The 140,271-nt window shown below is 48.0% G+C and overlaps 1 protein-coding gene and 2 long non-coding RNA genes across 6 annotated transcripts; 2 read left to right on the top strand and 1 right to left on the bottom strand.

Annotated features, from left to right (window-relative positions):
- The first annotated feature begins 27,120 nt into the window (after positions 1 to 27,120).
- On the top strand, positions 27,121 to 28,926 carry LOC121141788. Its single transcript, XR_005878728.1, has 2 exons — positions 27,121 to 27,196; positions 27,845 to 28,926. It is a non-coding gene; the product is annotated as an uncharacterized LOC121141788 (long non-coding RNA).
- A 1,125-nt stretch (positions 28,927 to 30,051) lies between these two features.
- LOC106021237 lies at positions 30,052 to 55,475 on the bottom strand. 2 transcript variants are annotated; one of them, XR_005878958.1, is made up of 3 exons: positions 54,310 to 55,475; positions 36,073 to 36,195; positions 30,052 to 30,349 (listed from the first exon to the last, which is right to left on the bottom strand). It is a non-coding gene; the product is annotated as an uncharacterized LOC106021237 (long non-coding RNA). The 2 variants fall into 2 exon arrangements; XR_005878959.1 differs by lacking the exon at positions 54,310 to 55,475 and adding an exon at positions 36,855 to 37,067.
- A 125-nt stretch (positions 55,476 to 55,600) lies between these two features.
- On the top strand, positions 55,601 to 88,710 carry Bdh1 (3-hydroxybutyrate dehydrogenase 1). Of its 3 annotated transcripts, none has more exons than XM_040750964.1 (7): positions 55,601 to 55,625; positions 66,226 to 66,351; positions 77,311 to 77,383; positions 78,321 to 78,431; positions 80,355 to 80,496; positions 86,214 to 86,366; positions 87,952 to 88,710. In XM_040750964.1, exons 2-7 carry the CDS (start codon positions 66,266 to 66,268, stop codon positions 88,419 to 88,421), a joined length of 1,035 nt encoding a protein of 344 aa, XP_040606898.1. In that variant the 5' UTR covers positions 55,601 to 55,625; positions 66,226 to 66,265; the 3' UTR covers positions 88,422 to 88,710. The 3 variants fall into 3 exon arrangements, with proteins under 3 accessions (XP_040606898.1, XP_040606895.1, XP_040606897.1); XM_040750961.1 differs by lacking the exon at positions 55,601 to 55,625 and adding an exon at positions 56,015 to 56,170; XM_040750963.1 differs by lacking the exon at positions 55,601 to 55,625 and adding an exon at positions 57,255 to 57,536.
- Positions 88,711 to 140,271: the final 51,561 nt, after the last annotated feature.

The following is a 140,271-nucleotide window of genomic DNA, read 5'->3' as shown; positions in this document are numbered from 1 at the left end:
GGTGATCTCTCATCACACAGGTGACCGCCTTTGTGTTTCCACCATGAGACCCGCAGCATAGGTGAAATTATATTCAATGAACACTTTGTGGTGAGAAACAAAGAACTATCTAACCTCTCAAAAAGAATGGCTCTCAAATGAAAATATCTCCATTTCTTAGTAAGTGGGTTAGTGGTTCTCTCAATCACCAGAGGCTCCCCGTCTGCCCTGTGGAAGTGATTTCTCTTTCATCGGTTAAAAGGTAGGCCTAGCTGCACTGCTCATGTGAAAACCAGTCTGAGAGGTTTCTTTGTCTTCCTGCATCCCAACCCACCCTGTGCAGAACCGCTTGCTGCTCTGAGTTTCCACAGTAGTCTTACTGCATCCCCACGGCATGTGAGGCCTCACCCTCATGCCCTGCTCCTCCCGAAGCCTGTCCTGTCTCTCAAACAGGGGCACTGGGCATATGCGCAGTGTTTGCTAGGTGTTACTGCATAAATGATAAAATTAGTAGTGGAATACTTAATTCTGTTGGGGGATGTTTGATCACGCTGTGAACCCCAAGACTTTGTTATTTACTGGGAAGAAAAAGAAAACCTGTTTCTAGTTGTAGTGTGGCTCAGCCCTAGCTCACACCTTTAGTTCAAGAGCTTTCTGCTTGAATAGTGTAAACAGGATTAAATAAAGTCATCCATAGGTCAGGAGGTGGAGTAAGCAACCAGTTGACAGGAAGTGAATAAGGAAAAAACCATAGAGAGTAAGAGGGAGTCAGAAGGATGGATAGAGAGACAAACAGGAAGTAGAAAGGAGGGACTTTGAAAAGAGGGTTTTTTGTTTGTTTGTTTTTTGAGACAGTATAGGAGAAAGGCCTTTTTCTGGGGTGTGGGCAGAGGAGGACCGTTGGCTGGGAGCTCTCTCTGCCTCTCTGAGCTTGCAGGCTTTCACCCCACCATCTTCTTGGTAAAACTGAATGATTGGGATTTTGTTAAAGTTGGTGTAATTCTCACTACATGCAGGACTAGTTTTTAGGAAAGAAAATGAAGTAACAAGCCAGTTATGATGATTTCTTCTAGCTACTAAGGAAGCTGGGGCAGGAGGATCCTTTGAAACCCAGAGTTTCAAGATTGGCAGGAGGAATGTAGGGAGACCTGGTCTTAAAAAGAAAAGGAAGGAGGAGGAGGAGAGGCAGAAAAGAAGAAACAATGGCTGAGTCTTTCCAAGTGAAGATGACACTCACATCTGCTAATGGTTAAACTAAAGAATGTTCCAGTACACTTTCACAAACAATAAAAGCCAATGAGTGTCCTCTGGCTTCAACATCTCTTGGCTGGGGTGTCATTATTGCCAGGTCCAAAGTCCCCCCCAAATGGCAATGCTGGTGACATTGTCCCTAAACAGAAGGACTCTGGCTAGGTGAACTGAAGGCTTGTTATTGGGTAATCAAGCTTAAAGATTTCTGGTTACTAGAAATTAGATCTCTTAAGGCAGTTTCTGTTTGCCAGAAACCACCCTTAATCCTCCAGGAACCCCTCTTAACCCTCCCCCAAATGTCAACTACCTCTGGCAAGGACACCTAGTTCCAGTTAACCCTGACAGCCTGTGTCAGCTCCTGCCCCCACCCTGCTGACTGTCATATGAAATCTGCTTGCCTTTTTTTGCCTTTTTGCTCTTCTCTCTGCACAACCACCCAAGAAGTTGCCTGGGCAGTTTGATCCCCAACAAATCTTTTTGCCCACACAGAGGTCTGGTTCGGCAGTCTCTCTACACCATCAATTAAACATGACTTCTGGTAACAGAATACATGAAAGGGTGTAGAAGGAAATTTTGGTTTTCCACACTTGTCCTCACTCTTGCTGGCAAGTTCATCCATCCCGTTGCTGAGACCGGTCTTAAATCCAATGTATTCAGGATTGCAACCTGAACCAGAAGCTCTCCAGGAATCCTCTGGGATTCCAGCACCAGATGGGAACTGCAGAGACATCCAGCCTTGGGGACCAACAACTACTGAGTTCTTCACTTTCCTGTCCCAAGACAGCCATTGTTAGACTCGAAGACCACCATGTCCTATGACCCAGTCTAACAGTTCGTTCATTATACCAGCTATGTTCCTTTAGGGAACAGACTGAAACATTCCCATGGCCACTCTGAACACCTCCACTTGGTTGATTGTATCTGCCTGCACACATGTTCCATGAGGCTTGACGCTGAACTAATTAGATTAATGGCCCTTGCCTACAGGACGATGAGTTTCAGGTGCTGAGTCACTGCTGTCTCCAAGCGTGTCACATCCTGAAAGCAGGTGTGACTACCAGCCTCCTGAGAGAGATGAAGGGCTTGCTTGCATGACTTTTCTAAAGCGATGAAGTGAGAATCTAAATCTGACTCCAAATTCACGTATCCACCCATGTCTGTCAGCCCAGGAAGGAAAGAAAGACAATGTCAGCCAGTTGGAAGCCATCGCCTTCAGATGCTGTCTTTGCTACCTTTCTTTCTTTTTCTAAGTAATATTTTAATTAATTCTTTGAGAGTTTCCTACAGCATACTTGCATCATATTTGTTAGGAATATGGCAGGAGGGGGACCTTGGCAGATAGGTGGGTGAAAGACAGAGACCTACAGTCAGAACTTATATGGAAAGCTTGTTGGGGGAAGGTAAGGGAATAAGGGAAGGAAAGAGAAAGAGGGAGAGACAGACAGACAGACAGAGAGAGAGAGAGACCGAGAGAGACAGAGGGAGACAGGCAGCTGCCTCCTTAGAGAAATGGCAGAAAAAGAGAACAGAAGTGGGAGGAGCTTGCCTCTTAAAGGGACCCCGAACTTGCGAACAGATCAAGGGTACAGAGGGGTGATGAACTGTGCCAGGTTCCCAAGGGGTGGGGCCGGATTTGCCTGGATTACGATATTCACCGCCCATTACTCCATTTCTTCCTCCTCCTCCACCCTCACCTCCCTACCCACCCAACTCTGGATCCTGCCCCAACACTAAGTCCAGTTTGCCTTACCTAGCTACTCTTGGCAATGGGGCCCACCCTGGCATGTGACTGACCTACCAGTGATCACATCATTAAAGAAAATTGGCTCACCCTCTCCCAGCTGGTATCAAATACCAATCATTCCTCAGTTTTGAGCCCCCTCCCTGCCTCCATGCTGGAGTTTTGTCAAGCTTTCTGTTCCTTCCTTAGCAGAGTAAGGATGACATCAATTGCTCACTAAGTTTCTCCAACCCCTTCTTTCATGGGAGCCAAGACTTCCAACAAGCTAGGTAAGTGTTCTACCACTGAACTACATACCCAGGCCCCTAACAGTTTCTAAGAAACACTAAGGGCTGAGTTGTCTGTGACAGACTGGGAAACCAGTGTTCCAGACTTTTGAAAAAGGTCACTCACTCTACAGCAGAGTTGAACCTGTTCGTTCAGCCCCTCAACCCTGCCCTCCATCAAGCTCCAAGAGCCCAGACTCCTGTAGCTGGTTATTGGTATGCTGGCCAAACCCTCAATTCAGTTACTATGACTCTGAGCTTTTCCAGATGTCTCATGGGAAATAATGTTCATCTGGTTTTGCAATCCTTCATGCAGCAACATCATCTCCTACATATGCACAAAGGGCCAGCGGGATAACTCCACACCTTCCCATGTGGAAACCAAGGAAGGCTTTTGCAATGCAGTAGCAGTAAGGAATGAGTTTTGTTTTTCTGAACTTCCTAAAATAATAAACCAACTGGTTCCTGATGTGTCCCAGAATAGGGAAATGACTTGTTTTGGTTCTCTTACTTATATGGGAGGACCTGAGAGATGTTTTGAAATTTCTGCAAAGGGTTTGTTATTTTGTATTTATAATCTGGAACACATAATCCCCACAGGAAGTTAAGTAGAGCCATAGTTTTGATCCTGTATCCTCCTCATCATCACTGATGCCAAACAAGTCCATTGTACAGAAAGAGTAGGAATTCTGCCAGAGGATCTTCAGGGTCCTGGTTGATTAGACAATCTATATTTTTTCTCTCCATCATACCCTAGAACCACAAATCCTGAGTGTGGAGGAGTTATGGGAAGATTCTCAATGCTGGAAGGTGATAGAATCATGGGCCGTGGCCCCTGGGAGGGAGAGACCCAGGTTGTCGGGTCTCAAATGTATCACCATCTGAGTATGGCACTGTGGCATGCTCGTGCTCATTTTGTGGATGTGGGACTCCCTCCTGAGGGGCAGGAGTAACCTGCAGCCTGCGATGTCTGGAAGCTGTGCCCTCCCTTAGAGAGAGGGGACAGAGAAGGGGAGAAGGGCAGCAGGAAGTCTGAGAAGGGAGGGGGAAGGCGTGATGAGCATGGGAAACAGGAGAGGGAGGGTGAGGGACTTGAGGGTGGGGATGGAGATGGTGACTTGACTCTCCTTCAGGCTTTCCATGCTTCAGTCCAGTTTCAGACAGTGAAGTTAGAGGAACCCAGAGGAGACGATACATTGAACAGGCATTTAGAACTTGCCGTTATCAAAAAGTGTGGACTGTGCCTTGGATACCCAAGGAACAACAAGGCCTCCCAGGCAGGATGGTCACTCCCTCTGTGGTGGAGAGGCTTCACCCTGGAACAGATCATCTTGTAGAAATCAGATTGTCATAGAGCAGAAACCAAGTGCACTTCCTTACCAGACGGGTCGGGTCTCTGTGTGATAAAGGGATTGACAATGGGACCACCTCACAGCACCGAAGCCGTAATGAAGAGGGGCAGGATCACACCTTTCAGGGTTCCCCAACCAGTATTCCTCTGTTTAAATCTACTGCTCAGAGAGGCATCCTGAAGATGGACGTGGGAAGCCTCTACCTGTTCCTCTTACAAATGCACGCTCACTGGACCTCCCTTTCTTCTCATCATTTCTTCTCTGTTTTTGCCTGTTACAGCCCAGGAGTCAGCACTTTCACCCTGAACTCTGGTTGCAGCATCTCCGACTGACCAGCAGCCGCTGGGCACTGCACACTATTTAGGTCTGCGCTTTGCACGCATTGTCTCTATTAAGCTGGTGGGGATTGTCAGGTGGGAGAGAGAGCAGGCTCACAGATGTCAGCTGCCTTGCCCAGCATGACACAGTGGATTTCACTTGCCCTGGGATGTCCTTCCTGTTCCCTCCCCCGGACTTCCAACACAGCGCCTTGCACAGCGAAGGAACTCGGTAAACATCTGTGGAATAAACAAAGGCATGAAAATATTTACGTACAGGTCAAAGAATCAGAGATGAGACCACACTTAATCGGTTCCTGCTAGCTCTGCCAGGCCTCAGAACAACCCAGAAAAATCTCAGTCTGTGTATCTGAGGAGGGATGAGGTTGCATGTGATCCTGACATTCAGAAATCCATTCATTGGTTGTGTTTTAGGGGGGGAAAAGACCTCTCATGTGATGTCACTGTCAGAACCAGGGGGACTGGAAACTCAGCAGCCATAGCCCCTGCTAAGGCAGCCATCACCCTCCCATAGTGGCTGCTCAGCTGTGATTTTGGGTGTCTGTTTTTGTTTCCCAAAGAGATGTCAGTTTTGTGTCAGAGGAACAAAGAAACATTCTGTCCATGAGATAATGACTTTCAAGACTTTCCCTAGGCAGTACTAGAAAGGCAATGTTTATTTCCAACTATTGTGTGGAGACCAGTGGAGCCTGGCCACACTTCAGTTGTGACAGTCATAGAAAGATGGCTAGGTGGAACTATCCTACCTTTAATGACAATGAGAGGGGACAAGAACAAGGAGAAGTAGCTTCAGTTACGAACCTACCAGGGATCTAGGCTATTTACTTATCACAGTATCCCTGAGATGAAGGTGTGGTCCCTGCATACACCCACTTTCTGTTCATCTTCCTTCAACGTCAATGCATCATCAGAATCCACCTCCAACTCATGAGGCTCCTAATTTCTATTCGTCCACTTTCCCGGTGGTGATGCCTTAGGTCACACTATCGTCTTATCGGATGTGAGTTGGGCAGCTGCCAGTGTCACTACGTTAGCACCATGTTTCACAGCCATGGTTGGGATGACATTTGGACCCGAGTCTTAGATAGTGACTTCAGCACAAGTGAGGCAAGGAGGACCCAGCAGGGCAGAATGAGAAAGGAAGCCAGGGGAGGCTCACACCGCCTTGGGAATCGTTAAACTTCTTGGCTCCCACACAGCAGCTGGCATCTGTCAGTGCCAGGAGACCCCCGGCTGCTCCCTACCTCCCACACTGCCAGGCCCTTGGGACTCCTGGGAAGCAGCAGGACTCACAGGTTGTCACTTCTTCTCCGTGTGTGTCCTCACCCCAGGAAGGAAAGACAGAGAGGCAGTGTGTGCACCAGGAAGGAGGGCGGGAAAGGGGCTTCTGCATGCAGCTGTCACCATGGGTCCTCAGCCTCAGGATGCAGAGGGACCACGCCCTGGTTGCAGAGCTTCTAGAGCTGTCTTCACCTGAGGGTGTTCATCCTGAATCCAGAAGCAGTGAGCACGGGTTCTCTTCTGTGCCCTGATGGGAACAATATGACCAGTGTGGCCCAGCATGTGGTTGTGAAGCCATCTTCTGGTCACAAATAAGGAGCTGCGAGGAAGCCAAGAAGCATGGGCTCCCCAAGGCAGGCTTTGGAGCTTTTTCAGGGTCCAAACAATTTCCTGGTGAACTATAGTAACCCAGGCTTAGGCGGAGGAGATGGAGAGACCTCCAACAGCATCCTGTCCTCACAGCTTGTTTTGATACAAGAATTTCATCTGTGTTGTTTTCAGGGTCTATTCTCAGAGCTTGCCCGGCACTCAGCCCAATTTACCACTAGATAACTGAAAAACACCCAGTGATTTTATTGAATGATACAATTACCTAATGTAAGCATTCTGATTGGTCTGATAAGCCCAACTCTAACCCTAACACTGATTCCTATCCCCAACCCCTAATTCTAACATTAACCCTAACCCTGATACCTAACACTAACCCCCAACCTTACCCTAACTCTAACTATAACCCTAACCCTATCCTAACACTAACCTTAACCCTAACCCTACCCTAATCCTAACTCTAACCCTAACCTTAACCCTAACCCTAACCTTAACCCAGCCTGCTTCTGTATGACTCGGGACCAAAACATGTGAAATCCAATCATATCTTGAAAGAGAACCTTTTCTTTTAGTTCATTTAACTGTGGTTAGATACTGGGGTCTAGTCAAGAAAGAATATACTGAAATTGTTCTTAATTAGACAAATTCAAGTTTTCAGGAGTTTATTGTAAATTAACAAATAATTATATGTATTTATGGGATATAACACAGTATTTTGATATATGTTTACAATGTAAGATGACTAAATTAGGCTAGTTGCCAAATCATTACCACCATATAATTACAATTTTCGGGTAAAACATTTACAATATGAGCTTGTGGCGATTTTGAAATATAAATGACACTATTACTTATTGTAGTCACTTCTCTTCTGGGTCATGTAAGCCTATTCCTCCTAACTGCAACCCTGGACCCTTCAATCAATCTTTAACCTCTCCCCATGCGTCTTCCCCTATAACTGTACCAAACTGAGTTTTTTTAAAAAGATTTATTTATTTATTATGTATATAGTGTTCTGTCTGCATGTATCCCTGCGGGACAGAAGAGGGCACTAGATCTCATTACAGATGGTAGTGAACCACCATGTAGTTGCTGGGAATTGAACTCAGGACCTCTGGAAGACCAGCAAGTGTTCTTAACCAGTAAGCCATCTCTCCAGCCCCCCAAATTGAGTTTTTATATTGAATTTACCAAAATTCACCACTAAATTTAGAGAAATCCAGTAGCTATCCCTAAGACTATGGAGGGGGAGGTAAACATGAGTAGTTTTCATCATGCTCCCACAAGAAACAGGATGAAACATGGGGTAGCTGAGCTAGCTAAGCTTGGAGATTGAGTTCAAGGTCATGGGCCTTCTAGCCACACAGTCTGGCTCCAATGGTCCTCTGGTCCCTTGCCGTGCCCCCTGTGCAGCCTGTATCCGAGAATGTGCAGAGGGTGGGGATTGATGACACAGAGACCAGTAGGTGATGTAAAGAATACTTTAAGCAGGCCCCAAGAAGGCTCAAGAAAACTACCCAAGAAAGGCTACCCTCAAGAAAAAGCTTCTGCTCCCTCCCTTACCCCTGGCTGGTTCTGCTCTGACACCAGAGACTGTGGTGGGTGGGTCAGGAAGAGGCGGTTAGTCTTTGGAAAGGTCAAGGTCAGGGCGTTCAGAGCCCCTTTCAGGAACTTATTGCTCCAGTAAACATTTCTTAGGGACACTGGATTGTTTTCAGTAAACATGTTTTTGGTAAACATTGTCTTACAGCTGCCTGCCCCCAGGCTGATGGGGAAGTGGGTCTCCAGCCAAGGTCTGCTGTCCCCACAGTCCCTGAGTACGTTGTCTGTCCAGATGTTCCAGGAGTCAATGCCCCTCTAAAGATTTACTTCCTTTTGTGATTTCCCACTTGAACCTTGACCTCTCTTTTTTTTTTTTTTTTTTTTTTTTGGTTTTTTTCGAGACAGGGTTTCTCTGTGGCTTTGGAGACTGTCCTGGTACTCGCTCTGTAGACCAGGCTGGCCTCGAACTCACAGAGATCCGCCTGCCTCTGCCTCCCGAGTGCTGGCATTAAAGGCGTGTGCCACCAACGCCCGGTTTTGATCTCTTTTTATTCCCTCATCCAAACACCATTTTCAACAGTCAAGTTTCTCTATAATTGGTTTATTATTCATGGTTTGTGATCCAATGTCACTGCAGCAAGTGCATTTGGTAAGAACTATTATGAGAGAAGGAAATATGGTTTTGTTTTGTTCCATTTTATAGCCAAGAACTGCTCTTGCAGGAGCTCCAAGTTCAGTAGCCAGCCCAGACCGGGCAGCTCGTGACCAACACCGGAACCTCCAGCTTCAGGGGGATCTGACATGTCTGGCCTCCGCAGGCATGCATGCCCACACTTGTGTTCAAACACACACACACACACACACACACACGTGCGCGTACACACACCTTGGAATACTAAAGAACAAACAGACAAGTGGGGCCATGGGAAAATTCAAGTGAGGCAGGGTGGAGGGAATGCTAACTGGTCAGGGAGGCCTTCCTCTCCAAATGCATTCTTAATTATTAGAATATCTAATGGACCCGTTAAAAAGTAATGTTTTTAAAAGAAATGTTCATCTCTTTGGAGAATGCCCTGGGGGATCTCTTAAAAGAAGATTTGAGAAGAAGTGGAAGCTAGCAGTCTGAGAGATCTGTACTCAAGGGGAAAGCGTCAATTAGACATGACTCTGCAAAGTGGGCCAGGGCACCGCCTGTAATCACATACCCTCAGGAGGCCGAGACTGGAGGATTGCTTGAGCCCAGGGAGTTCAGGGCCAGCCGCTCAGTGAGAAAGGGCATGCTTTGTTCTGGCATTGAAAGGGAATGTATGGAAATCACCTGCTTGGCTCCTATGGAAACTAATGAGTTATTTGAGAGGGAACCCAGAGAGAGAACCATTGAAACCTTTCGGTTAAGGCAGGAGTCAGGTGTCAAGTGACCTTGCTCGTGTTACTGGAAGAGTTCTGCTCTGTGTGCATGCGTGTGAGCGTGTGTGCCTGTGTGTGTGTGGAGGCCAGAGGTGAACCTTGGGAGTTGTTCCTTAGGTGGCATTCACCTTATCCTTTTGAGACAGGCTCTCTCACTGATCTAGAACTCACAGAATAGGCTAGATTGGTGTGTAAGCCCGTCCCTGCCTGCCCAGTGCTGGGTTTACAAACAAGCACATGGCGGGACTGAAGAGATGACTCAGTGGTTAAGAACATTAACTGGGGGCTGGAGAGATGGCTCAGAGATTAAGAGCACTGACTGCTCTTCCAGAGGTCCTGAGTTCAATTCCCAGTGACTATGGTGGCTCACATCCATCTGTAATGAGATCTGGTGCCCTCTTCTGGCGTGCAGGCATACATGCAGGCAGAACACTATACATAGTAAATAAACAAGCACACATGCCACTCTGCTCAGCTGTGTAAGCATGTGTGTGAGCGTATGTGTGTGTGCATAAAAGCAGAGGCCAGAGGAGGATGTCAGGTGTCCTCCTCTATAATACTCTGGCTTATTGATACAAGACCCTCAGTGAACATCAGGTTCACCGGTTTGGGCAGTGAACATCAGGTTCACCGGTTTGGGCAGTGAACATCAGGTTCACCGGTTTGGGCTGGGCTGATTGCCCAGTGAGCCGTCCTCCTGTTCCCACCACAGCCTGTCTCTCCCCATAACTCTGGGGTTACATCACGGTCACAGCAGACTTTTTCACACGGAGTGCTAGGAGCAAGTGCTCTTACCCATCAAGCCGTCTCCCAGGCCCACACTCAACTTTTTCCTGTGGCTTCTGGGGATTGAACTCAGCTTGCAAAGCAAGTACTTTCCTTACTGGGTCATCTCCCCAGCCCTGTCACCAGAGTTTTAAGTGCAAAAGCCAGGGCTAGTCTCCATAGGCTAGATTCAGCTACTCCTAGTAATGGGAAAGGCAGAAAGGGGACAATTATTCAATGTGTCCTCCTTCAAAAGAGGAGAAAATAGAAGGGTCCAATGACTTCAAGTCCATCCTTGGGTCTGGCATTAGCCACACTTCAGTTCCCCTCAGGACAGGTACTGGCCCTCTATAGATTGTTAGAGCCTCTCTGTGGTGATTTGGATGAAAATGGCCCCCAGGGTCTCATAGGGAGTGGCACTATTAGGAGGTGTGGCCTTGTTGGAGGAAGTGTGTCACTGGGGTTGGGTTTTGAGGTTTCAGATGCTCAAGGCAGGCCCAGTGTCACTCTCTCTTCCTCCAGATGCTGCCTTCACATCTGGATATAGAAGTCTCAACTACTTCTCCAGCATCATGTCTGCCTGTAATGCTGCCATGCTGCCTGCCATGACAGCAGTGAACTAAACCTCTGAAATACCAGTTAGTCCCAAGTAAATGTTTTCCTTTATAAGAATTGCAGTAGTAATAGCGTCTCTTCACAGCAATAGAAACCCTAAGACACTCTCCCTCACAGATAACTGTACTTGTGGGTGGGTGTGGGACGTGTCCTGATAAGGCTTGCTGTTTCTAGAATTCATGGTGACTCAAGAGGAAAGATTAAGGGCAATAGCTTATTTCTGTGCCTCCAACCACAGCATAGTCACAGAATAAAGGTTGAGGCGCCAGGCTTTCGTGCTGATTTCCGTTGCCTGTAGGCTGGTGGGGAGTCAGTGCCTTGTCTCAGTGCCTGTTTCAACGGGACATGCTGAACAAGTTCGGGAAGAACCCCTTAGTGCATGGGAGGGGTGAGGGTATAGATGTGAACAAAACCCCATTATACTGGGGGCGGGGTGGGGGGAAGCAAGGTGACTGCTCTGTGGATTCCATTATGTCACACTGGAACCCAGAGTGAATCTATTCTTCCAGGAAGCCAGGTCCTGATGAAGTCTTCCTAGTAGCCTTGGAATACACCAGGCTACAAGAACAGTAGACTTGTTCTTTTTACGTCAGCTCAGAGTGCCAGGTCAAGGGCTGTGTACCCAACAAGAGAATCAGTGCTTATGGAATTCGTACACAGAGCTTTCGACTTGAGCCAGTCTCTGATGCATCCAGGGCTGGCTTGAGCACACCTTGGGACAGCCACCAGCCAGGAACGGTGGTTCTTCTGGTATTTCTCATAATGGGTCTGGGTCCATTTACTGGTCTTGGATGCAGTGGAACGATGATCCTCAAGCTTTCTCAGGAGGAGAAAGGGAGCAGCTGGGACAGAGTCAGTGTGAGGAGGAAGGCTAACTTCCAGCTGTGCAGGAGGTGACATCACCTTCCGAACACCTGTCTTAGTTTGGTTTCTATTGCTGGGAAAAGACACCATGACCATGACAACTCTTAAAAAGAAGAACGTTTAGTTGGGGTGACTCACTTACAGTTTCAGAGGTTCGGTCGATTATCTTCATGGTGGGACATGGAGATGTTCAGGTAGACGTGGTGCTGGAGAAGGAGCTGAGGTTCCTACACCTTGATCTGTCTCACTGGAAGTAGCTTGAACATAAGAGACCTCAAACCCACCCCACAGAGACACAACGTCTCCAACAAGGCTTACCCCAACAAAGTCATGCCTCCGACTGGTGCCACGCCCTTTGGGGGTATTTTCTTTCTATACCACAGTAAGCATAGACAACATGTTTCAGAAACTCTAAGCTCTTGCTGTTTTGCCCATTGGGAATTATCAGTTTAAGAGACCTCTATGTCTACCACCTCTGCAGGTTTCTTTAAGCCCAGTTAGCTAGGTACTGTTGAGCTGGCAGGTTATAAAGCAATCACAGGAAGAGAGATACAAGTTTGACATCTGGAAAGGTTGTGACCACCGGGGACCCCTCCCTCCATGGGTCGGCAAGCTCATAGTTTTTACAGCCCAGAGAGACTATGGTCCAAGATTTCATAACTTGTAAATCCGAAGGATTTCACACACATGACCCCAGCAAACGGTGCAGTCTTTAACAGTGGCGTTCCCAAACTCTTCTCTCAGGTTACATTCAGTGAAGACTGAAAGGCTACAGCCTCCAGTATGATCACATTATAGTTTATTCATTTTGGCTATTAGTGGCCTTTAACTGATTAAAAAGAAAAATTGCCTGTTATGGGTTTGAGGACAACAGAAGTCACAAAGGTTCAAACCAAAGAAAAACAGGTGTATGTGTGTCTGGATGCTTAACCGAAGATCACCCAGTAAAGTTCCCAGCCTGAGGCATGGTAGAATCTCCGTTCCCTGGGGCATTCCTGGTGGAAACATTCTGAGTATCATCAGTAAAGTCCGTCTAGGTGAGTATTCCCAGTTGGGAACACCCACTGGAGACCATGCCTCCATCAGTGAGGTAAACACCTGATCCTGTCTCTCTTGTGGATCCAGGTAGTAGCCAGGAGCAGCCCACCTGGCTGTACCAGGCTCCTCTGTATAACAGGAGTTGAGGGCAGCTTAACCCGATGCTCAAGGTTTATTGCAAGATAGACTTTAAACATTCTTCGTTATCTAAATCCTTTGAGACTCTGAGGGGATTACAGGGGAAGGGGGGCTTTCATGTTTCAGCTTACCTCTTAGCCATCGCTCCAGCTCTGTGGAGACCTCAGAGGCTGTGGGAATGGGCCATTTAGATCTCCCACGTGACTTTCCGAAGAAGGAAATGAAAGTGCATGAGAAGAGAGATGGCCTTCCTGGCCTTTAATGGATGCTAGTGCCCTCATGGGAAGGCACTGACCTACAGTTCCAGGAATAAGGCAGACAGCTGTGAGCAGACCTGTCACTCCCTTTCCACCTTGTCAGTCACGGCAGCCACCACGGCCAGCCCCCACCCCCATGGTCACAGACTTGATGTCATGTTTACTACCACATTCTCCCCTTTTCTGTTTCCCTCCCGCCCGTCTGCCACAGGTCATTCTTTACCTGTCATTACCACCCGTCCATCTAATCATCTGCCCTTCAAGTTATCCTTGTACTCATTCATCCGCACGCAACCACCAAACTCTACATTAGAAACTGACATTAAAGATGAACAATCCTGGGGGGAAATGCCAGGGAAGTAGGTTAATTTGTAGTTGTTTGCTGTTCCTGGATTGGAACCCAGGACCTTGTGGATATCAGGCTACCACTAAGTTCTGTCTACAGTTTTAAAATTTCTAACAGGTGATCAAGACAGGTTTTTTTGTTTATCTCATGCTACTGTAACAAAACATCTGAGACTGGGTAGTTGATAAAGAATGCAATTTATTCCTCACAGATCTGTAGGTGAAGAAGTCCAAGAACATGGTGCTGGCAGTGTGTTTGTCTTGCAAGGACTGCTCTCTGCTCCCAAAATGGTGCCTGAGGGACAACCACTGAGCCCTCCTTACTTAGCAGAGGGGACAGAGGACAAGAAAAGGTCTAGCTTTGTATTTTAAGCTCTTCTCTAAGGCAATCTGTCTTTGCAATGGTCTAGTCACTCCTGGCCCCTCCCCGTCCCTCCCCAGCCCATTTTTTTCGAGACAGGGTTTCTCTGGTAGCTTTGGAACCTGTCCCGGAACTCACTCTGTAGACCAGACTGACCTCAAACTTACAGAGATCCGCCTGCCTCTGCCTCCTGAGTGCTGGCATTAAAGATGTGTGCCACCACTCCCTGGCGCAAGTCACTTTCTAAAGGCCCTATGCTGCTCCTTTTGGAAAGGCTTGTTCCAACCCAGGAAGCTGGCCTGCCTGTCTGTCCTCCCTCAAAGGCTCTGTGAGCCTCTCTGTGCACAAACTACACAATTACACAAGCACATGTTGTGGCCCTGGGCTTTCCTCCCTCTGGTAACAAGCAGAGGGGTATACACTAGGGAGGGTCTTCTAATATCAGGACAGCCCCTCTTCTCTGGCACATGTACAGCCGGTGGTGGTGAGGGAGGGGGTGGTCGTTGCGGAATGGATCTCACAGTGCAGCAAAAGCTAACTGCTGCACGGAAGGCCAAAGTGGATGGAAGGAGGAGACTGCACCGTGGTAGGCAGAGCCCAGGAAACACACTTGACCCAAGGCTGGAGAAAGGGATGACTCATGCTTGCAAAATCAGTTCTGGGGACTTGGTGTGGAAAGTACTGGGGGCATGAAGTGAAATGCCAATCATACACCTGGCCTCAGAAAACTCACTCTTGTCTTAGGCAGCTCCATCCTGACGCTGCTCACCTTGCAGGTAACGGTATGCCACGAGAGCTTCAAGCATGGTATAGAAATGTTAAAGTTATGCCATTTCTGCTGGTTTGTTCTTGCGAGTGTTTGCTTGTCTGTTTGTTTGTTTTGGGGGGGTTTTCGAGATAGGGTTTCTCTGTGGCTTTGGAGGCTGCCCTGGAACTAGCTCTTGTAGACCAAGCTGGTCTCGAACTCACAGAGATTCACCTGTCTCTGCCTCCCCAGTGCTGGGATTAAAGGCGCGCGCCACCACTCCCTGACCTCCCGAGAGTGTTTGAATAAGGTTTTGTTTTCCAGATTTCACTTTGAGTCTGGTGATTTCCATAGCTCAGGTCTGTGCAGACTTAAAACACATTCCCAGTCACAGCCTCTGACACTGCAATTCATGAGTTACACCCATGTTATCTCCCCAAGAAAGACAGGGTGATAGCAAATTCAAAAGGCTCCAGTTACCTCAAGGGCAGAATGGTCACCCCTCCCCACCTTCTGAGTACTGGGTCCCAAGGACAGAGCTATCCCAGTTTTCTTAATGATCAAAATTCAAAATAAAACAAACGCTATAGTTCCAGAAGTCTTGCTGAGAGCAGTTTCTATGTAAAACCCAGGGCTCTTCATGCTCACAGCACCATGCAGCCAAGGAAGAAGCCGTTTACCCCTGGTTACCAGTGATTGTAATCAGTGATGACAATGGACAAGACGGAAAGGGCAAATGGTACCTGTGGGAAGCTCTGAGGAGGGCCTGGGAACAGTTTTCAGCCGAGGACACTGTAGATGGAAAAAGCCAGATAAAGGTGAAGAGGCTGGCCTCAGTCGTCAGGCAGTGAGGGCACAGTCAACAGTCATCAAGCAACAAAGAGCTCACCTGGTGCCACAGGCAGGGCCAGGAAGCAGGGTGATGCCAAGCGTGGGCTGTGGGACCAGGACAGCCCCTGCGCCGTGGTGAGATGGATTTCCTCGGAGCAATTCTTGAGAGAATAAGGGTTGAGTGAGATTATGGATACCACATGGTCCAGCAATTTCTGTCCTAGTATGTCTCAAAGCACATTTTACAGAGGTCCCAGGGGGACCATCTACAGGGGATTGACAGCAGCATTCTTGCTGGTATCAAAGGTAATCTGGGTATCTGTCACTGGAGTAAAGAGAGGAAGAATTACAGTACGCGCACACCCTGAAGTGCTATGTAGGGGTCAGAAGTGAAAGATTGGTTGTGACAACAATGGCATGATGGGCCTTTAAACCACAGTGCCGAGTTTACACATTTTTCGTTTTTCTTTCTTTTTTTTAAGATGTGCTTATTTTCATTTTATTTGTATATGTGAGTGCCTACATGCTGGTGGCGTCCTTGGAGTCCAGAGGAGGGTGTCAGATTCTTTGGAGATGGAGTTATAGGCAGCTGTGGAATGCTGGGACCTGAACCTGGGTCCTTTGCAAGAGCAGCAAGTACCCTTAACTACTGAGCCATCCTCTCTCCAGCTCCCACTGCTGAGTAAAAGGAGGAAAATGAAGGAGATATAAACCATAATGCTCTTCATATAATTAAATTAAGTGTCAGATCAAGCAACAAAACACATTTGGAAACAAAACATAGAAAGAGTCACATAAAACACATTGGAATGGTTGTTTACATGGGGAAGAAAGAGGAGACGTCTACAGACCACGGGTAACTATTCGATGATCTGGAAGGACCCAATCCTGCAGACACTTCACCCCCTTAAGACTATTTCAGATTACCGATCACCAGAACTGTAAGATAATAACTTTATGCTGTTTCAAAACAGTTGAAGTTATTCAATTAGAAATGTTTCATATGGAAAACAACATCAGAAATTAAGAATTATTTTGGGCTAGAGAGATGGCTCAGTGGTTAAGAGTCCTAACTGCTCTTCCAGAGGACCTGGGTTCAATTCCCAGCACCCACATGGTGACTCACAACCATCTGCAGCTCAGGTCCCAGGGAACCAGAATAAAATATCACTATCCATCCACTGATGGTTGAAGTCGGGAAAGCCTGTCCATTCGAAGTGTCAGCAAAGTAAAGTCGTTCATCAACGTTGAAGTAGTTTAACAAGTCTTTCCAAAGCTAAACACTCATGAGCTGTATAACGCGGACACTCTCCTCCTTGGGTATTTACTCAAGAGGAGTGAAAATATGTCTATTTAAAGATCTGTTCCACACTACTCTTACTGTGTGGAGAACAAGAAACAACTCAAATATCCATCAGCTGGTGACTAGATAAGCAAGTTGTGAGCAACTCATACAACAGTGAGAAACTCATACAACAGTGAGCAGCTCATACAACAGTGAGCAGCTCATACAACAGTGAGCAGCTCATACAACAGTGAGCAACTCATACAATTGTGAGAAACTCATACAACAGTGAGAAACTCATACAACAGTGAGAAACTCATACAACAGTGAGAAACTCATACAACAGTGAGAAACTCATACAACAGTGAGAAGCTCATACAACAGTGAGCAGCTCATACAACAGTGAGCAGCTCATACAACAGTGAGCAGCTCATACAACAGTGAGCAGCTCATACAACAGTGAGAAGCTCATACAACAGTGAGAAACTCATACAACAGTGAGAAACTCAGACAACAGTGAGAAACTCAGACAACAGTGAGCAACTCATACAGCAGTGAGAAACTCATACAACAGTGAGCAACTCATACAGCAGTGAGCAACCCAGACAATGAATGGCGTACTTACTACCATTAGGAAAATGCTAAGGCAGGGATATAAACATAATAACGGGTGATTGTCAAAAACATGAATCACTCATGCTGAGTGAAAAGAAAAACAGGATGGCGTCCTAAAAACGGGAAAAACATTAGTAATAAAAAGCACACTGTGGATGTGGGGTGCCCAGGGATGGGGAGGGAACTGTATTGATCGTGGTGTTGGCTCCTAAGTGAATACATTTTCTCCTTAAGGCAGGTGGATTTTCTGCTGTATCAATAATGCCTCCGTAAGGCTGATGGTATGTGTCCTGGCCATTGTCTATCTCAACTTGAAAACTGGTAAGTATAAACTGTCCAACTTGTTCTCCTTTTTCAAAACTGTTTTAATTATTGGTGATATCTACATAAAATCTTGTTACTTATCCATTTCAACCAGAACAGCCAATAGCAATAACAATGATGACAATAATAATAATAGTAACCCTAAAAAGTTAAAAGAACCGGAAAGACCCCTAGGATTTTGAAATTATGTCAACCTACAGATGGATATTTGGGGGAGAATAATGTTGACCCTTCTGATAAAAGTTTATACTTCATGAGACCTACTGGATCTCTGACTCAGGTAAGCATCCTGCAGTCTGCAACCCCAAGCCTGGGCCAACACCTTCCTCCCTGCTTCTGGGTGCCTGGGACTTGCTGAGCAGCTGCTCCGTCAGACTGAGGACTTTTGGATCAGCTACTCTCGCTCCCACCTCCTTACCAGGCATCACACTACCCTGCTTTAGATGTCCCAAAGCTGTTCTCACTTTCCCTCCTGAACGCTCTTCCAAGCTATCCATGTCCTGTGGCAACAAACAGCTGGTCCCTCAGCTCTCCCGCGGGCTGCCTGCTCCACCCACGGGCTCCATGCGGTACGTGGCGCCACCACGTGGCAGAATCATGGTCATGGCTTTTCAAGACTCCTGCTTTCCTAAGCTGCTTTCTAAGCTTCTTTCAAAAAAATTTTTTTTGTTTTTGAGTCGGGTTAGGCGTATCTCCAGAGCATGGTTTCTTCTTGTTAAGAAAGAGCTTTCAAACTTGCAGAAACATCAAATATGTATCCCTAAAACTTCCCTCCGTGGTCACAGTCAACCGTGACTCCACATTCGTCCACAGGTTTGAAAGAAAAGGCAACTTTACAGTACAGTTGCGGGTCCTTCTCCTCTACGCTCTCGGCACACTCCACACTCCCGCAAACTCCACACTTGCCCCTCCACCACAACATGAGGAACTGTACTGAAGGTCACAGCATTAGGAAGGTGGAGAACCACTGCTCTAGGGTCAGTAGCAATTCAGGCAATGCCTAAGCGGGTGTTATGCTCTCCGCATGTTTGCTTTTCTTTTCTTTTCTTTTCTGTCTTTCTTTCTTTTTTTTTTTTTCGAGACAAGGTTTCTCTGTGTAGCTTTGGAGCCTGTCCTGGAACTCTCTCTGTAGACCAGGCTGGCCTTGAACTCACAGAGATCCGCCTGCCTCTGCCTCCCACATGTTTGCTTTTCAACTTTCTGGTTCGTTTGAAGCCTGTGGTTGTCTAATGTTATCCTATCGGTCTACAAACAAGGTCTCCCCAGGGGGCTTTGTTTCTAAAACGCCAGTATGTACTTACGGAATGGCTTCTAAATGTCCAGGCACCGTGACCACACGGTGGGTCCTTTACCTTTGAGGAATGAAAAGGTTGAAGGCAAATGACGGGGGAGGTTGAGCCTGTGAACAGTGTCCATGCTGTACCTCCATAGTGACTTACTAGTACCCCACATGGGGTGCTCACCTTGCTACTTGGGAAAGGAAGCAGGAAGTGAGACATGGCAGCTGTAGACTATGGGTCAGATGGCATCTTCAGGGATCACCTCCTTCAGCCCGGGCGTTATTTACACCTGTGCAGTGCTTTATAGTTGACAACATGTTCACATGCACGATACCTGATTTGAGCATGTGTGCCTACCTCTCTCTCTCTCTCTCTCTCTCTCTCTCTCTCTCTCTCTCTCTCCCTCCCTCCCTCCTTCCCTCTTCATTGCTCCTGCTCTCTCTTATAAGTGACATACGCATGCGTGTGTGTGTGCAGTCATGTGCTGGTGTAAGTGCACACGTGTGTGCTTGCCTGTGGAGACCAGATGTTGACATCAGGCGTCTCCCTCAGTCAATTTCTGTCACAGTTCTTTAGACAGGCCCCCTAACTGAACCTGGAGCCCACCTATTGGGATAGTCTGATGGCGGACGAGCTCCAGGGATACACCTGTCTGTCCACTCAGTGCTAGGACGCAGGTCCTGGTGCTTGCTCAACAGGAACTTAATGACTCTTCCCACCGCTGATTGCCTTTTATACACTCTTCCATGGGAGCCAAGAAGGAGCATCCTGGTCATCCTCCCCACTGTTGGAATGAAGGAGCCAAGGCTCAGAGGACTGCAAAGCATTGTATCATGTAAGACCAGACCTGGCAGCGCCCAAGCTACAAATCCACCCAGAGCCTTCCCAACCTATCACTGGCTTCCTCTTGGAGATCTCTGTGGCTCTAGTGATGGAACCCATGGCCATCTACTTACTTCTCAGTGTTGCCAAAAGGGTTGAATGTAATTAAATACCAAGCACACTGTTGTGGAATAGAATATTTATTTAACTATGTAAAAATGTGTTGCTTTTGTTTATGCTGCATTTGTTTAACTGTGTAAAGATGTGTTACCTTTGCTCAATTATGTAAAGATGTGCTGCTTTTGTTTAACTATGTGAAGACATGTTGCTTTTGTTCAACTATATAAAGCCGTGTTGCTGTTTCACCTTGCCTGCCTAAGGCATCTGATTGGTCTAATAAAAAGTTGAATGGTCAATAGTTAGGCAAAGGAAGGATAGGTGGGGTTGGTGGGTAGAGAGAAAAGGGGAGCCAGCCTGCCAGCCTTGGGCCAGCCAGCTGGTGGCCAGACAGATAGACACAGAGGAAGTAGGAAAGCAGTATGGACAGTAAGTAGATGAAGTAAACAAGCCTTGGGAAAGCACATAGATTAATAGAAATTGGTTAATTTAATTTTAAAAAAATCCAACTAGAAACAAGCCTAAGCTAAGATCAAGCATTTATAATTAATAATAAGTCTCCTGTCATTATTTGGGGGCTCTCAGTTCAAGAAAGCCTGCTATAGCACACAGTAGGTACTGAGTGTGTTTCTTTTGTCCTGCCCAGGGTTTGGGAGTGCCAGAGCACCCATCAGTCACTTGGCTCTCCAGGTGCCTCTGAAAACTAGAGTGCATGATGTGGAGAGTTTGCAGATAACAAAGCCAGATTGCCTGGGGGCAGAACTCATCTTGGGCCTAAAAAGAAATAGTAAACAGTCCTTGGACTCTCTCACTTCCTGACATAATGGGGAAATCCTTCACCCGGGCAGCTCCTGAATGGTTACCTGGTAACCATGACTACTGACTCCATCACCAGGGCTTAAAATGTGTTACCTAGGACCAGTCTTTGAGTCAGAATGATGAAGAAAATAAGGTTCATTTGAGGGCCAGTTCCATAGACAAGGTTCACTTGGGAGGCAAATGATATTATAGAATTCCAGGCTAATGGCAAATTTAAGGCCACCTTGTATTACAAAGAGATTTGGGGGAGAGGATTAAAATGATCCCCCCTCCCCGTTGTGTATGTGTGTGTGTGTTCAGGCACATGGGTGCCGTAGTGCATGACCTTAGGAGTCAGCCCTTGCCTCCCAGCTTGTTTGAGGCAGGTCTCTTGCTTGCTGTCGCATGTAGCAGGCTAAGCTCAAGCTTCTGAGGCATCTATCTATGCCTCCCAGCTCACCACAGGAGCTCTGGTTACCGATCTGCACTACCATATCTGGCCTTACGAAGGTTTGCAACTTGATCAAGTGGAGAACAAGAAAGAACAGAAGGTCTCTTACATCCGAAAATGGGGTGACTCAGGCACAGACTGGAACAGCAGATACGTTCTCTCTTACTCTAGGGAAGAGAAACTGTCTCTTGTCTTAGCAGTCTGTGACAGCACATAAGGACCGATAGTGTGTGTGTGTGTGTGTGTGTGTGTGTGTGTGTGTGTGTGTGTGTGTGTGTGGAGGGGTTAGGCTAACATTTACCAGCCCCCATCCCTGTATGCACACCCCAGAGAGGCCACATCCTATTTTGGACCAATGGGTTGAAATAACAGGGGTGAGCTGTGCATCTTTCAGCAACTGTGCCAAATTTAAACTTTCTCTGCAGGCTTCATTGCCACACATCCTTCAACTTGATAGTCTTTAAAATAATTGTGAAGACAGCAAGACAGTTTTTGAAAAGTAGCACTGAGCAGTGTTAAGAGGATCCAGGAGACTGGAAGGGACCCCAAGCAAGGAGCTCAAGGATATAAGGGCTGTGAGCAAAGCAGCTACCATGCAGATCCCCTGTCAGTCCCCTGTGGATCCCATCCCAATCCCACGCGTGTGACCATCAGATGAACTTCCCATACACCAAGGTCCTGGAGGATATGGAAACCCCAGCAGTCCTGAGAAACGTCTAATAGAGGGGGGGGGAAGACAAGCAAAAGGAAGAAAGAAATGGGGAAGGGGAGGAAGGAAGAGAAGAAAGAAGAGAAAGTGTGAATGGCCCCAGAGTCTGTATCCCCCAAATTAACTCACTTTCTGCTGTGCTGGTCAGTGCTGTGTCAGCGTGACGTGACATAAGCCAGGCTCATTTGGGAAGAGGGACCCTCAACAGACTGACCTGTAGACAAGTCTGTGGGGCATTTTCTCATTGATTATTGATGTGGGAGGACCCAGCCCACTATGACAGTGGCACCCCTGGGCAGGAGGTCCTGGGTGGTATAAGAAAGCAAATCACGGGAGCAAGCCAGTGAGCAGCACCCCTCCATGACCCTTGTTTCGGTTCCTTCCTCCAGGTTCCTGCTCTGCTTGGACTCCTGCCCTGACTCTCCCCCCCCCCAGCCACACACACTCACACTTGTTTCAGGTAATGGTGTTTTATTATAGCAATAGAAACCCACCAAAAACACTCAATTCTCCATGTATAATTTTGCTTAAGTTTGTAGCACAGACCCATTTTTAAAAAATCTACTTTGGTTGCTTACTTAATTATTATTGTCTGCTGGGAGGCAGTATACTGAAGACTTTAAAATTCAGTAGTGGGGGGTTGGAGAGATGGCTCAGTGGTAAAGAGCATTAACTGCTCTTCCAGAGGACCTGAGTTCAATTCCCAGCAACCACATGGTGGTTCACAACCATCTGTAATGAGATCTGGTGCCCCCTTCTGGCATAAAGTCATACATGCAGGGCAGAACAATGTATATATAATAGATAGATAGATAGATAGATAGATAGATAGATAGATAGATAGATAGAATTCAGTAATATAAAAGTAGAAACACTTATCATTACAATTAAGTACATTTGCAGTGGTTTCTCTCAAAGACTTTTGCCCTTGTCATCCCCGCCTTTATTCCCAACCCCTGGTCTCAAAACTCCTCCCACCTGTGTCCTTCTTAGGTGGGAAACCTTTTTTGTTATTGTTTTGTTTTTGAGACAGGATCTCAAAACATAGCTCTGTCTGGCTACAATTCACTATGTAGGTCTGACTGATTTTGAAGTAATTAGATTCACCTGTCTCTGCCTCCTGGTGCTGGGATTAGAGGTGTGCATCCCCACAACCTATTTTATTTTTAAATTATGTGCATATTTGAGTGTCTATACGTGGGTACATGCACATAAATGCAGGTCCCTGTCAAGGCCAAATGTGACGACAGAGTTCCAGGCAGCCACCACCCCATGTGGGTGCTGGAACTCAAACTCGGGCCTTCTGCAACAGCAGTCCATTCTCTTAACTGCTGAGCCGTTCTCCAGCCTCTGGGAAGTCATTGCTTACTGAGTGCTTTTGAATAATGTATTTTATCTGGTCACAGCCATCATATGAGGAATGAGCTGTTGATGTAGCATTCAACTAATGCACAAACAATGGGTCCCAAATAGAACTTTCCAAAAGTCAACCCGCCACTGGGTGTGGATCTCTGGTGTCTTCCCTTGCTCTTCATTTCCACATTGTCATCAAATCACACGGCCTTGTTCTCCAGGTGATGTAGTAACTGCTCACCCAAGAGACGGCCTCACTCCTCCCCGCATGGAAGCCAGTTTTGATAGAGGTGTCTGATACAGCCGAGGTGACAATTTATTAAGCAGAAAATGGCTCTGAGCAGCCAGGCCAAGACTAGGTTAGGCAAGTGAGGCATGCAGCCTGCAGAATTTAGAAGAGTTGTTTTTGGGCTGGCCCTGGCCTTGCACAATGCTACCCTTCAGAAGCCAAGGCTGAGCCAGGCGTTGGTGGTGCACGCCTTTAATCCCAGCACTCGGGAGGCAGAGGCAGTTGGATCTCTGTGACATGGAGGCCAGCCTGGTCTACAGAGTGAATTCCAGGACAGCCAGGACTATTACTCAGAGAAACTCTGTCTTGAAAAAAAAAAAGCCAAGTTTGCAGTGGGAGTTTTAAATGTCCTTTTCCTCCAGCGCAGGCTCGTCCTGGGGCTGAGAGCCTTGGTATGGCAGAATGGAGAGAAGGCCACGGGAGCGGACACAGAGTATGTCTAAGATGCTCTGGGCAGTCCCAGAAATAAGCAGAGTGGCAGGATACATAGGGTGGGGACACCAAGATCCTGAATCTGCAGCAGGTGGGAGAGGGGTGACCGAAAATAATGTGTGACATCTGTGTGGTCAGATGGGGGTTGGGGGCATTTTGATTATAAAAGGAATCTTGCAGACACCCTCCAGCAAGGACAATTCATGGATAGTTCAGGAATATCATGTCTTATTCTGGACACTAAAGACAGTCTTCAAGGTCAAGGAAAACCCAATGCCAGCTTATTTGAATTGCTTATCTCCCTCCCCAGCCTCCCAAGGTACGAAACACGACAGAAGGCAGTCACTCTGAGAAGAAAACCGTCGTTCTTGAGAACCAGGAATGACAGTACCATGGGCTCTGGGGACATATAGTCCTGCTGGGGAAGGTCCTACTTTGCAGAGTTGCCTGCAAAGAATCGAACAGATGTCTTTAATAGTGCTTACATTTCAAAATGTCCACTGGTACTATCTAAGGCTCCCTGTGTTCCAGAGAGCATGCCTATGGCTAAATTAGCTCAGTGGGGTTGTGGAGTGTCTTATCGTTTCTATTGCTGTGAAGAGACACCTTGACTACGGCAACTCTTAGAAAGGAAGACATTTAATAGCAGTGGTGGCTTACAGTTTCCGAGGTTTACGTAAGCAGGCCCCAAGAGAAAAGTTTAGCCAAGAATAGCACAAAGAGGCAGACTGACCGACAAGGCAGGTTCTGTCAGCTCCTGGGGCTCTCGTGAGACCCCTGAGAGTCTGTGTCTACAGAAGACTACCGGGCCAGTGGAAGACGGGTACAGGTCCGGCTGTCTGCGCTGAGCCCTCTGGCTGAAGCACACACTAGCATGTGCTCTGCAAGGAGCCCTTCCTCGTTGCTCCCAGTTCATTGCTGTGGAAAGGATCTTGTCTTTCCCATCCTGCCCCAAACCACAGCACTCCAGGTGGCTGCGCTGGAGAAGGGGGCAGGGAGGTTGAGAACGGACACGATGGACCCATCACTGTGTCTCGTCCATCGCAATCTCGTCAGCAATCTTAGAACGCTCTTGGAGCTTGGACAACTCGGCCATCTTATCTGACCCACAGCAGCACCTTCCCATCTCCGAGGGAAGGGAACAGGCTGAATCTATGTTTTCTCAGAATTTCGTCTAATTTTGGAGAAGGGCGACCTCTAGTGTCGGTTCTTGGAAGAAGTGTGGGCTCTTCCTGTTTCTGTGAAGTCCTGTGAGATCTGTCCTACCTGGAAGTGAGAGCGAGGTGGTTCAGCTGATACTAGTTGGGGGAAGTGAGAAAGTCTGTGCGATGTTCTGTAGGTTAGGGGCGGAGCTTAGCGGAGTGTGAGCCAACACTGTACAGCACGCTGGGCATCTACATCACCACCATCTCTCAATCACCGTTTTTGTTTTAATATTTATTTTAGTTTTAATCATGTGTATGCGCTGAGTATGTACACGTGAGTTTAAGTGCCCCAGATGGCCAGAAGAGCACCTCGGATCCTGTGGAGCTGGAGTTAAAGATGGTTATGATCCTCCCCAGTATGGTGCCCGGAACTGAGCCTCCTCCCTCCCCTCCTTTGAGTCAGGACTAGAACTCATGACCTTGTGCTTGTCGTCAAGCATTTTATTGAGTTATCTCCCGATCCCCTCTATGTGACCATTTTTAAAATATATATTGGGCCTCTAAAATGACTGACTTATTTTTCCCTGTGAAAAACGAGGAACGAGTAAACATTATTTCACAGGGGCTAACAGAAATAATATGTGTACTGGTGACAAGGAAAGTATAAAACTCAACACATCAGTCATCATTTTCACTCATCTTACCTTGTTCAGACCTTGTCTTTACTGATGAGGAAGCCAAGACAAAGGGAAGGTGTGGTATAACTAGCTTCTTACAAAGGAGCAACAAGACATTGCTTAGGGCTTACTCAAGAAGCTCAGTGACAGGCATTTGCCTCTGTGTGAGGCCCTTGGTTCTGTCCCAGTGTTGTGGGTGCCGGGCAGAGCACTTCTGTATAATTCTCAATGCTAACGAAACCTCTCATCTCTGCTCACAGAGACCTGCTGTGGGCACTGGCCATGCTGGCAAAGATGGAGGGAGGTGGAGGGAGGTGGGGGGAGGTGGGATGCCAATGCAGAAAAACAATCAGAGACCTGTGCCTTCCACTACAGCAGGCATGGTGACAGATCTGGGAGCTAGGGGAACCACGGAGTTGGCCTGGCCTCACTGTCCTGAGTGGCAAACAGCATAGGTTTTTTGAGTTAGAGTCTGTGGCTCCTGGAACACAATGTGCCCTCCTGTTCCTGGAAGATCAACACACTCCCTCGGGCAGTGAAACACTCAGGTCACTCGGTGTTTCTGTCTGTTCCCTTAGTAGTCAAGGAAACATGGAAGCACGGTAGGACAATTGATCTTAGACATTAGTATTTTGAAAGACATAAAAACAATAATAGATAAAAATGACAGTGCTAAAATTAAAAAAACGAAAGTGGTCAGGAAAAACCAGAACTAATACCGGGAATAGAAGAAAAGTTAGAACCTGAAGATAGATCATCTAGTGTGTCTGTGATGAGGCAGAGGGTTTCCCTCCTCCTTGTGCTGATTTTGTCCCTGCCATTCACCCCAGTTCCAATATCTTCAGCTCTTAAAACCTGTCCATCAAGTGTAGTTCCTGATGCAAGGAAACCGCCTTCAGTGCTTTTACTTCATCTCTTATGAGGTTCTTAAAGACGCTTCTCGTGTTCCCTCCTCCATGCCCCGTCCCCCCAAAACAGAATTAACTCCTTCTAATTCAGGGTACAGGTCTGCCATGCAAGGGGCTGCGCAACGTGTAGTCTTCCTGCCAGCCACCGCCATTTGCTGTGGGATTCCCATCTGAGTCCCCTCGACACTTCAGCCCCCAAATAACACACAAGCCACCATATTAATTATGAAGCTGTTGGTGGTTTGCTTGGCTTCTTATTGGCTAGCTCTGACTTAATTGTTAACCCATAACTGCTAGTCTGAATATTTTCATAGGGTCTTCTCTCACCGGAGAGAGGGTCTGCACCTCTTACTCCTCTGGCGTCCTACATCGTGACTGACAGTGCCTCTGTTTCCCAGAATCCTCCTCGACTCCTAGTCCCACCTATCTTGCTTCCCTATTGGCCAACAGTGCTTTATTAACATACACAGAAGGACTTCCCCCATTGGGGCTGCGCATCGTGCCTAGGAGATGGGAAAGAAGACAAGAGGGGATTTTCTCTTTTCCCAGTGAGTGAAACTCCTGATCCTAATAACCCGGGACAAAGAGTTAGAAATTACAGAGGCGTTTCATTGACAACTTAAGATTCCTAAGCAGGCTTGTGCTCGGTGTGGACCAGCTGCTCCTTTCCTACTGTCTCTCCTTGCTTCTGTCTCTGGAGAAGCTTTTCTTCCCTCTGACTGGAGCATCTTCACAAAGGTTTGTCTAACTGCTGTGAAGACTGATTCTTCAGAGAGCTGTCAGGACCAAGCTATTAGAAATGAACAAAATAATGTACCCATAACTTAGCCCTGGCTTTTAGTGTTTTATGCCCCCATAAAATAGTAAAAAGAAAAAAATGCTCCTACATACATTGCTAAGCCTTTTCAGGAATTGTGCCAACAGTTTGATATAATCCATATCACAGGCATTCCATACAACCTTCAGTCAATCTTCTGTGAGGTAGTGTGATCCTCACAATATTTAATCTTCTTTTATATATACTGTGAATTTTTACAATTTGGGCAAGAATGGCTTCACTGTTGCAGAATGTTTTTGGGGCCCTCTGAAAAAAATTCAAGGTCATGACCCTTTGGAGAGATGCTGTGTCAGGTCAATGGAACGGCCCAGATCCTATAATTCACCTGAGCTGAGGCTCTGTCTGTGTTTTCCCTCAGGGCACTGAGAAGCCATCATGGATACCTGAATGACTGACTCAGCTTGTGGAAGATGGACGAGAGCTTCCAAAGCATCAGCAGAGGCTAGACCTGAAGAAAAGGAAGAGAACAGGGCAGCAGAATTGTCTAACTTTGAAGAACAGAGTCTGCCTACCAACAATGACTCAGATGAAGAAACTAGTGACTTAGGGAAAAGACTGGGAGAAATCTCAGGGGAAGTGTGACTGTTCTTGTTATGCTGTCTCTGTTGAGTGCATCTGTTACTGCTGAGACATCCTGGGCTTATGTACCTGACCAACCTGCCCTTCACTTTGTTAACTGGGAATTGAATACCATTCCTGTTTATGTCAATGACCCTGAGATCTTGGGTGCCCCACTGCTAATCATATTGTTCTCCAGGCAGAGATGGCTACAAGGCAGCTTGAGTATTGATTTTCAGCTCTTGCATAATTAAATATTAACCATTCATCATTAAGAGTTATATAAATTGCCATTTTCTATGACTGCACAAAACCTGACAAAGATTTTTTTGGTCACTATTTTTCTGTCTCTAATTGGACTTCTAAACTATGGCCCATAGGAATGTCATTAGAAAGTTTTTTGATGGTTATACTTGTTATGCAGCCTTGAGATTGGTTTGCTATTCCATGTCTGCTTAAAAAGATTGACTTACATACCCTAAAATTAAGAAATTTAAAGAGGGGGGATTGCAGGGAGACATGGAGTTGGCGTGACCCAGCTGCCTTGGAGGCAGGTCAGAGTCCGTGGCTCCTGGGGGCACTGTGCCTTCCAGTTCCTGGGAGACTGCTGCTCTCCCTCAAGGCAGTGAGGCATTCAGGCCACTTGGTGTTTCTCTGTCTGGTCCTTTAGTAGTCAAGGAAACATGGAAACTTGACAGGACTATTGTTCTTAGACATTAATCTTGTGTACTCTGCATAGCTTGAAAACTTCGTTGTATCCTGGCAGCTACAACTGTATTGATCCTGGCAATTGCCATTGTATTCTGTTTCTGATAAAGGTATAAAAGTCTGATTGCTCTCAATAAAGTTGTCACAGCCTCAGTCTTGCTATGGCCCCTTCAACTCAAGCCTGGTTTCATTCTTCTTGGCCATATTGGGTGACCTTGGCCTGGTAGTTATGCGCAGGCACTTACAGGTGGCGCAGGAACAAGGCATTAAAGTCATCAGCATAGAGTCATTAGCATAATTTTACTTCAGCAAAATACAAAGCCTCTTTTATGTTTGTTTGAGTCACTCCTAATTGGAAAGAACAGGGCTCATGTGCTCTTGTTCCAGTCTGTTTCCAGGGACACAGGCCTTTGGGCTACTTGAGTTCCAATACCAATGTAAGCTTTTTTTTCAACTTCTCTTCCTGCAGTCCCGTGGATCTCAAAGGGTCAGCCTCAACCTGTCCAGAAACTCCTTAGATAGAAAATGTCCTACCTGCCAGAAAGCGTGAGTCTGTCCTTCTGAGGATTTGAGACCCCCGTTTCTGGCAGTCTTAGGGCCCTGCCTGGCTCCACCCATGATAGACTTGCCACTATTGTGCCTGCACATATATCTTGCCTGGCTTGTGTTTTCAATTTTGTAGAAGCTCACAATTAGATTACCTTGGATCTCAGAAGAGACTTGCTTTCTTTTTCTTTCTTTTCTTTTACTGTGCATTGATGCTTTGCCATGGGTGTCATATCCCCTGGAACTGGAGTTACAGACAGTTGTGACATGCTATGTGCTAGAAATCGAACCCGGGTTCCCTGCAAGAGCAATCCATGCTCTTAACCGCAGAGACATCCCTCTAGCCCCCAAGAATTCAGACTCTAACAGTGCTGCTGTTGATAAAACTTTAGAGGTTGGACATGCTACCCAACAGTCATTTGAAGTGTGGCAACCAGGGCAGGCAAGGTGGCTCTGCAGTAAAGACACTTGCCACCCAGCCTGGTAAGTATGAGAGCACTCGAAAGTTTTCTTTTAAGTGTGGTAATTTCTTTGTTAGAAATGAGTTCTGGGTCTCAAGGAAAGAGCCCACAGCTCCAGCTGTAGTGTCTTGACAAGACAAACTCTACTCTTGATATGTCTACCTTTACACATGGTGACCAGACTTTTCTAAAGGTGCAATGTGTTCCCTCAATAAAAGCCCTTTGATCCTGCTGCTCGTAGAGGTGTTTCTAGTGTGTTCATTACTCGCCCCAGTAATAAACATTTCTTCACTCTGTTTCTTGGTTGTGTTTATTGTGAGCCCATTACATTTAGTTACACCATGACAAGGCCCCTCCTTCTTTAGTGGCAAACCATTTTTAGAAGGGTGTGGAACTGAATTTGTGTGCAAAGAAAGCCATTGATTTTGGACTTTTAGGAAGCCTGGATGTGGCAGTCAGTACATTTTGCCTGGGGTTTCTTCTTCTTTCCTTCAATACAGTTCTTCTGAATTCTAAAGCCCTTCAGTGTTCAGAACCGGTTTATCAGCTGCCCTGCCCTCCACTCCTGGCAGAATCTGGGACTCTATGGACTGTGAGAAAAGCAAAAGTGGATCACAGGTTTTGAATCAAATAAGCATGGTGTGTCTCCTTAATTCTCCTCTGCTGCCGGGAGATGCTTCCTAGCCCTGACCCCAAGCTGTTTCCAACGAAAACTTGTGTCGTTCTGGGAGGTGGAGTGTGTTCGGTTTGGAACCCACTAAATGTCTATTTAGCGTTCATGCTATCTTTCATAACCTCTTACTATATATCTTTCCATGGGAGTTGGCTTTCTGTTTTAATCTCTAGCATACACCAGTACAAGAGTCAGGAACACAGCTCTGTCATTGGGATCTCAGCCAGGCCCCGGGCTCCCAGGCAACAGCCTGAGACAAAGCTTGCTTGTTAAATCTGGGGTGATGGGTAAAGTTCCAGGAAAGTAAGAGTGAGGCTAAAAGGGAGACCATGTGGTAATGAAAATACAAGGCCTTGCCTTCCCAAGCAGCCTGGAGCTTCTTCAGCAAACCCAGCTGCTTGCTCAGACCCAGGAGGCTGCGTGGGAGGCCTGGATAGCGAAGACTTGACTCAGAGGGGCTCCCTCAGGATGCTGGCTCTAACACCCTGTCAGAGACCTCAAGAGAGTGAAGCCAGCTCTGTAGCGGGATTTAGAAGCCTGGAGACAGTGTCAAGGGCCAAAATTGTAGCTACTGAGTTTAGAAATAATTTTTGTATAAAAAACTATTTTTAATAAAAAAATGACTGAGCTAAATGTATGTCAACAATTGCTCCAGTAAAAACTATTTTTTTAGATATCTTATGAGTGTTTGCATGGGTACCACATGTGTGTCCGGTGCCCATGGAAGTTAGAAGGCATTGAATCACCTAGAATTGGAGTTATGGATTGCTAGGAGCCACAATGTGAGGTTGAGAACCCAACTGGGGTCCTGGGAAAGGACAACAAGTGCTCTTAACAGCTGAGCCATCTCCACCCTGGCTTTAGAGTTCTTAACTGACTTTTATTTGTCAATCCTAGAATTAGATGGCACCTTTGACCATAAAAGAGAGTAAGCGATGCTGATCAGAAGAAACGATTTGTCTTAATTTAAAAAGATTATGTGTGTGTACGTGCCAGCATTTAAAAAGATTGTGTGACATGTAAGTGTGTGTGCCACAGAACACTTTTGGAAGTTAGAGGACACCTTTTTGGAGTTGGTTCTCTCCTTCCATCTTTATGTGGGTTTCAGGGTTCGAACTCAGATAGCTCAAGTACCTTTACTCACTGAGCCATCTTGCAGGCTCTCATTCCAAGAGGTTGGTTTAAGAGAGAGAAGGGCTGAAAAGAAACAAAACAGAATCAAACCCCCAAAGGCAGGTAGTCACTTCAAAGTCACTTTCATTGTAAGAAACAAGGACAGAGGCAAACAGGAAACTGGTCAGGTTATTTCAAGTTACCTCTTTTGCATAAGGAATTGGACGGAACAATCACTGTCACGTGACTGAAACTGGCTGTTATGTCCGTAATCTTGGTTGCGTGGAAGATCAGATGCATGACTTAGTCTCAGGTTTGCCACTCTGTTTTGATGTACAGATTTGTGTAGAAGCTTAGTCAGAAACAGGGCCTCCTGAAATTTCTAGTTACCAAAAGTGGCATCCAGTGCCTAATCCTGAAATGGGAATGCCCAAACTATCCTGGCAGATGTTAGACAAGACATAAAAAGGTTGAGAAATTGGGCACGCTGGAGTAGATACTCAACTTGGGACTAGAAGAAACCAGGAAGTATGTGTGAGAGGTGGGCCCAGAGGACACGTGATTATCGAAGGCCATCAGGAATGTTTGGGAGAGAGTGGCAGGCATATTTGTAAGTAGGAGAAATGGTCACAGAGTGGGGTTTATTACTATTGGTAAATATGGAAAGCCATTTATTTGAATTGAGCTCATGCCCAGCGGGACAAGAATGAAAACGGGTCACACACCAGAGTTCTACATCCCCAAGATGTTTATCTGGCCTTCTAGGAAAGCAGGGTTAGAGATAACAGCCAAGGGTTCAGAACAGGTCACTTTCAAGGGGAGTCACAATGAAGTTCCCTTAGCCCAGACCCCTTCAGAAACAGCGTGGCCTAAGCTGGGGTACAGAGGGCTGTGGAGCACGTGCCAGGCCCAGAGTTTGACCTCTGTCAACATGCATGCAACTGGTGATGATCAACTGGGCATTTTATTGTTCCATATCTCTGTCCCTCTGAAAAGCAACTTAGATATGCCCAGTCTGATTTTTGCTTTTTGTTTGAGTTTTTTAAAGCCCAACTCTATCTGTGAAGCCTGTTTTAGCCCAGCCTTTCAGAGGTCTTATTCTTTTATGAGAGTCAGTATTGCCCAATTCCAGAATTGAAAATAAACACAATTAAGGTCTTTAACTGTTGTAAATTTTACTGTGACAATATCCATGGTGATGATGGCCTTCTCCCTGCACCAGTAACTGAAGCCAGGGGGTGTCTGGCACTTACTTACCAGTTGATAGGAAGTCACTATTACTGTAATGGCTAGCAAGATCAGAGTTCAGCCAAGAAGGCTTGACCACAGGCATTGTGGAGATGACAAACAGAGCTCTGAGCTCCCAGGCACACGGTAAGTGGGCAAATCCACTGTAATGGTTACTGCTTCAGAGTTACCTTGACTGGCTTAGGAGTCACCTGGGAGACACACCTCTGTGTGTGTGTGTATGTGTGGTAGTGAGAGAGAGAGAGAGAGAGAGAGAGAGAATGTATGTGTGAGCATGTCTGTGTGTGTGTGTGTGGGGGGTATTTTCAAACAGCTTTACCCAAGGAGGGAAGACACACCCTGAGTAGGTGCAGCTCCATCTGGTTTCAGCCCCAGATGGAATAAAAAGCAGGAAAGAATGTCAGTCCTTGTGGATGGAAGTTTCTGTCCTGCCTGGTCCCGCAGCCATTTAGTCCCAAACAAGTACACAAAGGCTTGTATTAATTATAAACTGTTTGACTTATAGCTTGGGCTTCTTATTGGCTAGCTCTCTCAATTATTAACCCATTTCTATTAATCTGTGTGTTTCCACATGATCTTGGCTTACTGGTGATGGCTTCTTGCTTTCTCGGCAGCTACATGGCATCTTCTTGAGGCTCACTCTCTGCACTCCTCTTCCCAGCATTCTCCTAGTCTGGTAGCCCTGCCTATACTTCCTGCCTGACTACATCCTGCCTGTCCATTGGTCAAAACAGCTTTATTCATCAACCAGTAAGAGAAACATATTCACAGCATTCAGAAGGACATCCCCCATCAAGTCCTCTGCTCTCTGCTTCCCGGCTTTCTCAGAAGTGAAGAGTCCCTGCTTCATGTTTCTGCTTCCGGAGCTCTGCTTTGTCCTCAAGAGGGACTGAACCCTCTTAAGCTGAGTCAAAACAAACCCTTCTTCCTTTAAGTTCTTTTTTGTCAAGTATTTTGTCATTACACAGCAACAAGAGAAGTAATGAAGAGAAGACTCTCAACAAAGACACTCACTGTTTACTTCTATGGTCAAACAGGCATGAATGGGACAGCAGGGGGTGGAGCACCCCAAATTAAAGCCACCATCCCTCACTTGATGTTTTAGCCTGGGCCACTCTCCATAATTGGGCCACACTGACTATGAGTTAGCTACAGGAAAAAGAACCTGGTGGTGTTGTGGCAAGAGTGCAATGATCACCCCTGCCCATGCCTTTCCCCACCTTCCTTCCAAGCTTGGGCATGTAGCCATTTACCTGGGGGATCAGATACTGAGAAGAAGGGGACACCAAGGCATCTCAAGGGCTGTTGGACACAGTCTGCAAGTTAAAACTGATAACTATGACTCCACCAATCACTTGCTGCTCCTATTAGATTGGGAATGACCGGGGCCAGGGACTCAGTGAAGTACTGCCTGGCTCACACTGAAGAGAGAAGAGCCTGGGGGCTGTCAAGAGTAAGGAGGAGCTGGGCATGGTGGTACACGCCTTAATCCCAGCAGAGGCTGGTGGATCTCGGAGTTCCAGGCCAGCTAGAACTACACAGACAGACCCTGTCTTGCCCCACTACTTCTCCACACCCCAAAAAGAGTGAGGAAGACTTCCCTCTAAGGGCACAAGACATTACAGGAGAAGTGTTGCTGAGAGTGTTCTTGCAAGGTCCCGCTGCTTCAGCTCCAAATAAACACACAGACGCTATATTAATTATGAAACTGTTGGCCGGTGACTAGGGCTTCATACTGGCTTGCTCTGTCTTAGTTATTAACCCATTTCTATTAATCCATGTATTTCCACGTGGTCTTGTCTTACCGGAGAATGTCAGGACCTTCTGTCTTTGGAGGGCTCTCTCTGCCTACCTTTCCCAATATTCTCCTTGTCCTAGTCCCGCCTCTCTTCCTGCCTCATTGGCCAGACAGTGTTTTATTTACCAACCAATAAGAGAAACATATATACAGAAGGACATCTCCCACCAGAAAGGGATGCCAAGGGGGCATGAGGCTTCCACTAGAGCAGTAAAACAAGGAGAATTAATTTTTAGAACATCTTACAGTGTTAGCTTTGTACCAGTGTGACAGAATACCTAGCAGAGCAACTTAAGGGAAGAAAGGCTAATTGTGGGTCACAGCTGGAGGCTGCTCTGTGCATCCATCATGGCCAGAAGAGAAGAGCGGAGTAGTGCGTGTCATATGGATGGTAGGAAGAGAAGTGAGAAACACAGGACCCAGTATGACCATCAGCAGAACCTTCCCAATCTTCCAGTTCCTGTCTGACATCCCCCAAAATAGTGGGGAACAGGGGTTCAACACATGGGCCTGTGGGAGACATCTAATACCTAAACCACAGCTTTTCACTCATGTCCATCTCATGATATAAAATGTATTCAGTCCAACCTGAGTCTCCATAGCCTTTTGTTTTGTTTTTGTTTTTTGAGACAGGGTTTCTCTGAGTAGCCTTGGCTGCCATGGAATATAAACCAGGCTGGCCTTGAACTCACAGAGATCCACCTGCTTCTGTCTGTTGTGGAATATTATTTTAACTGTGTAAAGGTGTGTTGCGTTTTTTTTTCCTGCTGCCTTTGTTAACAATGCTAGATTTGTTTGATTAAATAATATTAACCTGGGGTCAGGAGGTTGAGTCAGCAACTAGCTGACAGGAAGTGGTGGGAAAGAACTATGTGTAGCAAGGCTCATTAGTGGGGGTTAAGCAGAAGGACACCCCTCTTCCCGGAGGAGTGAGAAAAGGAGGAGAGGAGGATGGCAGGGGCCAGCTGCCCCACCACACAACCAGCCACAGAGTAAGAAGAAAAGTATATAGAGAAACATAAAAGCCCAGAGGCTAAAGGTAGACAGGATAATCTAAGTTAAGAAAAGCTGGCTAGAAATAAGCTAAGCTAAGACTGGGCACTCATAAGTAAAAATAAGTCTCAGTGTATTTACTTGGGAAAAGAAAAAACCTGACAACATCTGTCTTCCAAGTTCTGGGATTAAAGGTGTGCACCACCACATCTGGGGAGTCCCTATAGTCTTAACAGCTAGAGCACTTCTCAGAGCTCAAGTTTAATTCTTTAAGATTCAAGGCAAATCCCAAGGCATGAGGCTCTATAAAAACTAAAATCAAGCTATGTGCTTCCAATATACAATGAGACAAAGTATACATTCCTATTCAAAAGGGAGAATAGCAAGGAAAGATTGGGTCAAAGGAAGACCAAAACCCAGCAGGAAGAGCAAGAATCCTCTTACCTCCACATTCAGCATCCAGGTCAACTCTGCCCCTAAGGCCTTACCATTTGCAATGCACACAGACTCCTTGGGTGAGCATCACTCATTGTCTGTGGCAGTCCATGGTCTTGACATCTCTAGTATCCTTGAGCTGTCCAAGTGGGTGCTGGGAACTGAGCCTGGATCCTCTGGAAAAGCCAACAGTGCTCTTAACTAATGATCCATCTCTCCAGCCCCTATTGTTCACACTGTAATTGTCACCCTGGTTTTTCAAGCTCCCACCAGAATTACCCAGTAAGCTCTGCTTAGGACATTCTAGACTTTCACTAACCCGCATCTCATTTTCTTCTGGCATAGCAGTTCCAAAGCTCTCAGAACCACAAGGTCAGGTTTGGTCGCAGCCACATCCCCACTCCTGATACCAATTTTCTTTTTTTTTAAAGATTTATTTATTTATTTAACATACAGTATTTTGCCTGCATGTATGTCTGCAGGCCCGAAGAGGGCACCAGGTCTCATTATAGTTGATTGTGAGCCACCATGTGGTCGCTGGGATTTCAACTCAGGATCTTTGGAAGAGCAGTCAGTGCTGTTAACCTCTGAGCCATCTCTCCAGCCCCCTGATACCAATTTTCAATGAGTTGCTTTTACATCACTAAGGCAAAACACAGAATTTAAAACTGAATTGAGAAAAGGTTTATTTTTGGTTCACAGTTTCAGAGGCTTCAATCCATCATGGCAAGGAAGGAGTTAAAAGAGCAGCTCAAGACATGATCAACAGGAAGCAGAGAGAAGAGCGGACTGGTGACCTGTTATAACTTTCAAAGGCACATCCCCAGTGACTTACCCCTTCAGCTAGATCCACCTTCCAAAGTTCCCACAACCTCCTAAAATGGAGACCAAGTGTTCAAAACACGAGCCTGTGAGGGACAGCTCATAATCAAACCACAACACTTAGTTTCATCAGCAATCTTCATTTTTCCAAATTTCCTAGAATAGAATCCTGTTAAGAGAAGCTTTTCCTTGTGAGGAGCCTTCCTGCCTGCCTGGTTCTAGATCGGCATCAGTCCCAAATAAACACACAGGAGGCTATATTAATTATGAAGCTCTTGGCCTTGCTTGTTTCTTACTAGCTAGCTCTGACTTAAGTAATTACCCCATAATTGTTAATCTAAGTATGTTTCTTACCGGAGAATAGTTCCAGGCTCCTACCCCAATGGCGTTACATCTCGACTCTCTTGTGTTTCTCCTACCCAGAGTCCTCCTGGACTCCTAGTCCCTCCTATCTAGATTCCCTATTGGCCAGACAGTACTTTATTGACAAATGCACAGGCAAATAACAGGACTTCCCCAACAGAATCCTACTTTAAATGAGGCAACATAGCCAGGCAGAGGTGGCTCACACCTTAATTCCCAGCTCTTTGGAGGCAGAGACAGGAAGATTTCTGAGTCCAAGGCCAGCCTGGTCTACAAAGTGAGCTCCAAGATAGTCAGGGTTACAAAGAAACCCTGTCTCAAAAATAAATAAATAATAAATAAATAAATAAATTAGATAGGTAGGTAGGTAGGTAGGTAGATAGATAGATAGATAGATAGATAGATAGATAGATAGATAGATAGACAGAGAGACAATGAAGAGAATCCTATTTCTGGGCAGTTTTCCAGGATGCAGAGTGCAGATTCTGCAAGAGGCTGAACCTTCAGAAAGTTGAATGTTCGAAATTCAAAAGAGTAAAGCCATCCAGAGATGGGACAGGGGAGCGAGACTCTCATGTCATGTCAACAAACGTTTGTACAGTGTCACCTATGTGCAAAGAGCTGTGTCAAGTACCAGGGATACCAAAATGAATCCAGTCTAGTCCCTGAGGTCTGGGAGCTGCCAGACAAACAGTCAAGAAGCAGCTGTGGTAGACTTTAAACTAGGATACAGGTCATCTCTAGATGCTCTCAGAATTGGGGATGTTGATATTTACTCATGGTTGGGTAACCCTGACCTTTGAGTTGTTTCCCCAGGAAGAGAGAAATCATCTGATCCCACAAGACTACACCCACAAGACTCGGATGACTGCTACCTGCCAAAGACTGCAGGCCTGGGCCAGTGCTGTGGGAGTCCAGCAGTCTGGATGGCTGATGCTCCACTGTCCAGTTGGTAACCTCCTCAAACTCGTCATGATGAAAATGTACTTCAGGGCATACCATATGTTAATCCTGAGTTCCTTTTATTTATTTTTAGATGAAACAAAAAATGTTTGGTCTGTTTTTGTTTTTTGTTTTTGAGACAGGGTCTCTCTGCATAGTCCTGGCTGTCCTGGAACTCACTATATAGGCCAGGCTGTCCGTGAACTCACAGAGATCCTCCTGCCTTTGCCTCCCAAGTTCTGGGATTAAAGGTATGCATTAGTACCATTGTGCGCAGTTTATTTTTTAAGTAAAAAAATTAAATTTATTTTATGTGCATGGCTGTTTCACTTACATGTATACCTATATACCATATGAGTGCCTGGTAGCCCTAAAAAGAACGTTTGGTCCCCTGGAACTGGAGTTACAGACATTTGTGAGCCACCATGTGGGTGCCAGTCCTCTGAGGAGCAGTAAGTACTCCTAACTAAAATTCCAGCTTCTCCAGCCCCCTTCATTTCTTTAATGTGTGTGAGTGTGTGTGTGTGTGTGTGTGTGTGTGTGTGTGTGTGTATGTCAGTGTCTATGTGTGTGTGCATGAGCATGCACTGGTATGTGTGTGCACAGGCATGCACACATGAGTGAAGGCTCTCACAGAAGTCACATGTGTTGGAGCCCCTAGAGCTGGAGTGATACTTGGTTGAGAGCTGCCTTGATGTTGTTTCTGGGAATCGAACTTGGTTCCTGTGGAAGAACAGCCAGTGCTCTTAACCACTGAGCCATCTCTCCAGCCTGAGTCACAGTTGTTATTGGATGTACTTGATGTTATCAGAGTACTTTTTTGTTATTTTAATTATAAAAATGCTAAATGCCTTGATGACAAATCCCAGAAGAAGCATAAGATAAAAAACTGCCCCTCAGTGTCTCCCTTTACCAACCAGAATAAATAACACAAAGTTTCCTTGTGATTACTTCTAGAAATTTCCTAGCAAATGTTTCTGGACATATGTATACAGATGCATGTGGCTACATAGGCATGCAGTTGGACATATCAGATCTTCCATTTTCTTGTCTTATTTAAAAGTGCCCATTACAGATCTTTCCCATCAGCCTGGGTAATGACTGCAAAGATATATTTCACTGCATGAGTGTACTATAATTTAGCTAATTACCCATTCGCCATTTGGTAGCTATTTATATTTTTTTGATAATACTATGTTGTAGCGAACATAATTATATACCCAGCACTGGGCAGTTCTACAAGTAAATCAGATGATGGACTTCTAAAAGTAGAACTATAAGGCTTAATTTTGGAAGATGCAGCCAAATGGCTGTGTGCCTCCCTCCATTTATTTGAAACTACTAGTATATAAACATGCAGGTTCTCTTATATCTAGGACTACCCTTGGGGCTAGGCCCCAGGCTGCAGGAAGTGCATTTGTAACTCCTCTGGCTGGATGAGCCTGTACCCCGCCCCGACTCAACCATGCCCTAGGTGTCCTGTACTCTGGATTTTTTTCCAGAAATGCCACAAGTCAACTTCTACCTGTGCCTCTTCTGAGATTCATCCTCCTGAGTATATGTGGCTGGCACACTCACTCAGGGAGGCCCCAGGCAGCCAAGGGTTAACCAGATGGCATGGCCATGGTGGGCTGTATACCCCCAAAAGAGACAAAGATAGGTATAACCTTCGACTGGACGTTCACTAACCACTGAAGCGACTACTGATACTTGAGGGCATGTCATTTGTCTAAAATGTTCAGCATACTGTTGTAGAATATTATTTTAAGGTGTGTTCCACTTGTTTATGCTGTGGAACATTTGTTTTAATGATGCAAAGATGTGTTGCATTCTTTTATGCTGCACTTGTTTAACTCTGTGAAGCTGTGTTACTTTGCCTGCCTAAAACACCTGATTGGTCTAATAAAGAGCTGAACGGCCAGTTGCAAGGCAGGAGAAAGGATAGGCGGGGCTGGCAGGCGGAGAGAATAAATAGGAAAAGAAATTAGGGAGGAAAGGATTAAGGAGCAAGTAAAGAAAGGGCCAGTCACTCAGCTGCATAGACAGACATGGAGTAAGAGTGAAAGTAAGATATACAGAAGTAAGACAATGAAAAAGCCCAGAGGCAAAAATAGACGGGATAATTTAGGTTAAGAAAAGCTGGCTAGAAACTAGCCAAGCTGAGGCCGGGCTTTTATAAATATAAGAATTAAAATTCCATGTGTGATTTATTTGGGTGGAGGACCCCCCTAAAGAACCAAAAGAAAAAAGAGAGCAAAGAATAAAATACACTACCAACAACAGCATACACTGTTGGCTGTTTTTTAATTAGGCTATTAGCTCAGTATGTAACCTCATTATTTCCCAGTTAATGGAGAGCTCCACCCTCTGGCCAGTTTGGTTCATTGCAGTTTCTCTGAAATAAGGGAACCTGCTGGGAAGGGATGCTGGGCTCATTACAGACCCTCCTGTCCACACCTGGGTATTTGGCTCTTAGGAACCTGAAAAGGCACCAGGAAAGATTTAAAAAAATAAAAAGGAAATAACTGTAAGCAATCTTCAGTATTACTCATGCCTATCTGTCTAAAGGCCCAGGGGAAAGAGTGGGCAAGATCCTCACAGCAACTGGGTGCTGTTTTCCCTTGACCCTGAGAAGGTCAGGTCACCTGCACCCAAGGAGGATGATGGATTCCCCAGGATCTTGTCCCTGTGATGTAGGTGCAGGGGATAAATCCTTCCCACAGAGAACATAAGACCAGTGTGGAACAGAAAGGGAAGACTGGGGTCCTCAGTGCCCCTCCCCCTCCATGTTCATGCCCTCAGGACCAAGGGCAAGAAGGGAACATGTGCTTCTTACCCCCATTTACTTCAAGAAGAAGAAACTCTGAGGAGAACTGAAAAGACTGACCGCCCCTCTTCTGAAATGGTCCCCGAGGCCTGCACAGGAGGGATGTGGTAGAAATGTTCTCTGTGGCTGCACCCCGTAGATGCTTATGCCCTGCACCTTGATCAATTGGGAGCTTCTGTGTTAGCTACCATCCAAGTGGAAGAAACTTCTCTGAGGCGGTCTGAGCGCTGCACTATCTATGTGTATGGGGATATAAATATAGTGGGCAGTTTGATACTATGCCCATTCAGCAAAATAAGAGTAGTAGATTTGCCTTGGGTGGGGGCCGGGGAGGTTATGAGCTCCCTAACCACTGGTTCTTAGCTAGATTTACAGTAGGAGGCATGCCTCCTCCTGTGGAGCAGACCTTAAATGCCCTCAGGAAGCAACTGGTTACCCCCTGGCCATGTGTTAGTTCTACTGCTGTGTTCCCGGGCATGTCTTGTGACAGCCACTGTTGTAGCTCACAGAGGTCACAGCAGCAATACTGCTGATGGCTCCCCACCCCAAGCAGCTTGCAGGGCACCTTCTGGTACTATGAAATGTAGCCAGCAGAGAGGAAGCATCATGGTCAGAACCAACTGTTTTGTGTCTCGGCTGTGTTTATTTCAGCTGTGACCCTGTCAAGATGGGATGCCACTCCATGGCTGCTGTACTTTTCCTGGGAAGAGGTTTCACACTGTTCTGTCAGCTTGTCCGATCACCTTACAAGACAGATTGGAACCAAGATAATGGTCAGTGATTTGTAAAGACCACACCTCCATCAGAACTATTCAGTTATGTTTAACCCTTGTTCTCTATTTAAAGCTATACCTCAAGTCAATACCCAAGAGAGTAGACTAACCCTGGGTCCCCATTTGTCCTTCTTCCCAATGTGGTCACGATGAATAAACATGTTGCTTTTCACTGTTGTTTATCTCTCTAGCTGGCTCATTGGGGGCAGGTAGCTGAGTGTAGCTTGCTGGGTCTGACCCTAGAAAACTCACAGGATCAATAATGTTCCTTAGGTGGCTGCACAGCTGTCACCTTAGGGTTTCCTGTTGGCTCCTCGGTGAAAAATCCCTTCTGTCAGCTCTGGCTTTGGCTAAGATCTGGACAGACACTTTGGCTTTTTTCTCAGAACAACTTTGCCCTGTTGGATTCCTTTCAAATTAGGGGTAAGGTCTACACCTGTCTTAGTTTGGGCTTTTATTGCTGTGAAGAGACACCAGGACTATGGCAACTCTTATAAAGGAAAGCATTAAATTGAGGTGGCAGCTTACAGTTTCAGAGATTCGGTTCACTGTCATCATGGTGGGTAGCATGGTGGCGTGCAGGCAGACTGTGGTGCTGGAGTTGAGAGTCCTACGTCTCAACTCAGAGGCAACAGGAAGTGGACTGGCTGTCACACCCAGAGAAGCTTGAGCAAAACAGACCTCAAAACCCGCCCCATAGTGACACATTTCCTCCAACAAGCCCACACCTCCTAATAGTGCCACTCTGCTTGGGGGCCATTTTCTTTCAAACCTCCACAGTGCCTATGCCAGACACTGTGTAATGGAGCCTGAGGGTGGCAGCGAGGACAGTGCAGTGTCCAAGTAAGTCTTTTTTTTTTTTTAAGGAAAACATGTTCACTTTAATGAGTCACACCCAGCTGTAAACAAGTCACCATGGGAGCCCCACCCCCTGTCCCAGGCCATACAGTCTGAAATGAAACGACTGGGTGCATGAGGATCATCAGGGGAGGTGCCAAGCAAGGCAGCGAGCTCTTGAGTTTCTGTGAGGCCCAGAGTGGGAGGGTCAGACAGAAGGGCTAGGCATCTGGAAGACTCCAGACAACCCAAAGGGCCAGGAGGCTCACAAACGTCCTGCTGGCAGCAGGCCTCCCTGTGCTCTGGGTCTTAGTGGATGGTAGGGCGGCATAGCTGATCAATGGAGTCATGCTTTCATAGATGCATTTCCCAAATATCCACAAAAATGCCTGCTGCATGCCTGGGTTGCAGAGACTATCTCCTCAGATGCTGTCTGGTTGGCTCTCAAGCCCTTCATATAACTCCAGCCTACCTGTTCGGAAATGTGCTGGAGTCTGAAACCAACTATGGCGGCCCTGGCCACATCTCCCATGGCTCTGCTCTCTGCTTCTGGGCTTCCCTCTGTATCCTGCTCAGCCCGCCTCCACTTCTAGGTTCCAGTTCTTAGCTCTTTAGAACTATGGGCTGGAGGGCTTTTGTTTCTCAGTCTGCTATGTATTCAGTGCTGGCTATGGTCTGTGTTTCATAAATATGATTTTTTTTCTATTTTCAGCACCTACAGTCAGTAGTTAGAACCCCCCATCGAGGTAGTCAATACAGATTTGTTGAAAGAATGCATATGTAGATGTTAGGATTTTAATATGTATTGAGCAACAGCTGGCTTTCAAAAGTCCTTCAAGTCTCTTTTTAATTACGCATGCATGCATGTGTGCAAGCAGGCCACAGCTCTAGTATGGAGGTCAGAGGACAGCTGGCAGGTTCTCTCCTTCTATTCCATGGGTTCCAGGGATCAAACTCAGGTCATTAGGCTTGGAGGCAAGCAAGCACCCTTGACCACCAAATCTATTTTTAATTAAAAAGTAATCCACCAAGAAGTCGAACCTAAACACCCCCACCTTCGTAAGTGGCTGGACACTGGCTTGCTTCCAGTGGATAGAATATGGTTGTTTAAAACAGAAACGTCTGGGCCGGTATATTATGAATTAGTAATATAGTTCTTTCCATGTTCAAGGGCTTGACTTTTATCCTCAGCTTTGAAAAAAAAGTGAGAAGTGGAAAGGAGGATGAGGAAGAGCAGAAATGAGGAAGAGATTTCAGTGCCTATGCCGGGCAGATGCACCCTTAAGCAAATGGTCAGTGTCAACACCATCAGCTATAATGATAATGTGTACCATTGCAATAACACATGATATTCTTTACCCTTGCCAACAAAAGAAAAAAGAGAGGACGTTACCGTTTCTTTATGAGGCCATCAGAAGAGCCACTTGAGGGACAGTTACAGAATGCTTGGTGGGTAGTCTTCAAAACTATCCTGATCTTAAGGACCAACTCAAGCCTGAGAAACTGACACAGAGAGAGGGCTCTGAAAGTCATAATGTTTATAGGCAGTGTGCTATCCAAGAGTAGATCCTGGAACAGGAAAGGGATATCAGTGAGAAAACTGATGAAACCTAGATTAAGCCTGGAATTTAGTTACCAGTGGTGGGCCAGAGTTAGTGTCACACCTTTGGCAAGTACATAATGGTTCTTTGTAAAGAATGTTACCACCAGCAGAAACTAAGTAAGGAGTACATGGGGACTCATCTCTGCAATCTTCCTCCTTTTCTCTCCCTCCCCCCTTCCTTTCTTCCTTCCTTTGGTCCTTTGTTTGTTTAATAAGATAGAGTCTCCTGTGTTACAGACTGGTCACAAAGTTGCTATGCAGCCGAGGATAGCCTTGAACCTGTCATACACCACCCTCCTTCACCTGCAGGTGTCAGGTGTGTGCCGCCGCACTGACTACACAGGGCTGGGCACAGAAGACGGCCTTCGTGCCCACCAAGCAAGCACTCTGCCAACTGAGTCACAGCCCCAACACCACCTCTGCAAACTTCCTACAAATATGAAATTATTTCAAACCAAAAGCTTATTGAAAGAGCAAAAGAGGAGCCAGTGTTCGGCTGAGCCGTAGATGACATGCTTGGTATGTCTGAGGTCAAGCCCTAATAATATTCTTTAGAGTATAAATAATATATTCTGTCGCCCTATTCAGAAATAATAGCTGCCGGGAGTTTGGCGCCTAATATTACTCATCCATTTAAAAGTTTATAATTTTGGATATTATACCATTTTCTTCTTAAAACTAAAAATAAAATGTGGAAGCAGAAGTATAAATTAGTGGGAGAACACTTGCCTGACACATATGAGGCCCCGGGTTTGGTCCCGAACACTGTCAAAATAAAATATTTTTTAAAATTAAAGAATACAATTTTAATAACCACAGTGTAGTGCCCCTCCTCATCCATTGTTCTGCCGCGTGATACATCAAGTGTATCTCGGGCGACCTTCCTGTTCTCACACACTTTGACATTGGTCTTCTCAATGGCTGCACAGGGTTCCTTGGTGGATGCTGTATTAGTCTGGACTTGTTTGGTAGTCAGAGACTAAATGCCAACTTGAACAAGTTCAGGCAGGAAGGGACCCGACATCAAGGTGAGTGGGAAGGCAGCTGGCTAGGCCTGAGGACACTGAGGCAGGGCGGGATTCCCGCATAGCATTCCTGTTTGCAGGCCCTCTGCACCTCTTGGCCTCAGCCCTTCCTGTTCTCCTGGCTGCTCAGTCCGCTGCGTTTGTTTGAGTTCACAGGGCAGGAACACGTGGCCTCTGGGCCCACGCCACATCTTTAGATTGGCTCTTGTCGTAGTTAGGGTTTCTATCGCTGTTAAGAGACACCGTGACCACGGCAACTCTTAGAAAGGAAAACATTTAACTGTGGTGGCTGCTTACAGTTCAGAGGCTTAGCCAGCGATTGCCATGGCCGGAAGTGACGCAGCATGCAGGCAGACATGGTGCCAGAGAGGTAGCTGAGAGTTCTACATCTTGATCCACAGGCAACAGGAAGTGGTCTCGGGCTCTGGGCATGGCTTGAGCATATGTGAGACCTCAAAGCAGGCACACCTCCTCAATAAGACCACACCTACTCCGTCACGCCTCTGAGCAGTGCAGCTCCCTTTTGGGGCCATTGTCTTTCAAAGCACCACAGCTCTCTATCTCAATTCTAGCTGTGAACTTTTAGAGAGACTGAGTGGCCTGCTGGGGGACCAGTGGACACACCAAACTAACCCACCGCGGGCCAGGAAGGCAGGCTTCTAACAGGAGCCACGTGAAGACGGTTGGGGACTAGAGAGGGTCTGGCTGCGTGAAAGATGGCCCCAGAAAAGGACGGTGGAGTTGGGGTTTGGATAACTGGCTTAAGCACCCCATTAGTGGGTCACTTTCAGCTCTTCACTGTAATGTTGCCTCACACAGCCACCTGGACGCACCATTGTTAAAGCATTGTGGTCTGTAGGCTGGAGTCCTAGAACCGATTTGCTGAGCCCGCAAGAACTGGGCCTGCTTTACTTTAAGCGGTGATCGCAGTTTCCACTCTTGCCAGCTGTGTGAGGCTGTTGCCTCTTCATTCTCTCTCCAGCACTTTTCAATGTTCAATGATCTGGTTGAGAAAAAAAATCAGTTTGTATTTTTTAAATGATTCCTAGGGTAATTGAGTATGCTTTTCTCTGATGTTTCTTACCCACTCATTTTTTCTTTCTTTTTTTTTTTTGTGTGTGTGATTTCTCTACCCCTGTGTAACTGTTTCCAATAAGATTCTTTTTCTTCTCATTATTCCTATGTAGGAATTCAAATTCTGTGGATTTTTTTTTTTTTTTTTTTTTTTTTTTACAAGACAGGGTTTCTCTGTGTTGTTTTGGAGGCTGTCGGTCCAGCCCGGCCTCGAACTCACAGAGATCCGCCTGCCTCTGCCTCCCGAGTGCTGGGATTAAAGGCATGCGCCACCACAGCCCGGCCAAATTCTGTGGGTTTTTATCACTTATCTTTTATATATGTTGTCAGAGGTTGATATCAGTTACCTTGCTCTATCATTCCCCAGTTTAGTGCGTGCATGCGTGTGTGTGTGTGTGTGTGCGTGTATGTGTGCGTGTGCGTGTGTGTGGTGTATGTGTATGAATGGTATGCATGTGTGTGCACTTGGGTGTATAGGGAGTGTGCGTCAGTGGAGCTGGGGGGGGGTGTTGGGTATCCTCCTCCCTATTACTCTCTACTGCATTCCCTTGAGGCAGAGTCTCTCACTGAACCGGAAATGCATCATTTTCCCACTAGGCTCTTGGACTCTGTTTCTTCTTTTACCCCTGCTTAATTTTGCTTGTTTTCTCTTTCAAGTCAACTGATCAAATTTCTCTTCCTTTTGTCTCCAGGTTGCACTGAGTTCTAGATAAATAGGTTGGGGAGAAATCTTTTATAATGTTGCTTTCCTTTGCAGGGCAGTATATCACCTCATTCTTCAATCCATCTATCATGTCTCTCAATAAAGACAGCTTTCATTATAATAAATGTACATTTTCTTTTCATTTAGTTTTTATTTATAATCATAAACTTAGCTCTGCAATCCAGATAGACTCGAGGGGAATTAGGAAAACACGGGCCCTGAAGAAGTGCCATGAGAGCTCAGAGATTACAAGTATTGTGAGCAGATGGTGATGGGGGGGTGTTCTCCTGAGGGAATGGTCTGCTGCTTGAGACACACACATCAGAAAAATAAGTGCTGTCCACAGTCAGCAATGGTGACCTTCTTGCTGGTCTTGCTGTTTCTGGACCCAAAATGCTTCATGACTTCCACAATGCTCCTTCCCTGGTTCATTTCCCCAAAGACCCAGGCTTGTCATCCAGCCACTCAGGCTTGGCAGTGTAGACAAAAAACTGAGAACCATTTGTGTTTGGTCCAGCATTTTCCATGGACAAGATACCAGGACCTGGATGCTTTAGGATGAAGTTCTATCCATGAATTTCTCCCCATAGATGGATTTGCCACCAGTGCCACCATGGTGTGTGAAGTTGTTGCCCTGGCAGAAGAATCCTGGAATAATTCTATGAAAGGAGGAATCCTTGTAACCAAATTCTTTGTCTCCAGAGCTCGGGGCAGAAAACTCCTGCTCTCTTTGGAACTCAGTCTGTAAACATCATGAAGGAAACACTACAGTGTCAAAGAACACAGTGGGGTAGACCACAGCACATCCATGCAGGGGACAGGGCCATCCTCAAAGCCTATGATTTCTTATCTCCAGATTCTTCATGATTTTTTCACTGTTGTATTATGCTTTCTTTACCATTGTGTGTGTGTGTGGTTTTTTTTTGTTGTTTTTTTTTTTTTTTTTTTGGTTTTTTGAGACAGGGTTTCTCTGTGGCTTTGGAGACTGTCCTGGAACTAGCTCTTATAGGCCAGGCTGGTCTTGAACTCACAGAGATCCTCCTGCCTCTGCCTCCCGAGTGCTGGGATTAAAGGCGTGCGCCACCAACGCCCGGCTACCATTGTGTTTTTTAACTGAGAAAGCTTTTAATTTTGTCTTGTAGCCAACCAACTTACTAAACTCCACTATTATTTTATAATAGTTTTATGCTAATTATCCTAAATATTCTAGATTACTAATAAAAGATCAAAGAAAGCTTCCCAGAGCCTTCAGTCTGCCTCAGGATGTGACCGCCCACCATATTAAATGGGGGTAACCCAGAGATGCTTTGGGTGAGGGACCTCTGCACAGATACATGTGCTTGGTGTAGTTCTGTAATCTTAAGGATGCACTTAGCTGAGCATGATGGCACACACCATAATCCCAACAGCTGAGGGATAAAACCAGGAAGAATAGAAGTCCAAAGTCATCCTAGGCTACACAGTGATTTTTGTATCCATCGTGGGCCACAAGAAATCCTGTCTCAAAACAAACAAAAACAGTCACCCGGTCAAGCTGCCATGGCTTTGAGTGAGACAGACGTCATTACAAGCATATCAAATTCAGGAAAGCATCCCCAGTCTCTCTTGAGACTCTTTTGTTTCTACTGGCCCTTCCTCTTAATTTGCCCACTAGCCTGGGCTACAGCCCGTTTCCAGCTCACAGCTGGCATCCTCTCCAGAGTCAGGGCCTTTTCAAGTCATTGTCTTTGTCTATGTCTCTAGGCCCCCTTCTGAGCTGCCCCAGAGGATGATCCCAACAGCCACCACCTGGTGACCTGGCCCTTGCCTGCCTGCCTTCTCCATGGTCCCCTGCAGTGCTGGACCAAGCAGCATGCACAGAGCTGGGTCACTCACCTAAACTTCTTTTCAAAATAACGAGTTGGAGGAAAGGCGACCTGTCACCTGCATTTGGGTGCTGAGGTGGCCACTGTTTCTGTTGTGCCCTCTCCTTGGCCTCAACCTGAAGAACAGCTCTCTCTTCATGGCCCTGTTACTAAGGACACAAGACTCTGTTGCAGATGAACGTATTTTCAAATGGACTCAGAAGGAAGTTCAAGGCCAATGTTATTGGTGTTTGGCAGTGAAAACAGCCAGTGGCATGGACAGTTGCCAGAGGAAGGCGCTGGATAACAGCAAGAGAAGTTAGGCCTTCTGGGTGAGAGGCAAAGAAAGGGGTGAGGCTTGGCAGTGGGAGTCTGAGCAGCTGCAAGGGACAGAGAGGAAAGAGAGGGACAGGAACAGGGGGGGAAGAGGGAGAGGATGGGGGAGGAGGGAGACAAAGTCCAGGGTTGGGACAAGCAGGTTCGGATTTTAGCAGTGTCTGGAAAGGGGAGATGGAAAAAGTTAGAAGACAGAAAGTGTTCGAGCTTAACAGCAAGGTCTGTGTTTGTCCCCCCACAGGTAGTGAGCACCTGGAGGGCAGTGACCGCTGAGACCTCAGGGCACAGACGGGGTGTAGAGTAAGCACTGCCACGTCCAGGCTTGGCTTGAGACCAACTCTCCTCCCTTTGGCCTATCTAAGGCCCTTCACTGCCATTCTCAAAAAGATGACAATTCCAGAGAAGAGTCTGTTTCAAGTTAGTCTCAGGGTCCAACTGGGGAGTCAGAACACTTTGAGTGGGTATTTTAGTAACGTTATCCACACATATAAAACATCTACTATGTGCAAACACATAACACCATAAAATTCATCAAACTACTGATATTAAGAATGGCTTTCAGGAGGCAGAGGCAGGTGGATCTCTGTGAATTTGAGGCCAGCCTGGTCTACAGAGCGAGTTCTAGGACAGCCTCCAAAGCAATACAGAGAAACCCTGTCTCGAAAAAACCAAAAATAAATAAATAAATAATGGCTTACCTATGTATCCCAGTTTGAACATGGAATGACCCATACAAGGGAGAAATTTAAAACATGTAATGTGTATATGTGTGTGTGTGTGTGTGTGTGTGTGTGTGTGTGTGTATGTGTGTGCACATGTGCTCATGTGCATGTTTGAGGTTAGAAACAGCTTTCTGGAGAGTCAGCACTCTTCTTTCACTATATGGGTTCCAGGAACTGAACTCAGGCTACTGTGTTTGGTGACAAGTGCCCTTACCTGCTGAGCTGTCTCACCGGGCCCAAGAATTTTATTAGTTTATTTATTCATTTGTTTATTTATTTGTTTCCCATGGTTGAAAATTGAAGTCAACCCTCAGATGTTCTGGGTAAGCCCTCTCCAATGGAGAAATTCTTAAGGATTTGGCTAACGTGTCTGAGATATCTCAACAATTCTACTCTGTGAAGGAGGGCAGCTGGTAACAGTCCTTGAATATTAGGAGACCAAAATCAACACAGCATTGTCTAAGATTTTTATTTATTTCTTACTCTTATTTAATTCTTGGTCTTATGAGACATGGTCTCACTATGCAGACCAGGCTGGTCTGGAACTTACAGAAATCCAGCTGCCTCTGCCTTCTGAGTGTTGGGATTAAATGTGTCTACCATTACACCTGGCTCTATTTTTTATTTTGAATTGTTGGGGCTGGGGGAAGCAGGTAGTGGGGTAGCAGGAGTGGCAGTGCCCTCAGAGGCCAGAAGAGGGCATCAGATCCTCCTAAGTCAGTGTTACACATAGTTGTGAGTTACCAGACATACACGCTGGGAACCAAACTCTGGTCCTCTGCAGGAGCACAATGCACTCTTAAGATGTGTTGACTTGGGGGCTGGAGTGTCAGCACATGTTATGTTACATGGCAAAAAGATAAGAAACAGAAGGAGACAAAGGTATCGCTGTACACACACAAACATAGTTATAAGGAAAGAAGGAGAGAATACTCATGACTCATGACAACTACAGACTTAGCAACCGGTCACATTTGTGACCATCACCCATCACCAGTTCCATCTTCCCCTAGGCCTCAGGAAGCATGTCAACTCTCTCAGCTCTCACCCCGGCCTTCTTTTCTGGAGACCAATCCAGTCACTAATTTAATCCATCTTAATTTCCCACTGAGTTTAGCCACTTGAATCTTAGCATGGCGATGCTAAAAGATGCCCCAAGGGATTCTCAGAAGTCCAGGAATCCTGTGCAAAGCTCCCAACGCATTTAAAACTCTTCCTTGGGTTGTGCTTCCTGGTCATGCTCAGGGTACCCATTCTATTCGGGCTAGTTACTGGGCTAACTTGTGTCCACATATGCCTGCCTGGCAGGGTGAGCTACAGACAGAGCCAAGTCCTTCACCATCTTTTTTTTTTTTTAAGTATATCCCACAGCAGCAGCATCAACCCTTGATTCTCTGCTTGCCAGAGGGTTAAATTCACAGGCAGTTTAAGCTTAAAACAAACAGCAACTAAGTCGAACTTTGCCCATTCAATGACGAACACACAGACATCCAGAAGCTTAATGCTGTATTTTATCGGTAGGTGGCTTTCCTGTCACACTCATGTGGAAACTTTCATTCCCAGCTAAGGCATCGGGAGGAAACACATTAAGCCTGGAAGAGATTTTCCTGGGCAGTTATTATATCCTGCTGGGAAGTTAGAGGACTCCCGGGCATCTGGCAGAGCACTGTCTGGGGAGGGCTCGTGGGCTGGCAGAGCTGCAGGAGCCTCGACACTGGCTAAGGTAAGAGAAAGTAGAGCTGTCTGTCGAAGGGAAGCCCTGAGCCTCCAGGGCTGCTTAGGACAGGGACAAAGGTTCAGGACGAGTAGACAGGCTCTCAGAAAGACGTCCTGGCAACTCCAAAAGAAAGACTCAGTAGCTTTGCAATTTGATAGATGGAAAAATCAGGTTCTGACTCTGGTACCAACAGCAGAAATGAAAGGAATATGCACTCATTTAGAAAACAGATTAATTGAAATTAACATAAGTTTGTACCTTGTTCTTAAATTTTACTATGGTATATTCAATATTCACTTTAAAAAATAGACCTAGAAGTACAATGAAATCAGATTTAAGCATTGAGAATCAAGTCCCGTGCACTATACTTCAAGGCATGGTGGTATATACTATAGTTCCTGAAATCAGAAGGCTGAAGTAGGAAGATCCTGAGTTCAAGGGCGGCCAGTATTATACAGTGAGATCTTGTCTCAAAAGAAAAAAGTCAATGTGGTCAATTAGGTTAGTTAGTACCAAAACTGGCCACTCTGTCAGAATCACTGTAACACATTTCCGTGTAACCAAGGAACTGCAGAGACTGATGAACTGAGTCTCTATTCCAAATGCCTCTCACATTGGGACTATGGGGTTGAGGTAGGGGTCAGCAGTATTGCGTGCTCAGCATGAAGAAGGCCCTGAGATCACTGCCCAGCATCCTCCTGCAGCTGTAAAACAGGGAAGGTCTCAGATTGCTAGGACGGTGGCAGATAGAGGGGTGTGATACGCGGTAGGCGCTTGGCACAGTGATACCCCCCCCCCCAGTGTTACTGCTTATTGAAAATGCTAAGTGTTATGGAAAGAAGGCTCTCCTCACTGGTTCACCGAATTTCAAAAACAGCACAGTTCTGAGGACGTAGTAGCTTAGAGTGCCGGCTGAAGGAACTTTACGGTCTGCTGTTTGGAGTGTGGTGGTAGGAGCTCAGAGCCACACAGTTTTTATTATATATTTGTACTGGTTTCTTTTCAGAGAGTCCAGTAAAGCCTGGGATGGGGCACACACCTGTAACCCTAGCACTCACAAGACTTAGACAAGAGGAATGCTGGTTCCAGGCCAGCCTGGGCCCTGGAGTTAGAACTCAAGAAAAAAATTCAGTGACTCCAAAAGAGCTTTGCTTAGATTTAAAAACGATTTGCCCCCAACTCCACAAAATGCTAGTCAGGAGACAGGAAAAGGTGCATGTGTGTGTGTGGGGGGGGGGGCAGTATTTTAGTGGTAGAGCACTTACCTTAAGTGCTCAAGGCCTTGGGCTGGATTTCCAGAACTGAAATTCCTTTAAAAGCCCAGATACCCAAACCCGAGTCGGAAGGGAGCTGTGTGTATGTGCTCCTTGCTTGATTCCCTCCCCCCAACTCCCATCAGCCACACTGCTTGCTTTCACTCGGGATGGGAAGCCCCCTCCAGGTCTTTTTGGCAACAGCCTCTTTGACCAACTGTCAAGGTCTCTCCCCAACATACCCCCTGCCGAACCCCACACCTTGATTCAGAAACAGATTCATCGGCCTTTTTATCTTCACTACAATTATGGAACAGGCTACTTGGTCTTGGTACTTACAAAATTCATAAAATTAATGTGTGTGTGTGTGTGTTCAGGCATTCAAATACCTCTACACTTGTGTAGAGGTCAGAGATTAACTTTTGAGAGTCTCACCTCTACCATGAGGCAGGACCTCTGTTTAATTTCTGTTTCTGAGCAGTATATTCCTACCTAGCTGTTCCAAGAGCTTCTAGAAAATTTCCCGACTCTGCTGGCCATCTTGATAAGAGGAGTACCGGGATTACAGAAGTGTAACCACATTCGACTTTTTATGTGGGTTTGAACTTGGTCATCCTGTGTGCATGGCTTTGGCTTTTGCCCAACGGTGCCATCTCCCCAGGCTTCCAGTTTAAAAGAAAAATCCAGTTGCGTCAAAGCAGAAAGTCTGGGGTCTGGGGTAGCAGATGGCACCAATGCTTTCTAGACCCATCAGATCCCATCGGAGTTGCTCACACCTTTCGGTACTTGGGAGGGGGCTAAGGGCTGAGTTCTCCACTACCAGCAGCGAGCAGAGGCCCACATGACTGGCTGTAACCCGAGTAGGGCAGGGTCCAGAAAGGGGAAGGATGGATATTAACTAAAGGCCCGCATGGGACAAACAGGGAGGTACCAGATGATGAGAACCTGATTCAGCAGGGGGCTTAGATGTTGCAGTTTTTCTGAGTTTTTATCTTTCAGAAAACTGATTCTTCTATGCAACTTCCGAGTTTGTATCTCAGTAGGACCCCTGATGACTCAGCTCAGAATCCCTAAATGGCAAAGATTTTTCCCCCTCCCAAACCTATGTTGGTTATTTGCAACAGCGCCCTCTGGGGGTTCAGGTGAAATGCACAGCTGCTAAAGGGCCTGTCCCAGGCTCTGCGTCTGGGCAGTGAGGTGCAGGAGGGAGATGGAATCTTAGCACAAGTCTTGCTAGAGTGACCTGGTTTCCTTTCTGCTTCAAGTGTTCAGAGTTACAGACTTTTCTCCAGCTCCCAAGCAGGAAGACTTGAGATGGGGCGGAGCTCAGTCTTACTCTGACCTACTCAAAGGCTTTTTCCTGGGAGTCACCATTTCCTGCTTGTCTCAGTCATTAGTGATGCCCTCGAGGGAAGGGAATTTTGGAAAAGAAGGCATTAAATCTCATACCCAACAAACCGGTTCTTCATTAGCAGAGTCGGAAGGTCTGTTGAGAGGCCTGAAACAGGACTAGAACGCCTCTTCGGAGCGGCCATTTTCGTCATCCGCGTCATCCCCTGCCCCCCTCCCCACCCACGTGGGAGGACGGAGAGAGAAAGGGTGTGCTATTGAGTTGGTCACGTTGCTCACTACCACCGATTCCATGGGCACTGCCATTTCAGGAAGTACACACGACTCACTTCAGTACTGCTGAGGGGATAATGAGGGGCAGACTGTGTCTCAGGGGAGTAATATTGATCAGAGAGATGGCCCAGAAGGTGATGACTCTTTCACACTTGCAAGCTTATCCAGCGGGTTGCTGCAGCGATCCCACAGAGCTGTGACAGGGACCTAGTGAAGCCCAGAGGTGCAGGTACAGCTGAGGCAGGGGCTTCTCAGGTTACACACCCGCAAAGCTCGGCTGGAAAAATTCCGAAGCCAGCCACTAGGGGTGTCTAAGGTCATGTCAAAGAGGTCAATTATTGGGTCTTCTGTATATCTTATACATACTTCTCAGTCCCAAGTCCCAAGTCAGAATCTCCGGTTCTCCTAGATGGGAATATTCTCTTCCAGCAGAGCATAACCCTCAAAATGTAACCTGGTGACACACCATGCTATAATGATTGTAAGATTACAGTTTTCTTTTTGTTTTCATTTTTTGAGACAGGTTTCCCGGTGTAGCCCTGGCTGTCCTGGAACTCACTCTGTCTATCCGTCTCTCCCGAGGGCTGGGATTAAAGGCGTGCACCACCACGCCTGAATTATTGTACAGGGATTTATTGTTATGGGTTATGGAACCATCTACTAAGAGCCATTCTGAGTCGCTGAAAACCACTGTCTTGAGTCTGTGAAACGGGCACGGCAAACCAAGGCGTTCTCTTTTCAGGGTTCTCACGGTCTTCAGTGCCAAACGGGGTGTGGTGGGGGCATAGAAAAGGAACATCCAGGGACGGAGACAGCAGGTTTCTTTAAAGCCTCGCCCCCTCCCCATCGCCCCGGTACTTCCCTTGGACGGTCCCCTCCCTAGCCAGTCCCTTTCCGTGCAGTCCCTATGTCATTTGTCTAAATATAGCTCCATCACTAACAGAGCCTGGTATCTTCTCTCAGCCTGTTTCTCATTCTGGAAACAGGTGTCTCGTGGTAGTGGGGTGTGAGGCGAGTCCCCGCCGACTATACGCAGATGTGTCCTACTGTTGAAACCTTGGGAAGCTGCCATACGTTAAAGAAACTCGGGAGACAAATTTTAAATGTCATTTAAAAGTCAACCAACTAACCATTTAGTTCTGGTGAGTTTTAAAGACAACAAACACTCGGAAGACCTGGGAGGAGTTTTGTCCTCCGCGGGGTTTCTTCGCTTCCTGGAGCGGCACTTTTCCCCCTGGTTTGGGGGTGGGGTGGGGGCTGAAAACGACCACCTTGTGCCTTCCTGCTTCACTCAGGGTCCAGGAAGAGCTCGGATGGCAGCAGGGATCTGTATCAGGCTTGAATTGGGGTGAACCGGCAGGAGCAAGCTTATCTCCGGGGTGCCTAGGGCCTAGGGGCACCCTCGGCTGGAGTAAAGGAGGGCTAGGGAGGCTGCGCCCGAGCTCTCCCCGCCTCCGCGCCGTCGGCCGTCGGGCCCCGCCCGGCGCAGCCCTAACGCACGCGCCGGAGTGTGTAAGGCACATCCGGGTGTCAGAGGCTGGAGGCCGCGGTTTTAGGGGTCGGGAGAGTGCCCTGGGGAACAGGGGCGGGACGCCAATTCGAAGCCAGAAGCGGGAGCGCCTGCACAGCACCGGCTGAGACGAGAGCCCAGTCCCCGCCGTGGAGCCCCCTGCCGGGTCGCTTTAGGGTAAGAGGGGCGGGGTCTTCATCGTAACTGGGGTGCTTGTGCTCGGTTTGGGTCGACCCGGCGCGGCTCCTGAGAATGAGGGTGGGGAAGGGACATCGTGTCCTCTAGACAGCCCTGTGGCCGAAAAGGAACCAGAGACGGACCGACTGATTTCCCTGTCTCGGCCCCCGGTGGTCTGCACCTGCTTCCCTCTGCCTGCGTCCCGCTTCCTCCGTACACGCCCCCAGGAACAAGGTCCTTCATTGCCGCAACGGGAGGCCCGGGGTTGATCACGCGGCCTCGTGGCCCCTGGGTGAAACCTTGGCACTCATCGTTCAGTGCCCGCGCAATTTCACAGAAGGGAACAGAGGCCCCAGGAATGGAAGGAACTGGCCCAAGGTCACTTCGTGGTCTAAGGCCGAGCCTAGATCGAAGTCACTCGTCTATCCTGGCCTTGGCTGTAGACACTGCGCGGTCGCGACCCATCTCCTGACCTTGCCCCACGCCCCCCCCCCGTGGCTTTCACTAGGCTCTGTTCTCGGGGTTTTGGCAGCGCCTCCTCCGTGCCTGCTGCTCTCGGAAAGGATGCTGTGAGGCCGCGGGTCCAGCCGCTTGAGTGCGAGCGTTGCCGGGCTTACTGGAGACTGGCTGGGCCTCGGTGCTGGGCGAGGAGGAGGTCCAGGCAAGGTGGCGGCGTTGCGGGTGCCGGCTGGGGTTGGCAGAGCTGCAGGGCCCCTGGCAGGCCCAGGCCCGAAGCCACCCCAGCTCCGCGTCTGGAGGACAGAGGGAATTTGTCTAGGTGGGCCGCCTCAGCTAATGGGAGCGCAGCTTTGGCCGAGCCCCCTTTGGTCTCCGCCCTCTTGCCAACTGGAAGGAACCGCGGCTCTGGGATTGGCTGTGAGGACCACAGCGACGTCGGGCGTGGTGGGGAGGAGGCGGCGCCTGCGCCACTCCTCTGTAACGCTTGCTAGCTGGAGGGCGCCGAGATTGCGTGGGTTCGCGCATCTGGGTGGGGCCCCGACGTCCTTTTCTCTACGCCGGCGGCTGCGCCTTCCAGGAGGAGGCGGCGTAACACCCATCGCATGTTTTTCCAGCCAGTGAGCCAAAGTCAGCCCATAGTCAGCCGTGCAGAGTCACTGTTTTGCCCAGAGGTTCCCACTTGGAAGAGCTGCAGAGGCTTCCTCTTGCCAGGACCCTTTGTGATGCAGCAGATGCCTTTCTTTCGACATCAGATTCATCCTGAAGCACAGGGCATATACACCCTAACTGGCCAGGAAGCTGAACGGAGACATTCATGTATCGTTCATGATTACTAAACAACACATCTATAAAGGAAGCCTAGAAGTCAGTGATTCACCGTACTGTTCGTGGGGTGCTTACCGTGAAGGTGGGACCGATGGTTAGCTAGGGCTTGTGAGTAGTTAGGAACTATCTCCAATATACCCCCATTGGGTGACTACAATCGCAGAAGTCCGGAGGGAGATGGGGGAAAGAGGGAGAGGTTTGTTTTGTTTTCCCTGAGAGGAGGGTTGAAGCTAAGGCTTCATGCATGGTGGGTAAGTTTACCACCAAGCTATATCCTCAACCTGAGTTTTGTTATTTTGAGATGATGTCCCACTAAGTTATTTGAGCAGACCTTGGAAGGCCTTGACGGGCCCCCTTCCCCCCTCCCTGCCTCAACTTCCTGAGTAGCTGGAATTACAGTCCCTATTGGGAGACTGAATTTTATAGGAAAGGTAGCTTGGAGGAGGTGTTATTTGTACCAGTTAGGTGTGAAGTAGATCTGATTTGTCATAGGAAAAGTGAGGCACAGAAATTAAAAGTGATGGTTGAGCAAATGATTTAGTAAGAACTTGTGAGAACACAGATGCTGTGGGTGCCTACACAGGTGAACTGCAAAATTAGCACCTCTAAAGTCAGGCATAGATGGAGGAGGGACTCAGGGGCTCCAGCCCTCAAAATTGAAATATTTACTGCTGATTCAGGGAGTGGAGGAGTCATTGGCTAAAATTGTGTATTCGCTGATGGCCCCATCAGGCTTCCATAGTTTCAATGTCGTGGTCCGTCAGTTGGCCCTGGTTAGGCTATCACGGTCCGAAGAGCAAAGTGACAGAAAAGGACTAGTATATCTCCCAAGTGCTGGGATTAAAGGCATGGGCCACCATGCCTAGTTTAAAACCCTCTTAATTCACTCTTCTATAGGCCTTAGGTGTGCAGGGCACTACTGTAGGAATCCCCGGTACTCCAAGATCTTGCAGCTGAATAAGACTCAAAGATGCAGATAAGGTAGAAATAGTGTGTGGAAGAAGGTCGGAGTGAGCTACCAAGAAGGAAAGCAAAACATGGAAGCAAGGACGGGCACAGAGAAATTGCCAGGCTGGGGCGGGGTGTTGAGTGAAGAGCTCTCTGTCTTATGAAGAGTTTCCAGGCAGAGGGACAAGAGAGCCGTGTGCTGCAGTGTGCCAGGAAATGTCCCAGTGACAGAGACAAGGGTAAAAGGACAATGGGCCAAGATCATGTCGGGTTTCAGGCAGTCTACATAAATTTGGGCTTGGAATTAGATGCAAGAGGGAGATGGTATGATGTATATTTTGCAGAACTGAACGGCCTGCATGGTGGCCTTGGTAGACTCAAAGAGCCTACCTGGGAAGCTGTTGCAATAATCCAGGCAAGGAGGGGCAAAGGCTTAGAGGACAGTGGATCCTAGCAGAGGATCCTAGCTAGCTTGTGAAGGTGATGCCAGTAAGGTTTGCCAACAGCTGTGCTGTAGAATGTGCAGGAAATCAGAACACAAGCACACTTGGGACAAGTTAAACTTGGCATACCCAATAAAACCTTCAAAGGGGCAGTTGTATACCTAAGGCTGGAGTTTGGGGCAAAGGCTGAGCTTAGCGTGTTGACAGCATGTAGATAATCCAGCTATGAAAGCTCACCGTATGGTAAGAACAGACCAGGAGTGGAGCCCTGGGATAGCATCAGTAGTCGGTCTTGCCCTTGTCAGGCAAGCCCTGTTCTCCTGGGCATAGAGCGTTCTTAGTCTGGTTATTGTAGTTATAGTGACTTTGACATCTCTGGTAACATTTTCTCTTGGGGAAGCACAGATGAGTGATGGAGCAAGGGCAGCACATGTCACCTTGTCATTGTAAGGTCAACAGCGAGGCACGTGAAGAGTTAGTGATGTGTTCAGCAGAATTACCTTCAGCTACCCACCTCAGCAGGTCTTGGGTCCCTAGCTCGTAGAGGCTGGTTTTCATCCTTTCCTAGGGGTCATCTTCCATCCAGGGTCAAGGGTCAGGCCATCTCCCTGTGCAGCCACAGCTGTGGAGACTGAATCCTGTGGGCTGGAGCAAGTGTGAGGAGAGGGGTTGACAGGATAGACATACTGCAGTGACTACCATTCGGGAATTTGTCTCCTGGGCATATTGAGGTGCCCGTGTTGGTTGTGTCTCTGCAAAACTGGGCTGTGCAGCTAAATCCTTGGCTTTATTGACTCCGTTGAGATTTGTTGTGAGTTGATGTCTGCATTTGTGCTAGCTGTATGGTGAGAATGTGTGTGTATACCATCTGATTTCCTGTTAATTCTATCAGGCTTCCTGTCCAGATTTTCTCTCAAAGGACTAGTAGGCATCTCTTTGAACAAAGGGTTTTACTCTTTTACTTTTTGGTTTTTCAAGACAGGGTTTCTTTGTGTAGCCCTGGCTGTCCTGGAACTCTCCCTGTAACCTGTCTGGCCTCAAACTCACAGAAATCTGCTTCCATGTGTCTCCCAAGTGCTAGGATTAAAGGTGTGCACCGCCACTGGTTTAAAAAACATATTGCCTGTCCCTTTGGCATAACTTCTGGGAAACTCTTATTACCTGTGGCCAGACCAAATGAAACTACTAAATAATTAGAAGGAAATATCCAGAACATATTTTATGTCTTTCTGGTTCTGGATCTCATAACTCAAACTCCATGTAGTGTGCACCATGTGCAGAGCCCTGGATTCAAGACCTCAGACAAAATGAAAGAAAACACAACAAGCCACTGGACTGAAGTGAATAATAAGAAAATGTAAGGACAGTTAAAACTCTAGGGTGGCCAAGTTTAGCAGTGGGCTGCCAGTGTTAGACTTTGGCTTCTGACAGATATTTGCTCTCTTGGGTATTTCAATGCAGGGTATTTGTAGAGGATGCAGCTAGTCCTCCTCTGTGGCTATCCTCTCCCATGCTACAGGGACAAAGGCCCATCTACACATCCTACCGGGAACATTGAGTCCTTTCCTGCAGAATGCCTGCCTCTAGTATTCCTGTCCCTGCAGATGCCCTTCCTCTTCTGAGAATGACTTACCTGATGGGGTTATGGGAGATCTAGCTACTGACCCACTGGAAAGCCGGTAGCCATGGTGTCTTCAAGATACTCAATTACAGTGCAACAAGGTTAGCCCAGTAGCCTGACAAGGATGTGTGCTATGTTACAGAGACTCTTGCTTAGCTGCCTCTCCTAGTGGCCATGTCACAAGTCATCACCCCTTGAGGCTGATTTGCGCTCTTCCTCCTTCTCCTTTTTTGAGGCAGGGTTTTCTCTATAGCCTCGGCTGCCCTGGAACTCACTCTGTAGACCAGGCTGGCCTCAAACTCAGAGATTCACCTGCCTCTGCCTCCTGAGTTCTGGGATTAAAGGTACTTGATTTTTTATTTGAATTCCTTTGAAAATGGGTTCATCTTGGGGTTCCCACAGATGCATTGACCTCTGGGGGGTGCTCTTGAGAGGAGACCCAGGTTTTCTAGTATCTTCATTTTGTGACAGCATCCTATGGATTTGGTCCCTCTCAGTCAGACCTTTGTGCCCTTTACTGTGGTGCTTGAGTCTCAAGACCAACAGTAGACCCAACCCTTATGAGATCTTCCTTTTTCTGGCACCCCTACTTCCTGTAACCATTTCTGTTCCCCCAAAAGGCAGACCCAAGAGAAAACTTCCTGTTCTTTTATAGAGTGAAATCCAGCCTGAGGCATTAAGACAGCAGCCTCCAAGTGGGAAAAGTCCTTAGGTGTAACACGATACACTGTGCTCCATAGACCTAGTTTAGGCTGGCGGTGTAGCTCATATGCAAAACACTTGCTTAGTAAGAGGCCCTGCCTTCAGATATAAATGTCTACTTCTCTGCGAATGAGAGACCATATTGTAAACAGGCCTAATTCAAAGGCCTGAGTTGCTATGTGCTTTAAGCTACTTTGACCATAACACTTCACATTTTGCTGACTCTAAGGGAAACTAAGTTGAAAGCAACCCTCTATTTGGAGGCTATATTGAGGCATTCTCTTGTGCAGGCATTGAGCCAAGGACTGGGGAAGGTGTTTAATTACAGACTGCGTTTGAAGTCATCCAGGAGCAGTGAGCTGGTCAGTGGTGTGGGGAGGAGGTCAGCCAGCTGTTCAGCACATGGCCTCCTGTAAAGATGAGCCCAGCTCTGGCCTGGGTCTTCCACAGGGTCCCAAGTTGGGCTCTGCTCTGCTGCCGCCTGTGCCTGCAGGGACCTGCCCCTGGGACTTCACAATGGGCCACATGGTGCCTTCCTACCTGCAAGGTGCTCCTTGGTTAATTTGCATTCACACTCAACTGAGCTTGCTTGGTGTCTCCTCTGGTTGGCCTGGGCACTGATGGCTACTGAAAGTGGCCAACAAGACAGGAAAGTCCTCTGGTCTCATGAGATTTTTGTCCATAGAGGGAGAGTAAGTAAATAAGCAGGACAGCATGGGCATCAAAGAAAGGGGACCCAAAGGGTCATGTGGGTGTTGCTTGGGAGCTCCTTAAGAAGGAGGAGTGGTGACTTTGCATGGTTCTGTGGCTGTAACAATACCTGAGAGTCACACTCTTAGAGAAAAGAGGTTTGACTCGTGGTTCTGAGATGGCTAATGCACAGGGCTTGTGCTGAGCATCCGGTCAGGGCCCGATGCTGTTCATAGCACGGGGGTGGGTGGGGGGTGGGTGGGGGGGTGGGTGGGGGGGGTGGGAGGGGGCTGGTTTGAATGTGGCAGAATGTAGTAGAAGGGTTGCTCTATAACAACCTGCTTTTACAGTAACTCATCCAGCCCCGGGAGAGTGACATCTCTCTGGGGACCAGCACTAATGTCCCTAATCACTAAACCACTTTTTTGTTGCGTGAAGACAGGAAGAGCTGCACGTGAAGCCCAGGCTCCTTGATCACTTGTGTGTTCCTCCTGTCTCAGCTCCCAAGAGTTGCTCACGTGTGTGCTCCTCCTGCCTCAGCTCCCGAGAGTTGAGATGTAGCTACCGCCATGCCTGGCTCCTAATCACCTTTTTGTTTGTTCAGTTTTGGTCTCATTTTCTTATTTCCGCTCATGAAGCTGGAGCTGGCTGTGTGTCCTCTCTGTTGTTAAAGGTGGCGCTCCTTCCACTGTGTCCACGTTCTAGTGACCCCATGTGTCACTGTCACACGACGACAGTCAGATACCAGTCTGATTGACTGGGGGATAGCTCAGCAGAACATCTGCTCAATGTGTGAAGATGTAGATTCCATGGCTAGCCTCCTCCCCCTGCATTTCAGCATGAGTTTTCTAGGGGACAACCACCTGCAAATCACCGCAGGTGATGAACAGCAGCCACTCCAAAGACTGAAGGGACACAAGACCCCTCCCAGCCTCAGCCATCCAATAAGAGGGAGAGCAGTGGCCAAGGGCTCTGAGACTGCAGGAAACCGCTTCACCAGAGGACAGCAAATTAGGAAGTGCTGAGAGGGAGGTAGAGGCCAGCAGAGCAGGCGTAGATAGACAAGGAAGGTAGCATGGCTTCCCTCTGGCTGTTAGAAGGGTCTTTCTAGCCAAAGTTCTCAGAATGGGAGTGGCTTGTAGAAAGAGAAGGGATGTTGAGGTGGGAACTTCACCCCAGCCCCTGGCATCCATACACCTAAAGAGTCTGGAATGTTCTGGTGGAAGTTCCACCCAAGCCCCCTCCCCCATCTCCCTCCAAACCCTGCTGCATCTCAGAAAGCCTGCCAAATGATGGCCCCTCCCCCAGAGATACTCAAGACCACTCCCACAGGGTATTTAAACTGTCCCCCAGAGAACAGACTCATGGTTTTTCCAGTTTCCCTTTTCCATCTCCTCTCTGAGGGAGCTAGAAGGCCATCTGGAAGCACTGTATCCATTAAACATGTACTTTTTTAAAATTCGGTTTGATTTGATCTGATTTGGATTGCTGCATTGGCCGAGAGGCTTATCTGGGTGTAGAAATTTTTCAGAGGCCTCCACCAAGTTCAAGAACAGTAGAAACACAAGTCAAAGGAGCCCTGTCAGCTAAACACCTCTGCCTCACCCTTCAGTGAGCACAGTCTAGGTAGGCTTGTTGACTACCCGAAGACTGCCACAATCTGGATACGGTTAGAGCCTTTACTTGAACTGTGAGGTTTGAAGGGTAGAAATTTAACTGGCTGCCCTTACTCACTATGGAAATTAGTAAATTATATATATGGGCACTTTTGTCTGAGTGCATGTCTCTGCACCACATGAATGCCTGGTGCCTGAAGAGGCTGTTAGATCGTTTAGAACTGAGTTAGATACGGTTGTGAGCTGCTATGTGGGTGCTGGGAATTAAAGCTGGGTCCTCTGAAAGAGCAGACAGTGCTCTTAACCACTGAGCCACCTCTCCAGATCTTAAGTGAACTATTTTTTGCCTTCAGAGGAAGGGCCTTTGGGAGCTGACCCAGATTAGCTAATGTCTTCATGGTGCAGGTTCCTGGTTGAATCCTGGGGACTTTGTAAGAAGTCTGTGTGCCAGGTATTGTGGTACACACCTTTAATCCCAGCATTCATAGAGATAGGCAGAGCTTTATGAGTTCGAGGCCAGCCCATCTATACTGTGAGCTCTAGGTCAGCCAAGGCTATATACACAGTGAGACTCTGTCTCAAAAGGAGGAAGGGAGGGAGGGAGGGAGGGAAGGAAAGGAGGGAGGAAGGAAGGAAGGAAGGATGTGTAGTTCCTACTACTGACTGATGATGTCTCATAACCAGGTCTCTGCCAGCTGGAAGCCCACAATTAAATGTGCACCTTTAACTTTGGAGTAAAAACGTGGGCCAAAAAATCAACCTGCTTTCTTTATAAAGTTAGCCAGTATCCGGTACTTAGCCTCATGGCTGACTGCCAGTTGTGTTTGGGATGGGCCAGTTACGTAAAAGGAGAAGCCTGGAAAAGAAACGATCTCCTGGGCTCCAGTCATGGGGATCCTCCCAGCCTCCCCTCCTAGCCCTTTGGTGGGAAGTTGTCACTGACCCCTCCTACCCTTAGGCGGGAAGTTGTCACTGTCCCCCTCCTAGCCCTTTGGTGGGAAGTTGTCACTGTCCCCCTCCTACCCTTAGGCAGGAAGTTGTCACTGTCCCCCTCTACCCTTAGGCGGGAAGTTGTCACTGTTGCCCAGAACAGGAAGGTGCTAACACACATGTTGAGCAACAGTTACTAATGGAAACATAAGGCGAGCTAAAGAGACCTCTGATTCTCTTCATTTTCGGCAGATTAGAGACAAATACCCCCAGCTGCCCTCTGTGACAAGCATTACATTAATTGATTAGTACTGGCCTGGTCTGGGTCTGCTTTGTATAGGCGACATTTAATCATCATGGTGCTGGGTAGGCCTTAGGTGACACAAAATAACATACGACCTAGTTGCAGTGGTTTGATTTAATCTTGGGTAAGGATAAGGGGTGTGTGTGTGGTCTTTTGTTTGCTCTGTGTGCAGGTTTTATTATTGTTGACTTATTTTGGTTTTTTTCTGGCAGAGTCTTATAGCCCAGGCTAGTGGGGAATTTGCTTTATAGTCTAGGCTGACTTCCAACTTGCAATTCTCCTGCCTCAGCCTCCGGAGTGCTAGGATGATAGGCATGGACTATCCTGCCTGGACTGTATGTGTGTGTCTAATGTGAAGAGTCTGGCATGGACTATCCTGCTGGACTGTATGTGTGTCTAATGTGAAGAGTCTGGCATGGACTATCCTGCTGGACTGTATGTGTGTCTTTAATGTGAAGAGGCTGGCATGGACTATCCTGCTGGACTGTATGTGTGTCTTTAATGGGAAGAGTCTGGCATGGACTATCCTGCTGGACTGTATGTGTGTCTCTAATGTGAAGAGTCTGGCATGGACTATCCTGCTGGACTGTATGTGTGTCTCTAATGTGAAGAGTCTTGCTTCTCATTTTGTGGCTCCAGCCTCTATGCTCTAGGTCCTGGAGTCTAGGGGTTACTACTTAATTCAGTCTCAGAGCCTCGAGTTTGCTGGGGTGAGAGGAACGTGGAGTACTGAGCCAAGTGGTGCGTCGCGTGGGGCTGCAAAAGCCACCTGCAGAGGCTGGGGACACTGAGTGAAGGCCAGTGTCCTGATCACCACAGATGGATATTTTGCTAGATATCGGAAACCTGGACAAAGGAACAGGGCTCGCTGAGATGGACCTGCCCCTGCTGGGTGACTCAGTGGTTAATAGTACCTCCAGAGGACTCCCCAACAAGTGTGTCAGACCCGTGGCCTACAGGTCATATACAGCTGAGGACAGCTACAAATATGGGCCAACATAAAATTATAAATTTACTTAAAACATTATATTCTTTAGACTCTTAAGACTTTCTGGGTGATGGTGGCACATGCCTTTAATCCCCAAACTCAGAAGGCTGAGGCAGGCCGATCTCTGTGAGTTCAAGGTCAGCTTGGTCTACAAACTGAGTTCCAGGATAGCCTGCCTCAAAAAACAGCAAGACTGAATTGCACAGCTCTTGATGATGCTGTCTTTTTGCTGTGTCACAGGTTAGATGTCGCTTTTCCTGTTATGTCCCCACGTCAATTTCCCCAGTAGTTACTATACAGCCTGCCTGGAGGATGATTGGTCTAGTTGAGTGTTGTCTGTCACCCATAGGTGAGCACTCATCCATGGCTGTCCTGTGAACCGTTGGTAAACCCTGGCTCCCGATTTTCCATCTCATGAGGCTTTATCTTGAGCAGGCCCTTGTCCGTTAACTTCAGCAACCTGAAGGAAGTGGCCGCTCCTGACTAAACTTCCGGGTGCAAGAGGCTGAGCATGCATTTTGTGTTTCAGAACCACCAGAAGGAAGCGGATCGTCCTGCAACCTGCTGACATGATGCTGGCTGCCCGTCTCTTCAGACCCCTGTCACAGCTCCCAGGAAAAACTCTAAGTGTCTGTGATAGAGAGAATTGGACAAGGTAAGCAACTAAGGGAAGAGGTGGCCTTGAGGACCACGCTTGTCACAGGTGGGTCCTGACTGTCCGCAGTTCCTGCCAGCCCCCAGGGAAGGGGGCTTCCAGTGCTTGGAAGTCATGCCTCCCCAGGGCTAACAGGGTAAAGAGGAACAGCTTCCAGTGTTATAAATCCCTTTGTATTGTTGGTGGTGTAGCTCAGGGGTAGCATGCTCGCCTGGTGTATACATGATCCCCAGTGGCTGCAAAAATAAACAAGTAAGTCCTTTGTTTGAAATACTTTCAGAATTATAGAAAAATTGAAAAAAAAACAAAGGACACCCAGATCCTCCATACTCACCTTCCTCAGCCGTTTACATCATATAAACTAGTGTAGTGCTGACTTCCATCAGGGGATGGCCATGGAAATGGCACAGATGAGCAAGCTTCAGATCTTAGCCAGCCTTCACCAGATGAGCAAGCTTCAGATCTTAGCCAGCCTTCACCAGATGAGCAAGCTACAGATCTTAGCCAGCCTTCACCAGATGAGCAAGCTACAGATCTTAGCCAGCCTTCACCAGATGAGCAAGCTACAGATCTTAGCCAGCCTTCACCAGATGGCCCACTGATGGGTGTGTCTTACACAGCACACACATTAGCCCCTGCCACCGCCATTGCATTTAGCTGACGTGTCTCCTTAGTCTTTCTCATCAGCAGAGATTCTTCTTCACCTTAGTCGTGATCTTGACACTGGAAGGCCACTCGCCAGCTACTCTGAAGAACGTCTCCTGGTGTAGGGTCTCTTCCAGTGTAGGCTTTGTGTGTGTGTGTCGTTGCGGTGTTGTGGTTAAAAGTAGATGTCTGGTACGGAGCTTGCAGAAGTGAGGTGTGCCCTCCTTAGCACCCCACGAGTGTCCGTGTGACTCATTTCTTTGGTCTTTCTGTGTTTGCACCTTAAGGAAATACCCTAGACATCCCTGAACTGCTTGTGCAGTTTAGGAGAATTACTAAATAAGTCCAGACTAAACAAACAGACGTTTGGTATTCTGGAGACACTATCTTTCCATATTACTCAGGCTGGTTTCCAGATCCTTCCTTTGGGGTCCTCCCACTTCAGCCTGTGAGTGCTGGGTCTAGGTGGGAGTCGCTGCACTCAGCAGATCTTGCCTGTTCCAGGGAGTTCTGTGGGCTCTGCTGCTCCAAAAGAAGATAAACTTCTCCTGGTCAGGTTTGAAGGAAGTAAAATGTCTGTCAAGTTAAATGCTCAGTACCTATAGGAAGACACTTGGCCTTTTCTATGCTAGTATGTTTCTTTAGAGTAGACATTGAGGGCTGGAGATATGACTCAGTGGTTAAGAGCATTGATTGTTCTTCCAGAGGTCCTGAGTTCAATTCCCAGCACCCACATGGTGGCTCACAGCTATCTATAATGAGATCTGGTGCCCTCTTCTGACATGCAGGCAGAACACTATACATAATAAATAAATAAACCTTAGAAAAAGATAGAACAGATTTTGAGAATTTTCTCAGCATTTGCTAGAATCCATTTGTATGGGATCCAGAGCAAGAGGCTCGGCTGCAAATAGGACTTAAGCTCTCATTGTCACTGTGAGAAGGACTTAAAATCACCTCTGTGCATAGCAGTGTTCACTGCATCGAAGGGGACAAGGATCCTGGCTGCCGAAGGGTTTTAGAGAGAAGCGTCTTCCTGCCTTTTTTTAAAAATCCGTTCTTATTTACTTCTTATTTGTTCAAGCCCTTGAATGTTACAACACCAGAAATTCTGTGTCCAATGGCTTAAGCAGGAAGTTGCCTGAGAATCTGGCAGGAACCACGCCACTTTGCATGGGCACAAATTACCCTTCTCAGATGGCTCTGCTTCTGTCTAGTTTGCTCTCACAACTCCTCATGGTTTCTGCTTTGTTGCACATAAGTACAACCCTTGCCCAAAGGAGAATTCACCTTTGTCCCTGACATAAGCGCTGCGCATTTAGGAAGAACTGTGCTCCCTCTGCAAACCATACTGCTTCTAGACATTCTTGTTTCTTAGATGTCCTATTCCCAGCAGGCCAGGACACCCCATTCTCGAGGCATCAGGGACCCAGCACCTTGGTCTGTTGCTCCTCCCTCTTCTCCACTTTCCCCATAGAATCTACAGACAGAGTCTCCAAGCTGTACCAGTGCCTTGCTGAGGGATGTAGGGAAACTGCCCCGTTATTTGCCCGCCTTTATCCTTTAAAGCAAGTGATTCATAAAAATAGAAAAACCTGGACCTGGAGGGATGGCTCAGTGATTTAGAGACCTGCCTGCTCTTACAAAGGACCCAGATGCTCCCAGGGAGCATTCACATGGCAGCTCATGTTAGTCCAACTCCAGCTAGAAGGGATCTGGCGCCCTCTTCTGGCCTCTGCAGCCACTGAAACACATGGTACACCTGCCTATTCGTAGGCAAATATTCATGCACATAAAATAAAAAATAGAAAAACCTGTCTCCAAAGTGGCACTTAGAGTTTTATGAAAATTTTTTATATAAAAACAACTCCAAGGCTGGGCGGTGGTGGCGCACGCCTTTAATCCCAGCACTCAGGAGGCAGAGGCAGGTGGATCTCTGTGAGTTGGAGACCAGCCTGGTCTACAAGAGCTAGTTCCAGGACAGCCTCCAAAGCCACAGAGAAACCCTGTCTCTACCCCTCCCCCAACAAAAAAAAAACCCAAAGGAAATTAAAATATTTCTACCAAAGATTTGTCTTTAAAGAGAAGTGAGGCATTAGTTGCACTTCTGATTTATTTGAGGAGGAAAAACACTACCACAGGGATGCTCTTGACTATGTGGGTAATGAAGAGCTACCTGGAATTTCAGATGGCACAGCGTGTATGTGGCGGGGGCAGCAGAGCTGAATCAGAATGAATTACATGTCCCCAAGGTGGGGTATCAGTAGAGGCCCAGAGGGAGGGAAACTGGACAGGGGTGACCCGTGCTGAGATCAGCACAGGTCGTAGGGAGAACCACTGGCCTGAATTTGCTTGAGTCTCAGTTGCCAAGGGCTTCGTCTCCAGTCATCCCCGAGGGTGAGTCCTGCTGATCCCCTGGCGTCACTGATGCATGACCTCCCAGCTTGGATGCATTTAACGTATCCGTTGCTGGGAAGTCAGTACCTCTCACAGCATACCTGTGTCTTTGGACAGCTCCATATACAGTCCTTCTTTCTCCTATAAATGCCGCCCTTTGTTCCTGGGTCCATCTCTGTGTTCACACTGTCACATCTCTCTTGGGACCATGCCATCCAATGCCCATCTGCTTGTCCCCTTTTATTCCCTCTATATGGTTCCCTCCTGAGTGTCTCTCCTTGGCCTGCATTCCTCTTAAGGTGTGATACCCAGACAGCTGCACAGCCACTGCTGGCCACAGGCCTCAGCAGGAGTCTCCCAGGACACATTTGGGTGAAAACTTTCCAAGGACTGGCTGGTTATGACCCCTGCTGTGACACCAGTGGCCTCTGGTTTTAAGAGTGTCTGGCTGTGCCTGAGGACACCGGTGCCTCTGGCAGACAGTTTGCTGATGTGCCCCCTCCCCCCCCTTGCAGGACACTGGTACCTATACTCTGCACTAGTGACCTGCCCAGGCAGAGAGGAAGCATGACAACCCATAGCTCTGATCCAACAGTGTAGACGTGGGCGCTGGTGTTTTCACCTGGTTCTTTTAAATCCACGCTAGGTTTACATACCTACTTTTGGCAGCTGTGTGATCCTGGAGATTCCTGACTGAATTTTTTCCCTTGAGGCCATTGTGATACTGTAGTTGGGTCACCCTGCCTTCTAAACCCAATCTCACGAGATTCAGCTCACTACATTGGCTCGTGGTTCCCTCAGTGGAAAGCTGTTACTGGTCACCAATGCTGGTTCACAATGGGAGGAACAGCAGTTAGGAACGCTGACCGGTGAGAAAGGGAAAGAGCCGGAGTGGATACCTTGGCCATTCCGAAAGGTCTCTTCTATGTGGCCTGGGCTTTCTGGATACAAGTGTTCAAATGAGCAGTGCTGTCTACCACAGGCCCTTGGCACACAGTGGCTGTGCTTCTCTCTGCCACACCCGCGGGTTCTGCTTTAACTGCTCACGAGTGAGGGCTTCTCCAAGGTGAGAAGCAGTCCTCGGTCAGGGATGCCACCTGGGTGTAGGGAGCCTGGCAGGACTGAGAGAATTGAAATCAGAGCAGATGAGGCACAGCTGGCACTGGTGCGGGGTGGTGGCTGAGAGCCAGGCAGAGCGTAGCAGGACACTCCTGCCATCTGGGGCTGCCCCGTGCTGGTCAGAGGCTGAATCACCACTCTGTAGGGCTCCGCCTTTCAGGGTTGGGTGCAGAGGGTCCCGGGCTGTGAGATCTCTGGAAATGTAAAAATGTGCCACCGACATTGGGTATGAGTGGTAGAGCCCAGTGTCACATACTTCTCGGCCATGGCGGCCTCGCATCTGGATATGTTTGAGAATGGGAAAATGGGTTACAGACAAATGTGGTGGCAAATTTCTGACATAAGCCTTTATCTTACTTGTGACTTCTTTTGTTACTTTTTAAGATGTCACATGTGGGCCAGTGAGATGGGACCCATGTAAAGGTAGGAGAGAATTGACTGTACAGAGTGTGCCGTCACACACACACACACACACACACACACACACACACACACACCCTACAAACACGCATACCCCCACATACACTAATAATACTAGTAATTAATGAATAAAATAAAATGTCATGTACTTAGAAATGTCATGCTGTACCAAGGACCCTTAAGATAAACACAATTCAGTTCTACTAGAAACACCTTTCTGGTTCCTTTGTTTTTGTAGAGTCATGCCAGGAATCATGGCACATACTGCTTTTTTTTTTTGGTGACGTCATCTGACCTAGCTTTGGTTAGACTGATCCTGCTGTTCTCACTTGAAACCATCTGTACATGAGAACTTAACTCAATAAAGCTCAGATCATCACCCAAGCAGATTTTCCCAATGGACCTTGTTTCTATCTAGTCAACCTTAAGAATGGTGGCTAACACCCTTTCTAGGTTTAGGGACCTAGGGCCTGAAGCATCTTGGACAAGCAAGCTACCACTGGGTAGTACATTTTAACGCTTCAGTTTAAACCGGTAATATATGTGTATAGTACCGAAATTCAAATGGCAGAAAATAGTCACTCATCTTCCCTGGCCTCCTCCTCTTACCATCGATGGTTCCATAGTCACTTAGAAGGGAACTTCCGCTTCTGAAAAGATGGAGCGCATGCACCTTTTCTTTTCTATCCCTGCCCCCTACAAGCACAGTGACAGTTTCTGGATATTCTGTAAAGCAAGCCTAGACTGTTCAGGTGGTCAGAAGGCAGATGAGGCCTAAAGAATGACAGTCTTGAGGTTTCCGTTTGTTTCATGTACCCCAGACTTGGAGCTGATGAAGCTGGCAGTGAGACAGATACAGCCCACTCCAGCGGAAGTCACTTTCTCCACCTGCAGGAGCAGCTTAGCAAGGCAAAAAGCCCCTGGGCTTTGATTGTTCCCCTCACATCTGTGGCCTCAGCCTATGTATGTCATCGAGGGTCAGCAGACAGCCGAGTCTAGGCTTCATAGGCAGGCTGTGTTGGGGGGAGTGTAGGGGTTGCCTTGGATCCTCGTGAGTCAGAGAAAGCTAAGTAGAGACCAGGACTGTCATTCTAGGGTACCCCTGTCTGCTTTGGAGGAAAGAGAAGAGTCATGGGAGGCTGTTGGGAGACTTTATCCATCCCCATCAGTAATGAGGCCATACATCCCTACATGTGTGCAAAGCAGTAATGAGACCACCAACCTCTCCCAGCCAGGGAAGTAGCAGTGGAGCCCTGGAGCTGGGCTGAGCTTTCCATGACTTTATGAAGTCATGGACGTATTTGTGAAGTTAATATTATTTATACTTATCTCCAAGCTAGACAAAGACAGTACCACAAAAGTGAAGGGAAACTACAAACCGATATCCTTTCTTTCTTTCTTTCTTTCTTTCTTTCTTTCTTTCTTTCTTTCTTTCTTTCTTTCTTTCTCTCTCTCTTTTTCTCTCTCTCTCTCCTTCCTTCCTTTCTTCCTCTCTCTCTTTCTCTCTCCTTCCTTCCTTCCTTCCTTCCTTCCTTCCTTCCTTCCTTCCTTTCATTCTTAAATATTTTGAGACAGTGTTTTTCTGTGTAGCCCTGACTATTCTGGAACTTTCTCTGTAGACCAAGCTGGCCTCAAATTCAGACGAGTGTCTGTCTCTGCCTCCAGAGTTCTGGGATTAAAGGTGTGTGCCACCACCACCCGGCCAGACCAATATCCTTTGTGAATACTCTTAAATTATTAGCATGTAGAATTCAACAATATCTTTTTAAAATATATAACATGAAAAGATATATTTGTTCTAGGGATATAAGGATAACTATTTACTTATTTGCTTTACTTATTTGCATGGATGTGTAGGCAAGTGTATGTGAATGCAGGAGAACCCAATTAAAGGATTCCAAGGTTTATTAAGAAACACTGTCATAGCCGGGCGTTGGTGGCGCACGCCTTTAATCCCAGCACTCGGGAGGCAGAGGCAGGCGGATCTCTGTGAGTTCGAGGCCAGCCTGGTCTACAAAGTGAGTTCCAGGACAGCCTCCAAAGTCACAGAGAAACCCTGTCTCGAAAAACCAAAAAAAAAAAAAAAAAGAAAGAAAGAAACACTGTCAGATAACAACAAGGTAGAGAGTGGGTGCGGTCTCCCCTATTGCCCTGGGGTGAATGGAGGAAGGAGCAATCCGATCTCTGACTCGCACTCAAGAGAGTGAGAGCTGCTCCCTCTTTCTTTTAAAGGAGTACGTCAGCAGACAAGAAACTCCACCTCTATCGGCCGAATGAATACCCACGACACGTGTGTGTGTGTGTGTGTGTGTGTGTGTGTGTGTGTGTGTGTATACATATGTGCATGTAATTTGTGAGTCTATATAGGTGGAAGTGTGGGTGCAATGGAGCCCAGAGTTCTGTCCATTTTGTAGTATAGAAGTTATTCTAAAAGTTGCATGGAAAGGCAAAAGAAATAAAATAATAATTTCTTTTTTCAAAAAGAGAAATGAGGTGAGGGTACATAGGTCAATAAAACAGATAAGAGCATCTAGAACTAGGCCACACAGCGTGCTTGAGTGTTTTATGGCAACAGTGATTTAGAAGATAGTGTTTCAAACAGTGCTGCTGGGACTCACAAGCAAAGCCAAATCCTTTGACCTAAGTGTTGTCTTACGTCAACATAGACTCAGAAAGAATCGTGATCTTAATTGATCTAAGTATTGTCTCACGCCATCATAGACTCAGAAAGAGCCGTGAGCTTAAATGGAAAACTTTCAGGTAAAAAAAAAAAAGGAGGATAAGTTTAGGTAAGGAGTCACATATGTCCCATAAGAAGGAAAAATGGGTTGATTAGACATCATCAAAAATGAAACACATTCCCTTGCGGTAGCCCTGGGTAAGAGGAAAACAGGGGGCAGGCATGGTAGTGCACACTTTTTTCCCCTTGGGTTTTTCGAGACAGGGTTTTTCTGTGGCTTTGGAGGCTGTCCTGGAACTAGCTCTTGTAGACTAGGCTGATCTTGAACTCACAGAGATCCACCTGCCTCTGCCTCCCGAGTGCTGGTATTAAAGGGTTGGGCCACCACCACCTGGCCAGTAGTACACACTTTTAATCCCTATTTGGGAGACAGAAGGAGGCAGATCTCTGTGAGTTTAAGGCTAGCTAGCTGTATTTACATAGCAAGTTCCTTCCCAGCCACTTAAGGCTACATAGTGAGACTCTGTCTCAAAACAGACACTAAAAGAAGGCTGCTATAGAGTAGGAGAAAAGATTTTTATGCTGCAGGACAGCAAAGGCACCTAGAGCATCAAAAGGATGTTCAAAGGTCAGCAGTAAGGAAGAAAGAGTCCACCTAGAATGTGGCCAAACACAGGATGACCATGCCATGCTATGGTCTGTATGCTTGTGTCCTCCCAAATGCTGAAATCTTACTCACTGTACTGCTGGTGTATTGGTCTCTAGAGGAGTGTAGGGGGATGATTTACAAAAGGGGTGAATTAAATTGGCTTACACAGTAGAGCTGGCTAGTCTCAACATTGTGTACACATAGGAGAGCTTGAGATCCCAGTACCTGCTCAGGCCATAAAGCCAGTGCCTCAGCAGTCTCAAGCCAGTGCCAGAGGCCTGGGAGACCCCCAATCATCACTGGTTTTCAGTCTACATTGGACGGCAGAAGAAGCTGGAATCAGATAGCAGCAGTAGAGTGTGCACCTCAGGAAGAAGCGAGTGCAATCTGGCGGCATGGCTTTCCCCTCAGACTTCTGTGCATATGAACCCTCTCGGAGTGAATCCTCTTTGGAAGCCCTCAAAGGCAGAGCTTGAGTCTTCTAGTTTGTTTCCAAATCCTTTCCAGTAGACAGTTAAAAGAGACCATGCCAGCTGGTGGGAATAGGTTGGGCCTAAGGAGGTGTTAGGTCACAGATGCAAAGCCTTCGTCAGTGGGTTAATGTCTTGGTGACAGAGGTCTAAGACACACCCTACCCCCCAACCCCCTCACACTCCCCTTCTTCCAAGTAAAGTCACAGTAAAAAATTTAGGAAGTGGGCTCTCATCTCTACTGAAACCTTGAGTTAGAGCTTCCCAACTTTCAAAACTGTTAAATTTTCACCCTTCATAAACCACTGTCTTGACTGTAAGTCACCCATACTGTGATATTTTATTAGCCATCTGACCTGAGACAGGCAGTAGATAAATATAGAAGAGACAGTCAACATCATTAGCTATTAGAGAAATGCAAATTAAAAACACAGTGAGATAATCATGTATAGTCTTAGACATGGCTAAAATAAAAAGGGGTGGCCTGTAATCCCAGCACTTGGCATGCTGAGGGGGACGCTGTCCAGTTTGAGTCAGTCTGGTCTACATGAGACCCTGTCTCAAAAACCAACAATAACACATAAAATTTTAAAAATAGTGACATCATCAGATTCTGAGAAGTGTGTGGAGAAACCAGTCCTCATACATTTCTTCTGGGAATGTAGTATGCTTCCACTGCTCCTGAGCTGTAAACAGCTCCCCAGTCTCTTAAAACAAAGTACACACCTACCATATGACCCAATGGTTACACTCCTGGGACTTTATCCAAGAGAAACATGTTTATACAAAATCCTGCCTAGGAATATTCATAGAAGCTTTATTCATAATAAATCCAAAGTGGAAGCAACCCAGATGACCTTCAGAAAGTAAATAGTCATTCAGTTGCCCAAGTTAGAGAGGGTGACTTATACACAAAAGGGAAAACTTGCTTCCAGTGATCTGGATGAGTTTCCAGAGAGCAACACTGAGTATAACAAGCCAGACCCAGAGGCTGTGTACTATATGGTCCATTTTATAATGTTCTCTTTGTGGGTACCATTTTGTGTCTTTGAGGCAGAACTGTATTTTGTGGTACAGGCTGGTCTGGAACTCCCAGAAGTCTTCTTGCATCAGTCCCCTGTATGCTGGGATTACAGATTAAGCTACCATGCCCGATTTAACGCTGTTGAAATGGTAGTTGTAGTGATAGAGAACAGATTGAAGAGGGTGGGGTGGGGTGGGTGTGGCTCTGGAAAGGGTAAAGAGAAAGATGCAAGACATGATGGAAACGTTCCACATTGTTGCTGTATCTCTGTCAGTATCCTGGCTGTGATATTGCAGTTGTGCAATGCTACCATTAATGGGCATTGGGCAAAGGGTACCCAACATCTCTCTGATTGTTTGCTTTTTTTTTTCCTTTTCTCTTCTCTCTCCCTCTCCCCTCCTCCTTCCCTCCCCTCCCTCCCCTGTCTTCCTTCTCTCTTCTCCCTCTTCCCATCCCCCTCTTAAATCTAGGGTTTTGCATGTGACAAGAAAGCACTCTACCACTGAACTGTATCTACAGCCCTATTTTTACTTTTTATGATAGGCAGGGTCTCTCCAAGTTGCCCAGGATGGCCTTGAACTTGTGATCCTCCTGCTTCATCTTCCCAAGTAGCTGTCATTACAAGCCTGCCTCCCCCAAGCCCAGCTCTATGCATTGTCTCTAAACAGTGTGTATGTCTGAAATTATCTCACAATAAAAAGTTTAAAAACAAGATCAGGAAAACAGCATTGAGCTTAGGGAGAGTTGAAACACGGAAATTAAAGGTGGCTTTACTTTTAATGTGCACGTGTACGCGGGCATATGTGGGTGCGCGCATGTGCGGGTGTGTCCATGTGCGGGTGCCAGCATGTGCGGGTTTGCGCATGTGCGGGTGAGAAGGAAACCTGCAGCAATCCAATCAGTCCTCTTTCCTAGCATCATGTGGCTCTGTGATGAGTCTCGGGCTGTCAGGGTTGGCAGCAATGACCTTTACCCACTAAGCCGTCTCACCAGCCTGAGAAGGCTTTAAAAGAACTGTTCTCTGGCCGGGCATTGGTGGCGCACGCCTTTAATCCCAGCACTTGGGAGGCAGAGGCAGGTGGATCTCTGTGAGTTTGTTCCAGGACAGCCTCCAAAGCCACAGAGAAACCCTGTCTCAAAAAATAAACAAACAAACAAACAAACAAAAAGAACTGTTCTCTGAAAGCTTATGCATACTTTTGATTACATTTGGAAGCAGAAAATGAATATTATTGGAGTAGGCCAAGGGCCAGCCAAGGTTTGGCATGGCCTCCTAAGAAAAGTAGCCATTGGGCTGGCTTTCTTCTCAGGAAGGCATCTCCTTAGTCTAGTAGCTGAGGTGGCAGCTTGAAGGCTGGCGTACTGCCTGCCTGCCTGGCTCCTGGTGGGGAGGGGTCTCTAACAGTAACAGAGCTGACCCAGCGCTGCAGTGGGAGAGAAGCAGTGCTCCCTTAGCCTACATGGTGGTTGAGGCTGTTCCAAGATGTTTCTGCCCATGAGTGGGGTCTGGAGAGGGACTTGTTCCTTGAATCCATGGCTTGCTGTTTTCTTACAGGCACACACTGTTGTTTTACCCAGCATCCTTCACTGCATCCACCCGACGGACTTATGCCAGTGAGGCAGATGAGGTGAGTGGGCAGCCATTAGGTTGGGGAGGGCCCTTTTGGGACTGTAGGCTGCGAGCTACCTTCTGAATGGACACTGAGCAGTATTTTCACTTAACCCTTCGTTGAGGCCCTTCATCAGCGGGTAGACCCTCTCCCCGTGCAGATGGGAGCAGTCATGACCATTCCATCCCTCCCGTCAGGGAGCTTGTGGTAGGCCTGCCGGGCAGCAAAAAGCTGTGGTTCAGTGAAGCTCTGGGGTCTCTCAGCCCCGTCTGTGTTCCAGGCCTACCATTAACTGCTTTGGGCATTTTGAAAGTGACTCAGTTTCCTCACTGGTGTCATGGAATAATCACACTTACTCTACAGCAGCAGTTGTCAACCTATGGGTCATGACCCCTTGGGGGAGACTGGGTGGGGTTGTACCACCCTTCCACAGGGGTTGCCTAAGATCATTGAAAAAACCCAGATATTTACATTTTTCAGGAACAAAATTGCAGTTATAAAGTGGCAACAAAGATAATTTTATGGTTCAGGGTCACCACAACATGAGGAACTGTATTAAAGGGTGGCAACATTGGAAAGTTAAGAACCACAGTTCTATGGGGTTATGGTTGGGGATGGGGGCGTGAGAGGAACAGAGTATATGCCCAGTACTCTGCGCTCAGGAAGCACTGGAAAAGCCTGGCCTTGAGGAAGTGACAAGGACAGTGAGCACTGGTGACTGTAGATGAAGACACTGAGGAAGCAGGAGTCATTTCCCGGGCAGTACTGTTGCTGGCTGAGTCTAGGCTGGAACTTGGTCTCCTGATTCTAAGTCTCCAGACAGCGAGAGCCAGCTAGGAAGCTGAGAGTTGGCCACCCCGCATGCATTAATATTACTGTGTAGAGGGATGGGGCGGGCTGGTTACCCTACCTCAGGATCCTGGGTTCCTAACATGGGTCTAACCCTCTAAAACAGGCTAGCGGCAAAGCTGTCCTGGTCACAGGCTGTGACTCTGGATTTGGGTTCTCTTTGGCCAAACATCTACACTCAAAAGGTTTCCTTGTATTTGCTGGATGCTTACTGAAGGTAAGACTGGGTCATTTTCTTTACCATTGTGCAAGCTCTGTGTGTGTGTGTGTGTGTGTGTGTGTGTGTGTGTGCACTCACATGCACATGCTTTTCTAATATGTGTTGCTAAAACAGCCTACACCGTTCCCACTTCAGTCTCATTTGTTCTGCATAGCTTTTTGCATGGGTGCATCCATCTATCCATCCGCTAATCCTTATGTCCACCCATCCATTGCTCTGCCATTCATTCACTGGTCAAATGATGGGCCTGACACTCAGCTAGATGCTGTGGAGTAAGACTGGTCCCAGATCCAGTATCTTAGTCAGGGTTACTGTTGCCATGACCAATAGCAAGCTGGGGAGGAAAGGTTTATGTTGCCTACACTTCCATATCACATTTCTATGTAGAAATCAGTGGGGGCAGGAGCTGGTGCAGAGGTCATGGGAGGGTGCTACTTACTGGCTCATTCCTCACGGCTTGCTCAACCTGCTTTCTTATAGAACCCAGGACCACCAGCCCAGGAGTGGTATCACCCACGATGGCCTGGGCCTCCCACATCAGTCACTAAGAAAACAGCCTATAGGCATGCTCGATCTTTCGGAGGCATTTTCTCAGTTGACATTCCCTCCTCTCAGGGGACTCTAGCTTGGGTCAAACTGACGGAAAACCAGCCAAAGAACTCTCCATCCGGTGGTGAGAGGACACCACACACAGACACAGCTGAATAGCTACAATGAAAGCCTTCTCAAGTCTTTCCAGAATGTTCCGGGTGGGGGGAGCGCTGTAGAGAGGGAAGTGATTGGCTCTGACTTGACATGGAGGTGACTTGTTCAGGGCTGTGGGGAAGGAGTAGTGCTGTCATAGATGGAGACTGGGAAAGATGACCTGACAGACAGAGGGGACATCCCAAGCACAGACGTGACAGTGTAGAGCTCACTACTTTAGGACATCAAGTAACATTTAGGGTCTGTGAAGGGAAGTACTAGGACGCGAGACTGCAGATGTAACTAGGGGACTGTCCCCCGGTTCAGAGAGTTATGCAACCTCCCCAGGTCACTTTTAGGACATTTTCCTGGCTCTGTGTTTTTCCTTTGGTTCTTTTCAGTTATACGCTGACATGCCACACACACACACCTCAAGCCCTGGGCAGTCACTGATTTCCATCCCCCTAGACTTGCCTCACACTGGACTCAAAGTTACCGGGTCTTTTTACTATGTGTCTTTCACGTAGCACAATGTGTTGCTGTTTGTTCTTAGACAGAGACTCACTGTGCAGCTCTGGGCTGCCCAAGAACCCACAGAGATCCATTTGCCTCTGCCTTCCAAGTGCTGGGATTAAAGGCGTGCCCCAGCACACCTGACCTTAGCATGATTTTGAGAGCCATCTATATTGTGCCATAGTTCATTTTTTTCTGCAGAATGTTACTTGATTATATGGATATACTACAGTCTTTGTTCATTTGTACCCTAGATAAATTAGATTAAAAACTTTTGAGATTTATTTTTTACGTGTATGGATGTTTTGCCTACATATATGTGTATCACATGTGTATCTGGTGCCCCCAGACGCCAGAAGAGGGTGTCAAATCCCCTGGAGCTGCTGTTAAAGATGGTTGTGAACCACTGTGTGGGTGCTGGGACTAAACCCAAGTCCTCTGCAAGAGCAGTAAGTACTCGTAACTGCTGAGCCATCTTTCCAGCCCCAAACTGCATTTTTAAAAACCTCCATAAAAATAAACACTCGTTCAGGATATTTATAAAAATTGGCTTGACCGTTGGCTATTTTGAATAGTGTTACTGTGAACATTCACATACCTGTGTCAGTGTAAGCCTCAGACTTTGCAGGGGATTAGAGTCAGTCCCTACTTGGGCCGGGTCCTAAGTCCAGAGCCTGCCTAGGGTAGGAAGGACAGAGGTGACCACAGCCCTCTCTCCCCCAGGACAAAGGTGATGCCGGGGTCGAGGAGCTGGACAGCTTAAAGAGCGACCGCCTGAGAACCGTCCAGCTCAATGTCTGCAATGGTGAAGAGATAGAGAAAGCAGTGGAGACCGTCCGCTCCAGTCTGAAGGACCCTGAGAAGGGTGAGGGGCTGTGAGACTGGGGGTGGGTATGTGGCGCCATTGCAGGGACCCTGCCCAATGCTGCCCTCCATTTGCTGGCCTCCTGGAAAAGGTTCCTCTCTTTTTTGTGTAAAGTCTTCCTCCTGCTCGGTTTAAGGGCGTGGACTGATTAAATTAAACATACTGGTGCAATAGGGCAGAAAATGGCTAGAGGCGAGTTTGAAGTCTGTGGAGTACAGACTGACAGACTAGTTCAGACCAGTTCATCCAGTGCTCTTTGAATGCCCACCCTGGGCTGGCACTGGACTGAGTGGTGGGGGCACAAAGAGAGGGGATTGATTTCACCCTCAGGGAGCAGGGCACGGACAGAGGCAGCAGCAAGGAAAGAGGGCCGAGCCCAGTGCCAGGGTAGGGTAGGGTAGGATAGGGATGGGCAGTGTGGGAGAGAGCAGGAGGGTTATGCTGGAAGCAGGGCAGAGCCTGAACAGTGATGGGCTGCAGCCCCTGGTGGGCTGGGATGCGGGCCCCGGCATCGTAAGGTTGAGCCTGGGGTGGCAGCAAATGAGGTGGGGCTGGCAGCTTTGTGGACGGTGCTGGAGAGTGAAGGGACTGTCTTGAGGTCATGGCCTCCTTGGCTTGTGAGGCTCCCTCTGGAGCCTGCATTAGAGTGGGGAGGGGTGGGTGAAAGGGGAGTATGGGTGGCATAGCCCTGAAAATGGTGGTAGGTGGGCTCGCTGGTCAGACTGAAAGAACAAAGCCAGCAGACAATTCGGATATGGGAATGGAGAGCAGGAGGTGTCTGTCCTGCGTGGCTCCATGTCCTCAGCTGCAAGAGCAGGCGGCATGGAGGCGCCCGTGAAACACTCTGGGATGTGTCCAGAGGGAATACAAGCAGTTGGGGATGTCACGGTGGTCTGTTCTCCAGCTCGGGAGGCACCATTCAGGTGGGCCTCAGAAGCGCAGAGCTGGACCATACGTCAGGCCCTGTGGAAAAGCCAGTCTGTGCTGTTGATCTTAGGCCAGGAAAAAAAGGGGGGCTGCCTCAGTTAGCTCCCTGCTGCACAACTGCTGGGCGGGGCCAGTGAAGGGGCCAGGCGGCCTGCACCTGTGCTGTGCAGCTGACTCAAATCGCCAGGCTGAAAAACTGCCCTCTCCGAGAAGAGCTTGTGCCTCGTGGCTAACTAACTACAGGAGCGACTGTTCCTTAGGGAGCCTGTCACTGGGGTCACCTCAGCAGCTCAGTGCTGCCACCCTACCCTCCTAGAGGCCATTGTGGGGCGCTGCGTTCTCCAGGAGACCCACTGAACATCTGTTTAGTAATTAACCGCCATCAACTGGCCCATTAAGAAAAGGCAGGCCGGGTACCGGAGGGATGATCACCAGCCACATAGCCTTTGTCCGCACAGCCTCCCTGGGCAGCAGGGGCGTTGCCTCCACAGACTAGGAAGTAAGAAGGCAACAGCACCAGGCAGCCTGGAATCGCAGCTTGTGGGACTTGTGACTTGGCAGAATAGAGCGCAGCTACTGCTCTGCCATTCACAGAAACCCTACTGCCGTTTTGGAATTTTCCGGTTCAAAACCAGAAAATAAAAATGCCATAGCATTTGCATGCCGGCTTCCCTCACTCCTTCCATCCTCTCCACCTACCTCTTCCTGCCAATCGCGTCCCGTCCGCACCCCCACTCCCCCTTCATTCTAGCCCTGGTTGTCGTTTTCCTGGTAAATCAGGAACCTCTCCCACTGAGCACTGCTGGATTTGACCTCCAGGTGGCGCCCTCCCAGAGCGTCCCACCCAGCAGTCATGTTTAACACCCCACCCAGACTGGATAAGGACAGGCCTACTCCCATCTTGGGCCCTCTTGGGCACATTTGGATGCTGGTTTCACTCTGGCTCTATGGGTCAGTCACTACCAAAGTCTGAGAAGCCACCTCAGGTGCTGAGGTGAAGGGGGCTCTCCGCTTAGAGAGTCCAGTAATCTTCCACTAGTCCCACCGGCCCTGCTTTGTAGGACCCTGAGGAACTGGTCATCTGGAGCCTGTGACCAGCCTCCCAACTCCAGGAAGGCGTGCACACACAGTGTTGACAGGCGTGGGTGTGGCTGACCCTGGAGTCACTACTTATCAATGAGTATGCTTTTACTGAGTCCCTGCCGTATGCTTGGTACTGTGCTTGGTGCCTGGAGGGCTCTGGTCTGCCGGAAGGAGCTAGGAACTAGACACCAACCTAGCGGCTTCAGGACAAACCTCTGAGAAGCAGTTAAACAACCCAGGGGCCTCATGCTGTGGGCAGGGAATCCTTTCCCTCAGGCCGACCCTTGGTCTGGGAAGTGAAGACTGGATTTGCCCAGGTCTTCACCTCTCCAGACAAGGGTGACTTGGGTGTGAACCAGGTCCCGTGTGGGCCTCAGCTTGCTTGTCTGTGAGGTGGTGAGGTATTTCTAGCCATCCCTTGCCCAGTCTAGACCTTATGGCCATGGAGGCAAGGGGTGGGCTTTCCCAGGGAGCAACCAAGCTGTTGGTAGTGAGCGAGGCAGCGTGAATGGGTGGAGAGAGGCCTGCAAAGGCCTTGTGTGCTGCACTGCGGACTGAGGGCCACAGGGGAGAAAGATTAGCGTGGCTGCAGGTGCAGGGTTGAGATGAAGCCATAGATGGAGGCAGGGAGGCCTGGAGGGATCTTCACGGAGCACAACAGAGAGGTTAGCCAGGATCTGAGGCAATACGGAAGGAAACAGAACTGACTCTGACACAGCAAAGGAAACCAACAGCTGTGTGGGGCTAAGCGTGGAGCCTTGTCCTCAGTCCTGAGTCCAAATCACGTCTTCCTTGCCTGGTCCACAGGAACACCGAGCAAAGACTAAGCCTCTGTGAGCCTCAGCTGCCTCATTCAGCTATGGGCTGGGTTAGCAGCTACTGTGTGGCTTAGTTATGAGGGCCAGGTGACATCATCAAGTGCCACTCACTCTAGGACCCGGTGCCTGTCATTCTGATCATGTCATCTTGCCAGCCCTGGGTGGCACATTGGATGGGGAGGAGTGAACATAATAACACTAACAGAACTCATTGTGGTAGTTGTGGCCAGGGGGCGTTAGGACCGTGCAGCTCAGGTAGAAGGGACTGCAAGGCAGAGTTGTGGATCCAGCCCTCCTAAGGGTATGTGGGACTTGTCTGGACACGGAGGTAATACTGAGGCCATTGTGGAGCAGCAGCTGCCCTCTGGACTGGCAGGAGTGCTGTTGAAGTGTCTTTAGAACACTGGTTGGCCAAGGACTCTGAGAGCTACGAGGTCAACCACGACTTGCCCAGTCGGCAAGCAGAGTACTTTCACAGGTCAAGGTTAATCCACCTTTATGGGACAGTCGTACTAGATACAGTTGTTCTGCTTTTAGGTTGAGCATACACACATACATTAGGTCGTGGGATAACTGTCCCATCTGAATCAAGCACAAAGGCACTGGAAGGGTCTCCTCCAAGTGTGTAATAGGAGACTGTGTTAACTGTTCCAGGAGAGTCGGGCAATAGGAGAACATGGTGAGCACTAGATGGAGGTTGGAGTCCAGAGCGGTGTGACAGGATGGAGAAGTGGGGTGTTCTCAGAAGGAAGATTGGGTGGCACGGTTAAGAGTGCATTAGTGTGTGGAAATGGAGTGTTTGTAGGCGTTCGTCACCCAACACGAATGTACCGAGTTCCTAACAGAGTTCAAGGGTGACCTCTGGGTCAAGGGAGAGGTACATAAAAGGGTGAGAAGGGCGACAGCTGTGTGTGGAGAGGGGCGTGGGCCTAAGGGTTAGCTGTGACCACTGGCGAGGCTTTGGGCCCCGGGGGGCGCCTCAGGGAAGTCAGAAGACAGATGTGGGAGCTGTGGGGTTTCTGGGGTGCCTCCGATTGTCGGGTCTGTGCCCGAGAGATGAGGACAGGAAGCCCCGGCAGGCAGCTGGTGCAGAATCCTGGGAGCTCTTTGGACATTTAGTTAACCAGCAATTTCCTCTCCTTGATAAATGTCCTTAATTCCCTGTAATTGAAGGAGAAGGCACCAGAGGTCAGCTGACCAAGCCTCAATATGGGCAAGACGGAAGGAAAGCAACTGGAGACCAATTACTCTGCCATTCACACAAACTCATTCCCATGATGCACTGGGAGAGCGAGTCCCAGGCCTCATTCCCACAGGTGGCGAGCAAGCCTGGTGTCCCCTGCAAGGAGCACAGAGCTTTTCACGGCGGGAGATTAAGCCATAAGGAGACCAGAGCCTGAGAGCCTCCATAACAAAGAGGAGCGACCCCACTCTGCCCAGGCTCTGATCCATTCACCCATCCACTTCCTACACCCCAAAAGCTGAACTCAAAACAAGCCCTGGAAAACAGGCTAAGCTCCCTTGGCTTGGGTCCAACTCTGCCTCCGACTTAATGATGAGACTTAAATCTGTCTTTTCCCTTGACAGCTTTGGTTTCCCCTGCTGCAAAAATAGTTAAGACAAAATAAACTCCAGCAACTTTCCAGAACCAACACTGTCTGTGTCTACAAAAGCCAGCTGTTCCTTAGCTGCTCTGTGAAACAGTCAGCTGCAGCGAGCTGTGAGAATAGGCGTCTTCTCAGACCTGGACTGTCACACAGTCTCAGGAGAGGGCGAGAAGAGACACAATGGCAAAAAGGACCGAGCCACGTCCTTTAATGTGTGACCCCCAGCACGCTCAGGAGAGGAGCACGAGAGAACAGATGATTGTTAAGAGACCCCTGTGGAGTGGGGTGGCGCCTCAGCATGAACAAGGCCTGGCAGCAGAGCCCATAACTTTATGGGTGACCTTGAAGTTTTGGGCCCTTCTCTGAGCTTGGCTTGGAAAATTCCCGAGGTTTCCCTGGCCGCTGGCCAGAGGGGCAGTAGAAACGATAGCTGAGTTGAATGAACAGGGTACAGGGTGTAGACTTGAGGTCATATGGAGGAGAGGGAAATCCTGTCTTCATTACTTTTCTGTTGCTGTGATAAACACCATGACCAAAAGCACACTGGGAAGGGTTTGTTTGGTGTATAAACTTACACATCAGGGCTCATCTCTGTGAAGGAAGTTGGGGCAGGAAGTCAGGCAGGAGCCTGGAGGCGGGAACAGAAGCAGAGGCCATGGAGGATGCTGCTTGCTGGCTGGCACTGTATAGTTGCTCAGTTTGGTTTCTTACATACCACCTGGAAAGGCATTGTGTCACCCACAAGAAAACGCCCTACAGATTTGCCTACAAGCAGGTCTTATGGAGGCATCTTTTCAGTTACTATTACCTCTTCCCAGATACTCATCAGGTTGACAAAACCAACCCGTACAGTGCTGGTGTGGAGCAAGATGCAGGAGAAAATCTTACAAGGCTGAGGACTGATTCAGTCAGCAGTGTCAGGCAGCCTGGACTCTACCAAAGGGACATTCTATTCAGCCACGATGTTGTTGGCGCTCTCTCTCTCTCTCTCTCTCTCTCTCTCTCTCTCTCTCTCTCTCTCTCTCTCTCTCTCGCGCGCGCGTCTCTCTCTCTCTCTCTCTCGCTCTCTCTCGCTCTCTCTCTCTCTCTCTCTCTCTCTCCCTCTCTCTCTCTCTCTCTCTCCCTCTCTCCATCATCCTTGACTGACTCTAAAAGTGTTGTTTCCTGAGAGCCTTAGTCAAGAGGCTGGAGTCATGGGAGAAAGATAGATCAGAGTAAAGAGCGAAGGTGGGCTGGTGACATCTGAGCCCACACGTGACCGACTGTGTCCTCTTTTGTCCAGGAATGTGGGGCCTGGTTAACAATGCGGGCATCTCCACATTTGGAGAGGTGGAGTTCACCAGCATGGAGACGTATAAGGAAGTGGCAGAAGTGAACCTCTGGGGCACAGTGCGCACAACCAAATCCTTCCTCCCGCTTCTCCGGAGAGCCAAAGGTGAGTTGGGAAGAGATTCTTCCTGCCCACCCCCCATACCCGCCCAACCTTTTCATTCCTGTTCAGATTGGAAACACCAGACCTGTCAGAGCTAACATCCACAGTAGCGAGCATGGGTCTCAAAGCCAGGCGGGGCTTGGGAATGGTGATGAGCAGAAGTGTATGGCTGGGTAGGGGAGAGGGGTCTGCAGCTTTTGGAAGTAGAACAGCTGAGTTGGGATGGTGTGGACACCTGTAACCCAGCACTGGGGAGACGGACACAGGAAGATCTTGAGCTGATGTCAGCCTGGGATACATAATGAGACCCTCTCTCAAAAACACACAAAAAAGGTAGTTCAGTGGTCTGTGCCCTCAGGGCTTATGGGTCATAGCGGCTTGCCCTCTAAGAACCAATTCTGGAGAAGCAATCCCATGTGTACCAGCTGTGTCTACATGCTGTTATACCCAGTGTAATGTTAAACAAGCGTTAGCATGTTCCATGGCTGAAAAAATGAGACACTGTTATTCAGTTCAAACAAGACTGGAGACTGGAGAACAGACACAATGCCCAAATCACATAAAAATAGCCGTACATCTACAAAACCATCTATAGTCACGAGGGCTGACTTTTCTCCCTGGAACAGCAAGGCGATGTGACAAAAGGTACCAGATCCCCAGGTCTTGGCAACATAGGAAAGAACAGGAATCAGCCTGTAGTCTCAAGAGGAAGCCCCAGCTTTCAGTGACCTCACACTTAGGGGATGTTTGTTGGGGGGCACTCCTTAGCAAGCTGACCCAGGTCAGCCTGGGCTGAGTGGGATCTACCCCAAACCCACCAGGATGGGAGAAGTTGTGATGAGCCTACACTCCCAGGCGGGGCTGTGACAGAATGCTTTTGAAGTCACCATTCTCTTAATGCCCGAGTCAGGCAATGGCACCTCAGGTCCAGCCTTGAAATCAGCTTTGGAAATCCAGCCCCTGGTTCTGCTCCAGCCCACTTCTTTCTGGCCCTGGTGCTGGGAACAGCCCACCCACCCTGGTCCTCTCTTCTGGGATGGGGGTGTTCTAGGCTCCCTTTTGCCAGCCTCATCCTGGGCACTCTGGCTTCTGCTCTCTATCTCCGTCCCCAGCTGTGCCAGCAGCCGGTACCCATCTGGACTCACCATGCTTCCTCTCTGAGTACATGACTGGGGAAGCTGAGCTTTAAGCTCTCCGAGGGGAAGGAGAAGGTTTTGGTTTGTGTTTCTCCCCAGTCAGCATCAGACCCTGCTTCGAGAGGACGCACAGGCTCACACAGACATAGCCGTTCCATGTCTGTCTCGCGCCCAGTGTGTTTCCACCCGCGGTGTAATCGCCAGGCTAGTGGTCAGTCGGTTGTGTGCTGCCTGCTCCGCTGCACCCTCCTGGGGCACAGGCTTGTTCCCCATTTGTTCCCCCTTCCCTGGTCCTGCCTGGCGCAGCAGAGTCCTCGAGGAAGACTGGGGACACTGATTAGCTAGATGGTCCTCGGAGGCCCCCTGCCTCTGGATGGTTCTAAAGCTGTCCCTGCCAGGCCACCCCGTCACAGGGCAATGCCACCTGAGCACATGTTTGCTGTCTTCTGTAGGCCGTGTTGTTAACATCAGCAGCATGCTGGGCCGGATGGCCAACCCCGCCCGCTCGCCGTACTGCATCACCAAGTTTGGTGTAGAGGCTTTCTCTGACTGCCTCCGCTATGAGATGCACCCTCTGGGTGTGAAGGTCAGTGTGGTGGAGCCCGGCAACTTCATTGCTGCCACCAGTCTCTATAGCCCTGAGCGTATCCAGGCCATTGCCAAGAAGATGTGGGATGAGCTTCCTGAGGTCGTGCGCAAGGACTATGGCAAGGAGTACTTTGACGAGAAGATCGCCAAGATGGAGACCTACTGCAACAGTGGCTCCACAGACACGTCCTCTGTCATCGATGCTGTCACACACGCCCTGACTGCTGCCACCCCCTATACCCGCTACCATCCCATGGACTACTACTGGTGGCTGCGGATGCAGATCATGACCCACTTTCCAGGGGCCATCTCTGACATGATCTACATACACTGAAGAGCTGCAGAGGTCCCTGTGACCAGGGCATCTGATGGGAGGGAGGATGAGGGGAGTTCGTACAGTTACCTTTGATTACACTTGTGGATTATCCACTGTCTTAGGAAGACCTGTTTTAGCATTAACCTTACTTGTGCACGTGGTGAATGGTTCTGGGCCTTCACAGATGTGGGGGAACAGGTGGGGGGCCCTAAGCCTCAGGTTCAACATGGTGCTTCTACCTACCCCAAGCTGATTTTATACAAAGATTTGTTGGATATATCTTTATATTAAAAACAGATTGTTATAATAGAATCCAAAATCATTTTAAAGCCATTCAAAATATTTTTCCTTAAGCAAGTCTCATGAGCATGAAGAACAGATTTTTTTCCTTGTGTGCATGAAGAATTTGCAGATCTTGTGATCTGCATATAAAATACCTCTTTCACTGGGCCCAAATGGTCCTACTCATGTTCTGGCATTGCTGTAAAAAAACCTCATCACATTTGTGTTCTGGGGACACTTTGGACCCCTGAGTCCCTGACTCCTCTGGCCCGAAGTGTGTCTTCTCCTGAGATAGTCCCACCAGGTGCCACTGTGTGATCTCTGCACGTCCATGGCATGACGTGACTGGTGGCCAGCAGCCACTGACTCTCAGCTGGCTGGGGTTGGGGGATCTAGACATTGCCAGCCGAGATTCTCCACCCTCTTTGAAGACTCGAGTTAGATCTGGGTGCTTTGCCTAGGAGTGTGGTTTGGTTTCGCCTTGCACGGGGATTGGTGCTATCTTTGGGGCTGTAGACAAATTAGTAGTGCCAAGACTGGGCACTGAGACACCTTCCCAGCAATGGGTCTAGTTACCTGCTTGTCTCATGTGGTACACACACACACACACACACACACACACACACACACACACACACACACACACACACACGCACGCACGCACGCACACACGTGTTCCACAGGACTTCAGGGTAGTCACCTCTCCTTCCTACTATGAACTATGAACTTCTTTTTTTTTTGTTTTGTTTTGTTTTTACGAGACAGGGTTTCTCTGTATTGTTTTGGAGGCTGTCGGTCCAGCCCGGCCTCGAACTCACAGAGATCCGCCTGTCTCTGCCTCCCGAGTGCTGGGATTAAAGGCGTGTGCCACCACCGCCCGGCAAACTATGAACTTCTTAATTAAGCTGAAACACCACTAGGCAGTCAGTGTTACCAATCAAGGAAGGTTTGAATTTGAAGGCTGCTTGTCCCTCAGTTGTCCAGGGTCTGGGTATTTGGATCCAAACCAAGTACAGCTGTGTTGCAGGTGGCATCAAACCTTGGGCAACTTTACATATTTAAATAATCATTTGTGCCTTTTGTTGCGAAGTCTAGTCCTGCCACTAGAGGGAGCCATGCCTCCTCAGCTAGAGCCTGCTCAGGCGTTCCCTTTCATACAAGCCTGAGGTCTTTCCAAGAGTATTTGACCACCTACTTGGACACTGCCTGGAAACAAAGAAAAAAGAGAAACCCCTTTGGAAACACTGATCTTACACTCCTAAGGAGCTGTCTGGCCTGAACCTGAAGCCCAGTGCATAGAGAGAGCAAAGGAACCTAGGCAGCTAGAACACGCGGCCACGTGTAGCCGTGTTGAGGCAAAAAGGGTCCCAGAGAGCAAATTCAGCCTGCCTTTTGGGGTTTTTGACCCTTCTGGGTTCAAACAGAGGCGCTGTGTTCCAGCTCCTATCTTCAGGCAAGGCAGATAGGGTCTGGGAGGAAAGGGAAGAGGGAGGCTAGGTCTCGGGGCCCAGAGAGGGACCCCTGATGGCTCGCACTCCCTAACAGTGAGATGCTTTTGTACCGCAGGACTGCCTCCAGCTGGAGCCTTCCCCTGGCATTTTTACACCTTGGGAGAATTTGTTTTCATGCCTAATAAAGAGGTTGGTTGTAACACTTGGAGAGTGACTTGGAGTTACACTCGTGTGTCCACCCGTCACTGGGAACTAGAAGGGGATTGGAGGTGACACATAACTTCCCAGGAGTCCCAAGTAGCAATAAACTGAATGCCAGAGAATCTACACCGGGATCTTAAGCTGCAGAAGAGGACTGCCTGGTCAGGCTGTTGTGGCTTATTTTATTTTACTTACAATTATGCTGACTATCTTGCTGGCCCTGATTTTTAATCTTTATTCTATCAACTAAAAAGTCCAAGGTTACCAGGCATGGTGGCACGCTCTTTTAATTCCAGCACTTGGTAGGCAGAAGCAGGCCGATCTCTGTGAGTTCAAGATAACCCTGGTCTACAGAGTGAGTTCCAAGTCAGCCTGGACGACACATTGAGACCCTGTCTCAGAAAACAAAAGCCCAGGGTGCTTCCCTTCCAGACAGTCCCAGTGGTGATTCAGACCTCCCAGCTCACCTTCACTTGTTACCATGACCGGCCTGCTTGGACACAGGAACTGCCTTTGATCTTTACGAGACAGGTGAGGTGGGCGGATCACAGGTTGTTCCCATTTTAAAGGTCATATAACCGAGGCCCCAAAGAGGAACGTGACTCACCCAGTATCAGTGGGTGGGGACAGAACGTCCAGCCTCCAGAGTTATGTGAACATGTATTTTGTTGCTTAGTCCTCTACCGATGGCATGTTTTTATAACTGCCGAGCTGACCAGTCTAGCCAGGAGCCTAGCATTCTTTGTTTTACCTAGGATTTGAGCTGAGGCCCCTGGCCTGCTACGGCTAGCATGAACCTACCTTTGATGGCTGGATATGGGCTTTTCTGTCTGTTAAGTCATCCTGTGCTGAGCTTAACATTCTGCCCCAAGGCCAAGAGGCCTTGCGAGCAGGTGACAAGACAGCCTGGCCCTGCCTGTCACATGCTGATAGGGCTGTTCCCCTGCCACCTACGGCAGGCAGTCCTGAGCCTCCCGTTGTGAGGTCTGTTCACTTCCTGTGTTTCAGCTGTGCTTTGCAAATCTGGGAGCACCCTCCTCAGACAGGTGAGCAAGCACATTCTCCCAGCTTGAGGAACGAGGTTAACAAGCAGACGCCTGTGTACAGTACCAGACAGACTTACCCAGCCAGTTACACCTCCTGATCCTCCCAGCTGCCCAGGCAGGTAGGCAGGGTGGGGTCAAGATCTCAGTTTACAGATAAGGTAACAGGCTTTCCCCAAGTCCCTCATCACGTGAGGGACAGAGCCTGAGCTCACCTCCAGCCCAGAACTAGGCATGCATGAAAAGCGGGGCAGATGGCACCGGAATCTAAAATAAGGAGGGGAAAAAAATACCTCAATTATGTAACAGTGAGAGGAATCTTTAGGCTCATGCACAGTAATGATCACAGAGCATGGCCACACAAACCAGCTTCCCCCACCCCCTCGGCATTCTCAGCATGGCTCCCTGGGAGGGGGAAATCCTCCAGTTACCTTTTTGCAAGCAGCATGCTTTTGCAGAGCCCACCTGTGCCCAGTGGGCATTTCAGAGGGCAGATTCTAGAAACACTTGAGCCCACACCCCCAGGGACTTGAGAGGCATGGGGACAGAGCTCAGGACAGATAGGTTTGGAGCTTAGAGAGCTCAAAAGAGGCACTGGGACTCTGGCGGAGATCACCTAGCCAACCTAGGTGTAAAAAGTCTTTCTGGTATGCACAATCATTAAAGCTTGCCTCAGAGCTTGAACCCTGCTGCTGACAGGGGCTCATTACCCAGGAAAGTCTTTCCTTGGGTCAGAGATTTATCCAAAGATGGGGCCAACCCTGCCTCCTTTGTCTAACCTTTGGCACCTGGCTCTGACCCAGACCTTCACAGAACAATTTAAATCTCAATCCTCTTGATATTTGGAAGTGGCTAAGTCAAATTCAAAGCCCAGGTCCCGCATTTGACAAGGCTTCCAGACACTTTGATATCAGCCATGATTACCCTGTCACTCATGTACTCAGATGACACATTATGGGCTAGAGGGTCATCTGAGTTCCCTTCAGGCAGCCAAGAGCTTTTCATCTCTGGAGAGATGCTAACAACTGCTCACAAAGGCATGCACCCTCACAACTGTTGTCTCTCATCTCCTTCCATGGTAAGCAGTTTATTAATAATGGGGAACATTATGCCCATTTTGCAGATAAGAAACCAAAGCCTTAGGGAGGTGGCATGATTTATGGGAGATCATAGTCAGAAAGAGTGCCAAAGCAATCACAGCATTCCAGTTTCTGTCTCCAGGACTCCTTCCTATTCCCCTAGTCTCCATTGGGACCCTAGGCCTGGGCTAGACTTAACTCAGTGACAGCAGTGGACGAGGTGGTAGCATTAAGGCCTGTTTCTTCCCAGCCCACAGTCTGCAGAAGGCAGAGCAGAAGTCTGCAGAAGTCAACCTTCTCTGTCTTGTGGCACATTCTTCCGCCGTGTCCAAGGTATTGTCGAATGACCATGGCCCTGATGTGAGGGGGCAGGGAACAGGGGCAGGAAAGATTCTAAGGCAGGGCTTGGGGGCCATTCTGCCTTCACATCCTTGGATCTGTGTTAGAAGGGAGAGCAGAGGGGGGGATGGAGGGAGGAAGAGAGAAAGTGAATGAGGATTCCAGAGATGCTGCAGTCCAGGAACTATGCTGCTCTCACTGAGAATTACTCTCTCTCATGTCAGCCAGTCTCGAGTATCAGATTAGAGGTGAACTTAATTACAGCTCACGGAGTAACCGCACTGGGCTCCTCAGAAGTACGGCAGGCTGGCTGTCTTGATGTCAGCTGTAGCCATCATGTCAGGCACAGTTGACTCTGCAGCCGCCTCTTTCCTCCTTTCGTTGTGTTCTACTGAAAAGTTTGGGTTTGGAATATCTGGCCAAAGTTGTGCCAAAGTGTGCAGGACCCATCGTAAGAAACAAAGACAGATCTGCAGTCATACCACCCTGAATGCGCCCGACCTCACCTGACCTCAGAAGCTAAGCCAAGCGAGACCCTGTTAGTACTGGGAGGAGAAACAGAGATGGAAGCCAGGCTCTGTGCTGCGAATCTGCCATCCCAGCAGGAAGGTGATCAGGAGTTCAAGGCCAGCCTGGGCTACAAAGCAAGACCCCAAGGGAAGCAAAGCAAAGTCAAGAGCAAGCAAATGAGAAAATGCAAGATTTATGGAGATGCAAGGGTGTCTTCAGGAAAGAGGGTGAAGAGCAGGCCTCAGCCTGGCTCTTCTTCAATGCTCAGGGGAAGGGGGTAGTATCTAGAGCTACCAGTCATCAGACTGCAGGAGACCTAGGGTGAGATGTTATTCCCAGCCTAAGGGGTTCTTAGCCGTGTGGGCTGGCATGGCGGGGGATGGGGCGGACAGACTGCACCACTTTCAGAACTACTGGACACCCTGGTGCTACAAGACAACCAGGTGTGTGAGAAGTGCTTGGGAGGGGGGAGGCAAATCAGGCCACCGGTGCTCCCTGTGCGAGCTGGGTTTCCAGAGGCCCAGCCTGACAGCCCAAGTGCTGCAACTTGGGGAGACAGCATCTTTAAAAGGAAAGCACAGTAATTTGGGGAGTCTAGAAGAAATGCAACACCAGGAATAGGTTGAAGAAGTGGTGTGAGATGGCCAAAGGCCGTTTGGTTTAAGTAGGATCTCAAAAGCCATCCAGCCCCTGGTTCCAAGACTAACTGCATGAGAACCTCCCAGGAAACTGGTTCAAACAGCAAAGGGGGGAATAACAGAGTCACAGCAGGGGAATGTGGCCTACAGGGAACCCCAGCACCACAAAACACAAAGGAATAAGCAAACACCTAGAGTCAGCAGGGAGGGTGGGCCTGGGACCTTTAATTCTTCAAGGGCACTCCAAAGCGCTGCTAGAAAATGGAAGGGATGCTGTGCCAGGCGAGGCCACCCTTTAATCCCAGCACTCCAGAGGCAGAGGCAGGCGGATCTCAGTGAGTTTGAGGCCAGCCTGGTCTACAGAGGGAGTTCTAGGGCAGCCAGGGCTGTTACATTGTAGGAGGAAGCCTGTATGCCGCCATTAAACATGTGACTTATTAGAGGCGCATACAGATGAGGTAATAAAAGGGCAGTTTACCACACCGCTAACCACACCCACTTTAGGCAGGACTAAAGACGTATACAGCTGGACGTAAAGACATATACGTACGTAGGCGGAACTACGTCACTAGCCAGGCCCACTTTTGGGCATGGCTAGGGGGCGTTACGGGGAAGGTATAAAAGACAGCACACAGGAAGTCTCCATCTCTTTTTTTGGAGTTCGGCTTCCGGTTCGGCAGCGGAAAACTGCTTGGCTCATCTGGGTTGCTTGTTTGGTATCTTGTGAGTAATTTCTACAATAAATACTTAGTTTTACTTTCAGTAATTGTGTGTCGCTTATCGTTACAGCGTCCTTTGGAGCCTACAGTTACACAGAGAAACCCTGTCTGGAAAACCAAAAAGATCTAAGCAGTGTGTTTGGGTAGGATGGAGGTGACATCCAGCCCCAACCCTTGCCCCACCCTTTCTGCCCCGGAAACCCCCCTTATGCTCTAGGGCAGCCCAAAAGCTGTGAAACTCTCAGGGCTGATACTCTGGAACATTGTGGGACTCTGGGGTTTGGCAGGGCAGGGACAGGGTGTGGGCTCTTAGTCACTGTTCTATTGCTGTGAAGAGACACCATGACCACGGCCACTCTTATAAAAAGAAAGCATTTAATTGAAGGCTTTCTTACAATTTTAGAGGTCCTCATGGTCATTATGGTGGGAAGCAGACAGTCACAGTGCTGGAATAGTAGCTGAGAGCCTTATATCCTGACCTGATGGTACTGGGCAGAGAGAGAGAGAGAGAGAGGGAGGGAGGGAGGGAGGGAGGGAGGGAGAGAGAGAGAGAGAGAGAGAGAGAGAGAGAGAGAGAGAGAGAGAGAGGAGAGGAGAGAGAGAGAGAGGAGAGGAGAGAGAGAGAGAGGAGAGGAGAGAGAGAGAGGAGAGGAGAGAGAGAGAGAGAGAGAGAGAGAGAGAGAGAGAGAGAGAGGAGAGGAGAGAGAGAGAGAGAGAGAGAGAGAGGAGAGAGAGAGAGGAGAGAGAGAGAGGAGAGAGAGAGAGAGAGGAGAGGAGAGGAGAGAGACAGACAGACAGACAGACAGACAGACAGACAGACACTGGGCCTGGTGCGGGCTTTTGAAATGTCAGAGCCCACCACTAGTGACACACCTCCTCCAACAAGGTCACACCTCCTAATCCTTCCCAAACAGTTCCACTAACTAGGGACCAAGCATTCATATCTATGAGTCTATGGGAGGCATTCTCACTCAAACCTTCACATCTCTGAACAGAAGGACAGTGGTACCTTGTCTTCTGCCACCTTGGTTTGAAATTAAGGGCTCTATGAGAGCCACAACTGACTGTTTTCTAGGTTAAAAAAAAATCTTCCTACGTCAAAACAACAGCACAAACAAGGGGATTGGGAGCATAGAGTATTTCGCTCCTTAGAGTCAGGGTGGTACAGCCCCTTGCCCTCTGTCCTGGCCGGAAGCTCACCCACCCAGTGGTTCCACAGCAGCTGGGCCCCTGGGGACTAACTGCGAGCAGGGGCCAGGAGAGCCCACAGAGGCCTGCCGTGGGGGACAGTCCCTGCTCCTCTATGCCTCCCAACATTTAGCCTCCCTGTCAGCCCTACAGGCTACGGGGAACCAGACAAACTGGAGGCAAACTTGTCCTCTCAGCTTGTCCTGTGCTTGCTGATGTGAGACCTTGGTCGCTGAGGTGACTGCCTCAGAAAAGTTAGGGTTTCAGTTGCTGTGATGAAACCCTGTGGACCCTAAAGTGAGCTGGGGAGGAACGGGTTTACTTGTCTCGCACTTCCGTACTGTAGTCCATCACTGAAGGACGTCAGGACAGGAGCTCAGACAGGGCAGGATCCTGGATCATGGAGGTTGCTGCTTACTGGCTTGCTCCTCGGTTTGCTCAGCCTGCTTCCTTACAGAACCCAGGACCACCAGCCCAGGGATGGCCCCACCCACCATGGGCTGGGCCCTCCCACATCAGTCACTAGTTAAGAAAATGCCACACAGGTTTGCCTACAGACCCATTTCTAAGGAGGCATTTTCTTAACTGAGTTCCCTCCTCTCAGATGACTTTAGCTTGTGTCACATTGATATAAAACATTGATATAAAACTAGCCAGTGCAGTGGTGGAGCGAGAGATGAAGCCTTGGGTACATCCCAGCTCTGCATTCAGGTACCCGCCAGAAAGCCCCCTCAGGGGAGAGAGAGAGAGAGAGAGAGAGAGAGAGAGGGAGGGAGGGAGGGAGGGAGGGAGGGAGGGAGGGAGGGAGGGAGAGAGAGGGAGGGAGGGAGGGAGGGAGGGAGGGAGGGAGGGAGGGAGGGAGGGAGAGAGAGAGAGAGAGAGAGAGAGAGAGAGAGAGAGAGGGAGGGAGGGAGGGAGGGAGGGAGAGAGAGAGGGAGGGAGGGAGGGAGAGAGGGAGGGAGGGAGGGGAGGGAGGGAGGGAGAGAGAGAGGGAGGGAGGGAGGGAGGGAGGGAGAGAGAGAGAGAGAGAGAGAGAGAGGGAGAGAGAGAGAGAGGGAGGGAGGGAGGGAGGGAGGGAGGGAGGGAGGGAGGGAGGGAGGGAGGGAGGGAAGTTCACTCAGAAGTTCCAAAAGTCACTTTCTGGCTTAGGGTTCACGCAAGTGCCTGTGCCCATGGGTGGGAACCACCTGCAGCCCTCTGTGAGGATACACAGTCTCTCATCTGGCTGCCAGTGTTCTGAGGAGCCATGGAGGAAGCCTCGGGCCTAGACAGCCAGGAGAAACTTTCTGTTTTCCAGCAAGGGGTTTATGCCTAGTAAACACCCTGCCATTTCCTCATGACATCTCATTTCCAATGAAGCCTGCTGAGATTCAACAACGCTGCAAACTGTCCCCATCTCCTACCTGTGCCCCACAGGGAGCTTGTTCTCAGTGTGATGAACCCTGCATGAAGCAGCCTCCCCCTTGTCTCTGAGGCAGAGTGTTTTGTGTCCCATGCAGGGGACTGGCCTGCTTTGAAGTATGTTTTCCCATTTGTCTCAGCCACTGATTTATTGTGTGACTTTGGTCACGGTCCATCTGTCACCTCTTTGACCTTTGGTTGCCTGTGCGCACAATAAATCAGGGGTTCTTCTGTGACTGCTCAGAAGCGCCTGGTAAGAAATTCATTTATACTGAGATCTTGTGGAAGAAAGGATTTCACTTTAAAAAGAGGGAGCGGAGGAAGATGAGGAAGGGGAGGGGGAGGAGAAGAAGGAGGAGCTGTTTAAAAACCATTGGCCTAGATGACTTCACAACTGTGTCAGAATTCTTATGAGTCTCCTACTAAAACCTCATCTTAGGTTTAACAACCTCAGTTCCCTGTGTCTGACACATCTTCTCTCCTCAGTCTACATCTGAGGGAGGGAGATGTGGAATCATAAGGAGGGAAATCTCCCTTATAACAGCCCCAGTTAGGGGTTAAGTCATTCCTCAGAGCTCCTGCCTCCTAGAGTTGGAACCATTTCCGCTATCCTCTCTCATTGCTTCCCATGTCCTGACATCCATGAGAAATTGTTAAGGGACTTGCGAGAGTAGCAAGCCCCAACCCCGACTCCTGTACCTACCGGTCCAACACAGCTAACCTGCCATGGAATTATTCTCCCCACTTCACAGATGACAGAACCTGCTCAAAGCTATGAAGGGGTTTGGGTCAGGTGATGGCACATGTTTTGAACACAGTGATGCAATATCCTTGCTTTCTGATACCCAGCTAAGGCCATAGCAACTTCTGTGGCCAAGCCAAAAGTAGCCTCTCCATCAAAAGTAGCCTCTCCATCCATCCATAGTTCTAGTATTACCCATGACAAGCTGCCGTCTTACAGTCAGTGAATGGAATGACCTGTTAAGGCACTGCTCTAGTTTGCTTCGTGTTGATGCAACGAATACCATGACCAAAAGCAACCTGGGAAGAAAGGGGATTTATTTGTTTCGGCTTCCATATCACAGTCCCTCACTGAAGGAAGCCCGGGCAGGAGTCAAAGGCAGGAACCCCGAGGCAGGAGCTGATGCAGAGGCCATGGAGGAGTGCACCATAGTGACTTGCTCTCTGAGGATTGCTCAGCCTGCTTTCTTCATTTCTTTCTCCCTTTCCTTTTCTTTTTTTTTTCAAGGCAGGATCTTACTGTGTAGCTCCTGCTGTCCTGGAACTCTCTCTGTAGATCAGGCTGGCCTCAAACTCATGGAGATCCACCTGCTTCTGTCTCCTGAGTGCTGGAATTAAAGGTACAAACCACTGCACCTAACTCAGCCTGCTTTCTTTATCACCCAGGACCAACTGCCAAGGGATGGCACTGTCCATGATGGGTTGGGCATCCCATTATCAATCATTAAGTTGATAAAAAGATGCTCCACAGATACGTGCCCACAGGTCAGTCTGATTGAGGTAATTTCTCAATTGAGGTTCCCTTTTCCCAGATGACTTTAGTTTGTGTCAAGTTAACAACAAAAAAATCAGCCAGCACAGGTGCAAAAAGTCACAGTGTGGCTTGGGAGAGAAATGGTCTCTGTGTCCCTGGGAGCCCCAGACATTTGAGAGAAGCAGGAGTCCAGGAAGCCTGAATTAGTGTCTGGCCAGGCAACTGCTTCTCTGCTCAGGGTGAAGCAGGCCAGGGGAGTCCTTGGTCAGGAGAATATTTCTTTTGAAGTCTCAGGTTCCTGTTGGGTGAGACGTGAGGAAGGATGAAAAGTCACTGTTCTTGAACAAGTCATATTAGGATCACCTGGAAATATGCACAAACCCGGGGCTTCACCCCACGCCCAGGATCAGCTCTGGGGGTTGAGAAACCGTGGGAGCCACACTGTTAAGTTTTTCCCTGCAGTTCACTGATGTCTGAGACCACAAGACAGGAGACAAGATGGCCGGAGTGTCTTTCCTGCCCTGACATTGTCCCTGAGGCATCAGGAAGCATGGTGGGCGCACTCTGACTCTCACGATTTCCTCTCATGCTTTAGGCCTTAGTGTACACTCTGGATGTGGGAAAGCTCTCCAACATGACCAGTGTGCAGATTCTTTAGGAAAAGCACAACCAGGACCAGGAGGTACAAGGCCACGAACCAACTGCTGTCTGGGGCCTCCACGTGATGACTGTTTCCCAGGCCCTCAGTTTGAATGAGTTAGGTGACCTATGACGCTAGGACATATCCCAACAAAAGGATGGTTCATCTAGTGGGGACACCACCCACACATATTTGCAAACTCCAGTTCAAAAGCAGTCATCTTCCCTTCTCATTTCAGAGGAGACCTTAACTTCCAGGTTGCAGAGTGGTCTGGTCCACTCGGGTATTTGTGTGCTCAGCACCCCTACACCTGGTACGCACATGCCTGGCACTCACCTGCTGGGCCATGCGAGCCTGCTGACTCCCAAACTAAGCCAGTCTTTGGCTATAAGCAGCAGAAAACAATTCTGGCTGATGTAAGCAGAGAAGGAAGGAGTTTATTAGAGAAAATTGGGTGGTGTTAAGACTAATGGTTAGATAAGCCAGGCTTGGAAAACAAGTAGAGACCGTTCTGGACACCTCCACGTGGTGGAGATTCCCCAAAACTAAAGTAGTGGACCTCACAAAATGATAAATTTCTACACCGATAGATAAAATGCCCTAAGAGAATCTACATCAGGGAAATGTTGGCAAATTTTGGTATGATGGATGTCAAGAACTGCATTTTCCTCCTCTTGTATAGTAGTTCCAATAACTTGTGTGTCCCATCTGAGACCCTCTCTTTGTCCCACCCGGTTATTCATTCTAAGGTTATGCTTTCCATAAACAGCAGTGGACCTGTTAGCTTCTGCCATTGGTCCCAGGTCCACCACTGTCCCCTGCACCCCCTCCTCTTCACACACACTCTAACCCCTCTTCCTCGGCCCTTTCTCCTTCCCAGAAAAGGGGCATTTACGTTCAAACCATCCACTGAAAATGCTTTTTATTCTCGGACCACTTTTCTCTCTCATTCAACTGACAACCGTGCGCCAGGTGCCAAGGGATAGGAAAACACCTCACGGGGCTTACAGTGTGCTACAAATCATAGCGCCAGTCACAGAATGGCCCAACTGACTCATTACTAGCTGTGTGTGATTGATACCATGCAGGAAAATATAAGAAATTCTTGAACACTTTAGTAGGGACCCCTGCTGGAAAGTTAGTGTTTAGTTAAAAAATGAAATATGAGCAAGAGTAAGTGGGAAGGAGGAAGGGAGAGAGAGAGGAATGGAGCGAGGGAGGGGGAGGGAAGGAAGGAGGGGGAAGGCAGGGAGGGAGAGAGGGGGAGGAAGGCAGGGATGATGTATTCTGGGGAGATGCAACAGTATGTGATAGGATTGTGAGGTGAAACGAAGCCATTTCCTCCAAGAAGTCAAGGAGCAAAGTGGCTACCATCCCTGACACGAGTTTCAAGGGAATTATGCTGTGTGTTCAAGGCTAGGGAGGTAGGCATGGGCTAATGTGCACAGTACTGGGCCCACATGATAGGATTTTTACTGTTAAAAACATCACTGTAAGGAAGAGTGGGAACCTGCAGGTGGATGAGGCTAATGAGGAGCCCAAGGGAGAGACAATAATACTTTCTTGGACTAACAGATAGCAGCCATAAATGGGCCCAATAAAGCCAATTCAGAACATATTAGGAAGTGAAATTGGCAGTGCTCAGTGGTGAGCAGAACTTGAGGGGGGGCACTAAGAAGTTTGTCCCTTGGGCAGGATGGAATTAGAGAAACTCTCAATGCATACTCCTTACATTTCCCTCATGGAGGGACTCTTGTTAAGTAACACCCATGAGCTCTGTTCCCTGGCTCCAAGATTGTTAGTATGCTAGGGTGTGGTTCAGAGCCTTTTGGGTCCTCTGGTCACCCCTGACTACTTGCTGTAGGCAGATGTTACAAGTTTGCTATCCAGGTCAGACAGAGAGCTTACTGGGGTGTAGCTGACCCTAGGTGGAGGTTTGTAATCTGGGGGCCAGTGAAGTTCAACATGGCATAAGAGCCTCTTTCTCTCTCTCTCTGTCTCTGTCTCTGTCTCTGTCTCTGTCTCTCTCTCTCTCTCTCTCTCTCTCTCTCTCTCTCTCTGTGTAGTGTAGTGTAGTTTAGTGTAGTGTATGCTCATGGGTACACATGTGGAGGCCAGCGGAGAGTTTCTGGTATCCTGCTTTATGACTCTGTTCAATTCCCTTAAGACAGGTTTCTCACTGAACATTGTATATTTTCCATCCATTCATCCATTCACCCATCCACCCATCCACCCATCCACCCTCCCATCCATCATCCATCTATCCATCCATATATCCACCCACCCTCCCAACCACCTACCCATCCATCCATCCATCCATCCATCCATCCATCCATCCAACCATATGTCTGTCCATCCATCCATCCATCCATCATCCATCATCCATCCATCTATCCATCCATCCATCCATCTATCCACTCATCCACCTAACACATCCATCCATACATCCACCCATCCATTAATCCATCCATATGTCTGTCCATCCATCCACTCATTCACCCATCCATCTATCTGTTCACCCATTCATGTATCCATCCATCCATCCATCCATCCACCCATTGGCTAGACTGGCTGACCCATCCTCCTTTCTCTACCTCCACAGCTTAGGAGTTAAGGTTGTGCCCTAGTCACACCCAGCTTTTTATGTGGGTGCTTGGGATCTGAACTCGGCTTTCCATGCTTGCACAACAAACACTCTTATTCACTAAGTCACTTCCCCAATGCCAGTTTAAGATGCTTTGACTTGTATTCTTAAAGCAGCCCGAAGGATAGGGTTGTGATTGGCTCTTCTACTCCAATGGAGGAATCCCTGGGCCCTCTTAAGCTTTGATCATGTGAATCAAGGCCTGGACTTCCCTGTGATTTGACTCTTCCTCTGCTCCTTCCACACCCAGCCATTCTGACAACACGGCTCCCATTCCTAGGTTGTGCTCAAGTTCTTGGCCTTCAAGACAGGTCAAACATTTGGTTGCCTCATATTGTACTTTAAACTGGCTAGAGGTGGTTTGGGGGTGGGCAGGCACAGGATAGTATAAGGCACCTTACCCAGCAGCCTCTCTGTGAGGTCCATGTTCATTGACATACCTAGAGAATACTCTCTCCTTCCCTGTTGAGTTGCCTAACTTTGGTTTATAAGGAAAAGGCAGAAGTAGGGATTGTGGGGTGTGGTATTTTGAACAAGGGTGCCCCACATAGGGACAGTATATGCTTGTGTAAATGCTTATCTCCAATTGGTGGAGCTGTTTGGGAAGGATTAGGAGTTCTGACTTTGTTGGGGGGTATCACTGGGGGTGAACTTTGAGTTTCCAAAACCCCACACATCCCTAGTGTGCTCTCTGCCTCCTTCTTGTGGGTGAGTTGTGAGCTCTCGGCTGTTCCTGTCGCCTTTGTTCTGCCACCATGAGCTTTAGTTCTCTGGAACCATAAGCCCAGTTAAACACTTCCAGCTATGGTGTTTTATCACAGCAAAAGAAAAGTAACTAACACACAGGCCTATAAAACCCACTCTACCCTGTACATGTATTTAATGGATTCAAATACTTCATTTCAGTTTTTTCAAAAATACACATTTATTTGTACTAGAAATTATCATCTCTTAGACATGATGCCCCTTAGTCGCTGTTCCAGCTTATAGAATTCTGAAGAAGAAAAGTACCAGAACAAAGATATGGTACACTTCCCACAAGCTGAAGATGTCTATGAGCTCATTAAGTCTCATTCAGGCAGTTTCACATGGTGGGTAGTCAGGGTGACACCAGGGATCTCCAACGCAGAGATCAGAATAGCAGCAAACAGTGGTTATTATAATGCACTACCTGCCAGGTCCTGTGTTAGACAGTACAGAATTAAAATTAAAAGATGCCAGTCTCTGCACCCAAAGGCTCCCGGGCTGAGACACCCTGTACCAGAAGCATGAATTGAAATCACACTGTGTGTGTGTCTGTCTGTGTATCTGTCTGTGTGTCTGTGTGTCTGTCTGTCTGTGTGTGTGTCTATGTGAGTATTTCTGTGTGTTTGTCTGTGTGTCTACATATGAGAGAAAAAGTGTGTGTGTCTATCTGTGTCTATGTGAGTGTGTGTGTCTATATGTGTGTATCTATGAGAGTGTTTGTGTGTCTGTGTGTTTACATGTGAGAGAAAAAGTGTGTGTGTCTGTCTGTGTCTGTGTTTATGTGAGTGTGTGTGTGTCTGTCTGTCTGTCTATATGTGTGTATCTATGTGAGAGTGTGTTTGTGTGTGTGTCTATGTCTGTGTGTGCCAGGTATCAACCTCCGGTCATTCCTCAGGAGCCTCCCACATTTTTTTGAGACACAGCCTCTCACTTGGACCTGGAGTCATCGATTCGACTGGCAAGCTGCTGGCTAGTAAGTTCTGAGAAGCTTTTTTCTGCCTCTTCAGATCTGGGACTTAAAGTGTGCACCACCACACTTTGCTTTTCATGTGGGTGCTGGGGACTGAACTCAAGTTTTCATGCTTAGCCAGCAAGCATTTTACTGACTGGGCCATCTCCCTCTGGCCCCTGAAATCACTCTTCCCATCCTACAGGCCCCACGTGAGCAGCATCAGCACCATTTGGTGCGCTCAGGAGAGAGTGTGGATCAGGCACCTCCCCTTTATTACTTCCTGCTGCGGTGTGCACTTCCTGCTGCGGTGTGCCAGGCTTCGAATGCATGCTGCGTGTCTGCACAGCCTTTCATCCTTCACTCACAGGAGCGCTGGGTTCTGCTGCTCAGCCGATTTTCCAAAGATGAAGAGGAAATGTGTTTATTCATTTAAATTGCTTCATGTGAGGATTCGCTCAGCTGAACACCTGGACTGTATTTTGATAATGATGATGTTGAGAAAGTTTGATAATTCAATAACGATGTAATGCATCCTTTTTTTTTTTTTAAGGAAACTTGGCTGGATCTCAGCTAAGTAAACAGAAGAGGTTTCTTTAAAGAAAATGGTAAAAGGAACACATTTGCAAACCCACCAGATGAGAGAACAGCATTCTTCCTGGCAGCTTTGTCTCCATTTGGCACTTTTTAGGTCACCTCCAGAATGACATAATGTCTCTGTGGGCCTCATCCCATATGGTGCCTGTCATGGCCTGGAGCCCATCACTCCTAAACCATCCCTCCTGCCTTCCAGGCAGGACTGGGCTCTCAGCGTGAGCAGCCCCTGAGCAGCCATTTCCACACGTCTCAGGATAACATATCACCCTGAGTCTCAGTGTCCAACCAGCAGCTACGGGAGGAAACTGCCTGATTTAGTTCTGGACCTAGTCCAAAGCTGCCCTAGAACCATTATAGCTAAGATGATAGCTGCTTTCAAAGCTGAAAGCAACCAGACAAACGCCCTGAAACCTGATGCTCACAGCAGCACCAGGCTATCAGAGATAGTCCCGTGGCCTCTCGGGGTTAGCCAGTTGGCAGGGTAAAGACAATTCCATCCTGCCTGTTTCCATGGGACATCCCTTGCCTGGAAGCTCCCTGGAGGAGGCCGGTAGAGTGGGGGAAGCAGTGACATTTGATGAAGAGAGGCTCTAGATCTGGTTTTCATCAGAGGCCCCAGGTGGATCCACAGCCTTCCCAGGGCATGCAGGTCATGGTCCTGCCTCTCTGCCTCTCTGAACAGTTTGGTGAGTGTTCTGGCAGCCTCTGCACCTGGAAAGTGCCTTCCTTGGCCCGGAAACTAGAAATACTAGCTCACGAGAGCTTAAACTGGCCAAGACCAACTGATTTTGTACATGTAAGGCGAGGACCTTGAAAGCCAAGTTTTGAAAGAAAGCAAAAAGTGGTTGTAGAGGAAAGAGCCAAATATTGGAAAAAATTTAAACAGATAAAAAAAATTGACCAAGACAGATATGGATTGGAGTAGAGAGAATTGTGATGATTCCAAGAGGGTATTGAAAGTTGCTGGTGTTTGCTCAGGCCAAAAGCCCTTTACTGAATAATGAATACATCTGGATATGTCCAATGGAGTAGGTATCTTCCTTGTCCTCTAGTTTTCAACCAGATAAACACAGGAGAATGACTGGGGTAGAAAAGAATGAAAGCAAAGTCTAAGGTCTGAAGCTATTTTTTTTAAATAAGATGGGGTATAGATCAGTGGTAGAGCCATTGCCTAACATGCTGGAAGATTCCATCCTTTGCAACAAGAAAGGAAGAGAGGGAGGTAGGGAGAGAGAGAAAGGGTTAAAAGGAAGGAGACAGAAAGCAGTGTGTGTGTGGGGGGGTGGGAGCGGATTCTCAAGTAATGTCTGAGATTTGTCACCAGCCAGGAGCGAGTGACTCCTAATGCAAGGTCCTTAGAAATCCATGCAACAGACTTAGCTTGGCAGCTGTCCTCACACAGTCCTGTGTCCCATTGTCCTAAAGTGCAGTGAAGGAAGTCACTAGATGGTCCTGCAGACTGCCTGGACCAACCATTGGAGGAGTTGGGGTTTCATACCAGCTCAGCTCAAATGAAAGAGAGCAGCTCTGTCTTTTATCTGGTCCTCTTGGCCCGCTTGGACATGCTGGAAATAAAATGACAATTTCCGGATGGTTTGCTGGCCAAGGAAGCTGAAGGAATGGCAATTTGGAACAGGGGGATCAAAGCCCTTGCAGCCACAGTGCCGACTGTCCTCAGTGCAATCCAAGTCATCATTTACTAACTGTCCTCAGTGCAATCCAAGTCATCATTTACGACCGGCTCTTCTCTGCAGGGCACCTACTGACTGTGGCCTATCAAAGTGTCAAACCAGTGGGGACAGATTGCCTAAGATGAACGACCACAGAGCATTTGAATTGAGGCAGCCACAGTCTTAGGACCAGAACACCCTTCTTTTACGGATAAGGAGGCAGGGAAATGCCACCACTTCTGGTTCACACTCTGCTTCCCCGCTAAGCTGCAAGGGGGTAAGGACTGGCTTTTACCCTCCTCCAGTGTCTGAGCATGTGTATGTATCCATGTTCACATGTATGTGGGCACACGTGTGTGCATACAATGTGGAAGGCCAAGGCTGGTTCTGGGAACCATCTTTCATTGTTCTTCCGTCTTATTCACTAAGGAAGTCTCTCAATCAAACCAGAGCTGGCCCTTTGATATGGCTGTCTTGTTGATCCCAGGGCCACCTTCCAAGGCAGGAATTACAGGTGGGCTGCTGTGGCTACCTGGCTTTTTCCATGGGTCCTCAGATCCGAGCTCAGGGTCTTTACTTGCAGGGCAAGTGTTTTAACACTAAACAATCTCTCAGCCCAATGACTGTTTCTGAACCCCAAAGCTTAGCAGAGAACATGGCTCAAGAAGGATGCTCAATAGATGTTTGAGAAAGGAGGGAAGAGGGTTCTGAAGGGAATGGGGACTTGTGAAGGTCACTACTGTGACTATGTAGACCTCACCCCACAGCCTCTCCCCAGAGTGCTGGCCACTGTCCCTCTCAGTGTTGCTTTCTCTAGTCAATGCTCTCTGGAGAACAGAACCTATTGTCCAGAAGACATTACTGACACCATCAGACTCCAAAGCATAGTCTATTCTGGGGCAGCAACTGGGTGGCTACCTGGTCCATATGAACAGCATCAGAGAAGCCAAGAAGGCATTTGGTTTACATCCTTGCTAAGGGACTATGGCAGAGTACCTACTCAGGTTAGGGATTGTGACTAAATAAGACTCAGGAATAAGACATCACCTCCACTCCCAGAGAGTAGAGCCAAGAGTCACGTGTAAGTCCCCACAGGACACACTCAGGATGGGACCTAACAGACCATCAGGCAAGGTGAAAGTATTCTTCAAAATTCAACAAGGCAGGGCCTGGGAGACAGACTGAGAGAGAGCAGAACGGGGCTGCTCAAGCTCAGACACTGTCAGAGGCAGAGAAAGACTAGATGTAGGATCTGGGCTGCTCATGAGAGACAGCATGGTGAGCCTAGCAAGTTGCCAAGGCAACACAGTTCACCTGTAGAGTCTATACGGTGGTGATAGCCTCAACCCCAAATCTATGGGATCAGAGGGGACATGGGAACCATTAAGGGAACTGAGCCCAGCTGAACTAGTTTTCGTTGTCTTAGGCCCAACTCCACATTCTGACAGCCTTGGGGTTTCATCTCTGCCCTTCATTTTAAGGATGGCTGGGGTTGAGAGTGGGGTGTGACCCCCTTCTCAGCCTAAATGCCCTATCGGTGATGTGACCTCCAACATCCAGACACTGTGTCTTCTATCCCAGGGTCGCTGCTGGATCCAGGGCTTCCTCACACTCAAGAGTTTTATGATCTTGTTGGGGAGTTGGGCACATTTGAGATGCATAGCACAGGGCACTCAGGCAGCCATGGTCTCAGGCACATCTTGGGGGTCCATGGAAGATGCTTAGTAGATGTTCATGGAAGGAGGAAAGGGAGGCAAAGCAGGTATAAGTGTTACAACTCTGAGGGGAATCCAAGGAATACCACAAAGTCACCACACAGCAAATCTCACACAGGAGGTTTACTGGGAAAGACAGGGAGGTGACTGACTTTGCCTGGGAGACAGAGAACTGAGGGAGAGGCAGGTTCTATATTTGGTTCCTTGGGGGTGGGGTTTTCCAGGGTAGAGACTTCCAGAGTGGGGATTAGTGGAATTTCAAGTCCTGATCTTGGGGTGAGCTCAGGGATTGATGGGATTGTGAGCCTTGGAACTGAGCTTGAACTTTTTACTCTACAACGGTGACTATGGTTTGGTCTAAGGAGGTAAAGATTTAGTAGCCACATGGGCTGTCAATGAAGACGTTTGTGCCTGTTGTGGTTCTGGTCATTTATTCATTGGCATAATGGTATGACTTTGGGGACTCGAAGAAAACCCAAACTAAAAAGCCCTGTTCTTTGCTTACAGATAATTTAGAGAACTGACCCACATTGGAAGCTAGACGAGACTTTCTGTTTATCTTCTCTGGGTTTGTCTTGGTTAGGACTCTTTCTACCAGGCCTTTGCTTGGTCTCATGACAAATTTTATTTTCAATGGCTTCGTGGCTGATATGGCTGGCTCAGGAATGACATGGAACATCTAAAATGGACAGCATATACAGTTGTTTCTTTATTATTTATTTATTACTCCACATACAACCAAGGTAAGAAATGCTTTTAGGAGAAAAGCCACTCCCCAACATCAGAGTCAAACCACTCCTCATTGTATACCAGTTTCCTCCAAGGTTAAAACCTTCCATCTAGAAGGAAAGCTTGAAGCACAGGAAGTAAAGGGAAAGTTTAAAAAACAGGATATTTTAGGATGGAATACTTACTTACAAGGAGGTGAAACAACATTATGTCTAGGGGGAGGTGAGACAGTCCATCCTTCAAGGAAGTTCAATTAAGTCAGGGAAAGAACAACTCAAAAGGACTTAAGGAAGTTCATGAAACTGACAAGATTCACTAGACCCTCCTTCCCCTCCATAAGAGTAAAACAATAAAGACTTCTGAGAGTCACTCTTAGAGAAGCTAAGCTGCAAAGAAGCAGGGCCCTGCCACACTGCTTAGAAAAAACTAAGACTGGCAGAGCTTCCTGGAAGAGGGGTAGACCAACCGAGGCACTTGGAAAAGACACTTTCCAGAATGGTGAGCTGCCTTCAAGCTGTGCAGTGTGCTCCAGATTCCCAGTTTCTGTGAGCTATCACCCTGTGCTGGGGTGGGTTTTGGTGATGCAGCTGTCTTTGAGTCATTTCTGTTACTATGAGAAACCCCCCACCCATATTCTTGTATATAACCCCAGTAAAACTTATTGATTCACTGGGCAGTGGTGGTACATGTCTTTAATCCCAGAACTCGGGAGGCAGAGGCAGGCAGATCTCTGTGAGTTCAAGACCAGCCTGGTCTACAAGAGCAGGTTCCAGGACAGCCACGAAAGTCACAGAGAAACCCTGTCTCGAAAAACAAAAATCGAACAAAAAACAAACAAAAACAAAAAGAACCCCAAAACCAAAACTCATTGATTCACCAAGCTGGACTCTGGTTGTGGGAACACCAGACCTTGAGCAGAGACCCACTTCCCCTTCTGCCTGGGAGTAGGCAGCTGTAAGACAATGTTGTTTAATAAAAACATGTTTACTAAAAACGATACAATAAGTTCCTGGAAAAGGCCTTCCCACGGAAACCACCCTGACCTCGACCTTGTCCAAAGACTAACCGCACCTTCAAACCCACACACATCCACCTCTGGTGTCAGAGCAGAACCAGCCAGGGTAGAGGAGAGAGCAGAAGCTTCTCTGGTGGGAGCTTTTCTTAGGAGGTTTTCTTGAACCTTTTTGGAGCCTGTTTAAAGTTTTCTTTATATCGTTGAACGAGTCTCTGTGTTGTCAATCCCCGACACCCTCCGCACGTTCTCGGACACAGGCCGCGCAGCAGACGTGACACTGGTGGTATCTGTACTTGGCTGTGTTGTCAGTTCCCCATCTGGGGTGAGTGGACATGCGTCTTATCTCTCTCCAGGAAAAACATGTCCATCAGAACCCTTCCACAATCACCCAGCACAGCTGTTTCCTTACACTCCGCTCCCCCAGCTCCATTTACCCACTGAACATGTGCCATATTTTACAGTTTGTAAAAGACTTTTTGAGTGTATGTTCTCCCTTGATTCTCAAAAAAATACCATGGAGCAGTCCCAGCAGGCATGGCCAGAGCGTCAGGAGTCATGTCCCATGATGTTGCTAGTTAACGTTTATTGAACAAATATTTATTCATAATATTTATAAGTGGTATCTGCTGCTTCAGTGCAGTCCAATCTGCTGCCTTGGTTCCTGGGACTCTTTCAGACTACACCAGGAGCTTTCTCTTACAGCTAGAAATAAATATGACTTTTCCACTGTGTCAGGTCCAGTGGAAGTAATTCACCGCAATTGCTACAGTGTAAGCAATTCACCGCAATTTGGTAAATCTTAAGTGAGTCATGCTTCATCCAAATAGCAAACCAGAGATTCTCGTGCTTGTAGCACAAACACACACTTGGAGAGGAATCATTTATCGAGATGATCAGTGGCTTTGAAACATTTTAAAAAACATTCTAAAAATTGACTCTGGCTCAGGAGGTAGCTCAGTGGTACTCATTGGGCATGTACTAGGCCCTGGGTTCAATCCCCAGCCCTAAGCAAAACAGAGGCGGTCTTACCAAGCAGCGTGGTGCAGAGAACCCAAGCAATACCTTGCTTATTTTTCTTAGATAATTTACAAAATTACTGGGTAATTTATAACTTTATTTCCAACAGTCTTGGAGACCAGGAAGCCTGAGGTCCCGTCTGTTAAGAGCCTTCTTGTGGTGGGGAATCTACAGAGTCCTAAGATAGAACAGGAATCACCTGGCTACTGCAGTGTCCTAGCTCAGGCCTCCTCTGAGCCACATGATTTGGGGATATTCAAGTCATGCTAGCATCTTCAGAGAGACCCTTTATTTATTGATGAGGAAATGGGCCCAGAGGCCCTGGGAGACACCGGGTACCTGAGCAGAAGCTAGGGCCACAACCATTGTAACCCATATGTTCCCAGCAGAGGTCCCTTACCAAGACTGGGTTGATCTTCCCAGGTCCCCTTTGAGCACACGCCTCCCTGCTTCCTTTCTCGGTGTTTTGAACCCCACCCTGCCTTCTTTGGCCTTTCTCAAGCTGGTCCTTCCTTTCAGAAAACATTTCCACCTGTGAACTTTGCGACCTAGATCAAGAGTGTCTTCTCTCCCCAGGAAGCCCTCGGGATCGCAGACAGACAGACTTCCACCTTCCATCTGAGCGTCCCCCACCCCCAGATTTGCTGGCGACGGTCAGGATGCCCTGCTTTGCCTAAGAGCCGTTTGTTGCTTAGTCCCACCCTTAAAGGCCAGTCCTCTTAAGGAAAAGGTCACAGCATCTTCCAGCTTTGATGCACTCTTCAAAGGGCATCATTTAAAATTGTCAGCCCATGTGTCATGCATGCGTGTGTTCGAAACAAGTCTTGCTATGAAGTGTGGGAACACCAGACCTTGAGCAGAGACCCACTTCCCCTTCTGCCTGGGAGTAGGCAGCTGTAAGACAATGTTTAGTAAAAACATGTTTACTAAAAATGATACAATAAGTTCCTGGGAAAGGCCTTCCCACAGAAACCGCCCTGACCTCGACCTTGTCCAAAGACTAACCGCACCTTCAAAAACCCACACACATCCACCTCTGGTGTCAGAGCAGAACCAGCGAGGGTAGAGGAGAGAGCAGAAGCTTCTCTGGTGGGAGCTTTTCTTAGGAAGTTTTTCTTGAACCTTTTTGGAGCCTGTTTAAAGTTCTCTTTATATCATTGAACGAGTCTCTGTGTTTTCAATACCCGACACCCTCCGCACGTTCTCGGACACAGGCCGCGCAGCAGACGTGACAATTGGAGGTCCCACTGAGATCGTGAAAGCGAGGTAAGTGGACGGGGTTAAGAAACTATGGGGAATAGTTCCGGGAAGCTAGAATCATTGCAGTATCAACTAAAAAGTTACTTAAAGAACATGGGACTGCAGTCAAGTCTAAAACCCTAGAAGGCTTTCTAAAATCGATCGAACGAGCCAGTCCATGGTTCATTACTGGGGAAGCTTAAATATTCCAGATTGGGAGGAGGTTCGCCGTGATCTTCATAGACTTTTACGAAAAGAGGGATCTGAGTCCTTGCCCCCTACGACATTCTCCTTATGGAGATTAGTGAGGGGAGCACTTTTGACAGATAAGGTTCGTCACCGCCAGGTAGTTCAGGACACAAAAGAGGCTTTTTAGAGCTACAAGAGACTGAGACTCAAGCCTCCTTGAGTTCAGGGGCAGAGAGTGATGATGAAGAGACCGTGACTGAAACTAGAGGCTCCATTGTTAGTGAGGATGAGGAGGAGTCTCTTAGTAACAACAAAAAACGGGTAGACATCTCCGGGCGCGACCCAAAAGAAGGACTCCGGTCAGAATCGGTTATATCCTTCTCTATCAGACCTAGAAAATGGAAGTAGCTCAGACTCAGACTCGTCACAGTCTGAAAAGGAACGGTTACTTGCTGAGATCGCGGCCCTTAAAAAAGAACTAAAAAAGATTCTAATTAAGGAAAGACAGGACAGGGAGAGAAACCCTTCCCCATACTCTGAAAAAAGGGACTCCTCCTATGAGATAACCCAGTCCTTCTTGGACCTGGAGGGAAGACCCAGAGGAGGGGTCCAATGCTGCCCGGTGGTGGCCCCGGTAATGGAAGTTCCAGACCCGAACAATTCTCGACAGGTCATTCGGCGCCATGACCCTTTAAGTTTCAAAGATATAAAACAACTGAAAGAGGCAACTTTAAATTATGGAGCACAGGCTCCCTTTACACTTTCCTTAATGGAATCTTTTGCGTCTCTTAATTTGACACCTGGCGATTGGCAGCAGCTTTGCAGAGCAGCTCTGTCGGGGGGAGATTATTTGATTTGGAGAGGTGAGTTTCAGGAAAGATGCAGCCAGACAGCCCAAAGAAATGCACAGGCCGGACTGCCCCAGAGAAATGTGGAGATGCTTACAGGAAGTGGTCAATATGCCACCATTCAGCAACAAATGCAATATGACATCGCAGTCTATGCCCAAGTGGCAGCAGCGGCCCAAGGGGCTTGGAAAGCATTGCCTTCCAAGGAAGGAGGAGATCATCTGTCCAAAGTCCTTCAAGGACCTTCCGAACCTTTTCAAGACTTCGTAGACCGTCTCAGTCAGGTAGCAGAAAGAATATTTGGGGGCATTGGGCCTGCGATGCCAGTCATAAAGCAGATGGCATTTGAAAATGCAAATAAATATTGTAAGGAAGCCCTTCGCCCCTATCGCAATAAAAGTCTAAATGACTATATCCGGATCTGTAGGGACATTGATGGGAACTTCATCCAGGGCCAAGTGTTAGCTGCTGCTATTCGGCCCCAAGTGGGGAAAGAAAGACCTACTCTGGGAGGGAGAAAAACATGTTTTAGCTGCGGTAGGGAGGGACACTTCCGTAGAGAGTGCCCTCAAAATAGTACTGCAGGTCTCAAGAGACCTGGTTTATGCCCCGTTGTCGAAGGGGATATCATTGGGCCAATAACTGCTACTCTAAAACTGACCGGGAGGGAAATTTCCTTCCTGCTAATAATAATCAGGGAAACGGGAGGAGGGCCCCGCCCCAGGGCCCCAAAACCAATGTGTACGGGGCAATGACCCCTGCTCTGGGCAGTGGCAGGACTCATTTTCTCCCCAGAGCAACCCCTTCATATCTCAGACCTCCTTAGAGCCACCTCGGGAGTGCAGGATTGGACCTCGCTCCCTCTGCCCGGGCAATCCTAACACCGGAAATGGGGATCCAGGCCCTCCCTACTGGGGTGCATGGGCCATTGCCTCCAGGCACGGTCGGACTACTCTTGGGACGGTCCAGTACTATTCTTCGAGGCATCCAGGTACACCCCGGTGTTATAGACCAGGATAGTGAGGGGGAGATTAAAATAATGACATCAGTGGGCAGTGGGGTTGTTGCCATCCCTGCAGGAGAACGGATTGCTCAGATACTCCTTCTCCCTACAGCTCCTTGTGAGGCTAGAAAAATTAAAGAGAAAAGGGGCAACCAAGGTTTTGGAAGTACCGGCCCGGCAGCATTTTGGGTAGCCACTATGGAGAACCGCCCCAGCTTACATTAAAGATAGAAGGCAAGTCCTTTAGGGGCGTCTTAGATTCTGGGGCAGATTTCTCTGTCCTCTCAGATAAATTCTGGCCCCCACCTGGCCGAAAGAGGAAGGGACAGTGACCCTCCAGGGAATAGGACAGGCTGTGCCCCAAAAAGCCTCAGAATCTTAAAGTGGCAAGACTCTGAAGGCCACACAGGGCTTTTCCAGCCATATGTTTTGCCTGGCCTCCCTATTAACCTCTGGGGACGGGACCTCATGCAAGAAATGGGAGTGGTCCTCACCACTCAGGCACCCAAGTCCAAAAGCAGGGGCCCCCAGATGACGCAAGGGAGGGGCTGGAGCCCGGGGAGGGAACTAGGTAAACTAGAACAGGGAGAGGTTTGCCCTGTGGCATCCCTCCCTTTGGAGACCAGGGCCCCAGGGGATAGGAAGGGTTTTGGTCATTTTTGAGGGAACCTGAGAGATCTAAAAGGCTGGCCAGTAAGGCTATGCGGATGTGTTAAAAAGGGGTACCAAGCTAGGGGTACCGGATTAAATCTCCAGGCCTTCGCCTGACACCAAGGTCAGGAAAGAAAGGGGAACCTGAGAGATCACCCTCAGTTGGAGGATGGATTAAAAGTGAGTAAATTGAAAATTGGTAACAGTTAATAAAGGAGGTACTGGTATTAAGTAAAAAAAAAAAAAGAAAAAGACAAAGGTATATGGAATGAAAAATTTTGTTTACATTTAAGTTCTATTTTGTGAGTCATCTCTAAAAACTTTTGGCCAAAAACCTGGCCTCTCCACCTTGCATCTACAGAGTTACAAGGAGTAGGTACGGCTGTACCCCATGACTGTAGCTCAAATGGAGGAATGATAAAGAACATACAGGACTTTTTAACCCTTTTAGTTCAAGGATTGGCTGGAGTTGTTCTTTTACATAGATTTCAATTAAGGAAGCTTCATTGCAACAGACTAATCATGACCTAGGGAAAAAGGATGACTGAAAGATGCATGTATGTTCTGAATGTATGGTGTGGCCACACCGGTATGTATGAAATGTGATTGTAAATGCGTGAGTGTGAACTGCTTATATGATTAAAAGGATACTTAAATCCCTTCAAAAATAGTTCAGAAGCTACCTAGATTGCTTTAAATATAGACAAAAGGAACATCCAGCCAGTCTGTTAATGTTTTAACAGAGAAATTTAAGATGCAAAGAAGCCTTGTCAGCTAGTGAGAGCTCTACAGGTTAGATTGGGAAAGACTGCTCACAGACTTCAAATAATTTTCAAAAGTTATTTAGACACAGCATACTTTACAATCTTTGAGTGATTTTCAGAAGTTTTTGGGAAATATCCAAAGGATATGTCCTTTTTAATGGGCATCTACAAATAATCTAAATAGTAATCCCAATTTACCTAGATAGTCAACCAAGGAGGGTAGACAAATCCTTCTACTGTTATGGTCCAGCTTCAACAGTTCAAAAAAAAAACAACTTTTTTTTAGAAAATAAAAAAGGGGGAATAATGTCCCCAGCCCCCACATGACTCATCAAATAATACACTCCTCATTTGAAAATTTTATAATGTGAATGCCAGTGAGCTTCAGATAGATTCTGGCATGATGGAACTTGAGCAACCATTGCTCAGGTCAAATGGAGACATCCGTACACTAGACAGTGGAGAAGACCCTAATTTGGGGTCGAGGGCATGTTTGTGTTTTCTTGCAGGAAAAGAATAAAGCTTCGGCAACTGTCAGACCATTTAGTGAGATGCATGGAGCAGAGAAAAACTGGACCTGAGACCATGGGAGCCTACCTAAGCCAGTTTGAGTGAGATCTCCTAAATCAGTGTTCCTGATTCTTGATGTCATCGAATCTAGAGCCCAAGAAAGAAAGAAAACAGTCGGTTTGAGATTTCCAGTTTCTCAACAGACCTGCTGCATTAACCTTCCGGACCCGTGAGTTTTCATCCCGAAGCCAACAGAGAACTGGAAAGACTAACTGTCTGCCCTTGACACACCTTGAAACAACAGAATTCCTTTTGCCAGTTTTCCCTTTAGGGGAAAAAGGACCCATTTAAAGTATTTGGACATTGGTATGGACTATGAGTGGCAAAAGCCTCTTTTCAGTATTTGAACAGGACATGGTCACTTGATGGTTCCTGTTTCTGGAATCACGACTAGGCCAGTGTATTTTTCTGGAGAAATGCAACTTGTCCTAATGTGACAACTATTGTTCATATTTTTTATAATGCTACATGTGTAACATCAATGATTGTACCTAATGTATCTGTGCAAGTGCACTTTCTAAATGCTTTCCTGAGCAGATCTTGAAACGATTGGAAACTTTATCAAATTGTAAATGTAAATCACATGCGGGTTACCCTTGTAAGAGACGAAGGCTGGTAGAATGTTATGGCCCAGATCTGGTGATGGGTATGGTAATGGAGAGGCGCTATGTCAATGGGGGTCCTGGAAATGGTGGCAGTGGCGGTAGGCATTCTGGCTTTATGCCGAGCTCAAACGTGCCTTGTTCCAGAGACAAGAGATCTGTAACCAAGTATTAGCTTAGCCCATGGCAATCCCGATAGCCATGAAGGTTGGTTACAGATGATTTAAGGTTGGGGTATCTCCGATGACGGGCAACCTGTGGGGAAGACCCCTCCCACCTAAAACAGGGGTTCAAGGTCCCCCAAAGACGGGAAAGGGAGGGTGACCCTACTTGACCTAAGCCAGGAGTGCCTCATTTGAAAATAAAAAGGGGTGAATTGTGGGAACACCAGACCTTGAGCAGAGACCCACTTCCCCTTCTGCCTGGGAGTAGGCAGCTGTAAGACAATGTTTAGTAAAAACATGTTTACTAAAAATGATACAATAAGTTCCTGGGAAAGGCCTTCCCACAGAAACCGCCCTGACCTCGACCTTGTCCAAAGACTAACCGCACCTTCAAAAACCCACACACATCCACCTCTGGTGTCAGAGCAGAACCAGCGAGGGTAGAGGAGAGAGCAGAAGCTTCTCTGGTGGGAGCTTTTCTTAGGAAGTTTTTCTTGAACCTTTTTGGAGCCTGTTTAAAGTTCTCTTTATATCATTGAACGAGTCTCTGTGTTTTCAATACCCGACACCCTCCGCACGTTCTCGGACACAGGCCGCGCAGCAGACGTGACAATGAAGCCCAGCCTAGCTTCGAATCCACAGTCCTCCATCCTCAGTCTTCTGAGACAGTTTTGTGAATGGGATTGTCCTGTAGAATTGGTCTCATTACCAAGGTCCTCAAGCCCTGGCTAGATGACAGTAAAGCTGTTTAATAAAAATGTTAGGAGCCTGTTGTTTTGGACTGCCCTCCTGCACGGCCTCAACGGAGCAGGCTAACACTCAAAACGGATCATCTAGTGATGAAGTTCAAACTAAGCTTTCCATCCGTCCTGAGAAATCAAAATTGGAAACACTGCGCTCAAATTTCCTGAACATGCCAGTTGGAACTGCTGTGGAATTAAGTTTTTCTGCCTTAATCCTCCCACAGATCGCTACCAACCTTTTTTGCTGTTTCTCTGTCTACCTGTCCCCACCGTATAAAAAAAGCAACTTGGAAAATGACTATCTATTTTTTGGCTTTGGTTTCTTCAACCATTTTGTGCCTATAAAACCAGTTTGGCTTATTGGAATACTTAATTCTGTTTCATGCAATCAAAATGTTGCCAGATTCTAAAATTGAAGATAAAGCCAATCAAGATTGTTACATTGTGATTTTTGTCCTTTGACAAAGCAAAAACAAAATCTCTCCTATCTTCTCATCTTCTTGGTTTGTGTTTTGCTAGGTTTTTTGTTAGTTTGTTGACATGGTATTACTGTGTGGCCCTGGCTGGAATCAGTTCTTGGCAATCCTCCTGCCTTGGTGCCTTGAATTCTGGGATTACCAGCATGAATCACCACACTTGGATTAGTTAGAGGTTTCCTTCCATTGTAGGTTAAGCCCTGGTGTCCTGAGCTTACTGCCCTGGAACCAGCACAGTGTGCTTCTATTTGTTCCTATTGAAAATGTCCATTCATTCCTAAAACATTGCTTAAGCATTTCTATATTTTGAACGTGAAATGTGTCCCACAGGCTTATGCTGTGAAAGCTTGGCCTTTAACTCATAGGGCTGTGACACCTTTAGGAAGGACAGCACTGGCAAAAGTAGGCTACAAGGAGTGGGCCTTTGGGAGTTACGTCTACTCCTGGTCCTGGCCTGTGTTCTCTGCCGTGTTGAGCACATGGTGAGCACATGATGAACAGTGTCTTCAGTGCTGGGGCTGCCACAGCAGATGCTGACATTGTACCTTCCATCAGTGCTGGGCTGCCACAACCAAAGCAGATGCTGACATCACGCCTTCCTGGCCACAGTGGACTGAAATCTTGAAACTCTGAACCACAATGAACCTTTCCTCCCTAGATTATTTCACCAATGAAACTGGAAGGAACATGAACTTCTACTATGTTAGGCTATTGTGAGATGAATTCTACATGTCAAGGTCCTTGCCCACAGGTGAATGTGGTTGGTTTTAGGATGTTGACCAAGAACTAAATCCCCCTGGTTGGGAACAAAGGCAATCACACTTATTACCTCGATTCATGCAATTAGGATTGCAGTCTGGGAGGCAACAATTCCAGAAAATGGTGGCTGTGTTTATTTAAACCCTGAAGCCTCAGGTGTTAAGCAGGTAGCCACAGCTGTAGTGAGCTCAGAGGTGCGACAGCGGTGTCCTGTCTGAAAGACAACATTCATTCTCCTCCTTCAGCTCCTGTTATACTCTTCCCACTCTTCTCCAGTGTTCCCTGAGTTTTGGAAGGTGTGGCATAGATGTCCTGTTCAGAGCTGAGCACTCAACTGTCACTTATTCTTAGCACGTGGGACCGCTAATGTCTCTACTTTACCCATAACCCCCTTGCAGATAGTAGAAGTTTCTGAGGAAGGACCAGAGCAGTGATAATCTATGGATATGAACAGAAGGCAACTTGACACTACATCCATCCAGCAAAACCACAGAGCATCCCTCCCTCTCCCTGGGGCCTATGGACTCTCCAACCATGGACTTTGGGCCTGGCTTATGATACTAGGTGTGTCTTCCCATGTGTGGAGAGTGCCTCAAACCAAGGCCAGGCTCATCAGCATTCCATCATGAGTGGGGGTAAGAGCTCATGAGATCCCATCTCTACCTGAAAAAGCACAGGTAGTTAGTGGTCACTAGAAGAGAGGGAGCCATATTCCTCAGTGGTATAGACACTGGTGAGTTGCCCTTGCTCAAGTAAATGACCCCCTACCCATGTTCAGGGAAGCAACCCTAATTAAGTGTAATAAGGTACAGAACCACAAAGAACATGAAACCAGGAGGGAGGCCTGCTGAACAAAAGGTAGCATTTGGTGTGGGGGTGGGTGGGTAAAAGGGGGTATGAGGGGGAAAATGACTAAAGTGCATGTGTATGTATGAAATGAGAGAAGAAGAAATGCATTTTAAATCCCTAAAAACTGCTATAGGAATTTTAAGCCCACTAAAACTACAAAGGTTGGTAGTTACATTGTGTGTTATTCAATAATTCTGATTGACAGTGGCTACATCTGAGCTGTCTTTTAAGAAAGGGATTGAATATAACCTTGGTCTCTGGGTAGTTTAGAAGGGTTTCCTGACAAAGAAGATTAGAAAGCAGTCTTTAGGAAAATAGAAATTGAGTTCAGTTCAAAGGGCAGCTCTCATATGACTATACTTAAACCTCAGCCAACAATGGCCTCTTGCCTGCATGGTTAGATGCCCTGAACCAATGCTACTGCTACTCCATTTTGATTTTCTTCCCTAGTAGGAAATAGGGTCTTTGCAAATGAAATCAAGTTAAGATGAAGTCACACTGGAATGGGGTGAATTCTATTATTGAATGATTGTTTTCCTTTAAAAGGGGTTTGGGGATGCAGCTCAGTGGTAAAGCATTTGTCTAGTATGTATGAGGTCCTAAGTTCAATCCCCAGGTCCATACACAAGAAAAAAAGAGATGAAACTCAACGGAAAAGTACTTGCCTAATTTGCATGGAGGCCTGGCCTAGCAAGATGGATACACAGAGAGAGGTGGGGGTGAGTGGAGGAGGAAGGGAGGGAGAGAGAGAGAGAATGTAGACACAGAAGGAAGACTTGAAAAAGCAAGACCTTGGGCTGCTTTGAGAGATGAGATCTCTAGGGCTTTCAGAGACAAGACTCTGCAGCTACTCTGATTTCTGACCTCAAACCTCAAAAACTGTAAGAGAACAACTGTTTGTTGTCTCAAGTCACCTAGTTCTCAGGTACTCTGTCCCAAGAGCCCTGAGAAATGCACAGACAAGACATGGCCTGCCCACACAGTGCATGTTCTGTGGAAGTACGACAGCCAACATGAAGGAATAGAGAAGAAAACGGAAGATTGGGTTAAGGGTACTGAAGGAATTAAATAGGGCTAGTGTACTAGCTGGTTTTGTGTGTCAGCCTGACATGAGGTAGAGTCATCAGAGAAGAAGGAGCCTCAGTTGAGGAAATGCCTCTCTGAGGCCCAGATATAAGGCTTTTTTTCAACTACTGGTCAACGGGGTGAGGGCCCAGCCCATGGTGGGTGGTGACAACCCTGCGCTGCTGGTCCTGAGTTCTATAAGAAAGCAGGCTGAGCAAGCCAGTAAGCAGCACCCTTCCATGGCCTCCATCAGCTCCTGCCTCCAGGTTCCTGCTGTTTGAGCTCCTGTCCTGACGTCCTTCAGTGAGGAACAGTGATGTGCTAGTGTAAGTCTTTTCCTCCCCAACTTGCTTTTTGGTCATGGTCTTTCATCACAGCAGTAGAAACCCTAAGACAGCTACTTATTTCAGAGTAGTCAATAAAGACATGTATTGAAGTCGGGAAAGCTGAGGGAGACCTGTATTAACGGTAGAGGGGGAATTGATAGCTGTTGGGTCTGAAAGGCCAGCAAACTGTATGTGATTGGAACAGCAAAGGGCCCTCAAGTTTAGCGTTCTTCATACTGTCTGTGCAAACAATCTTCCAAATATGGAAGCCTGCAATGAGAGTGTCTTTCTTCCTATTAGAAATCTCTTTCTCCAAGATTATGCTGGGTTTGTGCCCTGGTCACTTGAATAACCACTAATACTTAAAGACTTGCTAAGCAACACTGGCACTGTCAGATCCTCCACAAAGTGCACATCCTCGGAGCACACCCAGCTTCCTCAGCAGGGCAGGGTCTCTTGGGACTTCCAGGATAAGCTGGGTGGAAGGTTTCGGGGAGGCTGTAGGTGACCTTGGGCAGTATCTCCAGGGCTCAAGGCTCCAGATACTTGGCCAATTAAAGGAGAAAGCTTTTCTTTTGCAGTCTCACTTCCCTGTGCAAAGATCTTGAATTAAAAAAAAAGCCTGCACTGTGGCAGGTGAGCCTCAGTCTTCATTGCTGACTCAGAAATAGTAGCTTATGCCCTGGGAGCCGGCAGTGCTTGGCACAATCAGAGATCAATTAAAACATGCCATTCTGATTGCCTCTTCCTCCACCAGCCGCTCCAGGGCACTTCCTCTCACTTTCAGTGTCCTTCCCCCACCCCCCCCCCAAGAGGTTGGGTTTTTTTCCCCCCTACCTAATTAACTCGAAGCCCAGTGACCTGAGGAGGCAAGTCGTAAATAGGAAGGAGCACTGTACAGGGAGCCTAAGACTCAGGATTTGTTTGGACACTACCAAACTATTTCCCAGGCTAAAAGCAAGTCTCCCTGGGCATCAGAGCCCTCAACGATCCAGGTAGTGACTGCCTGCATTCCTATCCAGGTGTTGGGGGATTAATTAGAATAAAGGGAGGATGCGCATGACCACGCCTTTCATACAGCGTATACAACATGAATGTGTATGTATAATACATATATTTTCAATATGTAGCTGGAACTTCTTATGTGTCACAAAGCTAGCCAAACTTGCATTAACCTTAGAACCCCTGCATGTGCTGTCGCACACGGCATAAAATATATTTTTAGCTCATTTTAAAAGCAACCTTTAAAAAATGCAGGCAAGCCAGGCAGCATAGGTGTAGCTCTACAGGGGTGAAACAGGGGATCATGAGTTCAAGATCAGCCATGACTAGACAGTAAGACTGTTGCAACTTTTAAAAAGCAAATAAATCTTTTCTGGTTTCACAGTCATTTGGGGGAAAGACATAAACAATTCTCAAATTCCTGAAGCTTCTCAAAGCTCAGACGATTTCTCTTGGGCCTCAGTGATCCCGACAGGGACTGTAATTGGATTCTCTAAAATAACTGCAACAGGGGGTTCTGGGAGAATTGTTAGATTTGGCAAATATAAATATAGGACATTGAGTTAAATCTGAATTTTAGATAAACAGCGCATATTTTTAGTGAGTATCTACACATACAGCATGGGATATAATCATGTCGATTTCATTGTTTGTCTGAATTTAAATGTAAGCAGGTACCTTCTGTCTTATTCAACTCTGCAGGATATGTGGGCGACAACAAACAGGTTTCAGCAGGCTACTCAGAACCCCAATACTCCTCGCCTATGTCTGCAGGAGAGGACTCTGGTTCAGACCAGGGTTTTCTTTCATTTGAGCTCTCTGGGTAAGGAAATGGTCTGCCTTCCCTAACTGGGAGCAGAGCTGTGAGTACACATGTCATTGTCTAAATGTGTACAGCAACAGGTCTAGTTGGTGTGGACTCTAACATCCGAGACACTGGCCCTTAGATAAGGAAGGGAGAGCATACTCACAGGGGACAGCAAAGAACAGGTCAGGAGTTCGTAGCTAGAGAGGAGGACCAGAAAGAGAGCCCTGGGTTGGGGCTCTTCTCCTGCCACTGGTTGGGGGCCCAATCATAGCATGTCCTCATGCAGCTCTGCACTGCAGTAGGACCCTAGAGCCAGCGATGAGCTGCCCACACAGGCGACACGCACCTCAACAACGCCTCCCTGGTGGCAATGCATTGAGACTCTCCTCTCTGAGACCTGTCATGTGCAGCCTCAGAAGTGTTCACAAAGGAGAAAGCAGAATTGGTCGCCAATGCCACCATATCCCAGGCTCGGTAGACACTCGGCAGCCCATCTTCCCATCCTTCTCTTCTGCCTTCATCCACTTTGTGCTGCTGTAATCAAATACCGCCAGCTGGGTAACTGATAAACAATGGAGGTTTATCTGTCTTGTGGTTCTGTGGGCTGGAAGTCAAAGATTGAGAGGCCACATCTGGTGAGGAGCGCCATGTTGTCTTATCACATGGTGTGTGGGGCACGGGAGACTGAATTCATCTTTATCTTGGAGCCCATTCCTTCCACAGGGGCACTAATCCTCGTCTTCATGACCTCTCTGCCTCTCTACACTGTTGCAGTGGGGATTAGGTTTAATCACAGGACTTTAGGGGAGCCCTTAGATCCACAGCTCTTTCCTCATTCCTTCCTGGCCAATGACCTGAACGGGGCTTTTCATGTGATCTTCATAGGGAATTGGCCATGGTCCACTCTCAGCTAAGTCCACTCCCTGAACTAAGAAAGAAGGGAAAAGACAGATGACCGGGAGATCATGTCCAGCTGTGGATGGCAGTGGGACGGGAAGGCTGTGAGAAACTGCCCTGTGTTTCGAGTTGAAGAGGGCAGAGCCACCGGCCTGTGGAAACAGAAGGAAAGCACAAGTGTCCAAATGAAAGGGAGAGGCCAAGGGGACAGGGTGGAGGCAGGCAGCCGTTCAAACCATCTTGAGATAGGCTTGAGAACTCAGGCTAGGGCCCAAGGATGCGCGGGGAAGCGGACTGGCCTCTTGTTTGCCTGGTTTTCTCTTTTCCGTTCTGTTGAGCACATCTTTATCTGTTGGAGGCTCATTTATAATTCAGGCAACCTCCTTCTGAGGGAGCAGGTGTTCTCTGGGATGAAACACCTTGGGAAGCAGAATGTAGAAGTGGAAAAAAGTGTATCACAGCACAGCCAAGCAGAGACTTGTGTGGAGGCAAGGACAGGAGGAAGAGGAGGGTGGTCGGAATGAGAAGACGAGGAGGAAGAGGGGGAAGGTGTGAGAAAGAAGACCCCTGGGCTCCTCCGCTATCCTCCTCCCACCTCACTGTCTGTATCCATCCTTGGAAAGCTTCTGAGTCTGAACAGCGCTTCCCCTCCTCCTCCCTCCCCCTCCACCACTTTCATACTGCTGCTTACAGGGATGGATTCCATAGCCCAGGCTTACCTTGGAACTCTTGGTCATCTTCCTGCGGGAGCCTCCCTGGTGCTGGGAGTGTCTAGTAATAGCCTCTCCTTCAAGACTGCCCTTTCAAATGACTGCGATTCACATGGATGGACTGTCTACCCTGAGCTCCCCAGGAAGCCAAACTCAAGCGTAAGATACAGGCTCAAACTCACCTGCTTTCCTAGGCAGAGGAGACATGATCAATAGGACATGCTTTGACATGTCACAGCTTTGCACTGCCTCTACTGTTCAGGTGACAGACGTTAGGAGACCATACAAGAATCACACTGAACACACCTGCTCAGTCTGAAGGAGCAAGGGCGCATTGTTCCAGTCTCATCTTCTAGTAGAGACACTGCTCTGCATACACTCTTCCTGATCACACATGAGTGAGCACTCTCCAGGCTGTAGGGGTGTCAGGGTCACCAGAGAACCAGTGCCTGGTGGCAGGGGGCATGAGGCACTGTCACATTACATCAGGGGCCAGTTTGTGGGGACCTCCGCAGAAGGCATTGCCCCAGTGACATCTGGGGCTGGAGCAAGATGCCTTGAAAGAGGCCAAAGAATCTCTGGAACTGCCCAGAGAATGTGCAGGCAGCCCCGCATCTCATCAGCAGCTCTCCTCTTCATTGCCATGTCGTTCTGCCCCTGGTGAACTGAGGGCAGAGCTGGGCACCCGTCAGACTGGCTGTGGGTGGAAGTGCTAGGAGCCAATATCAGTGAGGATGAGCTGCAGTGAGGGCCAGCTGCAGTGAGGGCCAGCTGCAGTGAGGGTGAGCTGCAGTGAGGGTGAGCTGCAGTGAGGGCCAGCTGCAGTGAGGGTGAGCTGCAGTGAGGGTGAGCTGCAGTGAGGGCCAGCTGCAGTGAGGGTGAGCTGCAGTGAGGGCCAGCTGCAGTGAGGGTGAGCTGCAGTGAGGGCCAGCTGCAGTGAGGGCCAGCTGCAGTGAGGGCCAGCTGCAGTGAGGGCCAGCTGCAGTGAGGGCGAGCCGCACTTTTGCGCACACTGACCCAGACTGGGGTGCGGCTGTGATTCCGATGATCTAGAGAACCAGTCTGGCCTTTGAGGAAGGCAGGCTCCCCAGAGGACTCCAGGGAGCAAGTCCAACCCAAACAAAGCAGAGGCATTAAAGGGACTCCTGAGAACCCGGCATTATTAATGGGCTATTCAAGCTGGGAATCAATAGCTGTTTAGAACGTGCTTTGCGGAAGAGACTAGATTAAGAAAGAGGGAAAACAGATACTTGGCTCTAGGAGGCTGAGAGGGCGAGGCAGGGTTTCTCCCAGCTCCTGGTTGCTCTCACCTTTTCATTGGCACATGCCAAAGACGGTCTGTATCTAGGTAGACATTAATGTCTAGATTGATTTTTCAACTCCAAAAGAGAAAATCTAAAAGTGCCCAGGAAATGCAGAAAGGTGTGTAAAGTTTAAGGTACGGAACTGAAATGCAGGTACTTTCCAGTTTGGCAGGGGAAGTCCAAATAGTGTTGATTGGTTTGTACGGTCTGATGTTCCTGGACCATTCTTCCCCAGGGCCCAGAGCTCCTTTTTGCCCCACCCCCACTCCCTTCTTACCCTCCCCAGGGAAGCAGGGGCCGTGGCTATTGGCTCAGACTGGCAGCTTTGGAGACAAAGCATGTGATGGAGGCATGATCTGTCCACAGGACACTGTCACAGTGTGAGGTAAACCTTCTCTCCTTCTCGTGATTACGCTGCCATTTCAGAACAGAAGCCATTGTACAAGCCCAGGATGAAGGAGGGGGCAGAAGGGCAGCTTTGGTCACTAATGGCCACCCCTTTAGGATCTGGCAACCTGTTCACACCCTTTGTCCCCTCACCCTGCAGGACTGAAGCTGAGCACAAGTGGCAGTCATCCTTTGATGACCCAAGGGACTTCCAGAACCTTTGTCCAGAACCAGGGTGAGGGCATTCACCCTGGTGACCTGGTACGGCTCGTGTCATGACCTAATGGTACTTTAGTTCCAGTCTCCTTTGTTAAGAGCGTCTATGTGCTAAGTCCTGAGCTGGGCACCGAATGGTCCCATGGGCTGTACTTGGCAGAAGAGAAAGCAGGTGCAGAGTACAGTGACCGTGGCCTTCTGTGCCCAAGGAGGACCTTCCAGGAGCTGCCTGGGCCTGTACCACTCTGTTGCCTGTGGCTTTGACCCAGAGGCAGGCAACACTACTGGGGAGAGAGGGCCTGGCTTTGTTTCGGTTCAAACTCCAAGTGTCTCTATAGCTGTTGATCTTGGAGGAGGGAAGCAAGTGGTTTAACCTTGCTGATCTTGGCCTCCTCTTAAGTAAGATGAAGGTAATGATCTGTGTCCAGGGCAAGGGGCATTGCACCACAATATGTCTAAAAGTCCTGGCATGCAATGGGTCTGTCACAATGGTTTAGTTCTACGTGCCTCTGGGGGACCTGTGCTGCCACCCTGGTTCTCAGTGTCACTCCTGTGGAGGCTTGTAGCTGTTGGAGCTCCACAGGCGGAAAGTTACAGGCATTCCCAGGCATGCCACAAAGCACACCCACTCTGCCCACAGGGAAATCGGGAACTTTCCCAGCTGTAGGGCCCAGAGTGTGTGCAGAGTAAGGTAGGTGGCTTTAGGTAAATTGGTTTTGTGTGTGGCTTTCTCTGGAAATGTGGAAGAGGTGAGCCAGTCACTAAGGAGGTCATGTTTTCCACTCGGTCTTCATTACATCTGTCTACCGGGTCTGGGACAAAGGAAGTGAGCAGGCTTGGATCTGCTCGCTCATTTCCTAACTCGATAGGAAGAATCCCTTTAGGGAAGCAAACCATTCCCAGGAGGAGAAACAGCACAGCTCCTGGGAAGGCTGTCTGCTCACTTCCCAGCATAACTCCACTCTCTGCTGCTCCCCACTCCTTTGCAACCTCCTCCATCACTCTCCACCGCACCCCACCCCTCCCTGTCCCGCGCTACTGTCTTGCCAGCAAGAACGACGCAGGACACTCGGATCCTTCTGCAGTAAAGCTTTAATACATCTTGAGAGATAGATGATCAGCTTCTGAGAGGGAGACCCCAAGCTAAGAAACCCAGCCCCTTATATAAGCCTAGGAGCTCCGAGTGAGACGTGTAGAGCCGAGATTGGTGGTTTGCTCATCACCCCAGATGACGCCACGGGAGAGGCACAGCTTAAACGGTGAACTCCAACCGACAACGGATGTCAGCGCCATCTTGTAATGGCGATAGTGATAGCGAGGGCGGCTCCTCACATCTCCCCCTATTCATTTATTTTTGAAGCCATAGGACACCCACAACTTTGGAGTGGAGATAGAGGTCAAATCCCCATGTGCAAATTTGGAACATGTACAAAGCTCCTCTCCAGGGTCTTATCCCCAGAGGGAGCCCTGACCAGTCCCGATGTCATTTTTCTGGGGGAAGGAGATCATGACATAGAACCTTCATGCAAGATGACTTATCTCCCAGGAGAAAGTCGTTATACCGCAGACCTCTCCTGTGCAGTGCTTAGCCTTGCAACTCCTTGGGCTGCTGAAGCCTACCCACTCTATCCCGTGCAATGAGACTAGCCTCGTGGGGTGCAAGAGCCGGGAGGCCAGCGACCTATTGCTTTAACATGGTTAACCAAATGTCAGGGGAGGCTCCGTGTTCTAAGGCAGCAAGTGCTTGTGCCACCACCACTTTGTCTCTTTTGTTTGGGCTCTGAGCTTACACACCATCCAAAGCATCAACACTATTCCACAGCAGAGAACTAGGCTAAATGATCCCACCCCCACCCATTCCTTAAAATAAGAAAATGCAGATGAAATCCAGGAGGAGAGGCCTTCCATCAGAGAAAGATCCAGACGCGTCGAATTCACTTGCAGGATCGCCACTCTCAACTCACGGAGTGTCTGCTCAAACTCAAAAGTCCAATTCTGTAATAAATGTTGAGACAGAGCTTTTGACAGGTTAGCTGCTCTTGTAAAATTCTCATATTGTACTGAAGTGACACAAAGGCCAGGCAACTTTTGTTCACATCCCAATTGGGCCATCTGCCACAATATATCCAATTGTTCCTGAACCAAATTAATCTGTTGGTTTACCAACATCAGGCCTCCTTGTATCTGAGAATTGGCAGTGGCCTGTTTATCTAGGGCCATGGTCACAGTGGCCGATAGTTCATTAATGGTTTGAGTTGTCTGCACAGTGGCGGAAAGTGCAAGGGCCGAGGCGGTAACCGAAGCAGTAACCGAGGCGGCGGCTATCAGGCCCACAATAATAGCAGAGATCCCAAAAATCTCGCTTTTCCCTAAACAAACTCAAACTACTTGGCACCTCAACAGGAACTGGAACAAATCGAGGCATGCGCATTACCAAAGCAAAAGGGTGCTTAATAGCATCCCAGCATAATGCATAAAAACAATTCTAAGCAGAGCAATTTATTTCTTTCTGATTCTTACCTAAGGTATTATTACTCACAACCCAAATAAAGGGCAGCCAAACACAAATTGGAGCAGCTGAATAATTAGTTCTCTTAAAAGGGGTATACTTAACATTGGAGGAGGACCAATCAGATGATCCAGAGCTCTGTCCCTCACTCAGACTGTTGCCTAATGCCCCTTTCCAATCAAAAGTAATCTGTCCCTTCTCACTATATCCTCCAGCAATCATTGCCATAGGAGAAAGATCAGTACAGCTTCCATTAATTCAAAAGGATTAGCATTAGATCTTTCTGGATCCATATGAGTAAAATTATCCTTTAATGAAGAAATCACAGTAAAGCACAAGCTTCCTACCAATGACAAGGTTATCTCATCCTGAAAACTCTGTATCTGAGGATCTAAAGGCAAAAAGGCAAGCCCCAACTCTCTATTAGTTGTGAAAAATCTAGGGAACACTTGGGCATTATGCATCACTGGCATCGGTAGGGGGAAGGTAGACATGATGGCCCACCGTAACTCTCCCATCATACTAGGAACCATCATCCCGAGTAGGAGAGTCTTCATCACCCACTTGGCCTCCATCCTTCTTATTCTGGAGTTGTGAAGGAGCTCTTCGAGTGAGTCTTTCAGGGATCCACAGGGGGTTTTCTTCCTCCTGTGGAAAAACACACACAGCTCCCCTGGATCTTATAAGAATAGGATCCGGGCCTTTCCAGAGATCAGTCAAGACATCTTTCCATTTTACCATTTCTTTTGGCCTATCAGGCTCTAAACTGTGGCGATCGGCCGCAGTGTGGCCTTGGGCATCAGAGTTCAAGAAATTAAGGGTAAAAAGTGCCATGGACACAGCAACTCTCGGTACCGAGGGTAGAACATCCTCAATACTCCCCTTTTGTTTAATCAGATATGATTTGAGTGTACGATGGGCACGTTCCACAATGCCCTGTCCTTGAGGGTTATAAGGTAGGCCAGTTAGATGGGTAACATCCATTTGCCGACAAAACTGTCGGAATTTTTGAGAGGTATATGCTGGTCCATTGTCTGTTTTTAAAATTCTGGGTTTCCCCAAGCACTCCAGGCCTCAAGGCAATGTTGAATCACATATGAGGCCTTTTCCCCTGTTAGGGGCGTGGCAAACATTACGCCAGAACAGGTGTCAACAGAAACATGAACATATTGAAGCCTTCCAAAAGAGGGAATATGAGTAACATCCATCTGCCACATCTGCAATGGTCTAATGCCACGTGGGTTTATTCCCACGTGGGGAGCAGGTAAGAATTCGCAGCAATTCTGGCATTGAGTAACAATTTCCCTAGCCTCTTTCCTGGATAGAGCAAAACGACGGCGCAAGGTCTCAGCCGTCACATGAAAGCGCTGATGGAACTCTTTTGCTGCTTGTGCGTGGGTAGACAAGGCAGCGGCCACCAGCTTTGTAGCCTTGTCCGCTAAGTCATTCCCTAAGGACATGGGACCTGGGAGTCCAGAATGTGCTCGGACATGGGTAATGAAAACAGGAAATCTCCTATTTAACAAGGCAGCTTGTATCTTCTGAAAGATGTTAGCAACTCTGCTGGAGGATCTTATTATTCCAGCTATCTCAAGGAGATTAACTGCATTAACCACATAAGAGGAATCTGATACAATATTGAGGGGTCCTGGAAAAGCCTCAAGAACCTCCAGTACTATCAGACATTCTACAACTTGAGGTGAAGTTTCATTATATTGTTTAGATATAACCCTATCCTTGACCACATAAGCTCCCATACCAGTTTTCGATCCATCAGTGTACACCACAGTCCCATCTGGGAGTGGGTCTTTAGCTGTCACTTGTGGAAACACTATAGCCTGGTTTAGGGCAAACTGTAAAATTGGATGCTTTGGAAAATGATTATCAATTTGTCCTGAAAAGGAAGTAACTAAAACTGCCCAATCACTAGATGTGGCTGCCAAGGTCTGAACTTGTGCAGCAGTATAAGGCACAATCAAGGAATCAGGATCCCTGCCAAAATGCGTAACAGCTGCTTTTATTCCGTGAAGCGAGCTGTGCAACAGCATCAGGGTACCAGTCAATAATCTTAGCAGGGGAAGCATTTGGATGAATCCAAAGTAATGGTCCATGTTGCCACAGGACTGCAGTTGGCAATTGAGCTGTCTTAAAAACACACAGATTAAAAGGTAGTGACTCCTCAATACGTTGTAATTGTGCTTCCTGTAAGGCCTCTTCCACCATCTGTAAGGCTCGGTAGGCGGCAGGGGTAAATTTTCTGGGTGAGGAGATATGAGGCTCACCCTCCAGGAGATCGAAGAGGGGTTTTAGATCAGCAGATGGAATTTTTAAAAAGGGCCTCAACCAATTTATATCTCCCAGAAGTTTCTGAAAATCATTTAATGTTTGTAAGTGGTCTTTGCGAATTTCTATTTTCTGAGGAACTATAGTTTTGGGAGTAATCATTGAGCCCAAAAAGAGGCCTGTATCTGCAATTTGAACCTTTTCTGAGGCAATCTCTAATCCCCACTGTTTTAATTCAGCCACCAGCATGGGAAAAGCCTTTTGTAAAACATCTAACTCTTTGTGACAAATAAGAATATCGTCCATATAATGGATCATGATTAAAGATGTAAATTGCTTCCTAATTGGCTCCAAAGCCTCCTGCACATACAGCTGACATATTGTTGGGCTATTGGCCATGCCTTGCGGCAGTACCTTCCACTGAAATCTCTTGTCTGGTTCCATATGATTAAGAGAAGGGATAGTGAAGGCAAACCTTGGTCTATCCCGTGGGTAAAGTGGAATAGAGAAGAAACAATCCTTAATATCTATAATAATAAGCTTCCAATCTTGAGGAAGTGCAGAAAGCAAAGGAAGTCCTCTTTGAACAGGGCCAAAAAGATGCATCTGATTGTTAATGGCCCGCAGGTCGTGGAGTAATCTCCACTTCCCAGATTTCTTCTTAATAACAAAAATTGGTGTATTCCATGGGGAGGTAGAAGGCTCTAGATGCCCCAGCCGTTCCTGTTCTTGCACTAATCTTGTGACAGCCTCTAATTTTTCAGAGGATAGAGGCCATTGAGAGACCCATAACGGCTCCTCTGTTTTCCATGGTATGGGTCGTGAAGCCTCAACGGCCCCTAAATAAAACCCAGTCCTTTTCTACCCCGATTTCCATGTTGCGTAATGGGTTTTATTCTGCCTTGTTCTTGCCTACCCAAGCCTCTACCCTTTGTATACCCCATCTTTGCCATAATGGCTGATGCCTGGGGGAGTATTCATTAGTTAGGGTCATGCCCATGGCTTGTAACACATCCTGTCCCCATAAATTTACAGGGAGTGGCAACACATAGGGGGTAAAACATCCCTGTTTGCCCTCAGCGTTCCGCCAGGTTAAGGCTGAGGCACTGATGGCAGGAGAGGACTGGTATCCAAGACCTTGTAGAGAATGAGATGAAACAACAGTGGGCCAAGACTTCGGCCACCAATGGAGTGAAATAATGCTTTTGTCTGCTCCCGTATCCATTATCCCTTCAAATTCTTTTCCATTAATTAACAATTTTATTGTAGGTCTCTCATTTAGGGGTATAGCCAGATAGGCTGAATCACTTCCAGAAGATCCCATAGCCCTTTTTTGTAAAGTGTAGGTTTCTCCATCCCCGAGGGAGGGCAGCAACACCAGTTGTGCAATTCTATCTCCCTGCTTTATAGAAAATACACCCCGAGGGCTAGAACAGAGAACTTGAATCTCCTCTTTATGATACGGGTCAACAATCCCAGGATATATAATGAGTCCCTGTAAAGTTAAGGAGCCACGGCCCAGAATAAGCCCAATGGTGGCAGGGGGCAAAGGTCCAGGGGAATGGACTGGGACCGGTTGAACATTCATTTGGGGCATGAGTAAGAAGTCGGAAGCGGCACGCAAGTCCATTCCGGGGGTTCCTCGGAAGCCTCTACTTCCTCTTGATTGCTTTTCTGAAATTGGTTCCCATATTTCTGAGGGCCCTGGGACCATGGGCCCCGTGACCCGTTTTTTGATTGGGGTACCTTGGGTTCTTCAATAGGGGGCAGAAGCCTCCCTTTCATATCCCGGACTGACCTGCATTCACTAGCCTTATGATAACCTTTGCCACAACGATGGCAAAGCTCCAGTTCTCTTGTTCTTTCAGGGGCTTGACAATCTTTCTTAAGGTGCCCCATTTTCCCACAATTAAAACAAGCTTTTCGACTAGATAAATCTCTACGCCTGTGCGTTTGTAAAATGGTGGCAGCTAGTCCTGCATTGGTTAGGGGTCCCCCCAGCTCCCTGCACACTCTGAGCCAATCTTGTAAACCTTTGCTTTTGCGAGGGGCGATAGCCGCTCGACATTCCTGAGTTGCTTGTTCATAGACAAGTTGCTCAATTAGGGGCATAGCTTGTTCTGAATCACCAAAGATGCGACCGGCGGCCTCGGTCATTCTGGCCACAAAGTCTGAAAATGGCTCTTGGGGTCCTTGGACAATCTTTGTAAGGTGTCCACTGGATTCTCCCCTTTTTGTGAGGGCCTTCCATGCTTTAATAGCGGCGGCCGACACCTGACCATAGACGCCTCAGATGTAGTTGGTTTGATTAAGGGCATGTTGACCCTGACCTGTCAGCATTTCAAATGTCCACTGCCTCTGATTCTCATCTTCAGCTGTGGCATTAACTCTAGCTTGCGCCTGGGCTGCATCATACGAGAGAGCCTTCCATTCCATGTATTGTCCCATATTGGGAAGCACTGCTTTCACTGTCGTCTGCCAGTCAGTGGGAGTCATGGCAAAATTAGCAAGCCTTTCCACCTGTATTGTGGTAAAGTTAGCATTGACCCCATAATTACGAACGGATTTGGCCAATTCTTTGATTTGATTGTAACCTACGGGGGTATGTACTCTTCCGCCTTCTGCATTCTCGAATACTGGAAAAGCCACTTGTATTTTTCTCCGTTCCTCTAAAGGTAAAAAGGAGTCAGTACCAGTATTCAGCCGAAGCTCATACTGCGGAGGCGCCGAGGGGCGTGAGCCCGCCAGATTTATAGGCGGTGGCCTCACATTCATTTTTGTTTTCAGCGGCCGGTGTCTATCAGAGTGATATCTTTCTTCCTCATACCGTGCCACCTCCTCCTCTAGACCACCTTCTTCGCTAGAATCCAGAGTGTCAGAATCGGAATTATCTAGCTCCAAGGCTTCTAGCTCTACCGTAGGGTATAGGCTAGATTCTGGCTTTTTCTTTTTCTTAGATTTGTTAGGGGGTGAATGATCACTCCCTTCTTTCTCTCCCCTTTCTTAACTTCTTGGGAGGGCCTTTTTTCTTAGACATGTCTTTCCTTTTGCGAGCTCCCATTCTCTCACTCCGTTCAGTTTCTGACATGCTATCCTGAACTTCCTCTAAGGTTCCCTGACTTTCTACTATAGCAGGGTGACAGGCCTCATCCTCCAAGCAGTTTTTAACTAGCTTCCAAATGGCTTTGGTACCTAAGCGGAGATCTCCTTCTGCATGCTTCCTGTCTAGTTCTTTACCTAGCTTGTTCCATGAGGCCACAGTGAGGGACCCGGAACAAGCATACCATGGTGCCACTCTATCTACCTCCTTCACAAAATTTTGAAGTGTTCGTGGTGCAATTTTAAGATCTCTTTGTTTTAGCACAGTCTGTAGGGCAGTAACCACTGACTGTGACAACCCCATCGCGCTAGCGGCTTATCTAGGTGCTCAACTCCTTTACCAGACTGACAGCACCGTTCTGTCAGCACCAGCCACGATGAAGAAGGACAAACAGGACTAGCACCAAAGCCTCCACTGACCCGTCCCACGGTGATGACAAATTAAGGCCAAAGTCGAGAAAAGGGGTGTTCAGGATAAAGCATACCTCTCTGAACTTACGTCCCTGCAGTTCTGAATCCGCCCCGTCTTCCGAGGGGTCTCCCGCGGCGCCGGCGATGTTGAAGAGTTCCCGGGTTTCGGCACCAGATGTCCCGCGCTACCGTCTGGCCAGCAAGAACGACGCAGGACACTCGGATCCTTCTGCAGTAAAGCTTTAATACATCTTGAGAGATAGATGATCAGCTTCTGAGAGGGAGACCCCAAGCTAAGAAACCCAGCCCCTTATATAAGCCTAGGAGCTCCGAGTGAGACGTGTAGAGCCGAGATTGGTGGTTTGCTCATCACCCCAGATGACCCCACTGGAGAGGCACAGCTTAAACGGTGAACTCCAACCGACAACGGATGTCGGCGACATCTTGTAATGGCGATAGTGATAGCGAGGGCGGCTCCTCACACCTCCCCACCCCTCCCTACCACTCCCCACCTTTTACACCCCTCCTCCATCACTCCCCACCCCTCCCCACCCCTTCCCACCCCTCCTCACCCCTCCCTACGGCTCTAGCAGCTTCTGTGCAGAAGCCAGCACAAATGACCTTGACTTTGACAGAGAAAGCATCTCCTCCCCCTGCAGCCCACTCCCCAAGAACTGTCTGGACCAAAAGGTAGAGACTTTGCCACTTGTGCCTATTTGTTTTGGGCAAACCATAACTCAGAGAAGCGTGTGATTTGTGCAGAAGAGTGTCCTCCAGTCTTGACTTGGTCTGTATGAACTTTGCTGCGGTCTCTTTCTCTCTCTCAAGACTGTGGCTCCTCTCTGCTGCTTGCAGCTAGGAAGGTTTTCTGTTTTGTGTGTTTTTTTTTTTTTTGGGTTTTACGAGACAGGGTTTCTCTGTATTGTTTTGGAGGCTGTCAGTCCAGCCTGACCTCGAACTCACAGAGATCCGCCTGTCTCTGCCTCCCGAGTGCTGGGATTAAAGGCGTGCGCCACCACCGCCAGGCTTGTGTGTTGTTTAATTCTTTTAGCTTAATGTATTTTATTTTATGTGTTGAGTGTTTTGCCTACATGTTTGTATGTGTACCATGTGAGTGTCTGATGCCCACAGAGATCAGAAGAGGACATTGGATCCCCCGGAACTGGAGTTTTGAGTGATTATTAGCCACCATGTCATAACTGAACGCAAGACGTCTGCAAGAACAAGTGCTCTTAACCATTGAGTCATCTCTCCAGTGTTTGTGTGTATGTGCACGTGTGTGCACATGCGTGCATGTGTGTGCACACCTGTGCATGTGTGTGTAGGTCAGAGGTCAACTTCAATGTCTCCCTTAGTTGCTCTCCACTTTATTTTTTGGGTTTTTGAGACAGGGTTTCTTTGTGTAGCCTTGGCTGTCCTGGAACTCACTCTATAGACCAGGCTGGCCTTGAACTAGGAGATGCATCTGCCTCCGCCTCCCTAGTGCTAGGATTAAAGGTGTGCACCACCAATGCCCAACCCCACTTTATTTTTCATGTAAGGTTTCTCATTGAACCCAGAGCTAACTGTTTGGGCTAAACTGTGACCAGCAGGCCCAGTGATCCTCCTGTCTCCATTCCCCCTCCCCAACACTGGGGCTGCCAGCACATGCCACCTGCCACACTGGACCTTTTTCTGTGAGTGTTGAAGATCTGGGCGAAGGCCCTTGTGCTCCCGCAGCCAGCACTTACATTTTGACCTCCAAGTTTACTTTCCCTTTGTTGGGGGAACATTCATCTTTGCAATACTACTTCTTCATAAATTTTTAAAAGGTGAATTTCTTGACTGGGCAAAGAAGTCATCTTTAATCAAAGCTGTGTTGTGAACTTTGTACTTGGCTGGGAGCCCAGGCCAATGCAGAGGGAGTGTGCTAGGGAACCGTGGTGAAGGCCCCAGGGGAATAAACTGCAGTTAAGTTGCCTGGGCCAGCAGAAGCTTCAGAGTCCTGACTCTACCTCATCTCTCCTAAAGGTGCAGACTGGTGGTGATGCTTGCACTGGAGCCTTTGTGTACAGTCTGCACTGCTGTTCAGTGAGATGGAAGGGTGTTGCCAGCAGTCCAGCGGCACTCCAGAAGACAGACTAGAACCAAAGCGCTTCCCCCAGCATTCCTAGAAACTATGTGTGTCACTCAGAAAACCCAAATCCTGTCATTTCATAAATGTCAGCTGTGCAGACATGTCTCTCAAACTTGCCTTTTTAGATTGTCTGTTGGGAAATATGACTGGATACCAGAACTGTCAGAAATATGACTGGATACCAGAACAACTGTCAGAAATATGACTGGATACCAGAACTGTCAGAAATATGACTGGATACCAGAACTGTCAGAAATATGGTTTTCACTTCTCCTCACAGGGAGCGCCCAGTGGCTTGTCCATGGAAAGGCATGGGTAGGAATCATCCATGGAGCAGTCAGACTTGGTCTTAATTGCCACCCAAGACTCTCTCTCTAAAGCCATGCTGTCTCTGCCCCCAGATCCCCCCTTCATCCAGAGCAAACATGGCTTCCCATGTTTGTCCTGTTATCTCAATGCCATATTGTCCCCTCAGCGCACTTTAAGACAAGAGAGCCAACTGACAAAGGTCAGGCTAGCTTTGCATCTAGACCAGCAAGGACTTGATTCCAAGGGTCTGGTTTGTGTGTTGAGGACCTGAAGATCTGTAAGTCCTGTGGTTTGAATATGATCTTATAGACTCACAGGTAGTGGCACTATTTGAAGATGTGATCTTGTAGGAATAGGTGTGGCCTTATTGGAGGAAGTGTGTCACTGGGGGTGGGTCTTGAGGTTTCAGAAGCTCAAGCCAGGCCCAGTGTTGCTCTCTCTTCCTGCTGCCTGCTGATCCAGATGTAGAAGAACTCCCTGCTCCTCTTTCTGCACCATGTCTGTCTGTGTGTCTCCATGTCTTGCCATGATGATAGTGTGCTACACCTCTGACCTGTAGGCTAGCCCCAGTTAAATGCTTTCCATTAACACAGTTGCCGTGGTCACGGTGTCTCTTCACAGCAGTAGAAACCCTAATCGAGACATGATACTTCCAGGCCCACTTCTGATGCTGCCCGAGATGTCACAGAGCTCAGCCCTCTCTGTCTGTAGCTCTAGCACACGGTCACAGGCCCTTCCTCAGAGCACTTCTTGAGCCTAGCTCACCTTTGGTATCTCGGCGCCTGTCAGTGGCCTGATAGGAGGGCCAAATGCCACCAAGCCCCATGTTCAACCAACAGTGCTTTATTTGTGTTGAGGGCATCTGAGAATTCACATGACTCAAAGGTCAGATTCAGAGTCTATTCTGCAGCCTAGCAGGTGCTCACTGATTCCCCAATTGTAGCCCTCACACCTACAAGGACACATGCATTTCTCCTGCTAGGATGGCCCTAGTCTAAACCACCTGTACCCACATGGATGGCATCTTCTTTCTGCTCCTCACTGCCTTTGCCGTGTTTATTTTGTCCTTCCCCCTTTTCCCTTGGATGAGTCCTGTGATCCTGACACCCATCCTACCCCCTGCACCCTCCTCTCCCTGGCCCTGGCCCACAAATCCCGGAGTCAACTCTAAAACAAAGTGGTCTTCAAAAGATGATTTTTAGATTCTCACATAGCCCCCCAAGGGACCACCATGGAGCCAAGGACAGCAAAAACTTGGCTGGAGCAGGATCTGTCTGTTAGTGATATTGACTACTATTAATGGCTCAGAAGTGTAACTACAGATAGGATCCTCTTCAGGGGAAAAACAAATCACCCATAATTTTCAGGATGGTGGGAAAGAGTTTAGGACGATCAGTTTCGGCTGCTAAACATCATCTGTACAATAGATGTGCTTTCACTAGAGTCCCGTGAAGCTGTTGGGTAGACGGGTAGTGAACCATACTCTGAAATCCGATGCAGCCTCTCCCAGGACCTAGCTCTCCCACCGGATCTGGTCTCAGAGTCTTCCCTCACCTCTTCCCACCAACACGCTGAACTCTCAGCAGCTTCCTTGAGCAAGTTTTTGGTTCCGTCTTTGGCTCCTGGCACCTAGGCAGGCAGCAGCCTGGGCACCGTCCTTCTCTGGCGGTGCACTAAGAGCAAGGAGTGATCTTTTTCTAGGCTTGGGAATATCAACAAGCGCTGTTTCTGCTAGAGCGCTTTCGTCTCTCACAGTCAGAGCGATCTGCTTGCCTTGAGCTAGCCCAGAGTTCCTTGTTAACAGCTAATCTGGGTGCCGTTAGTATATGGTTCTGTTGCAAGTCTGACATTAACATTGAGGAGTAACAAAGGGAGGCAGAGCCTTTTACCCCAACTGCAGCAGTGCAGGCCCATATGGTGTCATTTTTCAAGGAACAGATTTTCTGTCTTTCATGCCATTTCAGAGCTGTTCCCCTCTGAGAGGAATTGCCAGCTCTAATTTAATGCGGAACATGCCTGGATGTCACTGCAGAAATCTAGTTAAACTGAGCACCGGCAGGTCCTGAGAGCTTGCAGAAGCAGTGTTCGTTTGCGGCAGGCTGAACCAGAAGCGAGGGTTCAAACACCACATCTCACCACAGGGTGCCATCTTGGAGAGCAACTGTCAGACTTCTCCAAGGTGAGGGAAGGATTCAGGCATTATGCTGGCCTGCCTCTGTCACCTGGCAGAATGCACTCAGGCAGTACCTTGGTCAGCCCAGGGTTCCATGGCTGCATAGTCTGCACACCCGTGCAAAGGACCCCTTTAAGAGAAAGACCCCTGCCCACTTACCCTCCTCCCCTCCCCAGTTTCCCCTGAGGCAGATAGGACCTCTCCTGGTCCCTCTTCTTTTCTGTACTTTCTCTCTGCCTCTTTACCTTGTTTTCTTACCTCTCCAATAAAAGTTTCAATGTGAGTTACATCTACAGATCTGTTTCCCCATCCACCGGCGGTCCATCACCCGCCTTGGACCGCAATGGTCCCAGCGCCAGACCAGGGACCTACCACCTGAGGTTCCAACCCATTATTCTTTATTCCTAACGACCTGGGGAATCCTTACTCTCTGACTTGTGACCTTATGAAGGAACATCCCAGAAAAAGCTGAGATGCAGCTCTTAGCTCAGATTTAACTCATTGCATGACTTTGAACAAGTCACTTGACCTCTTCCTTTTCGTCTTGGTTCCTAAAGGTGCAGGTAGATCTGCTATCCTAAGCGACCTCTTCTGGATTAGCCTCTGGCTCTGTGGCAATTTTCAGTGCCAGAGCCACACAACACAGAAGCAGGGATAAGCTGTTAGCTGATGAGTCAGCCGCCATGTCTAAGGCATTCAAATGCTGACAAAGCAAAATGCTCCAGGAAGTGAAAAGTTAAGCCAATGTACACAGTAGGCTGCTCCTGTGACTAGGCAAATGCTGAAAAGGCTCACAAACTCAAATCCTAGCCAGGTTGGTTAAGCAGAGTCAAGGGCAGTAGAGGACAACAGAGACTGGTGGTGACTGCAGTAGAGCAGTAAACACTGTCACCACTCAGCTCCAGGGGAGTGTTGTCATACAGGAATGTCAGTGCAGGGATGATGAAATTCCAACTTTTTAGCACACTTGGAAATCTGGATATTTATATGAAAATATTCCAATTTTTGAGAATTAAAAACAAATCCAAAGGCTTCAAACTCCTTTCATGCCAGATAAAATCTGTCTGCTGGCCATATGGCGCCTAGGAGCCCCAGTATGCAACTCTGTGCTAACGTCTTCTGGGTTGGTTTGTGTCTATCTTTCTTTAAACAATTCCAGAGGGCTTGTTTCCTGGCTTTCCTTGGGGGTGCACTGCAGCAGTGACCTGCCTATATCATTTCAAGTCAGTAATGTATTACAGCACACAAATCTCATTTTCCTGTTCATGGCCTCCGAGGCTGGACCCCTGACAGGGGCCAGCATGCGTGCCCGGTTCCTCCCTGCCTG

Source organism: Mesocricetus auratus, unplaced genomic scaffold, assembly GCF_017639785.1.
Source record: "Mesocricetus auratus isolate SY011 unplaced genomic scaffold, BCM_Maur_2.0 Super-Scaffold_100008, whole genome shotgun sequence".
In the NCBI taxonomy this organism is placed as follows: Eukaryota; Metazoa; Chordata; class Mammalia; order Rodentia; family Cricetidae; genus Mesocricetus; species Mesocricetus auratus.
Note: the sequence above shows the minus strand (reverse complement) of the source record. Positions and strands in the feature narration are given on the sequence as shown.

Coding starts and splice junctions, on each gene's coding strand:
- Bdh1 (XM_040750964.1), top strand. CDS start 66,266: ATGATGCTGGCTGCCCGTCTCTTCAGACCCCTGTCACAGCTCCCAGGA. Junction 78,432..80,354: donor TTGCTGGATGCTTACTGAAG/GTAAGACTGGGT, acceptor TCTCTCCCCCAG/GACAAAGGTGATGCCGGGGT. Junction 86,367..87,951: donor GCTTCTCCGGAGAGCCAAAG/GTGAGTTGGGAA, acceptor TGTCTTCTGTAG/GCCGTGTTGTTAACATCAGC.